The 144,179-nt window shown below is 42.3% G+C and overlaps 5 protein-coding genes across 6 annotated transcripts in view; all 5 read left to right on the forward strand.

The window, feature by feature from the left end:
• Positions 1–47,804: 47,804 nt before the first annotated feature.
• On the forward strand, positions 47,805–54,382 carry LOC142740722 (chymotrypsin-like elastase family member 1). 2 transcript variants are annotated; one of them, XM_075850138.1, is made up of 8 exons: positions 47,805–47,867; positions 48,232–48,320; positions 48,450–48,550; positions 49,221–49,346; positions 51,640–51,776; positions 52,103–52,248; positions 53,136–53,285; positions 54,297–54,382. In XM_075850138.1, exons 1-8 carry the CDS (start codon positions 47,828–47,830, stop codon positions 54,303–54,305), a joined length of 798 nt encoding a protein of 265 aa, XP_075706253.1. In that variant the 5' UTR covers positions 47,805–47,827; the 3' UTR covers positions 54,306–54,382. The 2 variants fall into 2 exon arrangements, with proteins under 2 accessions (XP_075706253.1, XP_075706252.1); XM_075850137.1 differs by lacking the exon at positions 54,297–54,382 and having other exon boundaries at positions 53,136–53,300.
• Positions 54,383–90,321: 35,939 nt separating this feature from the next.
• Positions 90,322–104,639, forward strand: LOC142740723 (chymotrypsin-like elastase family member 1). Its single transcript, XM_075850139.1, has 8 exons — positions 90,322–90,385; positions 90,739–90,827; positions 93,622–93,722; positions 94,868–94,993; positions 101,403–101,539; positions 101,893–102,038; positions 103,062–103,211; positions 104,527–104,639. The coding sequence occupies exons 1-8, from the start codon at positions 90,346–90,348 to the stop codon at positions 104,533–104,535; spliced, it is 798 nt and encodes a 265-aa protein (XP_075706254.1). The 5' UTR covers positions 90,322–90,345; the 3' UTR covers positions 104,536–104,639.
• Positions 104,640–118,138: 13,499 nt separating this feature from the next.
• On the forward strand, positions 118,139–125,770 carry LOC142741732 (chymotrypsin-like elastase family member 1). Its single transcript, XM_075851070.1, has 8 exons — positions 118,139–118,178; positions 118,624–118,721; positions 120,248–120,348; positions 121,409–121,534; positions 122,813–122,949; positions 124,326–124,471; positions 124,648–124,812; positions 125,762–125,770. Exons 1-8 carry the CDS (start codon positions 118,139–118,141, stop codon positions 125,768–125,770), a joined length of 822 nt encoding a protein of 273 aa, XP_075707185.1.
• A 5,002-nt stretch (positions 125,771–130,772) lies between these two features.
• On the forward strand, positions 130,773–138,798 carry LOC142741733 (chymotrypsin-like elastase family member 1). Its single transcript, XM_075851071.1, has 8 exons — positions 130,773–130,812; positions 131,258–131,355; positions 133,268–133,368; positions 134,430–134,555; positions 135,881–136,017; positions 137,355–137,500; positions 137,677–137,841; positions 138,790–138,798. Exons 1-8 carry the CDS (start codon positions 130,773–130,775, stop codon positions 138,796–138,798), a joined length of 822 nt encoding a protein of 273 aa, XP_075707186.1.
• Positions 138,799–141,906: 3,108 nt separating this feature from the next.
• LOC142740724 (chymotrypsin-like elastase family member 1) overlaps positions 141,907–144,179 on the forward strand; it is an 11,447-nt gene continuing 9,174 nt past the window's right edge. The window contains exons 1-3 of the mRNA XM_075850141.1: positions 141,907–142,012; positions 142,594–142,691; positions 143,743–143,843. Of these exons, the coding sequence (XP_075706256.1) occupies positions 141,973–142,012; positions 142,594–142,691; positions 143,743–143,843 (239 nt within the window). The 5' untranslated portion in view covers positions 141,907–141,972. The remainder of the gene's footprint in view (positions 142,013–142,593; positions 142,692–143,742; positions 143,844–144,179) is intronic.

Genomic DNA, 144,179 nt, shown 5'->3' on the forward strand with positions numbered 1-144,179 from the left:
AATCTGATTGGCGCTGCAATGTAGATAACAGTGGTTTTTATTTTGAAAAACGATAAATTTTTAGCAAGTTATGAGTGATTTTAGATTTATGCTAATTAGTTTCTTAATGACCAACTGGGCGTGTTTTTACTTTTTACCAACTGGGCGTTGTACAGAGGAGTGTATGACGCTGACCAATCAGTGACCAATAAGCGTCATACACTTTTCATTGTTCCAGTCCATTGTTACAGTGTGATTGTGCAGTGAAAGAAGCTGAGCTGGAACAATGAGAAGTGTTTGATGCTGATTGGTCACTGATTGGTCAGCGTCATACACTCCTCTGTACGACGCCCACTTGGTAAAAAGTAAAAACACGCCCAGTTGGTCATTAAGAAGCTAATTAGCATAAATCTAAAATCGCTCATAACTTGCTCAAAAACAATTGTTTTTCAAAATAAAAACCACTGCTGTTATCTACATTACAGCGCCGATCATATTATGTAGGAGATAGGGCACTTATAATCTGGTGACAGAGCCTCTTTAAAGATTTTTTATGTGGATAGCCACATATAAAATGAAAACAAACGCCATATATATATATATATATATATATATATATATATATATATATATATATATATATATATATATATATGCGTGTGTGTGTGTGATAAGAATCTGATTTAATTAATGTTATTTTCTGACAAAACACTGCCTTTTAAGACGCTGGAAAAAAAAATTGTGCGTGTAAAGGAGGCCTAAGGCAGATTGGTACTGTAACTTGCAGTGAGGTAGACACTGTTGAAAAAAAATCTGTAAAAAAATTCACTATACAGTAAGTCAATGCTTTTACACAATAAATCATGAAAAAGTCCCACGGGAATTAATATTTTTTATTGGCCCTATAAGTATAAATACAGTTGTAATTAGAAAATGCTAATATCTCTGTCTTTCAATTTTATAGACCTTCAACAGAACTCATTCAAGAAGCATAAGAAAAAATAAAACATTACAGCTGCTGTGTCTTATTTCTGCCTTTTCAAGATGATGTAGAAAACTAATAATAATGGTGTTGTTCATGATTTGTTTTCATTTTATAAACTAATAGAAAATAGTGTCAGATACTGTGGCAGATTCATATTCCAGTGGCGGAAACTATCAGGCAAAATGGTCAAAACAGCAATAGTAATCAAGTAACAGTCCAGGCTACGTACAATAAGTAGTTACATGAGGCAGAGATATGGTCAAGAAAGTTCAAGTTCGGTATACATATAAACAGTAGGTTATGTTAAACCTGTGGCTGGGAAAGTACCTGAGGGGGGGGGGGGGATATTTCTTACCTGGCTGGTTAAAATGGGTGAGATGAAGAATCCAGGAAAGTTAAGTTTCTCAGCAAAACTTAGTTTTCTCAGGCTTTTAAGATTGTTTTCGGGCCTGAATTTCAATGGAATGGCAGGTAGGATTGCTACAAGGTTTTCCATGGCCCAAATCAGTACAGGTATGCTCAGTGTAGTGAATGTGGAAGCCTGATCCGAGGAACAGAGTACTCGTGGTTACTATAGGTGAGGAAACCTGCTGTTTAGTTAGTGCCCAGACAGGCAAGGTGTTTGTTTTTGTTTATATGCTGCAAGCCTTATATGCTGGATAAGCACTTATTTATATTGGACTGCAAAAAAGCTGACTGTGAACTTTAAAACTGAACGGTATCAACATTCATTCATCATTCATCATTAATCACCAACCGCAAACCCCCATATGCACATATCCAGACAGTAGTTACGGGAGGCAGGGACGTGGTCAGGAAATAGTCCATGTTCGGTACACAGATAAACGTCAATTGGTAGTACTGTGAGGCAGAGAGGAACTAGAACACAAGCAGGAAGCTCAATAGTTTGGCCATCAGGAAGTACAAGGGCCAGACTTTTATAGTAAGCCAAAAGTGTGGGACCGATCTAACAATCAAGGAAATGAGTCAGAAGAGGCAGGAATCAGCACTGGACCTGTCCATCAGCACAGTGCCTGAACAGGAAGAGCAAATTTCTGCGACACAGAAGTTTCCAGGTTTGTATCCTGCCACATATGGTTTGATAAACTGTTAGATACATTAGTCTCCCTAGACATGTTAGGCACTTCTTTCTTTTCTGTGGATAGGTGATGAATGTCAATTCTGGAAATACCCCTTTAATGTTTCCTAGCACACTTTGTCCACTTTTCACTTTTTTTTTTTTTTTAATGAATACCCATGTGGTACTTTTTAGAAAATGTAGCAGTTCATACAAATAAAATGGCTCCCATGTATGTACTACTTTGATGATATTTTAATTGTACTGTTGTGACACAACTGTATCAAAAAGATAGACATAGATAGTGGCGGAATGAGGGTTTTCTTGGGCCCACCATAGGAGGGTTCACCGCCATCTATACAAGAGATCTACTTTAAATTGCATGATAAACTAAGTTGTGATCATTGCACACACACAATGAAAAAACTCATGTGGAAAAGACTCAGTGGAAAGTGATTGGCTTAAAAGTTATCTCCAAATGGAGTGGCCTTCTGCTGGATATTTGGGACCCTGTTGTATTAAGTGCCCATTATTGTGTCAGAGCCTGGACCCAAGTCGACAAATCCAAGTTGCTTTTACGTTATACGAAGAGTCTTTGTGTAGTCCCAGTCTTATAAATCAGTTTATTAAATTATTTGGGAAAAGGGAAGAGAGGAAAAGAACTGTGGTTCTAGTAGGAAATAAAAATAATAAACTTTATTAATATATTTATGTTAAAATAATTCTATCTTTTTCAATGTAGGTCAAAAATAATTAGCAGTGCAGAAGACCCCTTGTCCTGCACTTAAAGAACAAAATTTGTCTTGTATATGTTTAATTGTAAGTTGCTACTATCATACAATATCAAATTGGACTTTATTGCTTACTAGAGTGAGTAAAGATCTGACTACACTGGTATGTTATGTGCACTACGTATTTCAGCACTGGCTGTCAGTCTCTGAACATTGTATCTACTGTTCTGTGTACACTGATAGTTGCAATGTTTCTGTTAGTAAATAGACATTGTATCAATTCCTTGGTTCTATGCTATGCACTGTTTGTGTCAATGTTGGCTAGCTAGTTCATAGAAATGTAAGGTTATTTAAATGCTCGTATTTACTGAAAAAATCAGCACTTGCTGCTAGTTGATATTCTCAAGATTGAATTACTGTTGGAGTATCGTGCTAGATTTTATAAAGTGTCTATTTTACAATTGTTATGTTAATATAACAGTCCACATTTGTTTGTTATGCCACGCTGGTCATTTCTACCAGAAATAGCAGTGATGCGGTAACCTGTGTGAATGAGCACTACAGGGAGTGCTCTGATTCTAAATTGCTCAATGTCAGTTCCCACCCTGCGTTTGTGAGAAGCTGTGAATAGCAAGACTCTAAATGACGGCACTTTATAATGTTAGAATGAATGAAGGGTTTTGTGTTCCACTTTTGCAAGTGACATGCACCTACGATCCTCGTATTAGGGAACAGCAGCTAGATTTTATAAAGTGTCTGTTTTACAATTGTTATGTTAATATAACAGTCCACATTTATTTGTTATGCCACGCTGGTCACTTTTACCAGATATAGCAGTGATGCGGTAACCTGTGTGAATGAGCACTACAGGGAGTCAGCTGGCTTAGTTAGTGCTGTCAGGGATTTTACCCTGCAGCGTCTTTCAGGATACTCGCACCACTCTCCTATAAGGAGCAGCGCTTTTGCTTTTAAGTCGTTGCCGACTATTGATTGATATTTGTAGGTAGCATTCGATTAAGCTAGGACCTTCAACATTGAATTAGTTAATATGTCTGGACACCCGACGCGCGTTTCGCCGGCATTCCGGCTTCCTCTTGGGGTGTAACCCGCCGGTTCTGGCGCCCTTATATATCAGAAATGCTGAGTGACAGCTAAGGGGGCCAATAGGATTGTTTTGATTGTAACAATGTGTAAGTGACAGGTAGATCAATTCAGAAGTCTGTCACAAGGCTCAATATTATATCTTGACAGAAAAATCAATTTTGAATGATATTTTATTTAGATATTGATTATTATTCTTAGTTTCCTATATTTATTAAAGTTATGAGTTGCTAGTATATATATGGATGGTAGTTATATTTCAAATTACTTTATATCAAGTTTATATATATATATATATATATATATATATATATATATATATATATATATATATATACATATATATATATATATATATAGACATCTAGTTTAATCAGATATGCCAAGGGTGAATTCTTTAGTGTTATAGAGGTTGCTATGCTCAAATATTAGATGTTTGTTTTAATGTCCATATTTTTATCATCTGATTCTTGTTCTTTCATATATATAGGGAAAGAGAAAGGGGGATACAGAACGCCCATCGTGACGAACTCCCACAGCATCTTTCTCATGGTAAGTTTATGGTAATCGTTTATTAATTATTTTAAGTTTTGTATCAAAATATTTATTTGTTTTTATAGATTTAAAAGGGATTTTTAGGGGATTTTTATATACACATTTATATATATATATACATACATATATATAGACATACACATATATACATACATATACATGTCTCACAGAAAGCAACCAAAATTAAAGCTCTCATTTAGGCCATTTGGATTAACAGAATTCATTTGAAAAATCCACTGACTTTCTCTTTTTAGAAGGGCTTCATCCAAATTACCTCCTCTTATGCCCATTTTTAGCTGGCATATTGCCCATCCTTTGAGGTTTGTCCAATCTAAATTATGATGTTGTTTATAATGTCTAGCAATTGGGGTCGGGGTAAAGGGTTTATTTTGTGCCTGACTATCCAGTTTATTTTTCTCATAATTTAGGATTGAACCAATGTGTTCTCTGATTCTAACCCTCAATTCTCTTTTAGTCTTGCCTACATATCTGAGGCCACAAGGGCACTCGAGGCAGTAAATGACACCTGTTGATGAGCATCTTATGTGTTCCCTTATTGTGTAAATATTACCTGATCCATCCAGGAAGGTTTTTGTACTTCTTAAAATTTTGCACGCCCTACATAACTTGCAAGGATGGAATCCTGGTGCTAGGATTTTTGGTTGATTATTTGTTCGGGAGAAATGACTTGAAACCAAAATGTCTGAGATGCTTTTACTTTTACGATAGCCTGTGGGAATTCTTTCTCCCAAAATTTTTTTCAGATCTATATCAGTTTTTAGGACATGCCAGTGTTTGTTTAAAATATCAAGCATTTTATTCCAGTCTTCATGATAGTCAGTGATAAATCTCGGTTGGCGTGGAAATTCAGAATCTTTTTTCTTTGGAGTTAAGAGATCAGTTCTATTAGTTCGTAATGCTATATTATAGCCTTCTTTTATGCTTCTATTGGAATAATTCCTAATCTGTAGTCTTGACTTTAATTCTGCAGCTCTTTCCTTGAAAATCCCAAATGTTGAACAGTTGCGTCTCAGACGCAGAAATTCTCCTTTGGGAATTCCCCTGATAGTGCTAGGAGAGTGTGCACTCTCAGCATCTAACAGACTGTTGGTGGCAGTTTCTTTCCTATATAAATCAGTATGTAACTCTCCATTGTCATCTTTGTATATTTTAATGTCCAAAAATGGTATTGAGCTATAACTGAAATCCAGGGTTAATTTAAGATTTAGGTCATTATCATTGAGTTGGTGTATAAATTCATGAAGGTTGGAGACAGTATCACTCCAAACCACCAAAATATCGTCTATAAAACGCCGCCATAGACTGACATGGTTTGTGAAATACCTCATTTTGTCATCAAAGACGATCATTTCTTCCCACCAACCTAAATAAATATTAGCAAAGGTAGGAGCAACTGCCGCTCCCATTGCAGTTCCGCGAGTTTGTAAGTAGAAACGACCATCAAATAAAAAGTAGTTCCGAGTGAGAATGAATTTGAGGGCCCGCAGGACAAAGTTTTTCCGTATGGGGTTATAATCGGTGTCTTTTGATAGAAAGAATTCTACAGCTCTACATCCTCTGGAGTGGTCAATACTTGTGTAGAGACTCTCCACATCACAAGTCACTAGTATCTCATCTGGGTTTAGATTTATCCCTTCTATCTCTTTCAGAATCTGCATTGTGTCTCTGGTGTAGGAAGGAAGCTGGTAGACTATATCTCTAAGTTCGTGATCCAACCAGATACTACATTTTTCGGTTAAATTTCCCACACCAGAGACTATGGGTCTTCCTGGGGGATTCTCCTTGTTTTTGTGTATTTTCGGAAGCAGATATAGAGTAGATACTCTAGGATCTTTGACAGATAAATATTTTTCCTCATTGAGGGATATGGCTCCCAGGCCATAGCCCTCTTCTATCATGATTTTATATTCTTCTACGAATTGTGATGTGGGATCACCCCATAATGGTTTGTAACAATTTCTATCTAGTAGTTGACGTTTTGCCTCATGTATATATTTATCCTTAGGCCAGATGACAATATTACCACCCTTATCGGATCGTTTATAGACTACATCATCCCATAATTTAAGTTCATTTATCGCTTTTTGTTCTTCCCGCGAGATGTTATCATTTTTTATATGGGCCGGGAGTGACAAAATGTCCCTACTTACTAAATCCACAAAAACTTTTATAGCTGGGCATGTATCCATTGGTGGCATCGTGGTAGATTTTGGTTTGAGATGTTTTTTGGTTCCAAAAATTGGATTATTAGTTTCTTCTTGATTAAGGTTTTCCAAGAGAAGTTCTTCCAAATCCCTAATAGTTTCCATTTCTTGCTCAAGCAGTATGTCATCTGGGAATATCAAGGTTTGGTTTTCCAGCAAGGTATTTTGCTCATGTTTGGAGAAAATCTTTTTATAAGTGAGTTTACGTCCAAAAAGATGTAGATCTTTAATAATAGAGAATTTGTTTAATTTGGTTGTCAGGCAAAAATACCTCAGAATCAGAATCAGAATACCCAATACAGAGAAATAGAATCAGACAAAACGATCCATCTAAAAGAAAGCCAGAATTAGATAAAGAACTAAACTCCAACCCGGAAGTCCCTTTTTTACGGGACAGAGGGACATGGGGTTTCAGGGGATCCCAGAGAGGGAAAAAGAAAAACCAAACACATCAAAGGATGTAACTCAAAATAATACAAAAACTGTACCTTTGGATTCACTACAAGTCATAAATCTCTCTAAACATTCTCTGACAGGAGCACAAGCTAGGATTTTAAAAAGAGGTCTAAATTTTTGCCTGACAACCAAATTAAACAAATTCTCTATTATTAAAGATCTACATCTTTTTGGACGTAAACTCACTTATAAAAAGATTTTCTCCAAACATGAGCAAAATACCTTGCTGGAAAACCAAACCTTGATATTCCCAGATGACATACTGCTTGAGCAAGAAATGGAAACTATTAGGGATTTGGAAGAACTTCTCTTGGAAAACCTTAATCAAGAAGAAACTAATAATCCAATTTTTGGAACCAAAAAACATCTCAAACCAAAATCTACCACGATGCCACCAATGGATACATGCCCAGCTATAAAAGTTTTTGTGGATTTAGTAAGTAGGGACATTTTGTCACTCCCGGCCCATATAAAAAATGATAACATCTCGCGGGAAGAACAAAAAGCGATAAATGAACTTAAATTATGGGATGATGTAGTCTATAAACGATCCGATAAGGGTGGTAATATTGTCATCTGGCCTAAGGATAAATATATACATGAGGCAAAACGTCAACTACTAGATAGAAATTGTTACAAACCATTATGGGGTGATCCCACATCACAATTCGTAGAAGAATATAAAATCATGATAGAAGAGGGCTATGGCCTGGGAGCCATATCCCTCAATGAGAAAAAATATTTATCTGTCAAAGATCCTAGAGTATCTACTCTATATCTGCTTCCGAAAATACACAAAAACAAGGAGAATCCCCCAGGAAGACCCATAGTCTCTGGTGTGGGAAATTTAACCGAAAAATGTAGTATCTGGTTGGATCACGAACTTAGAGATATAGTCTACCAGCTTCCTTCCTACACCAGAGACACAATGCAGATTCTGAAAGAGATAGAAGGGATAAATCTAAACCCAGATGAGATACTAGTGACTTGTGATGTGGAGAGTCTCTACACAAGTATTGACCACTCCAGAGGATGTAGAGCTGTAGAATTCTTTCTATCAAAAGACACCGATTATAACCCCATACGGAAAAACTTTGTCCTGCGGGCCCTCAAATTCATTCTCACTCGGAACTACTTTTTATTTGATGGTCGTTTCTACTTACAAACTCGCGGAACTGCAATGGGAGCGGCAGTTGCTCCTACCTTTGCTAATATTTATTTAGGTTGGTGGGAAGAAATGATCGTCTTTGATGACAAAATGAGGTATTTCACAAACCATGTCAGTCTATGGCGGCGTTTTATAGACGATATTTTGGTGGTTTGGAGTGATACTGTCTCCAACCTTCATGAATTTATACACCAACTCAATGATAATGACCTAAATCTTAAATTAACCCTGGATTTCAGTTATAGCTCAATACCATTTTTGGACATTAAAATATACAAAGATGACAATGGAGAGTTACATACTGATTTATATAGGAAAGAAACTGCCACCAACAGTCTGTTAGATGCTGAGAGTGCACACTCTCCTAGCACTATCAGGGGAATTCCCAAAGGAGAATTTCTGCGTCTGAGACGCAACTGTTCAACATTTGGGATTTTCAAGGAAAGAGCTGCAGAATTAAAGTCAAGACTACAGATTAGGAATTATTCCAATAGAAGCATAAAAGAAGGCTATAATATAGCATTACGAACTAATAGAACTGATCTCTTAACTCCAAAGAAAAAAGATTCTGAATTTCCACGCCAACCGAGATTTATCACTGACTATCATGAAGACTGGAATAAAATGCTTGATATTTTAAACAAACACTGGCATGTCCTAAAAACTGATATAGATCTGAAAAAAATTTTGGGAGAAAGAATTCCCACAGGCTATCGTAAAAGTAAAAGCATCTCAGACATTTTGGTTTCAAGTCATTTCTCCCGAACAAATAATCAACCAAAAATCCTAGCACCAGGATTCCATCCTTGCAAGTTATGTAGGGCGTGCAAAATTTTAAGAAGTACAAAAACTTCCTGGATGGATCAGGTAATATTTACACAATAAGGGAACACATAAGATGCTCATCAACAGGTGTCATTTACTGCCTCGAGTGCCCTTGTGGCCTCAGATATGTAGGCAAGACTAAAAGAGAATTGAGGGTTAGAATCAGAGAACACATTGGTTCAATCCTAAATTATGAGAAAAATAAACTGGATAGTCAGGCACAAAATAAACCCTTTACCCCGACCCCAATTGCTAGACATTATAAACAACATCATAATTTAGATTGGACAAACCTCAAAGGATGGGCAATATGCCAGCTAAAAATGGGCATAAGAGGAGGTAATTTGGATGAAGCCCTTCTAAAAAGAGAAAGTCAGTGGATTTTTCAAATGAATTCTGTTAATCCAAATGGCCTAAATGAGAGCTTTAATTTTGGTTGCTTTCTGTGAGACATGTATATGTATGTATATATGTGTATGTCTATATATATGTATGTATATATATATATAAATGTGTATATAAAAATCCCCTAAAAATCCCTTTTAAATCTATAAAAACAAATAAATATTTTGATACAAAACTTAAAATAATTAATAAACGATTACCATAAACTTACCATGAGAAAGATGCTGTGGGAGTTCGTCACGATGGGCGTTCTGTATCCCCCTTTCTCTTTCCCTATATATATGAAAGAACAAGAATCAGATGATAAAAATATGGACATTAAAACAAACATCTAATATTTGAGCATAGCAACCTCTATAACACTAAAGAATTCACCCTTGGCATATCTGATTAAACTAGATGTCTATATATATATATATATATATGTATATATATATATATATATATATATATATATATATATATATATATATATATATATATATAAACTTGATATAAAGTAATTTGAAATATAACTACCATCCATATATATACTAGCAACTCATAACTTTAATAAATATAGGAAACTAAGAATAATAATCAATATCTAAATAAAATATCATTCAAAATTGATTTTTCTGTCAAGATATAATATTGAGCCTTGTGACAGACTTCTGAATTGATCTACCTGTCACTTACACATTGTTACAATCAAAACAATCCTATTGGCCCCCTTAGCTGTCACTCAGCATTTCTGATATATAAGGGCGCCAGAACCGGCGGGTTACACCCCAAGAGGAAGCCGGAATGCCGGCGAAACGCGCGTCGGGTGTCCAGACATATTAACTAATTCAATGTTGAAGGTCCTAGCTTAATCGAATGCTACCTACAAATATCAATCAATAGTCGGCAACGACTTAAAAGCAAAAGCGCTGCTCCTTATAGGAGAGTGGTGCGAGTATCCTGAAAGACGCTGCAGGGTAAAATCCCTGACAGCACTAACTAAGCCAGCTGACTCCCTGTAGTGCTCATTCACACAGGTTACCGCATCACTGCTATATCTGGTAAAAGTGACCAGCGTGGCATAACAAATAAATGTGGACTGTTATATTAACATAACAATTGTAAAACAGACACTTTATAAAATCTAGCTGCTGTTCCCTAATACGAGGATCGTAGGTGCATGTCACTTGCAAAAGTGGAACACAAAACCCTTCATTCATTCTAACATTATAAAGTGCCGTCATTTAGAGTCTTGCTATTCACAGCTTCTCACAAACGCAGGGTGGGAACTGACATTGAGCAATTTAGAATCAGAGCACTCCCTGTAGTGCTCATTCACACAGGTTACCGCATCACTGCTATTTCTGGTAGAAATGACCAGCGTGGCATAACAAACAAATGTGGACTGTTATATTAACATAACAATTGTAAAATAGACACTTTATAAAATCTAGCACGATACTCCAACAGTAATTCAATCTTGAGAATATCAACTAGCAGCAAGTGCTGATTTTTTCAGTAAATACGAGCATTTAAATAACCTTACATTTCTATGAACTAGCTAGCCAACATTGACACAAACAGTGCATAGCATAGAACCAAGGAATTGATACAATGTCTATTTACTAACAGAAACATTGCAACTATCAGTGTACACAGAACAGTAGATACAATGTTCAGAGACTGACAGCCAGTGCTGAAATACGTAGTGCACATAACATACCAGTGTAGTCAGATCTTTACTCACTCTAGTAAGCAATAAAGTCCAATTTGATATTGTATGATAGTAGCAACTTACAATTAAACATATACAAGACAAATTTTGTTCTTTAAGTGCAGGACAAGGGGTCTTCTGCACTGCTAATTATTTTTGACCTACATTGAAAAAGATAGAATTATTTTAACATAAATATATTAATAAAGTTTATTATTTTTATTTCCTACTAGAACCACAGTTCTTTTCCTCTCTTCCCTTTTCCCAAATAATTTAATAAGTAATTATTGGTGGTATACACCTTTGTGGTTCCCTCTAACTCACTTTGTATATAATAAATAAGTGGGGGTATAAGCAAAATCCCTGTTTTTGACATTATAAATCAGTTTAACAACAGACCGTCTGGATAAGATAGATTTTCTCATACTTTTTTTGTGGATATATATTGTGATGGAATGAACTGTAATCTTGCAACAGTTTTTTGCTTCTATTTTTGAAACATATAAAATTATCTTATTTGTTCTTCTTTTCCATATATTTCCTCTAAAGCAAAAACAAACACCATAGCACCTGTCACATCCAAAATAATTCCCAATACCCGTGGCCAGGTCTATAAAAGAGCAGTGTTGGTAATACAGGTATTCGGCAGATTTCCACAAACTGTTCAGGATGTTGAGGATTCTTGTGCTTGCTGCTCTGGTCCTGTGCGGTAAGCTGGTCTGTTATTATGATATGTAGCGTTGACAACCCTTAAAAAGAGAATCTAAAATACGGCAAGTTATATGAAAGTTTACTGCCAGAAAATATATCATATGTTACTGACACATTATTACTTTTACCAAATGTCCCCGAAACTAAAGGAAGAGGCCAGAAGGCGAATCAGTGATTGTCAGCTCACATAATGCAGTGTATCAAAATAATTCAACACCGTCTAAAAGAGTAGGTACTTTATCTGCAATAAAAGGCTTTTGTCTAGAGTTTAGACAAGCCTAGTGGTGTACATAGAAGAGAGGAGGCCTCGTAGCAAAGATTAAAATGGATCCCCATTATGGTCTAGATTCTGTCTTTTCTATGACCCTTGGGCCAATTCTCCATCCTTTTGTTTGCTAACAACGCAGTTTCTCTGGAAAGGAGAGTCCTGTACAATTTCTCACTAGACAGTAACAAAGGGATGGAATCAATCAGGGATGATCCCCACTCTTCATCAGTTGCAATGGTCTGCCTATGAGGAGCCTTGGAAAAAAACTCTTCCTTCAGTACACAGTGTAAACTTTAGTTTCTTTTACTGGTAGATAAAATGCATTATTTAAAGTGATAGTCTAAACACAACAACCCCTGTCCATATTAGGGCATATTGATGTCATAGAGGGGGTCCCCAGCTAGCGCTCTGTAAGTACGGCTCTTGCTCTGGCGGACTGTTTAATATGGAAGGCTGTTCACCTGAAGGGCCTCCATGTAATACTATATTTCCCCTGCAGTGGTGTGGATTTTCTCTGGCCTACCCCAGATAAATTAAACCAATCCCTGCCATGACTCCAGTCTGAAAGGAGTTGTATGTGATGACAAAGAAAACGAACTCAATAATCCATTCATTCATTCATTACATTTAATACCCCACTGTTCTCTGTAAAATAAAGGTGATTTACAGATAAGATGCCACCGGCACTTGTTAATTATTCTTTTTATTCAGCATTCAAATACGCTATGTGTGTATTGGTGTCATACTGCATGACACGTCTTGGTCTATAAAGTCATGTTCACTTGCCAGAAATGGCAAAAGATGGCAAAATATAGTAATGTCTTCATACAAGCAGCCTGATGTATTTCAATAATTTAATTATTCATTGCTAAATTAAACATGTTATATAAACAATAAATAGAGATCTGAATCCTCACAGTAATAAAAAAAAGAACATTCGGAGACACATCAGTCATGGCCTCCAGCCTTCCTCCTTCATATGACCATGATTTGAGAGGAAAATCTACTTTTTGTATTTGTTCTTCCTTTTACATAGGACACTGCTCTGAGCAGTACATAGAAGATGTAGAAAACAGCGCTAGAGTGGTTGGAGGCTCAGACTCTGCACCCAACGCCTGGCCATGGCAAGTCAGTGGTCATTTTAAGAAATTGTAAAAACATACTTTTTTTTTTTCCCAGGTGATTGAGGTGATATGTATCAAAGGACATTATCCTAGGAAAGCAAGTACATTGTACAGATCCAGTAGCAGCATTATGACCCACATAAATCTCCCAGGAGTCATCATTATCCGTTATGTTCAATAGTATTCACCTCCTGTAAATATTGGAGATTTCGATTGTTATAATTGAACAGGCACTTCAGAGATATGCCCAATAACAGCAAAGGTGACTACATTGGATCTACATGTCTTGTTCAGATCCTGCAGGGTCACCTCTGCTATAGCTTTGCTGATAGCATGTAGCACCCACGTCACTTATTCTCTTGCATGGTCCAAGAGAAGATAAGTCGTAGATAAGTAAATATTTATGACCTAAAAATAAAACATTCTTGGAAAATAATTCAGTATTTTAACTGAATATTAATAGCTATGTTTTCTATATGTAGATCTCTCTCCAGTATCAGTCTGGCAGCCTCTGGTACCACACCTGTGGCGGCTCCCTCATCCGTGCTGACCGTGTGCTGACCGCTGCTCACTGCGTCGACAGGTGTGTTAAGAAATGTTTCATTTTGGCAACATTTAGGTTATTAAACTACTAAATGATCAACAGGCATAGTAACCCATATCACCCAATCTGACATCCATTATTGATTATACTATAACATGCGCTGAACTTATAAAAGCTATTTACTAGATTATTACTTTGGTTTGTTTCCCCTTTCTTAGGAAATAACAATTTCATTGTTACATTAAGCTATATATAAAAAAATATATATATTTTTTAAAAGTATTAGGGTATGTTCACACGGAGTGTTTTCAGCCGTTTTTCGGGTCGTAAACGTCCTGAACACGGCTGAAAAGCAGAATGCCTCCAAACATCTGCCCATTGATTTCAATGGGAAAAACGGCGTTCTGTTACGACGGGCCATTTTTCAAAACGGCCGCGTAAAAAACGGCTGCGAAAAAGAAGTACAGGTCACTTCTTCAGCCGTTTTTGGAGCTGTTTCTCATAGACTGTTGAAAACAGCTCCAAAAACGTCTGTATAAAACGCTGCGAAAAACGCAGCAAAAATCGCGAGTGGCTTAAAAAATGTCTGAAAATCAGGAGCTCTTTTCCCTTGTAAACGGCTCCGTATTTTCAGATGTTTTTGAGTTTGCGTGTGAACATACCCTCAAGGGCTTAAATACAAAATTCACATATAAAGTTCAAATATGTATATTATCATTGCCCACGGCAATTCTAGCGGGTTAGATATAAGGACATTACCGGGTGTTAAAAAAATAATAATTATATTATAATCATTTTGATTGCTCTTTTACAGGGTTGTCAACTTCCGTGTGGCACTTGGAGACCATAACCTTAGTATAAATGAAGGCACTGAGCAGATTATTGCTGTGTCCAGTATCAGGAAGCACGCTAGTTGGAACACCAATAATGTGGCCGCTGGGTAAGAAGTTTTTTTTTTTTCACATATCATATCTTTTTCCTAAACTTGTTCTATAAATATATGAAATTCACTGAAACAAACTAAGTGAATCCACGTAATAAAAGCCTTACATGGTTACTCTGTTACATTGGGATCCTACTCTGCATCCTGCTTTCGATGTGTTACTGATGGATGTTCCTACCTATCATTCTGCTGTTTTGATATGATGCTGTCCTGATATGGACTAAATATGTCCTGATATGGATGTACTCATGTCATGATGCTGTTGAACTGGTTTGCTAATAAACAGGATGCATACAGAAAATTATTAAATTTAGAATTCTAAGTTAATAGATAGGTTTCCTGTTCAGGACCCTCATCTGTTAGCCAGAGCAGAAAACAACTACAATTGGAGGACCTGGAAGTTTTAAATAGAAAATGTGTAATGCTTTATTTTTCCTTCGGTGTTGCTGCAGGATAAATGAACACTTGCTGCTTTAGTTTCCCCACATAATAGAGATGATCCCTGAGGGTCTTAGCAGTGGGACACCCTGTGATCAGTTTAGCATTAAGGCATCCTACGAAAAAAAACTAAGTGGAATGCCCCTTTAAATTCACCCAAATGCAAGTCTCTGTATACAAGGGAACTATTTTCACTCATTGGACTGATACTCGTTCACAATGGGCCTTTAAAAATCAGGGAATGATGAAGTAGCGGTCAAGGCCCCTCAAAACGCAAACCTGTATAGCTTATTGCTGCCATTTACCTTACCATTATCATTATTAATATAGTTTTCTACAAAATGTAACAAAAAATGGAAGCTAAAGCAAAGATCAGTAATTAAAGCCAACATGAGAGTTTAACCACTGTTGACAAGTACATACTGATGTAGCCATCTTTATCTTGACTCAACACAATAAATACACAGTGGCAAGAAACTTTAACTTGACTTTTTCTATTTTTTCAATGGCTTTTTCTGTGTGATATCACGCTTCAGCAAGTTATCAGTCAAGATAAACTTGGCTACAAGTGTATGACTTCATGTGGCTCTAGATTATTAGAGACAGTGTAAGGATTGCATGAATGATATTACTGATTAAAATGTAAATGATGGCTGATTCTCAAAGATTGTTACCATGTTTTTTCTTTCAGTTATGATATTGCCCTCCTCTTCCTGGCTTCAAGCGCCTCCCTGAACAGCAATGTAGTTCCGGCTTCACTCCCAGCTGATGGCGCTGTCCTGGCTAATAACCATGCTTGTACCATTACAGGATGGGGAAGAACCTCCAGTAAGTTCTGCTCCAGTCTGATAAGATGATTCAGCATTTAGCATGTTTCCGTCCCTGAAGTGGTCCATGTTCATTCTCCACCAAAATTACAGTTACTTAGTAAATGGGGCAGCAGACAATTACAATGCAGTGAGATTTTCTATATCTATGAGGTTTCTAGCACCATAAGGCTGGGTACACACGTCGCAGTCAATTTGCGTTGTGTGTGAACACAGCCTAACATGCAGAACCTAATATTACTTCCATTGGAAACCATGCCCTCTTCAGAGCACCTCTTCAGCCTTAGATATCTGTCTGTTAGCTAGGGGCAGAAGTGGACAGTTAAATGATGCAACTAACGTTATTAAATTGAAGAAGTATTATTAGAGATAGATTAAAATGTATGTCACATTTGAAGAACTTTTGAAGAATTTGTCCATTATCATGGGTAGAAATACTTTCCATTATTCTTAAAGAAGAAGTCCTGTTACATGTCATTAATCCTGATGTATTCTACTCTACATAGTTCCTCATATGGTGTAGGACAGGTAACTAGGTAATACTGGGCTCCATAGCAAACTTTTGACTGGGCCCCCCCCAGGTGCCACATGCAGCCCCCCTTATAGATAGTGCCCCCTGTAGATTGTGCCATACGGCCCCTCTGTAGACAGTGCCATACCAGTACCCCCTTTAGACAGTGTCACACCCCACTTGTAGATAGAGCCCCCACCTCGCCCCTGTAGATAGTGCCATACAGCCCTCTGTATATAGCGCCACACAGCCCCCCTCCCTTGTATATAGTGCCATACAACACCCCTTAGTAGATCGTGCCACACAGCCCCCCTTAGTAGATAGTGCCACACACAGACCCTGTAGATTGCGCCACACACAGCCCCCTGTAGATAGCGCCACAGCCCTCACCCTCTTAAATAGTGCCTTATAGCCCCCCTAGTAGATAGTGTCACACAGCCCCCCTTAGTAGTGCCACACAGCCCCCCCTTAGTAGTGCCACACAGCCCCTTGTATATAGTTCCATACAGACCCTTGTACATAGTGAAAATAAATATCAGCAGCACAACCAACAACCAGACCTTATGGACCACATAGAAATCCCAACTTCAGGGGGGTGCTCGCAGAAGATTGTCCCAGTCCAGGGGAAATAGCAGATCCAAATAAAGAGGAGGAAACTGCAGCACTCAAGTGGAAAAAGCTGTCTTTAATTCACCAACACATCACCTGCAACGCTTCAACCCTCACAGGTTCTTTTTCAAGACCCTATTTTTGCTTGAAAAAGACCATATGAGAGTTGAAACTTTGCAGGTGATTTGTTGGTGAATTAAAGACAATTTTTTCCACTGGAGTGCTGCGGTTTCCTTCTCTTCCCTTGTATATAGTGCCACACAGCTCCCCCTTGTGTATAGTGCCACACAGCCCCCCTGTATATAGTGCCACACAGCCCCCCTAGTATATAGTGCTACCCTGCTTCCCCTTGTATATAGTGCCACCCTGCTCCCCCATTGTATATAGTGCCACACTGCTCCCCCCTTGTATATAGTGCCAAAAATCACATCAAAATCAATCCGCCCATCAACTTGCTGCAGATCATACAGTGACTACATTACTGATTAGAGGCAGAATAAACATTTACATTAAGTGACCCACCGGTGACGTCTCAGATTCTAGTTCTTTTTTTCTTTTCTTCTCCATCCAGTCCAGACCTCTATGATGACTTCTTTCCCGGCTACAACTCATTTCTGCAGTTTTCCGCTCAGATATCTTCAGCGTCTCACTTTTAAAACATTTCTGCACCTATAAATGCAGATAAAATTCTCAACACCTCTAAATATAATGAATACACTGTGTCCCTGATTATAATAGTACCATACGCAGTGTCCCACACACACACACACACACACTGTGCCCCCTGTAGAGTGTGCCCCCATAGCCCCCTGCAGATAGTTACCCCCATAGAGCCTCTGTAGATAGTGCCCTACATACAAGCCCCTGTAGATAGTGTTCTACATACAAGCCCCTATATATGGTGCCCCACAGACAGCCCCCTGTAGATAGCGCCCACATATGGACTCCAGAGCTGCAAGGGAATAGTGCTAACCACTGAGCCACCATGCTGCCCTACATATAGTTTCCCCTATAGATAGTGTTCCACATATAGCCCACCTCTGTAGATAGTCTCACATATAGCTTCCCCTGTATATAGTGTCCCACATGTAGCCCACCCCTATAGATAGTGCCCTACAAATAGCTCCCCCTATAGATAGTGCTCCACATATAGCCCATTCCTGTATATAGTGTCCCTGATATAGCTCCCCCTGTATATAGGGCTCCACATCCCCACATATAGACCCCCGTGTGGATAATGCCACTCACACATTTATTGTAAAAAAACAACAAATTTTACATACTCACATGATCCCGTTCCCGCGCTCTCCTGTGGCAATGCAGACCTGCTCTCTTCTGAGCAGGTCTGCTGGGGCTGAACGACGCAAGCGGCGCAGTGACATCATCACGCCCTAGTGTCATTGAAAGGTGCTAATTGGCTGAGCAGAATGACTTGCCCCATCAATCAGCGCCTTTCAACAACGGAAGCGGCGCAATGGCGTCATCGAGCCGCTAGCGATATTGAAAGGAGTTGATTGGCGGGGCAGGTCAGCATCATTGTAAGGCGCTGAATGGTCGGGTGCCATTTAGTGGTAGTTCATGTATTTGTACCTGCGTGCTATAGACGCAGGTACAATTACTGCAAGAGGGGGTGGCTGTCGCTAGCACCAGGGCCCCCTCCGGGGCTAGCGCCGCCACCGGGCATGAGAGGGCCCGTGGCCCCCGGCCCATAAATGTTAGAGGCCAGGCGGCGTGGGCAATGTAGTGGCGTCGCTGCCGCTGTAGCAGCCATAATGACTCCCAGCGGCGCCATCGGGCATGGGGGGGAACGTGTCGGTAGGCATCACGGGCCCCCTCATGCCGCAGGCCCCGTAGCAGCCACTACGGCTGTTACAAGGGTAGTTACGCACTGGTGTAGGATTGCATTGGGTAGTGCAGGTGAAAAAAGGAATTCAACTTCGGTTTTAATGCCCAAGGGTCCAACAGGTGCTTCAAAACTGTCAAACATTGTTGTGATGTATTTGAATGCTCCCCCCACTAGTCCATTAATAGTAATATATTTTTATATTGTCCTATCTATTTAATGGTTTGTTTTTGTACTTTAAATTACACCCCTATAATCATACACACAAAGCACTCAAATTGATCCCAATCTCCAGTAGGACAATCTATTCCAATTTCAAGCACTTAGCCTAGCGGCAATTACATATGAGGCTAATTTACCTAGTAGTCATGTCTCTGGAAAGTGAGTACACCCTGGAGTACTGCATGTATATTGTTAACCACTCTGCTACTGTGCATTTGGCGCATATTCTTAAACTTAAATCAATATCCTCAAAGTTAAGGCAGGATCACTTTTGCAAGTTATCTTTCATTGAATCAAATTAATTGAATTTCAACGAATAACATCATTTTGTTTTGTTTTATTTCTCTAGCTGGTGGCTCTCTGCCATCCACCCTCCAACAGGCCCCTCTGCCCGTTGTAGCCCATGCTACCTGCTCCACAAGCTCTTACTGGGGCAGCACCGTTAAAACTACCATGGTGTGTGCCGGTGGTAATGGAGTCCAAGCCGGATGCAATGTAAGCTTGGCCATTTTTATTTTTGCTATTTTCAAATTTTTTTTTTAAATCCATAAAGGGATTTACATATCATTTTTAGTATGCTCCTGTAGAGAAGAAATATGATTTAAAGTGTTTGTACACTTTTATGCACATTGTTCTGGAGACATATGACAAGATAGCTTTTTGTGGGGTCTAGGTGAATGGGTGAGGAAAGTTCATACATATGGAAATCGCTAGGTATAGAGGTGCAGGCCCTTCATTCTAGTATCGGTAGTATTCAGTACACAGACCCCCATTGACATGTCAAATAAGAGGAACATGAGTACAAAAATAAATGTACGCTTTAATTTCTCAGTTTATTTTGGAAAATAATTACATCATTGCTTTACACTAGATGTATTATTTTTAAGGATTCCGTAATCTATTCCATAGATCATAGTGTTTCATTTCATTCACCTACCTTATCCCATAATCTAAAGTGCATGTTTTCTCCAGATTGGAGGTATCCATTTAGTGCTTAGAAGCAGCTTATCTACCCTAAACATTTGGCAGCTAAAGGAAAGAAACAAACATAAAATGTAGATCTCTTAACAAGCGATGTTATAATTATAATTATAATGTTTTTACATGGTCCCAATACAGAATCATAATGCAATATAGCAAAAACCAAACTCCTACATCTCCAAGCTTCCGCCCAAACTAACTCCCTTCCCCATTTATTTCTATTGGTGACAAGAAGTACAATCTGAACCTACGCAGGTATTTAAGTTATGGGTCTAAAAATACATGTTTACAATTATATCCATCTATTATATTTAGGGTGATTCTGGTGGACCTCTGAACTGTGCAGTCAGTGGTGTCTTTCAAGTCCATGGTATTGCTAGCTTTGTGTCCTCCCTGGGATGCAATGCCTACCTCAAGCCTACTGTGTTCACCAGGGTGTCTGCTTACATCTCCTGGATCAACAGCGTAAGTTCACACTGAAAAACTTGGAATTTTTGACAGAAATAGATAAATCACAAATTTCCATTATTTATTACTCGTTTAATACTCTGCAACATTGTAGAAAAATGCACTGAAATTGCTCCCTGTCTCTAGTGGAACAATTACATTTGCCTATTTCAAGCACATAACCCAGTGCCAATTCCATATTGAGCCAATTGACCTAAGAATATTTTTGGAGAGATTGATAGGACCTCGTAGTACCCAAAGGAGAACATGCATATATAACCTTGGTTGGGCTTGAACCTACAATTTTCTTCTAATTTCTGACCACCTTTATTTGGAAATATAATAGTAATAGTAATTGCAATGGCAACATTGATATCTTTAACAAGCATACAATATCCATGAAGCCTTCCGTTTCAGAAAGATTGAGCTTTACGGCAGACAGACACAGATTGTATTAGTTGGTGGCTGTAGTAACTGGCCTGGAATTGTTTTTACATTTGTGTGTTTCTTTTCAGAACATCTAAATGGCTCAGACTCGAACAACTGGATAAAAGACAGATTGCAATATCTGAATGTTTTACCATCAGTGGAATTAATTTCTATAAGATTCTATTAAAATTATTATTTCTCAAATACCGTCTAACATACTAGTGTGAATTTGTTCAGTACAGTGCTCCATCAATTTGTAGTATTATTTATACTGTTACTTGAAAAAATTATAACTTGAGACTATAACGCCCCAAATTGTCAACCCAACATATCATATGAAGACCTTACATATAAATGTCAGAAAGAGCTGCTGGAAGCTGGAGAATAACTTCTCTATGTTGAGGAGAGGAACTTCTGAAGGATCCTGTACACAACACACAGTTTATAGTGAAATGGAGCCACCCTCACCTTGTGTCCAAAGTAGTGGCAGATTAAGAAGTGGCACCCCTTCTCCACCCCCACCCTACCACGCCGTGTCTATAGTCAACACAACCTTTCTGTGCTAGCATTGACAACTGTGTGTTACCATTCCTCTTGTCAAAGGACTGTGTCGATACACTGGCTGCTCCTACACTGACAGCCACCAATCACTGTGGACCGTTATACAGTGTGTAGGGATACATCTGTCTGACACTTGAATGGTTACACCCAGTTGTCAATTACTCCTGGGCTACATGGAGACTTTTTGTGGAATACAAGGATTTCCTATAACAGACTTGTTAGGAGAAGTGACGTCTTCTCTTATTGTAGAGGTTCTTTTTCCTTTTTATTTACATCCGGTCCAGACCACCATGGTGACTTCTCTTAATGATTGCAGAGTTTGCTGCCCAGACAACTTTGTCCCCTCGCATCTGCAGCCCATCCCCACCCTCTATAACAACACAAATAAATCCAGACCCCAGACCAGACCCCTAAATTATTTCATACCTCAGACCAGACCCCTTTAAAATTCTGGACCACAGACCGGTCCCCTAAATTCAGACCCCCACAACAGACCCTAGAATAAACATAGATGTCAGACCTCCTAAACAATTACAGTTCCAAGACTAGATTCCTCTAAACAAATGCAGACCCCCAAACAGAAACCTTAAATAAATACAGACCTCAGAATAGAAATACTGATCCCAGACCAAACCACCAAAACGAATACAGAACCTAGACCAGAACCCTAAATACAGAAGCCTAAACTAATACAGTTCCCAGACCAGACCCCAAAATAGAGACCCCAGACCAGTCCCCCCTAAACTACTACAGACCCTGGACCAGACCCCTAAATCCAGACTCCCTAAACTAGTACAGCCCCCCTAAATAAAGACCCCTGACCGGACCCCCTAAAATAATACAAATCTTGTAAAAGACCTACTAAACAAATACAGACCCCAGACTAGACCCCCTAAATACAAATCTCAGACTCCCTAAATGAATACAGACTGCAGACCAGACCGCTAAATACAAATCCCAGACCTCCTAAACTAATACAGACCTCACCAGACCCACTAAACTAATACAGCCCCTTTCCATAACCTCTAAACTTATTCAGACACCAGACCACATTCCTAAATTCAGACTCCAGACCAAAACCCTACATTAATCAACACCCCAGACACCTAAATAAATTCAGAAACCAGGCCCATCCATTAACTCGGACCCCAGACCAGACAATAGAATAAATACAGACCCCAGACTTCCTAATCTATTACAGCCCCCAGAGCTGACCCCCCCCCTAAACAAATATAGACCCCAGAACAGACACTCTAAATAAATACAGACCACAGAGCATAGCCTCTAATCTAATACAGACTCCAGTAGCAAGCCCTGCACACATATGATCACGTGACATTATGTCTGCAGGTCCTTTTGTAGGTCCTGCACAAAGCAGGTTGCCAATCCTAAGGATAGGCCATCAATTTTAACAACCCAGATAACCCCCTTAACACTTAACCTCTTCCCGCTGCAGCCCCTTTTGACCTTCCTGACAGAGCCTCATTTTTCAACTAGGATGTGTTACTTTATGTGGTAATAACTTTGAAATGCTTCTACCTATCCAAGTGATTCTGAGATTGTTTTCTCATGACACATTGTACTTTATGTCACATGTAAAATTTGGTCAATGCATTCATTGCTTATTTGTAAAAAAAAACTAAATTGAGAAAAAAATTAGCATTTTTCGAAATTTAAATGTATCTTCTTATAAGACAGATAGTTATATCACACAAAATAGTGTGACATGTCTATTTAAACAAATACTTGCATTCCCCATCAAATAACAATTACGGAGTATCTTTTCTTAGAACTCGGAGTTATGCCATTTCCCTGTTATTCCTCCTATAAATGTATGAATAAATTGACCACTGGGTGCTACCATTCACCTTTGCAAAGGGGTGTTTTGCTAAATAGTCAGATACTGTCAGCACCGATAAGACATTGTCAGTGACCATATGGTGGGAGATATTAATTCTACACAGGCTCTCTGCAGACGGTATATCAGTACAGAGTACAGTGCAGTTACTCTACCACCATAGAGTATCACCACACTGCAGACTGGACAGGTTAATAAAATACTTAGTGACACAAGTGACGTCTTTTTGGATTTAAGTAATTTATATACCCCGTCTTCTCCATCCACGCCCAGACTGTCATGACGACTTTTTCCAACTATGACTCATATATAGACCCCCTATTTACTTTAAATGCCCCCTTTAAAGTAACCTACAGTAAACAGCGCCATACAGATAGTGCCCTATAGTAAATAGCGCCATAATTGAAATAGTTATGCATATATAATTGTACCATATAGATAATGTCACCCTAGATGTCCTATATAAAATTTCACCATGTATAATGCCCTATTTAAAGTTGTACCATAATTAGTGCCCTGCACCATTCAGACCCCAAATCAGGCCCCATAAATTTATTCAGACCAGACCCCAAAATTAAATCGGATCCCAAACCGCTAAATTAAATCAAACCCCTAAATGAAATCAGACCTCATTAAAGAGGCTCTGTCACCACATTATAAGTGGCCTATATTGTACATGATGTGATCGGCGCTGTAATGTAGATTACAGCAGTGTTTTTTTATTTAGAAAAACGATCATTTTTGACAGAGATATGACCTATGCTTTATGCTAATGAGTTTCTCAATGGACAACTGGGCGTGTTTTACTTTTTGACCAAGTGGGCAATGTACAGAGGAGTGTATGACGCTGACCAATCAGTGTAATACACTTCTCTCCATTCATTTACACTGCAGATAGCGATATAGCTATATCGCTATGTGCAGCCACATAAACACACTATAACATTACTGCAGTGTCCTGACAATGAATATATAGGGTGGGCCATTTATATGGATACACCTAAATAAAATGGGAATGGTTGGTGATATTAACATCCTGTTTGTGGCACATTAGTATATGGGAGGGGGGAAACTTTTCAAACTGGGTGTTGACCATGGTGGCCATTTTGAAATCGGACATTTTGTATCCAACTTTAGTTTTTTCAATGGGAAGAGGGTCATGTGACACATCAAACGTATCGAGAATTTCACAAGAAAAACAATGATGTGCTTGGTTTTAACGTTACATTATTCTTTCATGAGTTATTTACACGTTTCTGACCACTTATAAAATGTGTTCAAAGTGCTGCCCATTGTGTTGGATTGTCAATGCAACCCTCTTCTCCCACTCTTCACACACTGATAGCAACACCGCAGAAGAAATGCCTCCCAATCTGACCCCCTTAGACTTTTATCTTTGGGGTCATCCGAAGGCAATTGTCTATGCTGTGAAGATACGAGATGTGCAGCAACTGAAACTACGGATACTGGAAGCCTGTGCTAGCATTTCTTCTGCGGTGTTGCTATCAGTGTGTGAAGAGTGGGAGAAGAGGGTTGCATTGACAATCCAACACAATGGGCAGCACTTTGAACACATTTTATAAGTGGTCAGAAACTTGTAAATAACTCATAAAAGAATAAAGTAACGTTAAAACCAAGCACACCATTGTTTTTCTTGTGAAATTCTCGATAAGTTTGATGTGTCACATGACCCTCTTCCCATTGAAAAAACTAAAGTTTGTACAAAATGGCCGACTTCAAAATGGCCGCCATGGTCAACACCCAGCTTGAAAAGTTTCCCCCCTCCCATATACTAATGTGCCACAAACAGGAAGTTAATATCACCAACCATTCCCATTTTATTTAGGTGTATCCATATAAATGGCCCACCCTGTACATTACCTCCAGCCAGGACGCGATGTGTATTCAGAATCCTGACCAATTCTGTAGCGTCTCTGTGAGACTACAGCACAGCACAGCGAGATCTCGCTGTAAATGACAGCTTACAGCATAATCTCGCGAGACTACGCCTGCTATGCTGTAACTCACAGAGTAGTGCAGAGAAGTGGTCAGGATTCTGAATACACATCATGTCCTGGCTGGAGGTAATGTCTATTCCTTGTCAGGACACTGCAGTAATGTTAGTCTTTGTGTATGTGGCTGCACATAGCGATATAGCTATATCGCTATGTGCAAAGTAAATGAATGGAGAGAAGTGTATGACGCTGATCCCGTTATAGTTTTAAAGAAAACAAAAAAGACATCAATCCATTTTTTCCAAATAGCAAAAAAATTCTGGTGCTTACTTACTCATCCAAAATCTGGCAATTAGTTTTCTGCAACAAACAAAGTTTTAATATCCCCAAAGTTGTTGGAGTAATAGGCCCAAGCTGATCCGGTTCACCTAATATACAATTTTTTACATTTATACAAAGATTTATTTCATAAATCCTATTAATTTCATTTGTTACATCTATCCAATCAATTATCTGACCAACTTGGGACATCTCCATATTAAATGTATCCATTTCGAATGAGGGGAATCACATTTAGGCTGGGTTCACACGACCTATATTCAGATGTAAACGAGGCGTATTATGCCTCGTTTTACGTCTGAAAATAGGGCTACAATACGTCGGCAAACATCTGCCCATTCATTTGAATGGGTTTGCCGACGTACTGTGCAGACGACCTGTCATTTACGCATCGTCGTTTGACAGCTGTCAAACGACGACGCGTAAAATGACTGCCTCGGCAAAGAAGTGCAGGACACTTCTTTGCAACGTAATTTGAGCCGTTCTTCATTGAAGTCAATGAAGAGCAGCTCAAGATTTACGAGCGTCACAGACGCCTCGCATAATGCGAGGAGGAGCTTTTACGTCTGAAACGAGGCAGCTGTTTTCTCCTGAAAACAGTCTGTCTTTTCAGACGTAAAAGCCACTCATCGTATGCACATACCCTTAGGCCTTCACACGAACGTGTCCGTTTTGCGCGCGCAAAAATTCATTGTGACATGTGTATATAGTGCGTGGCTGCATGATTTTCACGCAGCCGGCATCATTATGACACTCCCTTTTTATGTGACGACACAGTACAGAATGAGGGGATTTTATGTTTCCCTTCTCTTCTTTACCAGCTCTAGCGCGAATCACGCGCGTCAACTGGAATTGCTTCCGTGTGCCGTACGCGATTTGCACGCACCCATTGACTTCAATGGGTGCGTGCTGCGCGAAACACAGGCAAGTATAGAACATGTCGTGAGTTTTATGCAGCGCACATACGCTGCATGAAAATCACTGACAGTCTGAACGGCCCATTCACTAACATAGGTCCGTGCGATGCGCGTGAAAATCATGTGCATATCACGGATGTATAACACGTTTGTGTGAATAAGGCCTAAGGGCAATTTCGGGAATCGGAATAACCTATTCTGTGTAAAAAAATATTTAGAGTAGTAAAGGCGATGTGTGATCAAATATTGATATTTTATGTACCCTATTTAGAATAACCTTATGTGAAATGTTACAAATTCGTGTCTATTCCACATTTGAGACAATCCCCAAATCTGGTATCCATTTAGATTGTGAGTTAATATTGTCACGGCGCGGGGTGTGGACCCACTGGGCCCAGGGGTGAACCTACCCCCTCTGCAGCCTGAGGTGAACTATATAAAGACGCTTCCCCCCCAAATCTATCCGAGTTTTTATTATTACTAGCTTTACACAACAAACACGCAATATATAAAAAAAATTAAATAGGAAAACATTTGTTGTTTATTTGTAAAGTGCTGTTTAATGTATTGAAAAGATTTAAATAATTCTTCTTACTGTATTACTTTAGTATTATAGATCAACAATGCAGCATTAACACTGAAAATGGTTTAATACATCTTCTATGCCCCCTTTTTATTACCTATTTGACTTATGATTTTTAACTGAGTTCAGTGGCCCGCCGTGGACGGCATGATGCAGTGATGTCATTGTGCCGGGCAGTTGACGTCATCAGCGTGCTCCCGATCTCTTGTAGGCCTCAGGCCTAAACCAGGCTGTGGCCTACAAGAGCAAGCGGCGGAGAAGGAAGCCAATAGCCAGGGGTTGGCTGGCAAATTTTAGTCTGGGGGGCAAGCACACAGCCCTGGCCCAAGAGTAGTGGCCCATTCTGGGGGCACTGGGCAATTGGCAAGTTTGCCCCCCTAACATCGCTACGGAAGAACTCCGCTACCTGTCAACTGAAAAATTCTTCCGCCAGGAGGAAAAAAGTTTCTTGATGGCCGAGTACAAGAAAGCCTCACCTGGGCATTAGACTTTCTTGTACTCAAGAAACGTTTTTCCTCCTGGCGGATGACTTTTCAGTTGATAGGTAGCAGAGTTACATGAAGGGGAATTATTTTTCCTTGACCTCTAGTTCCTATTGTGGCAAATTGAATTTTTTTTAATTTTTATACTGAATAACTTTTTTTTGGTAGGTTCCACTGGACCGTTTGGACTACATCGTAGATTCATTGGACTACTTCGATTATTATTAAAAATAAATAATTTAAAAAAAATTACGTGAGATCCCCTCCATTTTTCATAACCAGCCAGATACAATAAAGCAGCAGCAGCCTAACATTACAAGGGTGGGAAGGCCCACGGTTTTTGGCCCTTCCTAGCCTGATAGTACCAGCCTGCGGCCACCCCATTACCCTTCACTTCAGATTGTCAGGTACTGGATCGTACCCGGCTCTTCCTGGTACTCCTGGTGTCGGTGGGTACCAGGGTAATAATACAGGGTTTGTGCTAGCCTTTTTACTGGCTAACACTAAGCCCCTTCTTAGTAATGGACGCTCTCAAACAGACAGCTGTCATGACTCATTACTAAGGTGGTAATGAAGTATTTAAAAACAGAGACATAAAAAATTTATTTGATTGAAATAAGTCTTCCACACAATCCACTTTAACCATTTTATTAAAAAAAAAGAAAACAAAATTAAATCAGCGACGTAGTCCTAATGGTCCAGCGGAACCTGCAAAACAAAAATTAGCAGTATGAAAAATAAAAATAAAGATGGCTGCCCCCACAAATGTACAACCATATGAATAAATAGTTACTTTAGGGAACATTAAAATAATTAGAAAAAATAGGCCCATAAAGTAAAACATATAAAATAAAAAAAAAATGAAAAAATTATAACACCTTTCCTTTAGGCCCCATGCACACGATGTAATTACGGGCCCATAGACTTCTATCGGCCACGGGTACCTTCCAGTTTGCTTACGGGAAGGTGCCCGGGCCGTTGAAAAATATAGATCATGTCCTATTTCAGGCCGTAATTATAGCACGGGCAGGCCCATAGAAGTCTATGGGGCTCCCGTTATTACGGGTGGCTACGTGTGTGTACCCGTAATAACGGGAGCGTTGCTAGGCGACGTCAGCGGATAGTCACTGTCCAGGGTACTGAAAGAGTTAAACGATCAGTGCAGGATAGAGAGAAGGGGCTGCACTGATCGGCAGTAACTCTTTCAGCAGCCTGGACAGTGTGAGTAAAAACCCGCAACAAAAAAAGTTCATACTTACCCAGAACTCCCTGCTTCTTCCTCCAGTCCGGCCTTCTACGATAACATTTCGTTCCATGTTACCGCTGCAGCCGTCACAGGCTGCAGCGGTCACATGGACTGCCGTGTCATCCAGGGAGGTCGGACTGGATGTCAAAAGAGGGACGCGTCACCAAGACAACAGCCGGGCTACGTATGAACTTCTTTTTCTTTCTATCGCTGCGTTCCGCTGCGGAAACTCTGCCCAAAAGGGCTGCCCCTTCTCTCTGTCCAGCATTGATCAGTAGCCTCTTCTCTCTATCAGTGCTGGATAGAGAGAAGGGGCTGCCAATTAGTGCAGTACAATATAGCAGAGAAAACGCGTCCGTAAATAAGGGTGGAATACGGCTGACAAAGGACCCGTATTTACGGGAGGGAAAAAATATGGCCGTGTGCATGGGGCATTAACCCCTAGGCACACCGGGACGCAACTGTACGTCCATGTGTCCAGTGTCTTAAGGCACAGGGACCTACAGTTACTGCGAAGTTCCCAGTGCACACTGTCGGCGACAGTGTGCACCAGGAACCGGGAGGCCAGCTGTCCCTGACAGCTGACACTCCACTGTATGCCGATCAGCGGCTTATTTCCGCTGATTCTGGCAAATAACCCCTTGATTGCGGTGATCGATTGCAATCACCGCATTCAGGGGTTTCTAGCTCATCGGCAGACACTGTCGATGACAGTGTCTGTGACACTGTCGGCAACAGTGTGCATCGGGAACCGGGAGGTCAGCTGTCCTTGACAGCTGACACTCCACTAGTTGCCGATCAGTGGCTCATTGCCGCTGATTTCGGCAATTAACCCGTTACATGCGGGGCTCGATTGCGATCTCCGCATATAGGGGGTTTGTAGCACATCAGCAGCCCCCATGCAATTGTAGGGGCTGCTGATGCTTGTGATGGCACCCGGGGGCCAGACAACGGCCCCCGGGTCTGACATGTATGCAAGCCTATGACGATCAGCCTCTGGCTAGTCCTCGTAGACTAAGCGTATGTGCACACGATGAGAGGCCTTTACGTCTGAAAAAACAGACTGTTTTCAGGAGAAAACAGCAGCGTCGTTTCAGACGTAAAAGTTCCTCCTCGCATTATGCGAGACGTCTGTGACGCTCGTAAATCTTGAGGAAAAAATGAATCCGTTAAAAAACAGTACACATATTTGGTATCACCGCGTTCGTAACGACCCAATCTATAAAACTATAATGTTATTTTTACCGCACGGTGAACGCCGCAAAAAAATAAATAAACTAAAAACACCACCCCTCCCAAAATATAGAATAAAAAGTGATCAAAAAGTCACATGTACCCGAAAATAGTACCAATAAAAACTACAACCCGTCCCGCAAGAAACAAGCCCTTACACCGCTACTTTGACTGAAATATAAAAAAGTTATGGCTCTCAGAATATGGTGACACAGAAAATAAATTATTTTATAAAGAAGTGATTTTATTGTGCAAACGCTGCAAAACATAAAAAAAACTATATACATATGGTATTGCCATAATCGTACCGACCCGCAGAAGTAAAATTGTCATTTATAGCGCATTATGAACGCCGTAAGAAATAAAGCATTTAAAACGCCAAAATCACTGTTTTTGGCCACCAAAGCTCTAAATAAAATGTAATAAAAAGTGATCAAAAATTTGCATCTATCAAAAAATGGTACCAATAAAAACTACAGCTCGTCCTGCCAAAAATAAGCCCTCACACCGCTCAATTCATGGAAAAATAAAAAAGTTATGGCGTTTGGAAGGTGGGGAGTGAAAAACTAAAATGGAAAAGCAAAAAAGGATCAGTCCTGCAAAGGTTAATTCATTTCTATTAAAAAAAAATAAATTATTACCACATGTGAGGTATTGTCATACTCGGGAGAGATTGCGTTACAAATTTAGGGTGACTTTTTCTCCTTTATCCCTTGTGAAAATGAAAGAATTCAACATTTTAGTGGACAAAAATTTTTATATTCATTTTCACGGCCTAATTCTACTAAATTCTGCAAAAGACCTGTGTGGTATAAATGCTTACTAAACCCCTAGAAAATTCCTTGAGGGGTCTAGTTTCCAAAATGGGGTCACTTTTGGGGTGTTTCCACTATTTTGTTCTCTCCAGGACGTTGCAATCGCGACATGGCACTAAAAACCAATCCAGCAAAATCTTTGCTCCAAAATCCAAATGGCGCTCCCTCCCTTCTGAGTGCTGCCGTTTATTACCACATATGGGGTATTTCCGTAATCGGGAGAAGATGCTTTACAAATGTTGGGGTTAATTTTCTTCTTTATTCCTTGTAAATATTAAAAATGGCTATGTTATTTCAGAAAAAAAGTAGATTTTCATTTTGACAGATTAACTCAAATAAATATAGCAAAATACCTGTGGGGTCAAAGTGCTAACTATACCCCTAGATAAATTGCTTGAGGGGTCTAATTTCCTTTTGGGGAGTTTCCACTGTTTTGGCACCACAAGACCTCTTCAAACTCGACATGGTGCCTAAAATATAATCTAAAAATAAGCAGGCCCCAAAATCCACTAGGTGCTCCTTTGCTTCTGAGGCCGGTGTTTCGGTCCATTACCGCACCAGGGCCACATGTGGGATATTCCTAAAAACTGCAGGACCTGGGCAATAAATATTGAGTTGTATTTCTCTGGTAAAACCTTCTGTGTTACACAATTTTTTTTATTACAAATGAATTTCGGCAAAAAAAAGAGAAATTTGTAAGTTTTCAAATCCTAAAGGGTTAAAATACTTTCTGAATGCTGTTTTGAATACTTTGAGGGGTGCAGTTTTTAAAATGGGGGGATTTATTGGGGTATTATAATATATAAGGTCCTCAAAACCACTTCAGAACTGAACTGGCCCCTGTAAAAATAGCCTATTGACATTTTCTTGAAAATGTGAGAAATTGCTGCTAAAGTTCTAAGCCTAAGAAAAATAAAAGGATGTTCAAAAAACGATGCAAATATAGAGTACACATATGGGAAATAGTAACTAGTGACTATTTTGTGTGGTATTACTATCGGTTTTACAAGCAGATACATTTAAATTTAGAAAAATGCAAATTTTTGCAAATTTTCTCTAAATTTTGGTGTTTTTCACAAATAAATATTGAATTTATCGACCACATTTTTCCACTATCATAAAGTATAATATGTCACGAGAAAACAATCTCAGAATCGCTTGGAGAGATAAAAGCATTCCGGAGTTATTACCACATAAAGTGACACATGTCAGGTTTGAAAAAATCGGCTGTGCCACAAGGCCAAAACAGGCTGTGTCCTAAAGGGGTTAAAGAGAACCTTTCACCGCCCATACGTGTGCAGAATGTAATGGGCAGGGCTGCACAAACTCTGGAGCACTTTAAAAAATTTTCCTATCTTCCTTCGTTATTTAGATATTGGTGCCCTAATATTTGGCGCCCGATATTTAAATAACCCCCTGAACTGTCAATGGGGAGGTAATTGGCAAGGGGACGTGTAACATCGCTGTGACACTGTCCAATCAGCTACGGACAGTGTCACAGCAAGAGCTGAAGAGAGGAGAGCGTGTGAGCGCAGCTCCGCCTCCACTACGGAACAGAGGAAGAGTTTGAATACTTCTTCTGTTCCATGTCATCGGAGCTGTGCACGCACAAACGCTCTCACTTTTTAGCACTCAGCAGACAAAGAAGACAAGACTGATCTCTCGCGAGAGATCACACAGTCTTGTCCTTGCCTACCGAGAGCTGAAGATTGAGAGCGTGTGTGCGCACATGCTCTCCTCTCTCCAGCTCTTGCTGTAACACTGTCCGTAGCTTAATGGACAGTGTCACAGCGATGTGACATGCCCCCTTGCCAATTACCGCCCCATTGACCGTTCATGGGGTTATTTAAATAGCAGACGCCAAATATTACGGCACCGATATCTAAATAAGGAAAGAGGGTAGGAAAGTGCCCCAGAGTTTGTGCAGCCCTGATCATTACATGCAGCACTCAAATGCACATCTATGGAAAGGTTCTCTTTAAAGTGTAACAACTTTTTTAAAAACTTTTGACATGTCAGAAGTTTTGATCAGTGGGGTTTTGATCACTGAGACCCCCCACTAGTCTCTAAAACAGCAGAAGTGCTCGGGTGAGCGGTGTGCCGCTTCAATTCTGTTTGGCTTTCCTTGGAGCAGTGTACAGGCTCAATAGAAAGTCTATGAGTCCGTACACTGCTCACTCGACTGAAAGTTGATAAAAAATGAAGCAGCACAGTGTTCACCCGTGCTCTTCTGCTGCTTCGTTTGAGCGATCGGTGGGGGTCTCAGTGCTCAGTCCCCCACCGATTAAAACTTCTGACATGTCAGTATGACATGATACAAGTTTAGTTACAGTTTAAAGGCTAAGTACACCTTTAAAAACTTATATATATATATATATATATATATATATATACACATATATATAATTTTTAATAAAAAAGTAATTAGAAAGTTGCACCAATCATACTGAAACCTCCCCTTGCAGTATAATAACTATGGAGGGTGCTATGGGGGGATTATACTGCAAGGAGGGTACTGACTGACTGCTGTGGGGGGAGCTATACTGCGCTCAGCTTCCTGCGCTCAGTAATTTAAGTGATGGGGGGGTTGTCTGAGCATCTTACTGACAGCTTTGGGCCCTATGGGGCTGAATATTCCCCCATAGAGCCCTCACTAATCACTATACTGCAAGGTGGGGGTCTGGGCGTTTAACTGACTGCTAAGGGCTCTAAGGGGGCGGATTCCCCTTAGAGTCCTCAGCAGTCAGTCAGACGCTCAGACCCCGCTAACCTTGCAGTATGGTAGCTAGTGAGGACTCTATGGGGAAGATTATTCCCCCCTATAGAGCCCTCGGCTGAGAGTGAGATGCTCAGGCCCCCCTTGTAGTATCCCCCGCCCTTCAGCATCGGCCGATCACTTTTGAATTAGCGGGGGCAGGTTTATAGGGAAGGATTATACTGCGCTCAGCTTCCTGCCCGTACTAAATTAAAAGGTGTCGGCCAACGTTGGGGGGCCGGGAGTATACTGCATGGGGGATCTGGGCGTTTTACTGACAGAAGAGTGCTCTACAGGGCGGAATTATCCCCCTCATAGAGCCCTGACTAATTACTATACTGCAAGGTTAGGGGGGACTGAGCATCTGACTGACTGCTCTAAAGGGGGAGCAGAATCCCCCCCTATAGAGCCCTCTGCAGTAAGTCAGACGCTCAGACCCCCCACCCCCCCCGCATAACCCTATCCTTCCATTATAGTGATGTGAGGGCTCTATGGGGTGGATTATTCCAGCCCCATCGATCCCTTGGCTGTCAGTAAAATGCCCAGACCCCCCTTACAGTATACTCCCGGGTCCCGGTCCCAGCAGCTTTGGCCGACCGAGTTAAGGCAGGAACGTACCTCGTGCGTCTCTTCACTTCTCCTCTTCGTTCGACCCCTCCTCCTGCAGACCTGCTCCTCTCTGGCGGTGCGTGCTGTGTACAGCGTCAGAGAGGAGGAGGAGTGTTACACACGTGCCCATCATGCGGCACGTCTGCTAAGTCTGCATGCCCCCTCCCCTCGGTCCAGTCCATCCCTGGCTGAAAATGCCGCCCCCCATTTTCAAGTAGGTGGCGCCGCCTGAGACTGACGGCTCACCTCGCCTCATGGCATGTGCGGCGATGACTGGGAAGGCAGCTGGCCAAACAGGTCCAGTACAAAGTCTATAGTCCCGAAAGGGTACCTGAGGCAATGTAGACAGTAGCGGTGATTCAGGCTGAAGATAAGGCTCCGGCAGTAGACGGACACCCGACAGGGTGTGACACAGTAGATGCAGTGGAAGACACAACTCGACTTCAACTCTAGACGGCACAGAGGTACGGTAGCATGGGATACAGGGTACAGGCAGCAGGAACGGGTAACACTGGGAACTGGAAAACACTAGGAGACCATTTGCAAGACAAACTTTAGGTACACAACAACGCTCAGGCAGTGATCAAGAGGGCAGAGTCCTTTTTATAGTCCAGCAGCATTCTGGACTGATTGCAGACTGCCTGCAATTGTTAGCGAAATTTGGGAGACAGTCTTGGATCCAGGAAGTGAGTGCCGGCGTCTAACAGGAGGGTGATGCCACAGAGAAGTCACGTGTCCATGGCCGCGGCCGTTGGAGGGTAAGTCAGAATGACGGTCCACGGCCATAGACATGACAGTATCCCCTCCTCTTATGCCCCCTCTTCTTGGGGCCAGAGTGGGAAAGAAACTTCTTCACGAGGACAGGAGCATCGATGTTCTCCTCTGGCTCCCAAGACCTTTCTTCTCGACCGAATTCCCTCCAATCCACCAAATAAAACATCCTTCCTCCCACTTTCTTGGTGGCCAGGATTTCCCTTACTGCAGGCACCTGGGACATAGTAGAGACAGGAAGAGGTATTCGAGGATGTTGGCCGTAGACGATGAAGAACAGACTGGAGGTGGTGGACTCACTAATATGGTTATTATAGGAGAACTCAGCCCACGGGAGCAGTTGCACCCAGTCATCATGCCGCCTGGAGACAAAGTGCCGCAGATAGTTCTCCATAATCTGGTTAACCCTCTCGACTTGACCATTGTACTGGGGATCATAGCGACGCGTAAAATAAAGGCTCGTGGGAGCAGAACATCGTAATTCCCATTTAAAGCAATGGGCAGATGTTTGTAGGCACACGGTATAATGCCCCCATAGCTGTCCCCACAGAGTATAATACCCCATAGTGCCTCCTATACAGTATAATGCCAAATAGCAGCCAACAAAGATGCCTCCATACAGTATAATGCCCACATAGATGCCCCATACAGTATAATGCCCCATAGCTGGGTCTATACAGCATAAGACCCCTAGAGCTCCACTCATTCTGTATAATGCCCCCATAGCTGCCTTCATAGAGTATAATGCCCACACAGATGTTCCCATACAGTATAATACCCCATAGTGCCACAATGCCCCTGTAGATAGTGCCACAGTGCCCACTGTAGATAGTGCCTACATAGATGGTGACAGTGCCCATATACCACCACATTGGCCACATTGTGCCACATTGCCCACTGTAGATAGTGCCACAGTTCCCACATAGTGCCACAGTGCCCACATATTTAGTGCCAGGGTCCACATATAAAGTGCCAGTGCCAATAGTGTCACAGTGTCCATGTAGATGGTGCCCATATAGTGCCACAGTTCCCATGTAGATAGTGGCATAAGCCCATTGAAGATAGCACCACCTTGCATGTAGATAGTGCTACCCCCTTGTAGATAGCTCCATTGGGGCTCCCTCTAGGAGCTGAATCCCCGGCCAGAGCATCGGCAACACTCTAGCCAAGAATTCCGCTCCATATATGGATATTGACGCCAGGGGCTTTTCCTGGAGCAGAATCCCTTGCCAGAGTGTCGGCAACGCCCTGGCTGGGGATTCCCAATAGAACCCCCCAATAGATTAGATCTAGCATGTTGTTGCTATTGTAAATGTTTTTAGATGTCTATGTGGTGCATTAACTTGAAATAAATTCTATTTTTGTGGAATATATTGTGACTTTAAAAGTTATTTTGCCCTATACCCATTTGTGTTTTGTTTTGTATTGTATTTCTGAATGTTTTCAGGGTATGTGGCAATACATGTGCTGTGCCCGCTGGTGGTTATTATTTGTTCAGTTTGCATATTACCGGCGTTTCTGGTAATTTATTGGCACGTGGCACGCAAGGGGCATAAATATTGCATAGATTGTGGTATAGTTAAGATTGTGTGCAGGCAATGGCGCACAATATGGCATTGGACATTGAGGCTAAGGAGGCTCTATGGAACAGTCAATTATCATCAGTTTTCAATACTAATGTAGAAGACACTTCCAATGTGGAATTTAAAATTTTGTCGGATTAAATTATTACACTCCATAAATCATTCACCAGAGTTTGGTGGAATATAAAAAGTCTGGAGGAATATCTCAAACATGGTATTTCCCCACGTGGTCTCAGAGCACAGATTTTTCCAGCTTGGGATGTAGACGCATCCTTTAAAGTAATATGAGAGCAAGGATTACTACAATGCCCACAGATACTCATTCGTATGCTCATTGGGCATGATCAGGCACTAGTAGAACAAATAAAGGAACAGATTAAAAAATTGGTGAGTTGGTTGACGGGATTTGACAAAACTACCATGGTCAGACCCTTTTAATGTAAACTTAAGGATATCATAGAAAAATATAAAAAATTTATTATTCAAGGCAAAAAACAAAAATTTTACAGGGATAGGATGGACTTTGAAAAGAACAAAGTCTATAGGTGGAGACAGGCAATAGGAGACAAGGATATGTATATCCCAATGTAAAACAGAGTGTTGCATCACTCACCACAGAGCAATCCTCTAGTGACTTTTTTTTTATCTACGGATACCAGCGACGTTGAAAGAGGTCCAGGTGAGGTAAGACACAGGGATTGGTTGCCCAAACGCAGCAAGCGCAATTATCAGAAATCCCTATACAACAAATGGATACTATGATACAATAATTACAAATTATAAATATTACCCCTTAACCCCTTCCCGCACCTTGACGTAACTGTACGTCGAGGTGAGCAGTAAGTTTGCGCACCTTGACGTGCAGTTACGTCTGTGCTTTGACAGTTAACCGCCGCTCAGCGCTACACCGTAGTGGCGGTTAACTGTGCAGGGTGTCTGCCCTGCATTCCCCGTTGCCGATCAGCGGCCCATCGCCGCTGATTTCAGCAGTTAACCCCTTAATTGCGGCGTTCGATTGTGAACGCCACAATTAAGGTGTTTAGGGCCGATCGGCAGCCCCCACGTGAAATCACGGGGGCTGGCGATGGTACCCATGGCAACCGGACGCCAGACAATGGCTTCCGGGCTGCCATGTACAGAAGCCTATGAGGACCAGCAGGAGGCTGGTCGTCGCAGGCTTCCTGTCAGTGTGACAGTTACGTCACAATGACAGTTAGAATACATTACACTACGTGTGTAGTGTAATGTATTCCAGCAGCGATCAGAGCTGCAAGTCTAAGTGCCCCCTAGTGGGACAAGTGAAAAAAGTTAAAAAAAGAATAAAAATGTTTTAAAAAAAGTGTAAAAATAAAAGTTATAAGTGACATAAACATGAACTGCTTTTTTTTCCTATAATAAGTCTTTTATTATAGGAAAAAAATGAACATTTAAAAAAAAGTACACATATTTGGTATCACCGCGTTCGTAACGACCCCAACTATAAAACTATAATATTATTTTTCCTGCACGGTGAACACCGCAAAAAAAATAAACGAAAAACAATGCCAGAATCACTATTTTTTGGTCACCACCCCTCCCAAAATATGCAATAAAAAGTGATCAAAAAGTTGCATGTACGCCAAAATAGTACCGATACAAACTACAACCTGTCCCGCAAAAAACAAGCCCTTACACAGCTTTTTTGACTGAAAAATAAAAAAGTTATGGCTCTCAGAATATGGTGACACAAAAAATAATTTATTTTCTAAATAAGTTATTTTATTGCGCAAATGTTGCAAAACATAAAAAAACCTATATACATTTGGTATCGCCTGTAATCGTACCGACCCGTAGAATAAAATATAATGGTCATTTAGAGCCCAGGGTAAACGCCGTCAAAAATAAATAAAAATCATTGTCAGAATTGATGGTTTTTGGTCACCTGGCTTGCCGGAAAATGGCATAAAAAGTGATCTACAAAATCGCATGTACCCCAAAATGGTACCAATGAAATCTACAGATTGTCCCGCAAAGAATAAGCCCTCACATGGCTCCGGTGGTGAAAAAATAAAAAAAGTTCCACCTCCCAGCCTACATGTGCCCCCACATTATAAACTGAAATACCAGCAAAACGCCAGAGCTACTACCAAGCAAAATATGCGCTCCAAAAGCCAAATGGCGTCCCTCCCTTCTGAGCCCTACAGCGTGCCCAAACAGCCATTTACGTCCACCGATATGGCATCGCCATACCCGGGAGAACCCGGTTAATATTTTATGTGGTATTTGTGGCACAATCTGGGCACAACATATAGTGCACTAAAATGGCATATCAGTGGAAAATTTTAATTTTCACTCTGCACCATCCGCTGCGCATTAAACCCTTCGCGCACCATGACTTAATAGCATGTCGTGGTGTGGGATATAAGGAGCGTCTCACGCGCTGAGCCCGCGCCATACGCTGCGGGTGTCAGCTGTGTATTACAGCTGACACCCGGGACTAACGGACAGAAACAGCGAACACGCTGTTACAGGAGCCTGTAAAGATGACAATATACTGCAATACATTAGTATTGCAGTGTATTCTACCAGTGATCTAATGATTACTGGTTCAAGTCTTCTAGGGGGACTAATAAAATATGTAAAAACAAAAGTAAATAGTTATTATTAGTGGAAAAAACTTAATAAATATTTAAAGTCCAAAAAGAAACCCTTTTCACATTTTTTCTCTAAAGTAATGTAAAAAAATAAAAAAAATACATAAAAATTTCCCTGTAGAATTCCTTCCCAAAAAACACCATCTTTTAAACTATGTCCATCGATCCAAATATTTTTTGAATCAATGACTAGGGATATACAAAAAATGAAGTTATATAAATATAAACAGGATAATATGACTAAAGCTGAGAGACAGGCTCTTTCCTCTCTGAGTCAGAATGACACCCTCATCATCAGGGAGGCTGACAAAGGGGGAAATATTGTACTATGGGGAATCGAACAATATACCAAGGAAGCAAGACGACATCTAACTAATACTTCTTTCTATCAGGTATTACCATCAGATCCCACAAACCTCTTCAAGAGGAAATTGGATTTACTTATTGATGCAGCCCACTGATATGCGATTATCAATGCGAATGAAAGTAAGTATCTGAAAATCGAGAAGCCAATTATACCTACATTTTACTTGGTTCCCAAGATCAACAAACAGTGGCGGATTAAGTGTACTATGGGCCCTGGGCTGTTGACACAACTTGGGCCCCCTCACACGCAATCCAACCCCCCCAACCTGCTGACACTGTACCCGTCAGTGCCACTGACCTGACGGATACAGGTTTTTGCACTAGATACAGCTGCTCTGTATTCAGGATATAAAGCAGCTGTATCTCAAAAAGTAAAAATAATTTTTAATAAAAAGTATTTAGAAAGTTGCACCAGACACTGATATACCGTTTTATTAAAGAAAAAGTAATACATAATAACAATAATAATAATTTAAAAAAATTAACACCTCCTCTTTAAAGTGTAACTAAACGTTTACAATTTTTTGGACATGTCATACTGATATGTCAGAATTTTTAATCGGATGGTGGTCCGAGCACTGAGAACCCCAACGATCGCTAAAGTGAAGCGGCAGAAGCGCACGATTGAATGCTGCGCCACTGATCGGCATTCCTCGGAGTGGTGTACGTCCATACACTGCTTGCTCGGCTTTCCGAGAAAAGCAGATCAGAAAGGAAGCGGCTCAGCAGTCATCTGAGCGCTTCTGCGACTTTGTTTTAGCGAACCATGGGGGTCTCAGTGCTCGGACCCCCACCGAGCAAAACTTCTGACATTTCACTATGACCTGTCAGAAGTTTTTTTAGAAGTTTAGTTTCACTTTAAAGGTGTTTTCCCGTGAGGGAAATTTATGAAATGTTCTGTGGATCCTGTCCGATAGAAGTGAGTGCCACCTCTGGGACCCGCACCTATCTCTAGAACCGGGTCCACTAAACCCTGTTCTACCTTTTTCTGCTATCGCTGCGTCCCGGCCACTTCCTGACTTCATGGACTTTCCATAACTTTCATTCAGTTCTTTGAGACTTACGGAAACAGCGTAGCTCAGCAAGCTATGCTGTTTCCGTAACTCCCGACCATGTAATCAGGATGGGGCCAGGAGGCAGGGAGAGCAGAAACACGCAGTAAGGGGATTAGGGGGCCCCGTTCTAGAGATAGGTGCGGATCCCAGAGGTGGGGCCTACATCTAGCTGACATTTATGACAAATTATGTGGTCCTGTGGATATGTCATAAATTTCTCTCATGGGAAAACTGGAGGCTGTATGGGGGATTATATTGCAAGGGGAAGTGAGGTTGTCTGACTGACTGCTGGGGGCTCTAAGTGTCTGATTCTGACATCTCTGTGGGGGGGGGGTAGCCCCCCCATAGAGCCCGTCCCTCAGACCCCCCTATACAGCCCCCAGAAGTTAGTCGCTCAGACCCCCCCCAGCAGTCAGACAATTTGACTTACCCTTGTAATATATTAGCAACTAGTGAGGGCTCTATGGGAAGGGGGGATTATACTAAATGGGGGGGGTCTAACCATCTAAGTGACTCCAGAGGACTCCATGAAGGGGGGAATAATCCCCCATCCCATCCCCCATTGAGCCCTCAGTATTTCAGTATTTATTATACTGCGGGGGGGGGGGGGGGGGGGGGTTGAGCGTGTAACTGACTGCTGAGTGTCTATGGGGGGAAATTATTGTCCCCCCATAGAGTCCTCTGTGGTGAGTTACACGCTCAACCCTCCCTGCTGTATAATAAATACTGAAATACTGAGGGCTCTATGGGGGATGGGATGGGGGATTATTCCCCCCTTCATGGAGTCCTCTGGAGTCACGTAGATGGAAATGAAGATGGAGACGAACATGAACACTAACCTTCTTCCTCGTCGCTCGACCGCCCTTCTCGTCTGTTCCTCACTGGCGGTACGTGAAGCGTCAGAGGGCGTGTTCTACCACGACTAGCAGACGCACGTCTGCTAGTCCTATCCAGCAATTGATATCCATCCCCCTCCTCCTCATCAGTACAAAGCTGGCGGCTGCATTCTGTTGCAGTCCGCCCGCCCCTCCCTCTCAACGGCCATTAACGGCGCTACTTCTCAACGGCCATTAGCGGCGCTTCCTCTGAAACGGCCATTAGTGAGTCCTTAATAAAATGATGTGCGGTTCGGGCTGCGATGGGCCCCTTGGGAGCCTTGGGCCCCGGTTGGCCGCCCGAAACTCCCATATGATAATCCGCCACTGTCAACAAATCAATGGAAAATCCCCCAGGAAGGCTACTCGTCCCCGGCATATGCAGTCTCTGTGAAAAAGCATGTACATACATAGATTTTTTTCTTACAACCAATGGTACTCAAATTAACATCTTATGTGAGAGACTCCATGCACTTGATTGAACAATTACATAACCTTGAAGTACTGGTGGGGACAATTCTTATTTCCCTAGATGTGGAATCATTATATACCAACATTAAACATCACTTGCAGCTACGAGCACTGACATACCATTTGAACCAACAAACGGCATCTAACAGACAGCGTGATTCCTTTCTATTTGACCTTCTAGAATACATTCTGGGACACAACTATTTTGTGTTCGACAGATCATACTATAGGCAGGTCTCTGGTATGGCAATGGGTGCATGGTGTGCCCCTTCATATGCCACCTTTTTTTGAGTTGGTGGGATGAAACATATGTGTACCCATTAGCAAGATACCAAAATCATGTTATCAAATGGTACAGATACAAAAATGACATTCTTGTTTTTTGGACAGGTACAGAAGAGGAATGCAAGCTGTTCATAGAAGAACTAAATGGAAATCCATGGAATATATATTTAACAGCGAAAATGTCAAGAGAAGTGGTTGAGTTTCTGGGCCTGAAAATCATGATAGACGGATCTATGGTCAAGACTACGCTATATCATAAAGGGACATCAACCAACAGTGAAGAACAAGACTTCATGGATCATGCAAAATGCCTAAGCAATAGATTCAATTTGAATGGATATCCCCACAAGGTTATTACAAAGGCATACCTGGAGCCTCTAATAGTAATAGGGTTGAGTTTTTTAAAACCAAATATCGATCTCAGGAAAGTAAACTCCGAGTCATTACACAATACAACAACCAATGGAAAGATGTGGCAAAGATTATAAATAAAAATTGGAAAATTCTGTTGTGTGAACCTAAACTATCCCTACATATTACTGAAAGACCTCTATTGACAGCTAGAAGGGCTCGTAACTTGAGAGATCGTGTTACGAGGAGCCATTTCTCCAGACCCAGGATGTTGATGGGGAGGGGGGCAAGTTCAAAGGCTCATACGCTTGTAGTGATTGCAACGTTTGCCAATTTGTAAACCCCGCAGATGTGTTCATAGACCCTATTGATCAAAGGCAATATCAATTAAAATCATACATTAATTGTCGCAGCAAAAATGTTATTTATGCGCTTACTTGTTCCTGCTCAAAAATGTACATAGGTCAAACAAGCCAAGAACTATGAAAGAGAATACAACTTATATCAAATATCACTCTGGCGGATAGAAATTTTCAACAAGACAAAATTTTGACCTCAGTGGCTTCACACTTTTTGTAAAAACATAGAGGTAAGACCGCAAGTTTACAAATTATTGGATTAGAACAGATACAGTCTAACATTAGAGGTGGCAACATTACCCCCAAACTTTTACAACATGAATCCAGATGGATTTATAATCTAAAATGCATGGCTCCTAGGGGTATGTACGAAGAAATATTATATACAGGATTTTATCAAATTTAAACCACTTTTTTGAGTTTTTATAGTTCATGATTGTCATGCAATTCTTTTTATTATTTTTTTCTTGTTTCATTACAACCCAGGCAAGCAAGAAGAATCTATTAATGAAAACTACAAGTATATGTTATTTCTCGTCATTTATGATGTTCATGCATGTTTATTTTCATACAACATAGAGCCTTCTTGGTCCAAAATGTGTTCTTTGCGTCCACCCTCTCTCTCTCCCGCCCGGTGTGCCCCAGTGCTGGGGCGCAGCCAGCGGGCGTCTTATATTCATAGACCCATTTTGCTTGCCTTTTAATAATATTCTTTAGCACTCTAATAACAATGGGTGATATCTTAATGTAAGATATATGGCAAACATATAATGTGTCTATGGCAGACATTTGGGATTCTCATCTAAATGTCCTACACTTACTGTGTTGGGAATCGCAATCCAGCATTTACAGGAATAAGTCTATATGAATTACGATGACAGTATGGTCATGTATTATATACTTATACCTATCTGTATCATATATAGTATTTTTGTACAAGGTTTTATATTATATTCACATTTGCCTCATTAAGGTTGGTACCAACAGGTGATGCATGTGCATGACACACGAGCGGACGCTGGTTCCGGTGTCTGCGCGGCACCCGCCGGTGGAGAAAGGGGTAAGTGTGCTAGATTATCCACACATCTTATAGTCATTCCGATTCATACTTTGCCTTTATAAACTAAAATGTACTTCATTACAAAATCACCCCTGAGGAAGCCACATTGTGGCGATACGCGGTTGGCACCCAGACCCCTTTTTCTCCTCCTTTGACACTATGCAATTACATTGTACCTATGCAAACGATTTGATGCAATATTCAGTTTTTCTATATTCATGCATTAGCTATGTATGCTGAGGGGATCTAGGGGGTTGTGTGGGGGTCTTGTGTTTAGCCGCTTATCAAGGTGGCAACCCCCCAATAGATTAGGTCTAGCATGTTGTTGCTATTTTAAATGTTTTTAGATGTGTATGTGGTGCATTAACTTTAAATAAATTATATATTTGTGGAATATATTGTGATTTTGCCTTATACTTACCCATTTGTGTTTCTTTTTTTATTTCTGGTGCCCATATAGTACCACAGTGGCCATGTAGATAGTGTCACACCCCCATTGAAGATAGCACCACCCTGCCTGTAGATAGTGCTACCCCCACTGTAGATAGCTCCATTGGGGCTCCGTCTAGGAGCAGAATTTCCGGCCAGAGCATCTGCAACGCCCTAGCCAAGGATTCCGCTCCAGGAGTAGCCCCTGACGTCGCTGTCCATATATGGACAGTGATGTCAGGGGCTTCTCCAATACCGGAATCCCCGTCCAGAGCATCAGCAATGCTCTGGCCGGGGATTCCTCCCTAGGAGGAGCCCCTGACATCACTGTCCATGTATGGATAGTGACGCCAGGGGCTTTTCCAGGAGCAGAATCCCCTGCCAGAGTGTCGGCAACGCCCTGGTTGTAGATTCCGCTTCAGGAAGAGCCTCTGATATCACTGTCCATATATGGATAGTGACGCCAGGGGCTTCTCCAGGAGCGGAATCCCCGGCCAGAGCATCAGCAATGCCCTGGCCAGGGATTCCGCTCCAGAAGGAGCCCCTGACATCACTGTCCATACATGGACAGTGATGTTAGGGGCTTTAAGATGTCAGAATCCCTGGGCCAAAGAATCGGCAATGCTCTGGCCAGGGATTCCGCTCCTGGAGGAGCTACTGATATCACTGTCCATGTATGGACAGTGACATCAAGGGCTTTTCGAAGACAGGAGTCCCTGGCCGGATAGTTTGCGCTGCTCTGGCCCGGGACTCCATAGTTAAATGCTGAAGCAGGGAGCTGACGGTTCCCTGCTTCAGCTTGAATTCAACTGTATCTGCGGCCTGAGGACACAGATGCAGTTGAAACCAGGATAAACCACCGACAGCCCGGGACAGAGGGACAGCGCCCGAGACGGAAACACTGGTTTGATGTGTCCGTCTTAGTATACCACAGATTGTAATAATTGTTTTCAAAAGTATACATACCCTTTTGTTGCTTCTACATTAGCTGTATTCACACATGGCGTTTTATTGCATTTCTTGAAGTTTTCTGCAAATGCAAAGACCAGTGCTTATATGAATGCCAATGAAATTTTATAACATGTTATTCACCATTGTGCATATTGATTTTGTGTGATTTTGTTCATTTTGCTTCTGGTTTCTGAAACTGTAGCATGTCCTTTCCATTTGCATTTTTCCCACTGACTTCAGTAGAAATAACGCAGCCAAAAAATGCAGCCGTAAAAAAGTACGAATACAGATATCCCTGAAAGCCGTTCTTGCAGCATTTCTCTGAATTAAAACATTGCCACAAATTAGGTATAACCAGATGTAGGGTTTTTCAAAAGTTCTTCTTTTAATGTTCTATTTTTAGATCAAGTGAAGACACTTTGCAATGTACTTGCTCTTTTGATATGTCTCTCTAAAGCTTTATTGCAATTGTGGTCACGTGATTGTGCAGGCCTGTGATTTCCCTTGATCGAGGACATCACATTCATCACGTGTCCCCACTCATTAAACACACTCCCTCGGTTGACGGCACATCATTAATCACATGGGGCAGGGCTTGTAGCTCTGACACATTCCCAGTGACCCTAAACAAAATCCCCCCACCATGTACTGTTTTGCGCTTGTGCCGCTCATGGGCCGGTCCTAGAATGTGCAGAGCAGCCGTGAAAGAGACATCATGGGGAATGTCGTTTTCAGCGTATCGCTGAAACTACTGACCCACTCTACTTCAGGATGTACGGGAGAAAAACAAGGGCACGCACTGGGTACCTTTTTTTTTTTTTTTACAATAGAATGTCAGCACTAAAAATTCCTAGGGCAGCATGAAGTCTAAATACAGCCCTGAACTTATCTGTATACATACAACAGGCTGTATGATTCAACACATGCTCACACCCACATACATTTATTTCTGGGAGTTGCCAAAAAAATACAAATAAAGGTTGAATTGGAGCCAGAAGGTATCAATTTATGTCAACCAGCTGAACCTTGTCCACTTTGCCACCCCGTTTAGGTCCATAAAATAAGGACAGGTTTTCTTTTTGTCACGATATTGTACTCTTTCTGTTCCTTCTATAGCAGCAGTGTACATTACAGGGTGCACATGTCTTTTCCACTCCTTCATTATAGGTGGTATAATAAATCTTACGACCATTACAAAATGACTCCACAAAAGGGGCAGGGTATCACATCAGGAAAGTAGTAAATTCAACATGTTAAATGGGTTTTCTGGGACTTTAATATTGCTTGAAATAGGCCATCAATATCATAACGGTGGGGGTCCAACCGATCAGCTGAATGACGGGGTCTTCCGCTTCACTGTTCACTAGGCACAGCACTGTACATTTAGTAGTGGCTGTGCCTGGTATTCAGGCGGCTGAACATTAATTTCCCCTGCAGTTGGGGCCTCCACAAACCTAGAGAACAAAGGTGCCTTCAAAAGGAGGTGGAAGTCAATGAGAACTATGGAAATCTCTGTATAAAGACCACCATAGATTTAACACTTATGAAATTTCTGATTTACATATTCTATATTTAGTACATTAATTTCCAAGACAGATTAAGCTGCAATTCTAAATTCCTTAGCATTTTTTTCCTGAAATTTACAGAGTAAGGCTCCATGCACACAACCATAATTGTGATACACAATTACGAATCCGTAATTGCGGATCATAATACTGATCCATTAATTTCTGTGGCCCACGGACACCTTCCCGTATATTTAGGGGTAAGTGTCCGGGCCATAGAAATGACCCGCAAAAAATAGGACATGTCCTATTTTTTTATTTTGCGGACCGTGTTCCTATACTTTATAATGGGAGCACGGGCCGCAAATGCGGGTGACTCTCCGCGGCCGTCCACAGCCCACCGTGCCCGTAATCACGAACCATGCACACGGCTACGACCGTGTGCAGGGGGCCTAATAGATTTACAGAATTAACTGGAATATATGCTATTTTTCCTTATATAACTACTGCTTATTCCAAGTATCCTTGACAAAAATACAGTAACAGATAAACATATAGCAAATATTGGTAACATGACATCTGACAACATTCCCACCACATGAAGCTTGGGGCTTCAAGCAATATAAAGAGGAGCGCAGAATCACTTTTGCCCTTCACACTAAACTACAACTGATCCAAGATGTTAACATTCCTTCTACTCGCTGCATTTGTCCTTGGTGGTAAGATACAAGAATGTGCTCCGTAAATTTCACTCCAATTTATCTATGACTATACTATGCGCCTTTCTTCTAGCTTCCTGCTGTATCCATGAGCCTCAATATTTCTGTCATCCACCAACATTGAAATTATTAATTATTTTAAGATTTTAATGGAGCGCGTAAAGCAAAGTATTTTTTGTTTATTGTTTTGTCCTCTTTCTCATGTATTTAGTGGTTTAAGATAAATGCAAAAATGCAAGTATTTTACAAATTGTTGAACACATAATGTAGAACATAATTTTATATAACCAGATTAATTAGGTTCACTATAGAGTAAGAATCTCAGGAGTCATTTTTAATTGTATTTAATTCTACCCCACCCAAGGACATTGCGATGATAATCTTCGCTACCTGGAAGACAATACACGTGTAGTGGGAGGATCAAATGCAGCCAAAAATGGCTGGCCATGGCAGGTGAGCGATGCTAAAATAATTATGGGAATTGATAAGACAGTAGGCATTAGCTATGTTCACATCTGTGTTGTTTATACTGCTTCCTGTGACAGTTCTGATAAAACTGTCCCAATGTACTTTGTCTTGTAGGTATCTCTTCAGTATCTGTCTGGCAGCAGCTGGTACCACACCTGTGGCGGCTCCCTGATCCGTGCCAACCGTGTGCTGACCGCTGCCCACTGCGTGGACAGGTAATACTCACTGGGAAACTATGTTATGTTTAGCATAGATTACCTGTCCTGATGACTTCTCTGACAGCTACTGGGCCTGACTCTTTAGATGCAAACATCTATTCACTGCAGATTACAATATTAGTCTATATGACGTATCCAAATATCTATTTAATTATGTATTTGGCATTGATTTAAAGGGTAACTAAACATTCAACAAACGTCTGACATTTCATAGTGACATGTCAGAAGTTTTCATTGGTGGGGCTCCGAGCACTGAGACCCCCACCAATCGCTAAATCGAAGCAACAGAAGCGCTCGTTTCCGTTCAGCTTTTTCCAGAAAGCCGATGTAGCGGTGTACGAGTTCATAGACTTTCTATTGAGTCCGTTCACCGCTACATCGATTTCCGGAAAAAGCAGAGCAGAAACGAAGCGGCTCAGTTCTCACACGAGCGCTTCTGCCGCTTTGTTTTAGCAATTTGTGGGGGTCTCAGTGCTCGGACCCCCAGCAATCAAAACTTGTGACATGTCACTATGACATGTCACAAGTTTGTTGAATGTTTAGTTACCCTTTAATTGTTGATACCACATTTTGAAGGCCGTTTTCTATCACCTGTATTTATATCCATAGCATGCCTACATACAGTGACTTACATCTATCTCTCTACTGATTTGTATCTGTTGATTAGAGCCAACACCTACCGTGTGGTCTTGGGAGATCACAACCTGAGCCTTAATGAAGGTACCGAACAGGTTATCTCAGTGTCAGCAATTCGTATTAACTCAGGCTGGAACACCAACAATGTAGCTGCTGGGTATGTATCTGATAGAGTCTAGGAGCTAAAGAGAATTCATAAAACTTAATAAGCGGAAAGAATCAGATGTAAAACTCTTCACTTTATAAAATGGACATATAATGTATATGTATAATTATAATGATATAGTTAGGATAGTTTAAAAAAGACATACGTCCCACAAGTTCAACTATGAGAGAGGATGGTGGCATGGAGGAATGTAGGGGGATAAAGGTATTATAGTTTACACTCATTGATCCATAGGAATTAAATAAAAAACAATATGCCCTGAATAGGAAAATATTCCTTTTTGACCCAACATGGAGATCAGCTTGGATCAACATTCAACCAAGTCTTATACACTATATGGACAAAAGTATTGGAACACCTACACATTACATCTTCAGAAGCTTTTGAGACATCCCATTCTAAATCCATAGGCCAGAGGCATAGCTAGGGGGCAGGTGTGGCACTATCTATAGGTGGGGGCGTAGCATTATCTACAAGAGGAGGCTGTTCATTACGTTACCATATAGTCTCACTAGCCTCAGTTATACAATCTGTTTAAGTCAGGTACTGACCTCTTTATTTCATTTTAATTTATTGTTATGTTAACTCCCTTATATTGCTTTTAAAATGTACAAATGGTTTTATGCTCGAGTTACATAAAAAAAAAAAATGAGGAAAAAAATTACAGCTCAGTGTGCAGGAGAAGCTAGCTACACTTCTGCCATAGGTAATTATATGTTGGTCACAGCTTTCAGCTAAAATAGCATCCACTTCACTGGGAAGGCTTTCTATAAGATTTTGGAGTGTGTCTGTGGGAATATTTGCCCATTCATTTAGTAGAGCATTAGTGAGGTCAGACACCGATGTTGGATGAGAAGGCATGGCCCACAATCTCCGTTCTAGTTCATCCCAAAGGTGTTCGATGCGGTTGAGATCAGGGCTCTGTGTGGGCCAGTCATGTTCTTCCACACCAAACTCACCGAAACCATGTTTTTGTGGACCTTGCTTTGTGCACTGGGACACTGGGCCTTTTCCAAACCGTTCCCACAAAGTTGGAAGCATACAATTGTCTAAAATGTGTTGGTATTAGCGTTTAGGGTATGTTCACACGGCCTACTTACGGACGTAATTCGTGCGTTTTTGCCCCGAATTACGTCCGAAAATAGCGCCTCAATAGCGCTGACAAACATCTGCCCATTGAAAGCAATGGGCAGACGTTTGTCTGTTCACACGAGGCGTAATTTACGCGCCGCTGTCAAATGACGGCGCGTAAATAGACGCCCGCGTCAAAGAAGTGACCTGTCACTTCTTTGGCCGTAATTGGAGCCGTTATTCATTGACTTCAATGAATAGCAGCGCCAATTACGTCCGTAATGGACGCGGCGTTCAAGCGCCTGCACATGCCGTTACGGCTGAAATTACGGGGATGTTTTCAGGCTGAAACATCCCCGTAATTTCAGCCGTTATGGACGCCCTCGTGTGAACATACCCTTAGATTTCCCTTCACTCGAACTTGGGCCAACCCCTGAAAAACAACCTTATAGCAATATTCCTCCTCCACCAAACTTTACAGTTGCACAATGCAGTCAATGCAGTCAGGCAGGAAACATTCTCCTGGCATTCGCCAAACCCAAACTCACCCATTAGACTGCCAGATAGAGAAGGGTGATGGCCACTACACAGAACACATTTCCACTGCTTTAGAGTCCAGTGGCGGCGTGCTTTACACCACACCTATAGAAACCCATACCATGAAGCTCCCAGGGCCACAGCTTTTGTATGGATGTGAATGTCAGAAGAGGGTTTGAACAGTTATTGAGTCAACAGAGCGTTGGCGACTTTTATGCATTATGCGCCTCAGCACTCGGTGACCCCGCTCTGTAACATTACGTGGTCTGCCACTTTGTGGCTGATTTGCTGTGGTTCCTAAACACTTCCCCTTTGTAATAATACCATTCACAGTTGACTGTGGAATATATAGGAGGGAAGAAATTTGACAAACTGACTTGTTACAACGGTGCCATCCTATTACAGTACCACGCTGGAAATCAGTGAGCTCTTTAGAATGCCCTAGTCTTTCATAAATGTTTGTAAAGACAGACTGCATGGCTAGGTGCTGGATTTTATACACCTGTGGCAATGGGACTGAATGAAACCCCTGAATTCAATGATTCAGAGATACTTTTGTCTACATAGTGTACTTTTTATGTTACTTTGCTTAATGTGAATTAAATCGTACACAATAAGCAAAGTCCGACCAAAGTTTGACAATTACCGTACAATATTATATTGTTTGCTTTTTCAGATATGATATTGCTGTCCTCCACCTGGCATCCAGTGCTACTCTGAACAGCTATGTGAAACTGGCCACACTGCCAGCAGATGGTGCCGTCCTTGCCCACAACTACAACTGCATCATTTCAGGATGGGGAAGACTTAGCAGTAAGTTGTAATTCTGAATATGCTTTTGACGTGTCTCATACCTAAAAATGCGTTTAAAAAATCCCTTTCCATTATGGATGCAAATATAACTTTTCACTTGCACATGTTTTAATGACTCTCCCCAATTGTTAGTACCAGAAAGTATCCCTTTGCATACAAAAACATTAAAATAATATGTAATTCTCATGTCCACAACACTGTTATCTGCAATCTATGCCATGCAGCAAGAATCAGTAAAAATAAATATGAATTCCGAACAACAAGGACAGGCACACTGAAAATGTACATAATATACTAAGAATGATGACTCTCTTTTATTTCTCTAGCTGGTGGCTCTCTGCCATCCATCCTCCAACAGGCCCCTCTGCCCGTTGTAGCCCACGCTACCTGCTCTACAAGCTCTTACTGGGGCAGCACTGTTAAAACCACCATGGTGTGTGCCGGTGGTAACGGAGTCCAAGCCGGATGCAATGTAAGCTTGGCCATTTTCTAATTATAATTATTTTTTTTTCTGTTTCTAAAGCCATATGGGTTTTGTAAATAATTTCACATTTGATTTTCACTATGAATAATGTTATTACACTTTTGCTCACATTTTTTACTGGAGATTCGTGAGAAGATACAGTAGCTTTTATGGCGTCCAGGTGCATGTGCGAGGAAAGTTCATTGAAATAAATTTAGATTCACAGATCTGTAAATCACTGAGCTATGGCTAGCATCAGTGGAGTTTTAAGCTCCCATACACCCCATTGACATTTCAGATGATCGGAACATGTATACATTTTTGTGAACTTTAATTTCTTTGTTTATTTTGCAAAATAATTACGTTTATTATTTTTTTTATGATTCAGTAATCTATCCCAGAGACCATAGTGTTTCCCCTCATTTATTTTATCCCATAATCTAAAGTACATGTTTTCTCCGAGCCTCAACATCCATCAGCTAAAGGAAATAAACAAACATAAACTGCAGATCTCTTAAGAAGCGGTGTTTGAAATTGAATGCTTTTACATCATTCTCATACAGAATCCTAATGCAATATAGCAAAAAAAAAAAAAACACGTACATCTCCAAGCTAAATCCTTTCCCCATTCATTTCTATTGGTGTCAAGGCACCTACTCATCTATTTAAGGATTATGTGTCATTGTATTTTCCATTGGTAATGGTGTCAGATCAGATGCCCGGAAACATTTACTGAATTCATAATTACATTTGCCTAACCAGACAAACATTTTTTACCATTATTTGTATTGCAATAATAATATTACAGCTAAATTACTATTATTATGTATGAAAATGACTAGAAACTGAAATGTAGCACAATTGTTTCCAGCACTTACAAACTTCATTTTTTATAGGGAGATTCTGGTGGACCCCTGAACTGTGCTGTCGGTGGGGTCTATCAAGTCCATGGTGTCACCAGCTTTGTGTCTTCCCTTGGATGCAATGCTTACCTGAAACCCACAGTGTTTACCAGAGTGTCTGCTTACATCTCTTGGATCAACAGCGTAAGTTTCAGCTGAAGGTTATAAACAACAACTAGATACTTATTAGTGGAAAATAGCAACTTCCTTCATTGTCGCCGTATGGAACCAGTTACAGCACTTCTCCTATTGTCTCCCTATCAATTCTTATAATGATTTAGACAAGATTTGCTATTGTCATTGCCTGATTTATCAATAGGAACAAAAGGCCAAATACAGGGTAGTTTAGCTATAGATTCTGCGCTTACAGAGCAAATCTTTCTTGGCCTAATATATTGTAATGTATTAAGTGTTGTTATCTATATACCGTGAAAACGTTATAAAATGCACAGGTGGGGACAACCCTATAGCTAATCTTGGAAATCAGAATGATTAATGGAGGAGAAAAAGAAAGTGGCAATCAAACTATTACAGTCCTGCAAAAGTAGATGTTAGTACAAGCAGAAACCAAAATGTAATGTGTGTTAAATTCTTCATTAACTTGGTCTGCTTTGGTGTCCTATTTTCTAAGGTAATTTCTGATAACATTCTGACCTCTTTAACTGGTTGCAACATAGTACGAGAATACTCACCCTGAGCGGCGGATACTTGGCGCATTAGGACGAGTATTCCCATCCTGTGTGACAGCCAGAAAACCGCAGCGGAACTGCTTTTTTTTCTACATTTTTACCAAAATAAAAATTTATAGAAATTGAACGATAACGTAAATGTACCAAAAAATTGTACCTACATAAAGTAGAACTCGTCCTGCAAAAAACAAGTCTCATACAGCTGCGTCGGACAAAAAATTAAAACGTTTTGAGCGCCGGGATGCAAAGAGTGAAATATAAAAAAATTGTTCAGTCCTCAAGGCCAAAATTGGCCCAGTCCTTAATAATAATAATAATAATAATAATAATAATAATCTTTATTTAGATTAGGAAATGTTATGGGCCTGTCTAAAAATATGTGTTTTCAGGGCACGTTTAAAACCTTAAGGGGCTAACAGCCTAATGAACGAGGTTATGTAATCCGTGTTTTTTTCTTTTTTTCCAGAACCTGTAAACATCAAAGTAACATACAGAAGACAAAGGTATAATGGCTTCTCAAGCATCTATAATTCTGTATCAAACATCAAAGAGAGAATAAAACAATATCTGAAACCTTTGTTTTGGCTCACTTTACTTAGTTTTTTTTTTTTTTTACTATGGAAGAATAAAGTAAATGTAAACTAATTATATACATTTATTATCTTTTAGAGTTTAACCCTTTCCCTGCCTGGGGTTTTTGAAAATGTTGCACCCCTTTTTGATATGTACAAATGTCAGGTCCGTATATCAGGTGTTATGCAGGCTCTTTGTGCTCCATGAATCCAATCTCTTTGTGTAATATACTGAATATATATATATATATGTAAGGATAATATTTTTCAAACAATATACATGGTAATGATCCCTGACACAATTAAAACCTAAAATAAAATGATCATACTAAACCGCATACATAAATATTTTCTGCAAGTAGACACCTGGCACAAAAGTAGTTTTTTTTTATACAAAATATATAAAAATTCATATTTGTTGCTAAAGTGTGACCCAGGCAGAAAAATGTTATGACCCACACATCCTAAAAATTTAAATTTTAATATGTACAGAGTTCATAGATACCACTTATGCCTATGGCTACTTGCACATATATTCAATTAAATCACCATCACTGAAGAGAACAAAAATCTGTTTTTAAGCTGATAATTTAAAAGAAGTAATAATCTATAAAATGTAGTTATTACACACCTCGAAAAGTGAGTGCACCCCCAAACACTCATTATTTCCAGAAAGCAAACAACCTGGTGATTGCCATTGTCTTGATGTGCTGTTGGCAGCCATATCCACCTTCACGTAACTTTGTGACAAACATAATATTTTTTAAAAAATGCATTAAAATATACATTTGCGCCTAAAACTCTTATGCATTAAGAGGTTTACACACAAAAACAACGTAAAAATATAAGATATAAGATTATGGTGTGCAAAGTTCCTATATACCCCAAATGTCTACATTAATAAGAACTTCTGCTCTCAAACACGCTGAAACAGAGTCCATGCAATATTTGACTATTATCCACAAATGTGGTAAAATAGATATACTGCACATGACAAACAGCTAATATGCTGAAATGATCTAATTTTTTTGGAGTGCACAGCATATCATGTATAAAAATACAACTTAATCATTTTTACACAGAATCACCTTCAACCAACTTTGCATCAAACAGTGATTATAAACCAAATTTTCATGAAAGTTCAACTTTGCGACTAAAATGCATAATCAAGCAGACCCCTTATGTAAACAAAATATACTCTGCAAAAAAAATGTAAAATGTAAGGAGTTCATACATACCATACATGTCCATGTTTAGAGGTGTGTTAAAGAAACTGGGAATTAAATTGGGGATTATACAAGTATATCAATTTCCATCCCCCTATACAAACTCTAAGGCTGTGTTCACATGTTGCATTCAAATTGTTTTTTTTTTCAAACGGTATAAAAAAATTACGGCAAAACCTAAATTTTGCCACGATTCTGCAGAAATCGCAGCAAATACCACAAACTGACCTCAACATGTGAACACAGCCTAACCCTAAGCAATAGTCGCAAACCTCTAAACTTAATTCAAAACATTAAATAATACTATTTTTTTAGTGAACTAATTGGAACTGCTTGTTTTTGTCGACCGTCGACGAAAATGTCTATTCTGACTGACGGAAAACTTTTCCAACCATCAGAAATTAGACACATTACACATTACAGTGATAATCGCATAATGGGTACCGCTAGAGAAACAGTAAGCAGATTTTACGCTAAAGATTGGGATGGACAGGATAGGGACAGTGAAAAATACATAACAAAACTTCATGTTATCCCTCCCCGTGTGGTAATCTACATCCATGCAAGGACAGGTGGAGGATCACAGCTTCTCTTTCTCTCCCTGCACACTGCTCTGACTTTAATCTGCTCTAAGATTCTTAGCTTCAAAATAAAAGGCTAGTTCAGAACAAAGAGAACAAATAGGCGCTACATAGGGTAAAAGTCGTCAGCTTACGAATGGCTTTCTCTGTTGAGCGTAGTAAATGTAGGCTCACCTTTATTGGTTGTGCATGAAAAGGCACAACACTATTGCAAAGCCAGATGGTTAGAAAGGATGCTGCCGATGCCGTAATCCCTAGAGCAACAGGGGAGTAGATGCAGGTAGATAAAAACAATGGGAACCAGGTGGGATCCACTGTGAAAAAGCGACCGAATCAAGGCGCAATACTTCCACAAGTCAGTCAAGTTTTTGCTAAAAGCTAATTTATTGTATATAAACAATAGAGTATAGTAAAATGTACATAAAAAGGGGAGTCTCTTGAAATAGAACGTATTTCGGGGAAACAGAACCCCTTTATCAATTAAGTATGAGACAATGCAGTGTATGGTGTAACTGACCTGTGTGCTTAAATAAGCACTTGATATTGGCGCCAGGGCCTCCCTGCATGGTGCATGGTTTAGTTGTGTAACTTGATAATTCGTGTGAGGACTGGGAGAGATCAGGGAGGGGGGTATATGTGAGCGCTAAAGCAGCTCTTATGTGTGAGCCTCAGATGTAATCTCGGCGAAGTTGCGGGGGCAGAACGGGGGATTTACAGGGTCCCCGTCCTGATGGGCAGTAGAGACAAACTCGGTGGTAAGATAGTGGAGCGGGTGGGGAGGTCAGCTACTTGGTGCTGAACCTCCTTCCGATGAATCTGCGCTGTTGGTCAGTTGTTAGGCAACAGGCTGACGCTTAGCGGCTACGCATGCGCCGGCCAAGCACTGGCGTCGGCCACGTCACAAGGCTGCTATGTAACCGGCCGATGCTAGAATGGAGGAAGCCAGGGCACATGTGCGAGGTGGCCGCGTCAGAAATAGAAATACCTGGCGTGTGAGCGAGAGGGAATTGCGGGGAGAGGGGATTGAGTTTGGGAGTGGGGGGATAGCAAGAATGGCAAAGTAGCGGTGAGAATGACAATAAATGGCTCTAAGGGTAAACACATTTAGAGGGTGTATTTAAAATATTAACAAAGAGTGGTATAAGGTCTGAAATTAAAATTAGATGTATTAAATATATATATATCAAGTATCTATAACAAGATCTATATTGGGAAAACTTATGAATATCTATATAAAGAAAGAAATATAAAAATATATAGAAATGGGGTACATTCTGACCATAAAGTACACATGTTAATAAATAGATGAGTAGAGGGGAATGGTATCAATAAATAAATAAATAAAAGAAAAGACAAATAAATGCTGAAGAAAATAATACTCAAATAGCGAATACACAGAATCTGGAGTAAGAAGAAAACATGAAGTAAAAAATTATTAAATAAATATTATTAAATAAATATGGAATGGGTAGAAATTTTATAAATGAATTGGGATAATAAAGAGTCGATACAGTCAAATATGAATTGTGATATAACAATAAATTAATGTATAATAAACGTATATTAAAAAATTACAAAAATTCGATCACAAAATTACCTGATCTGGACTTTAATTTTGTTAAAATGAACTATGAAGGAAGGGAGGAGGAGTAGGGGATGGATGAGAGCAAGCTGTTGCTGGCTCTTAAGGGAGTAGGAGGGGTTGGAACAATGTAAAATGAAGCATACAGATCTAATGAGTGGACATATAGAAGCAGTAAGACTGGCTGCAAAGGGATATGAATCTGCTTTTAATGTATATTGGTGTCGGTAAGCACAACGGGGGCATCATAGAAATTACTTTCAAGGCTTTCGTTCAGTCCGAATGGCATCAGACAGTTGATTTTAAAGATCCAAAACATCTCCGGTTTGTGTAGCTGTTGGAAACGGTCTGTTGAGGAGGGTGAGATTTGCTCAATCGGTGTTACTGAAAAATGGGTGAAGTCAGAGTTGTGTGTTTGGAGAGCGTATCTTGAGATGCTGTGTTTGGAGTACCCTTTGGTGGCATTCCATCGATGTTTGTTAATACTCTCCCGTAGTGTTTGGATTGTGCAGCCTATGTACTGAAGAGGAAGAGCAAGACAAAAATGATTTGATTAGTATTATTGCATTTGAATGTGTATTTCCTATTGGTAATGGTGGTGCAGCATTTTCAGTTTTTTAGTTTGCATAGTAGCTGCCTTTAAAATCAGGAAAAAATATATTTTTGGTGGAAATAGTAACTGGTTTGGTTCTCTGACGAAGTTTACTTGGTGCAAGTATAGTTTTCAGGGTCTGGCATCTTTGGTAGGTCACTTGTGGTCTGATTGGTAGGTTTGTGAAACTGGGCTCAAATTGTGTACCCATTACGGTCCCCCATGTTTGTTTGTACGATTTGCCTTTAAATCGGAAGAAGTTATGTGTTAAAATGTAAGATATGTATGTGTGAGTGAATGGGGATGTTATTTTAATAACCACCACAAAGACTTTCTATGCGGTTAAGTGATTGTACTGCCTCAAGACGCACCACGGCAGAGAAAGCACCGTGGGGGCAGTCAGGGCCTTCATCAGGAATTTCTGGGGCCCATACAGTCAAGGCTTTTGCCATCCCTTCAATTATCGGGGGATGGGGGATGGGGTGGCAATGGAAAGTGACGAGGGGGGGCAGGAGTGAGTTGCCAACAGGAAGTGGCTCTGTGGAGGGGCAGGGGCTCTGTCAGAGGACAAGGGGTAGAGACTAGGTGGCAGGGTCTCAGGAGATGGCTATGAGAGTGGAAAGTGGGAGGGGTGAGAATGAGGCATGGACAAGACCGGTGGATAGGGGATCTGTGGGAGGCCAAGGGGGGACAGGAGATGTGCAGGGTAGCAACATAAATAAAACCATTGCACTGAAGCTTCTGCTTTTACACAGCAGGGTCACTCACCAAGTTGTAGTGCAGACTGAAGCTTCTTGATCCTGCAGGTTCTATGATCTTCCACCATCGTGGCACGCCTGGACGGAGTATCTGCCTCCTCCTCACATGTTCCACCCATGTCACCTGTGTAGACACCAGACCAGATGACAAAATTAATTCAGACTCCTGACCAGACCCCTAAATAATACAGACCCCAGACCAGACTCTAAAATAATTCAGACCCTCGACCAGTACTAAATTAATTCAGACCCCTCACCAAACCCCTAAATAAATACAGAACCCAGACCAGACCCCTACATTAATTTAGACCCCTGACCAGAACCCAAAATAAATTCAGACCCCCGACCAGACCTGTAAATTAATTAAGAGTCCTAAATTAATTCAGACCCCTTACAGAACTCTGTAATTAATACAGACCCCAGACCAGACCCCTACATTAATTGCGACCCCAGACCAGACCCCTAAATTAATACAGACCCCCAAATTAATACAGACACCAGAGCCCTTAAAAAATGTACACCCCAGACCAGATACCAAGAAGACCCCAGACAAAGACCAGACTAAAGATCCTGGACAGCAGTGCCCCAACAAAAGTTTGAAGAGGAGAACAGGCCCTGCAATATAATAGAGACTGTTCCTTTCTCTAAACTAAAGAGTGATATAGATTCGTGGTATTATACCACGAATCTATATCATAAATTAATCCTGAAAGGATATGGCAAGTTTCATTGCAAGTACCATAAACACAGAGGCATGGTTGCACCAGGCAAGAGAAGTTTTTCTGAGAAAGAGTTTTTTCAAAAGAAATATACGCCGTCTCTTAAATCTGCATTTACCGAACTGACGAAAAGCTATAAGGAACAATCCACATCATGGTGGGAAGTGCAGTCTTTTGAAAAATATCTCAAACATAACATAGTGCCAAGAGGTTTAAGAATTATGCTCATGCCTGCTCTACGACTACAGACTCTAGAATTGATGCATAGGTGGGAAACAGAAGCTACGAATAGTTCCCTCAGACTCATACAAATTTTGCTGGATGAAGAAAAGAGAGTCCTGGACACCACAACTAAAAGATTAAAAGAACAAATAGAAATTGTCCTAAAGTTTAAAACAGAACCTGAATATAACGCCAAAGAGGTTACCTTGCAGAGTGTCTTTGAAAAATTTCAGTTCAATTTAACAGAAAGGAAGCATAACCAATTCGTACGGGACCTGCAAGATTTTAAGGATAATAAGATCTATACATTTGAAACCAAGAAGGCAAGGTCCAAAATTGAAACGGATCAATCTTCAACAGATACAGATCAGGAAGCCAACTACCAGAACTGGACCAGAGGAAATAGGGGATGTAATCACTGTAGATCAACGAGAGGAAGAGGTTATCCAAGTAGCAGAAATCCCTCTAAAAAATGGGACTTGCCACAAAGTTCAGGTACCCCCAGTTATTCAGGGATAAGTCAAGGCTCTGGTTTCAACTTGGAAACATCCCCTTTTTTAGACAGGGAAGGTCCGAGAGTACCATATCAGTTACGGAACAAACCGAGCAATCTGAAATAACACAAAAGGACAAACTAACGGTCATAAACCTGTCAAAGAGGAATCTAAACAACATGGAAATCTCTGTCCTCAGTAGGGGTCTGTCATACGTACCAACTACCAGTTTCGATGTCTTCAATTGGATCAAAGACATTCACTTATTTTCAAGGAAACTAAGATGGCATAAATTCCATAGGATGAAAGATAAAAAAGAGTGTCAAGAACTGGGAATTACGCTGCAAGAACTCCCACATGCACGAGATCTGGCGGAATTATTGTCTGTAAACGAAAAACATAGAGGAACAGGTCCTTTCACAACTTGCAAACTAAAGAGTCAAAAGATGCCTCCTATCGGGGAGACCTCGGTTATAGATGTATTTCAAGAAATGGTCATCAATGACCTCATGAAAATTGATGTACACAAAAAATTAACTAATTTGACAAGAAATGAAAACCAAGCATTAATCTCTCTGGAAAAGGATGAGAACATTGTGATCAAAGCCTCCGACAAGGGGGGAAATGTCGTCATTTTGGAAAGGGAGAAATATATAGAGATGTGCAATAACATCCTTAGTGATCCTGTGAGTTACAAAATTCTTACGGAAGACCCTACTACCAAATTTAAAAAAGATCTAATGAAAATACTCAACGACGCCAAAAGTAACAATCTCATCGACGAACACGAGTATAAATTCATGATGATCAACAAGCCCAAGATCCCCACTTTCTATGCTCTCCCCAACATACACAAGGGCATAACCCCTTTGAAAGGGCGCCCTATTGTATCTGGCATTGGGGGATTGACACAGAATGTGGGGATCTATGTTGATAAGTTTCTAAGATCTTACGTAGAGACCTTACCCTCCTACACGAGAGATACGATGGATCTACTGTCTAAAATTGACGATTTACCCATCGAAAATGGTACAATCTTGTGTAGTATAGACGTAGAGGCTCTATATTCCTCTATTCCTCACAAAAAAGGACTTGAGGCAGCACGACATTTTCTAGACACAAGGGGGACACACTTTAGGGACCATAGCGCGCTCATGTTGAAACTGCTGGAATTTGTTTTAACTAAGAATTACTTTCTGTTTAATGGACGTCTGTACCACCAGCTCAGAGGTACGGCCATGGGTAACTCATGTGCCCCCACATATGCAAATCTATTTCTGGGCTGGTGGGAAGAAACTATTGTCTTTACTGATGAACGATTCATAACAAATCTACCAGCTTCAATGTGGGCGCGTTATATTGACGATATTTTCGTGCTGTGGACAGGACCCTTGAAAACCTTTGAAGGGTTTGTTGAACGGCTAAATCAAAACAACATTGGTTTGAGATTTACATTTGAAACTCACCCAAACAAGCTCCCTTTCCTTGATGTGCTTATATCTATTGAAGAGGATGGTAAACTTAAAACGTCAATTTATAGAAAACCAACTGCCACGAATAGCCTTCTAAGGTGGGAGAGTCATCACCCCTATCCATTAAAGAAAGGTATACCAAAGGGGCAATACCTCCGCCTAAGAAGAAACTGCTCAGATATACGGGACTTCAGAAAACAGGCAAGAGATTTGGGGACACGATTTATCGAGAGGGGCTATCCATCCACGGTCCTAAAAGAGTCATACAAATATGCACACTCTCAGAATAGAGAAGAACTACTGATCCCCAAAAAGAAAGAATTCTCCAAGCAACCGATATGGCTAATTGGGACTTATGACCTAGCGGATCACATGATAAAGGGCATACTCGAAAAGCACTGGAAAATCCTCGGCATGGACATCGACATAAGAGAAACCATAACTCCAAGAGCACAGATCACTTACAGGAAAGGGAGGAGCATAGGTGACCAAGTTATGCACAGCCACTTAAACACCATAAAAAAGAAAGGATGTTGGCTGAACAGAAAGATTGACGGATGTTTCAAATGCGGACACTGTAAAGCATGCACATATATACAAGTAACCAAAGTTACCCAAAGTGCCCATACAGGAATTAGTTATCCCATAAAAAGTTTCTCAAACTGCAGTACCAAAAATGTTGTCTATAAAATTACCTGTCCATGTCCTTTAGATTACATTGGAAACACAATAAGGGAGCTCAGAAAGAGGGTACTCGAACATGTAGGCGATATCCGGCATGATAGAGATAAACCGGTCTCCCGGCATGTTCATCTAAAACATAAAGGGGATCCAGAATGCCTACGTTTTACGACACTAGAATGTCTACAACCCCCGGTGAGAGGGGGAGATCTGGACAAAACCTTATTACAGAGAGAGTCCAAATGGATTTTTAAAATGAGATCAACTGCACCAAATGGACTCAATGAACAGTTGGATTTCGGATGCTTCATTTGAGTCCATTCATATATATTTTATATATATGTTCCAGCTGTTCATCCTTTTCGTTTAAATAAGATAATATTTGACTCCTCCATTTCAATAAAAATCAATAAAAAACAAAAAATACTCAAAAAATATTTGAATTAATTAACAAAATTAATGGTGCAAATAATCTGCACCTTTACATTTGTTCATTTTTTCTCGTTGATCAGAAATAATAAACGACCCCTTTATTTTGAATTAAAAACATATATAACTTCAAGGGTACAATAATATACATATTTTACAAGAAAATAACAAAAATTAATGGTGCGAATATTCTGCAGCTTTAAAACCATTGCTTGCTCTAGTGTTTAAACTATGTACTATAGAAATTAATAGTTTAAAATTTAAACTTAGCCAGTTTATATCCTCTATTTGATAAACCATTGAGTAATGATTATTATTTTCCCTTGTACATAAACATCTCTTTTCCATAACACTTTAGATTGGTCTGTAGTGCCTAGGGATAGACGGAAGCCATATGTCTTGGATCCGTCTAAATATACAATATCCCCGCACTCAGACGTTCTATCATAAGGTCCCCCCCTACCATACACCCCTCTTTGCCCTTAGATCGAACATCCCCTATGCAGGCAGAGTCCTTCTGCCTGTATTTACCGATCCCTGTGCAGATCAGTGGCGTCTATACAAGGCGCCTGGCGCTGCACAGCTGATCGGTTACCAGGGCTACGTCGCGACCTATCACTGGCCGCGACGTCACCCCGGGGGCGGAGCTATTTCCGTTCCCCTGACGACGCGTCTGCAAGCAGCGATGACATCCATCGCTGAATGCAGATGTAACTGAACATCTCCTCTGTTAGGAGATGTCAAAGGAGCACGATCTGGGGACATTAGGGCGGAGGCCTGCGGCACGATAGTGTCACCTCTGACACAGGGAAATTCTCCCATGTGTCGGCGGCGGCGGCGCTGCGGGTCCCCGCCCCCTTCAGTACACACCTCTTCTAAATACGTCACTGGGGAGGTGTGTTACACCAGGGAGGTGTGTATGGGTGGGAGGGAAATGGATATAAAAAGAGACAGGGAATCCTTTAGTGTAGTGACAGCAGGCGTCAGGACCAGACGCTGATACTTTGCCTCCAAACCGAGAGGCCTTTCACTTGCCACTGCAAGCATGCTTTGCTGACAGCAAGCTACTCTCTTCACGAGACAGCCACATCTAATTTTCATGCAGCTTCCCATGAAATAGGACGAAGCAGCATTCATGACCTATCTCCCCTGAGGAATCAATGGGTCAGAGGAAACGCGTTGGGAGAGAAATTGGGAGAGAAATACCCTACATCAGAGGTTCAAATAAATCCAGGACTTGACAGACAACTCCTGAAAGGAACATCACCATCCCAAAAATAAAAGGGGTAGGAGGGCAACTGCCCGAAAAATCTTATGTCTCCTGTATATCTTATATGACAAACAGATCACCTAAGTGTTTATGAGAGAACCTCTGAAATTAACAAATTGTTGAAACCATATGGATTAGGAAACCTAAAAAGGTGGACTATTTTGCTGTCTTTATTATTGCTGTATATGCATACTGTGAAAAAACACATGAAAAATTGCATACAGCTGTTATGAATGAAGAGAATTAATGCGCACATGTCGCAAAATGCTTATGTTTTAAAGAAATTAAGTAAAAGTTATTTTTTATATATACACTCCGGATCAATCTCATTTATTTCTAAACTAAAGAGACGAGTGCCGTGAGAGTCTGAGTCCCCCCCACCACTGTGTAAGCTGTGGGTAACAATTTTGCCAATCATAGTTGTAGCTATGAGCAGCAGTCATGGTAAACGGCATCTGGCTAATGTTGATTAGGGGGAACCACATCAGAGGGGAAGAAGGAAATAAGATGGCAGACAACCCATATATGGCACAACAACTAAAACTGGTATACACAAGGCACAAATAAGATTCTCTACATTATTCTTTGATAATAACTTATGCTGCCCTATATAGGAAAAAAAAAAGCTGGAGTGTTTCCTTAATATTAAATGATTAGGCTGTGCAGCCTTTTAACCACTAGGCACACCACGACGCAACTGTACGTCCTGCTGACCAGTGTTTTAGCGCATGTCACGTAGGGTCTGTGGACCCACTGGGCCGTACTGCCTTGGCGGTATGGCAGCTGGCCAACAGGGCGCAGGTCAATGTCTATAGTTCGTATAGGGTACCTGTGGCAGCTCGGACAGTAGCAAGGCAGGCTCGGCTGGGACTATGTAGCAGGTAGACGTCAGGCCTGGTGAAGCAGGTCAGGCATGGAATACAGCAGGGCACGACTCGTGGCTCAGCACAGTACTCGACCAGGATAGTACGCAATGCAGGAACAGGAACACACTAGGAGACCATTGCGTAGACAAGCTAGGGAAACAACAATGCTCAGGCATCGAAGCAGGGGGCTGAACCCCTCTTATAGTCCAGGGTACTCACGGCGTGATGCTTCATCAAAGTCCGGTGCGCGCGCTGCCCTTTTAAGAGCGGGCACGAGTGTGCGCGGGCACCCTACGGGAACTGGCTGAGGTGAGTGGAAGAGGAGGAGACTGGGGCCAGCGCTCGCCGACTCGTGGCTGCGGCTGCCATGGGGAGAGTGGCGCTGATGGCCCACAGCCACGGACATGACAATGCACCAGTACATACAGTTACTGTGCGGTTCCCGGTGCACACTGTCGGTGACCGTGTACACCGGGAACCGGGAGGTTAGCTGTCTCCAACAGCTGACACTCCACTCCTGCCGGCCAGCGGTCCTTTGCCATTGTTTTCGGCAATTAACCCCTTAAATGCGGCAATTGCACATTTCTAGCACATCGGCAGACTCCACGATGAAATCGCAGGGATTTGCCGATGGTTGGCATGGCCTCCGGCTGGTCCTGATAGGCTTCCTGTCAGGGTGACAGGAAGTCACTGAGTCATTCGCGATGCACACAGTCGGTGACCGTGTTTATAGGAAACCGGGGGTTAGCTGTCCCCGACAGCTGACACTCCACTGTTGTCGATCATTGGTTCATCGCCGCTGATTTTGACAATTAACCCCTTAAATGTGGCAATCGATTGTGATCGCCGCATATAGGGGGTTTGTAGCACATCGGCAGCCCCCATGCAATCGTGGGGTTTGCCGATGGTTGTCATGGCAACCAGAGGCCAGACAACAGCCTCCAGGTCTGCATGTACAGAAGCCTATGGGGACCAGCTGGCTGGTCCTCAAAGGCTTACTGTCAGAGTCACGTCATAATGAGAGTTGGAATACATTACACTACATAGGTCACAAAAAATAAAATAGTATACACATATTTGATATTTTCATGACCAGAACAACATGCACAACAAATTTATAGTGTCATTTATGAAGTTTGGTGTATGCTGTAAAAAAAATAAACAAAATGAAAACTGCAGTGGAACTGCTTTTTTTCTGCATTTCTACCCAAATAAAACGTTTTAGAAATTGAACAATAATGTAAGTGTGCCAAAAGATGGCACCTACATAAAGTACAACTCGTCCCACTAATGCCAAAGTCTTATGCAGCAAAGTCAATCAAAAAATAAAAAAGTTAGGAATTTGCTGTGTCCTTAAAGCATACTTAACTTTTTAGGTGACATTTCAGAATAAGCTGTTATATTTGTGTGCATGAGGAATAACACTATTTCTGGCCATTATATGACTTGTATTCTTCTTCTTTTTTAGCAGTTTTCCCCTCTGCAGCCTCTATCTCTGATTCTCAGTTGTCTCTGAGCTAGTGGGCAGAGCCTAATGGCTATTATGTCTTCTATAAACTTCACACAAAGAAGAGGAGAAACCTGCTCTCCTATCTCTATCACTAGAGATGAGCAGAACCGGCACAACCGAACCCGGTTTCGGTCCGAACATTGTGTAAAGTTCGGTTCGCAGCGAATCCGAACTTCACCGGGTTCGGCCGAACCCGTTTTGACCGAACCCGGCTACATTTTGGCGCCTGCCACATGTTAGATGTAAAATGGAGGATTTCAAAATATCACCTGACATCAGGCTACCCCATAATGCCTTGCAAACGGCTCTCCCAGCCAATCGGGAGGCAGCATAGGGGCGGGCTGAAGCCTGCAATAAAAGTCTATGCACGGAGCTTAGCGGCTATTTTAGAGACAGGAGCTGTAGGGATAGCATCTCTGTGCAGTTAGGGAAAGCTTTAGGAATCTAAAAGCCAGGAATCCAGCAATCGAAGGGGCTCATCCACTACAGCGGGAGTCTACTCTACTCTCAACAATCAACATCCAAATTGCAATACAAATTCTCCATTTGCCAAGCCAGTGTGTGAATAAGCTTTTATAAGGGGCTCATCGCCGTTGCATGGGTTAACATAACAATCCAACTTGCAATACAGGCAGCCTTTGTAGTACTACAACGCCCAGCAGTCCCTGAGTGCACCGAGGCGTGGCTGATAGAAATTCTCATTCATTGCCATTTGCCAAGCCAGTGTGTGAATAAGCTTTTAGAAGGGGCTCATCCCCGTTGCATGGGTTAACATAACAATCCAACTTGCAATACAGGCAGCCTTTGTAGTACTACAACGCCCAGCAGTCCCTGAGTGCACCGCGGCGTGGCTGATAGAAATTCTCATTCATTGCCATTTGCCAAGCCAGTGTGTGAATAAGCTTTTAGAATGGGCTCATCCCCGTTGCATGGGTTAACATAACAATCCAACTTGCAATACAGGCAGCATTTGTAGTACTACAACACCCAGCATTCCCTGAGTGCACCGCGGCTGATAGAAATGTCATTCATTGCCATTTGCTAAGCCAGTGTGTGAATAAGCTTTTAGAAGGGGCTCATCCCCGTTGCATGGGTTAACATAACAATCCAACTTGCAATACAGGTAGCCTTTGTAGTACTACAACGCCCAGCATTCCCTGAGTGCACCGCGGCGTGGCTGATAGAAATTCTCATCCATTGCCATTTGCCAAGTCAGTGTGTGAATAAGATTTTAGAAGGGGCTCATCCCCGTTAACATAACAATCCAACTTGCAATACAGGCAGCATTTGTAGTACTACAACGCCCAGCATTCCCTGAGTCAGTGCACCGTGGCTGATAGGAATTCTCATTCATTGCCATTTGCCAAGCCAGTGTGTGAATAAGCTTTTAGAAGGGGCTCATCCCCGTTGCATGGGTTAACATAACAATCCAACTTGCAATACAGGCAGCCTTTGTAGTACTACAATGCCCAGCATTCCCTGAGTGCACAGTGGCTGATAGAAATTCTCATTCATTGCCATTTGCCAAACCAGTGTGTGAATAAGATTTTAGAAGGGGCTCATCCCCGTTGCATCCAACTTGCAATACAGGCAGCTGAGGCAGCCTTTGTAGTACTACAACGCACAGGGCCAGCATTCCCTGAGTCAGTGCACAGTGGCTGATAGAAATTCTCATTGCCATTTGCCAAGCTAGTGTGTGAATACGCTTTTAGAAGGGGCTCATCCCCGGGGTTTTGATTCAACTTGCTGCACTCCAGCACAGCAGTGAAATGTCTGGTAAAAAAAAGGTTGTGAAAGGACGGGGTAGAGGAAAAAACACCCATGCCATGTCCTCTTCCAGTCCAAATGTTGGATCTGTTGGTGCCAGACCCAGTACCAGCATTTGTGGCACAAGACATGTGCCCAGTTCCACTAGTAGCAGCAGCCATGTGCCTGCTGGTAGTAGTAGCAGTATCAGCAATCCAGACTTGTCCATCTCCTCCGGTGGGCGGGTTACTTTAGACAATACGGCCATTGTGGACTGGTTGGCTTGCTCGCGGTCATCTCAGCAGGAAGACTCTGACGATCTGGCTTCAAGCCAGGTTTCGTTGTATTCCAGATCCTCTACAGTTCCTTGGCACAGTGATAGTAGTAATATGGGTATTTCTAGCGTTTCCATTCCATCATATATGTCTTCACTCCCCCTTCCTAGCGGGAAGCCATCTTTCCTGAGAGTCCTAAGAGACATCTCCTCAGGTGCGAAGGAAGATACTGAACAACATAGTGATGATGATTTGTTTTCCGCGAGTCAGCCAATGGAGTGTGTTGCGGCGGTGGTGAAGGTGGAAGCGGTGTCCGAGACACATAGCTGTGGTTAGTGGGGGTGTTGGTGGTAGCCGTGGTGGCAGACGCAGTAATGAGGGGGGGCATGGAGCCCGCCATGATGTCACATCACATTCACAACACAGTGACAGAAGTGGCGGGGATGATGAGGAGGGCTATGATGATGTTGTTTTAGACAGGACGTGGGAACCAGGTGACGAGGTGATGACGGCGTCAGAGGAGGAGGGTAGTAGTGGCGGCACTGGCAGTGATAAACAGCCAAGCCGAGGTAGGGGCAGAAGTCAATCTGCAAAACGTTGCACCGGTAGGGTCAGCTCAGGAGCTGGTGACGGCGACACTGATGCTACTGGTGTAGGCTCCCGAAAAAAGCCTGCCAGACATGGGGCAAGCTCGGGTGGTGGACGTGGTACTACCTCTTTATGGTACTCTGCCATGTGGCAATTTTTCTGTACCTTCCCGGAGGACGAAAACATGGCACAGTGCCGTATCTGCAAGCAGAAAGTAAGGCGTGGGCAGGGCAGCAATGTAGGAACTACCGCTCTACGTAAACACATGGAGCGGCATTACAAGGCCATGTGGGACAATGGACATGCCCCACCATCATGTACATCTAATGAAGACCCCTCTGCCGCTGCTGCTCCGAGTCCCTGTCATCTAAGTAGTAGCCAGGCCTTATCCACCATGTCGTTGTCATCATCATCCTCACTGTCATCTAGTGCTCCTCCTACGTCCCGTCAGTTATCCATTACAGAATCGTTGTCCAATAAGCAACAATATATACCCAGTCATCCACTTGTCGTGCGGCTTAATTCACACCTGACTAAGTTGTTGGTGGTGCAGTCGCTGCCGTACCATCTGGTCGACTCCGCCGGCTTCAAGCAATTGATGGTGTGCGCTCAGCCTAGGTGGCGAATACCTAGCCGCCATTACTTCTCCAAAACAGCTGTCCCTGCCTTGCACAAGCACGTGGAGGAAAAGGTGGGCCAGTCCTTGCAATTATCCGTGTGCAGCAGGGTACATGCCACCGTCGACACGTGGAGCAGCAACTATGGGCAGGGACAGTACATGTCTTTCACGGCCCACTGGGTCAATATTTTGCAGTCCGATGCACCACCGCAGCAATGCCAGGCATTACCACCTCCACGCTTGTATCTTTCTGGTTCAACTCCGGATACCAGGCGCCTACCATCCTCCTCCTCCTACTCCTCCTCCTCCGCCTTGCCCTCCTCAATGGAGGTCTTCCCGTCCCCGACAGGACACAGCGTATCTTCCACACCTCCTCCCTCCTCTTTTCATAGGTGCAAGGTGAAGCGCCACAACGCTGTCTTACACCTGCTGAGCCTGGGCGAGAAAAGCCACACAGGGCAGGAGCTGCTGCTGTGCATCAAGGAGGAAATCGCACTCTGGCTGTCTCCTCTGAAACTCACACTGGGCAATGTTGTCTCTGATAACGGGAAGAACGTTGTGGCTGCACTGCGTCTAGGTCACCTGACACACGCTCCTTGCATGGCACATGTGATCAATCTGGTCATAACACGCTTCTTAAAGTCATATGTTGGTTTGAAGGGTGTGCTGGCCATGTCCAGGAGGGTTTGCGTTCGCTTTAGACGTTCGTATGCATTTAAGCACGCCCTCCTGGACTTGCAGCGTCAAAACAATCTCCCAGAACACAGCCTGATTTGCGACGTTCCAACACGCTGGAATTCCACCCTGCACATGTTGGACCGTCTGTACGAACAGCGGAAAGCCGTGAATGATTTCCTGATGCAGCAGACAGGCAGCGTTTGGAGCCAGTGTAATCTCGAGCTCAGGCACTGGCAGCTGGTTAGAGACGCATGTCGCGTTTTGAGGCCCTTTGAAGAGGCCACACAATTTGTGAGCCGTGACGCTAGCGGAATGAACGATGTTATGCCGCTGATATTCATTATGGAGCAAACGCTCACAGCGATGATTCAGCAAAGGATGGAGGAAGGATCACATCTGGCTATGGATGTTGAGGAGGAGGAGGAGGAGGATGAGGAAACAGGACCTGAAGAGGAGCTGGATTTGGAGATGGAATCACAGGAAGGGATAGGGGACGAGGCAGCCGCACAACATGGTGATGACGAGTCTGACGACGACCTTGATGATGGACAACCATGGCAGTATGGGGCGGAGATGGAACCAACCGGGCCCTCTGAAACGCTGGCCAGCATGGCGAGCTGTATGCTTCGTTACTTGCGCGCTGACTGTCGTATTGTTAGCATGAAGCAAAGAGATGAGTACTGGATAGCCACACTTTTAGACCCTCGGTATAAAGCCAGAATGGGGGAGTTTTTTGCGCCTTCCGAGAGGGAGGCAAAATTGGCTTATTATCGAGAGAAGCTATGCAGCCAGCTTGTCACGGCTTTCAAACGGCAAACACCTGCTGCAAGCATGTCTGACCGGGGGGCCACTCTCCGCTCCCCACTGTCTCATCGTTCCACCACCTTTGGCAGAGCTACCTCTGTAATAGGCGGCGGCAGCAGCAGCAGCAGCCAATTCAGTTTGGAAAATATGATGACAACATTTTTACATCCAATACCCCGACCTGACACACATCGTAGTCACCAAAGGTATGTTCACCACCACCAGGTCCAGCACCTAAACAACCAGGTTCACTCGTACCTGGACTGTGCCCTTTCTCCGTCAGAAATCCTGATCCCAGACCCCATGGACTTCTGGGTCAGCAGATTGGATCATTGGCAAGAACTGGCCCAGTTTGCCATGGGTGTACTGTCTTGTCCACCCTCCAGTGTAGCGTCAGAGAGGGTATTCAGCGCGGCAGGGGGCTTCGTCACCCCTAAGCGAACAATATTGTCCGCCAACAGCTTGGAAAATCTCACGTTTCTGAAAATGAATCAAGCGTGGATCGGTGAGGATTTTAAAACGCCTGTGCCTGATGCCACTGATTAGATCTGACATTGCTGCTGCTGCTGCTGCCGCTGCCGCCTGCTACTGCCGCCTGCTACTACGGGATTCTGTCCTGTTCACTCTTTTTTTAATGTGCCGCTGTTGGTGCTGCTACTACTTCTACCACCAATCCACCCCCAGTGCCGTCTGCTACAAGCAGGCCTGCCCCACCACAGGGCTTTATCCTGTGACTGTCCAGTCTCTTTTAATGTGCTGCTACTACTACTACTACCACCACCCTTGCTGTCCGTTGGCTACCACTACTACCACCAATACACCTCCACTGCCATCTGCTACAAGCATGCCTGAGGCCTGCCCCCCCACAGGGCTTTGTCCTGTGACTGTCCAGTGTCTTTTAATGTGCTGCTACTACTACCACCACCCTTGCTGTCCGTTGGCTACCTCTACTACCACCAATACACCTCCACTGCCGTCTGCTACAAGCAGGCCTGAGGCCAGCCCCACCACAGGGCTTTGTCCTGTGACTGTCCAGTCTCTTTTAATGTGCTGCTACTACTACTACCACCACCCTTGCTGTCCGTTGGCTATCTCGACTACCACCAATACTCCTCCACTGCCGTCTGCTACAAGCAGGCCTGCCCCAACACAGGGCTTTGTCTGTGATTGTCCAGTCTGTTTTAATGTGCTGCTACTACTACTACTACTACTACTACTACCACCACCCGTGCTGTCTGTTGGCTACCTCTACTACCACCAATACACCTCCACTGCCGTCTGCTACAAGCAGCCCTGACCCACCACAGGGCTTTGTCCTGTGACTGTCCAGTGTCTTTTAATGTGCTGCTACTACTACTACCACCCTTGCTGTCCGTTGGCTACCTCTACTACCACCAATACACCTCCACTGCTGTCTGCTACAAGCAGGCCTGCCCCACCACAGGGCTTTGTCCTGTGACTGTCCAGTCTCTTTTAATGTGCTGCTACTACTACTACCACCCTTGCTGTCCGTTGGCTACCTCTACTACCACCAATACACCTCCACTGCCGTCTGCTACAAGCAGGCCTGAGGCCAGCCCCACCACAGGGCTTTGTCCTGTGACTGTCCAGTCTGTTTTAATGTGCTGCTACTACTACTACTACTACCACCACCCGTGCTGTCTGTTCGCTACCTCTACTACCACCAATACACCTCCACTGCCGTCTGCTACAAGCAGGCCTGCCCCACCACAGGCCTTTGTCCTGTGACTGTCCAGTGTCTTTTAATGTTCTGCTGCTGCTACTACTACCACCCTTGCTGTCTGTTGGCTACCTCTACTACCACCAATACACCTCCACTGCCGTCTGCTACAAGCAGGCCTGCCCCACCACAGGGCTTTGTCCTGTGACTGTCCAGTCTCTTTTAATGTGCTGCTACTACTGCTACCACCACTCTTGCTGTCTGTTGGCTACCTCTACTACCACCAATACACCTCCACTGCCGTCTGCTACAAGCAGGCCTGCCCCACCACAGTCTTTTTTTAATGTCCTCTTTTTATCTTGGGGATTGTAAAATTCTGCCACAGTTTATTTTCCACATGTTTTGTTCCAAAGGAAGCCTTGGCTTTATCTTCCATGTTACATAGTTACATAGTTACATAGTTAGTACGGCTGAAAAAAGACACATGTCCATCAAGTTCAACCAAGGGAAGGGAAAAGGGAAGGAAAAATTTCTACACATAGGAGCTAATATTTTTTTGTTCTAGGAAATTATCTAACCCTTTTTTAAAGCCATCTACTGTCCCTGCTGTGACCAGCTCCTGCGGTAGACTATTCCATAGATTCACAGTTCTCACTGTAAAGAAGCCTTGTCGCCTCTGCAGCTTGAACCTTTTTTTCTCCAGACGGAGGGAGTGCCCCCTTGTTTTTTGAGGGGGTTTTACATGGAACAGGATATCACCATATTTTTTGTATGTGCCATTAATATATTTATATAAGTTAATCATGTCCCCCCTTAGTCGTCTTTTTTCAAGGCTAAATAGGTTTAATTCTTTCAATCTTTCCTCATAACTTAAATTCTCCATGCCCCTAATTAGCTTCGTTGCTCTTCTTTGTATTTTTTCCAACTCCAGGGCATCCTTTCTATGAACTGGAGCCCAGAACTGGACTGCATATTCTAGATGAGGCCTCACTAATGCCTTGTAAAGTGGTAATATTACATCCCTGTCCCGCGAGTCCATGCCTCTTTTAATACACGACAATATCCTGCTGGCCTTTGAAGCAGCTGATTGACACTGCATGCTGTTATTGAGTTTATGATTTACAAGTACACCCAGATCCTTCTCAACAAGTGAATCCGCCAGTGTAGCTCCCCCTAGGACATATGATGCATGCAGGTTGTTGGTACCCAGATGCATAACTTTACATTTATCTACATTAAACTTCATCTGCCAAGTGGACGCCCAAACACTTAGTTTGTTTAAATCTGCCTGTAATTCATGAACATCTTCCATAGTCTGAACTATATTGCATAGCTTGGTGTCATCTGCAAAAATAGAAATAGTGCTATTAATCCCATCCTCTATATCATTAATAAATAAGTTGAATAGTAGGGGTCCCAGCACTGAACCCTGGGGTACACCACTTATAACCGGTGACCATTCAGAGTAGGAATCATTGACCACAACTCTCTGGATACGGTCCTTGAGCCAATTCTCAATCCAATTACAAACTATATTTTCTAAACCTATAGTCCGTAATTTACCCATTAGGCGTCTATGGGGGACAGTGTCAAATGCCTTTGCAAAGTCCAAAAACACTAAATCCACAGCGGCCCCTCTGTCTAGACTTCTGCTCACCTCTTCATAAAAACAGATTAGGTTAGTTTGACAACTTCTGTCCTTAGTAAAACCGTGCTGGCTGTCACTTATAATGCTATTTATTGTCACATAATCCTGTATATAGTCCCTCAATAGCCCCTCAAACATTTTCCCCACGATGGATGTTAAGCTTACTGGTCTATAATTACCCGGGGAAGACATAGAGCCCTTTTTGAAAATAGGCACCACATTTGCCCTGCGCCAGTCCCTTGGCACTATACCAGTCACTAGAGATTCTCTGAATATTATGAAAAGGGGGACAGAAATAACTGGACTAAGCTCTTTAAGAACTCTAGGGTGTAACCCATCTGGTCCCGGGGCCTTGTGCACATTTATTTTATTTAATTTAGCTTGGACCATCTCTACATTCATCCAATTCAGTATATCAACTGATATATTAACAGCACTGGCACCGGCTACATCAGCTGCTCCTTCTTCAGTTGTATATACAGAGCTAAAGAACCCATTTAGTAACTCTGCCTTCTCTTGATCCCCTGTGTTGTCCGTGTCAGCCTAGTAACCGACGCCGGTCCTCATACACAGCACAGCACCATCCGCAGTACCTCTGACAAGTCTCAGAAAAACAACCACAGGGCTTTGTCCTGTCCACTCTTTTTTAATGTGCTGCTGTGCTGTTGATGCATCTACTACTACTACTACCACCACCACCACCCGTGCTGTCAGTAGTCCACCACCACCACTACTACCAGTCAACCACCACAAATCCACCCCCAGTGCCGTCTGCTACAAGCAGGCCTGCCCCACCACAGGGCTTTGTCCTGTGAGTTGTGACTGTCCAGTGTCTTTTAATGTGCTGCTACTACTACCACCACCCTTGCTGTCCGTTGGCTACCTCTACTATCACCAATACACCTCCACTGCCGTCTGCTACAAGCAGGCCTGCCCCACCACAGGGCTTTGTCCTGTGACTGTCCAGTCTCTTTTAATGGGCTGCTACTACTACTACCACCACCCTTGCTGTCCGTTGGCTACCTCTACTACCATCAATACACCTCCACTGCCGTCTGCTACAAGCAGGCCTGCCCCACCACAGGGCTTTGTCCTGTGACTGTCCAGTGTCTTTTAATGTGCTGCTACTACTACTACCACCACCCTTGCTGTCCATTGGCTACCTCTACTACCACCAATACACCTCCACTGCCATCTGCTACAAGCAGGCCTGGAGGGCTTGTGAAAAGCCATTGCTTGTGTAATGACAGGGATAGGGAAACAGACAAGTGAGCCCTAATCTACCCGCCACTCAGTCCCTGCCTACTTGCAACGACCCGCCCTAGGCGATGGGGTACAACTGGGCGACGGTCCCTACACTCAGTAAGTGCACGACAGACAAACAGACAAGGAAACACAGAACAAAGGGAAACGGGGCAGTTGCCCACGGCAACACCGTGAGCAACAAGAGAAGTAAACGAGCCGAGTCAAACCAGGAGAATACGAGGTGCCAAACGCAGAGCAGGAGAGTAGTGAACAAGCCGGGTCAAACCAGGAGTTTACGAGGTACCAAACGCAGAGCAGAAGAGTAGTCAGTAAGCCAGGGTCATATGAAGCAGGGTCAAATAGTACAGAAGCTGCAGCAGGGCCAGGAAACCAGCAGAGAAGAATCACAAGCAAAGGAGGAACAGGAAAGGCAGGTATAAATAGACAGAGGGCGGGAGCTAGCTCCGTCTGGCCAGGCTGTGATAGGCTCTCCCACTCCTAAGCCTGCCATCCTGAGTGGTGGAAGATGGAGTCAGTCTCACAGACATAGAAGCAGGTGCAGACTGATTACCTATGGGCGTGGATACACAAGCTGTGCCTGGCAGATCCTTAACAGTACCCCCCCTTTTATGAGGGGCCACCGGACCCTTTCTAGATGGACCTGGTTTATTGGGGAAACGAAGGTGGAACCTCCTGACCAATACCCCAGCGTGAACATCCCGGGCGGGTACCCAAGTCCTCTCCTCAGGCCCGTATCCTCTCCAATGGACAAGGTACTGGAGGGAGCTTTGGACCATCTTGCTGTCCACAATCTTGGCCACCTCGAATTCTACCCCCTCAGGGGTGAGAACGGGGACAAGAGGTTTCCTCGAGGGAGCCAAGGACGGGGAGCAGCGTTTAAGGAGGGAGGCATGAAACACGTCGTGTACTCGAAAAGACGGGGGCAACTCCAGTCGGAAGGAGACAGGATTGAGGACTTCAATGACTTTGTACGGCCCTATAAACCGGGGAGCAAACTTCTTGGACGGGACTTTAAGGCGCAAGTTCTTAGACGATAGCCACACCAGATCCCCGACCATAAACAAGGGGTTAGCAGAACGTCTTCTATCTGCCTGAGTTTTTTGTATGCTCTGGGACGCCTCTAGGTTCTTCTGAACCTTTGCCCAGACTGTGCACAGTTCCCGATGAACGACCTCTACCTCGGGATTGTTGGAACTACCAGGTGAAACGGAGGAGAACCGTGGATTAAACCCAAAATTACAGAAAAAGGGGGAGACCCCTGACGAGTTACTGACCCGGTTATTAAGGGAAAATTCGGCGAGGGGCATGAATGAGACCCAATCATATTGACAGTCAGAGATAAAACACCTTAAATATTGTTCTAGAGACTAATTAGTCCTCTCGGTTTGGCCATTAGTTTCAGGATGGAAGGCAGAGGAGAAGGACAGATCAATCTCCAACTTTTTACAGAAGGCTCTCCAAAACAAAGAAACAAATTGTACCCCTCTGTCAGAAACAATATTGACAGGGACCCCATGGAGACGCAGGATCTGTTTGACAAACAAAGTAGCTAACGTCTTAGCATTGGGTAGTTTTTTGAGGGGCACAAAGTGGCACGTCTTACTGAAGCGGTCTACTACAACCCACACCACCGACTTGCCTTGAGATGGAGGCAAATCGGTGATAAAATCCATGGAGATATGGGTCCAAGGTCTCTGGGGAATGGGCAAAGAACGTAGTAAGCCCGCTGGTCGGGACCTGGGAGTCTTGGACCTAGCACAAACCTCACAAGCGGCGACAAAGGCCTTAACGTCTTTAGGCAACCCAGGCCACCAATAGTTTCTGGCAATGAGGTGCTTGGTACCCAGGATGCCTGGATGACCAGATAGTGCGGAGTTATGATTTTCCCTAAGTACCCTTAGCCGGAATTGCAGGGGAACAAACAGCTTGTTCCCAGGAAGGTTCCCGGGAGCTGAACCTTGATCAGCAGCAATTTCAGATACTAAATCAGAATCAATAGAGGAAATGATTATACCTGGAGGCAAAATACAAGCAGGATCTTCCTCCGAAGGAGGGCTGGCCATGAAGCTATGCGACAGTGCATCAGCCTTAATATTTTTAGACCCAGACCTATAGGTAACCCAAAAATTGAATCTGGTAAAAAATAACGCCCATCAAGCTTGTCTCGGGTTTAGCCTGCGGGCTGATTCTAGGAAAACCAGATTCTTGTGGTCGGTAAGGACCGTTACCTGGTGCCTAGCTCCCTCCAGGAAGTGGCACCACTCTTCAAATGCCCATTTAATGGCTAAGAGTTCGCGGTTGCCAATATCATAGTTACTCTCAGTGGGCGAAAACTTCCTGGAGAAGTAGGCACAGGGACGGAGATGGGTGAGGGACCTGGTACCCTGGGACAAGACAGCCCCCACTCCCACCTCGGAAGCGCCAACCTCCACGATAAATGGCTCCATTTGGCTGGGCTGAACCAACACCGGGGCCGAAAAAAAGCACTTCTTAAGGGCCTCAAAAGCCTGGACAGCCTCAGGAGGCCAGTGGAGGAGATCAGCACCCTTGCGAGTGAGGTCCGTAAGAGGCTTAGCGATGACCGAGAAGTTAGCAATAAATCTCCTGTAATAATTAGCGAACCCCAAGAAGCACTGTAACGCCTTCAGGGAGGCAGGTTGGACCCATTCCGCCACAGCCTGGACCTTGGCGGGGTCCATGCGGAATTCATGAGGAGTGAGGATTTGACCCAAAAATGGTATCTCCTGCACCCCAAACACACATTTTTCAATCTTCGTAAACAGTTTGTTTTCCCGAAGGACCTGGAGCACCTTCCTGACATGCTCAATATGGGAGGACCAGTCCTTGGAAAACACAAGTATGTCATCAAGGTACACTACAAGAAATACCCCCAGGTAATCTCTTAAAATCTCATTTATGAAATTCTGGAAGACCGCGGGAGAATTACACAACCCAAAGGGCATGACGAGGTATTCGAAATTACCTTCGGGCGTGTTAAACGCAGTCTTCCACTCATCCCCCTCTTTGATGCGGATAAGGTTATACGCCCCCCGTAGATCAAACTTAGAGAACCATTGGGCCCCCTGAACCTGATTAAAGAGATCAGGAATCAAAGGAAGGGGATACTTGTTCCTTACAGTGACCTTATTCAAGTTACGGTAGTCAATGCATGGCCTAAGACCACCATCCTTCTTCCCTACGAAGAAGAAGCCAGCACCTACCGGAGAAGTAGAGGGGCGAATGTAACACTTGGCCAGGCATTCCTGGATATACTCTCTCATGGCTTCACGTTCGGGACAAGAGAGATTAAATATCCTACCCTTAGGGAGCTTAGCTCCTGGTACCAAATCGATAGCGCAATCGTATTCTCTATGAGGAGGTAACACTTCGGAGGCCTCCTCAGAGAAAACGTCAGCGAAGTCCTGAACAAACTCAGGTAGCGTGTTCACCTCCTCAGGGGGAGAAATAGAATTAACAGAAAAACATGACGTCAAGCATTCATTACCCCAATTGGTAAGATCCCCAGTATTCCAGTCAAACGTGGGATTATGCAACTGCAACCAGGGAAGGCCTAGAACCAAATCGTACGATAATCCCTGCATCAACAGTACAGAGCATTGCTCCAAATGCATGGAGCCAACAAGGAGTTCAAAAACAGGGGTATGCTGTGTAAAATAACCATTAGCAAGAGGAGTGGAGTCGATACCCACTACCGGGACAAGTTTAGGCAAATCAATCAGAGGCATAGCAAGAGACATAGCAAATTCCACAGACATGATATTAGCAGACGACCCTGAATCCACGAAGGCACTGCCGGTAGCAGACCTACCACCAAAAGAGACCTGAAAGGGAAGCAAGATTTTATTACGTTTCATATTTACGGGAAATACCTGTGCGCCCAAGTGACCTCCCCGATGATCACTTAGGCGCGGAAGTTTTCCGGCTGCTTATTCTTACGCCTAGGACAGGTGTTCACTTGATGCTTGTCATCCCCACAATAGAAGCAGAGACCATTCTTCCTGTGGAACTCTCTACGTTGTTGGGGGGACACGGAGGCCCCGAGTTGCATGGGTACCTCCGAGTCTTCCGTGGAAGAACGAAACAACGGAACCTCGGGAGGCATCATGGGGGAGTCAGAGGAGAAAACACATAAACGTTCACGTTGTCATTCCCTGAGACGTCGGTCAAGTCGTACCGCTAAAGCCATAACCTGGTCTTGGGAGTCAGAAGAGGGATAGCTAACTAGCAGGTCTTTCAGGGCGTTCGACAGACCCAACCTAAACTGGCACCTTAAGGCAGGGTCATTCCACCGAGAAGCTACGCACCACTTCCTAAAGTCAGAGCAATACTCCTCAACAGGTCTCTTACCCTGTCGTAAGGTCACCAGCTGACTCTCGGCAAAGGCAGTCCTGTCAGTCTCGTAATAAATGAGTCCGAGAGCAGAAAAGAAAAGATCAACGGAGGAAAGTTCAGGGGCGTCAGGAGCCAAGGAGAAGGCCCATTCTTGGGGCCCTTCCTGGAGCCGGGACATAATTATACCCACCCGCTGGCTCTCAGAACCTGAGGAGTGGGGCTTTAAACGAAAATAGAGCCTACAACTCTCCCGAAAGGAGAGAAAAGTCTTCCGGTCCCCTGAGAACCGGTCAGGCAACTTGAGGTGGGGTTCAAGAGGTGAGGTGAGGGGCACTACCATGGTAGCATCCGGCTGGTTGACCCTCTGAGCCAGGGCCTGGACCTGTAGGGAGAGACCCTGCATTTGCTGAACCAGGGTCTCAAGGGGGTCCATAGTGGTGCGAGGGACCAGGGTAGAGTAGGTATATGGGCTTGTGATTATGTAATGACAGGGATAGGGAAACAGGCAAGTGAGCCCTAATCTACCCGCCACTCAGTCCCTGCCTACTTGCAACGACCCGCCCTAGGCGACGGGGTACAACTGGGCGACGGTCCCTACACTCAGTAAGTGCACAACAGACAACCAGACAAGGAAACACACAACAAAGGGAAACGGGGCAGTTGCCCACGGCAACACTGTGAGCACCAAGAGAAGTAAACGAGCCGAGTCAAACCAGGAGAGTACGAGGTGCCAAACGCAGAGCAGGAGAGTAGTGAACAAGCCGAGTCAAACCAGGAGTGTACGAGGTACCAAACGCAGAGCAGAAGAGTAGTCAGTAAGCCAGGGTCATATGAAGCAGGGTCAAATAGTACAGAAGCTGCAGCAGGGCCAGGAAACCAGCAGAGAAGAATCACAAGCAAAAGAGGAACAGGAAAGGCAGGTATAAATAGACAGAGGGCGGGAGCTAGCTCCGTCTGGCCAGGCTGTGATAGGCTCTCCCACTCCTAAGCCTGCCATCCTGAGTGGTGGAAGATGGAGTCAGTCTCACAGACATAGAAGCAGGTGCAGACTGATTACCTATGGGCGTGGATACAGAAGCTGTGCCTGGCAGATCCTTAACAGCTTGTTGCTTTTACATCAATGTATGGATGAACCCCGGCAGGCATCTGCCAATAAAAAGGGTACATTTTTGGAGGGCTTGTGAAAAGCCATTGCTTGTTGCTTTTACATCCATGTATGGATGAACCCCGGCAGGCATCTGCCAATAAAAAGGGTACATTTTTGGAGGGCTTGTCAAAAGCCATTGCTTGTTGCTTTTACATCCATGTATGGATGAACCCCGGCAGGCATCTGCCACCATAAAGGGTAAATTTTTTGAGGGTTTGTCAAAAGCCATTGCTTCTTCTTTTACCACCTTATATGTATGAACCCTGGCAGGCATCTGCCGCCAAAAATGGTTAATTTTTGTACCTTCTTTAACAATGCATTAAGCATACAACATGCACAAGTGCAGTGGTTTCTGTTAGTTATCACCGTGTCCCATCCGTTTTCCTATAGCCATACATGTTGGCGTAACTTTGACACTAACTTTGCCTTAAAGACAGCTCAAAAGTACTTGGATACACTCATGGGTGACCTAAGAGTGTTATACAGCGCTTCTAGGGCTTTTAAACAGTGTTATACATGATTTTTAGGGGCTTTTTTGTATTACAGGTTCGGTCAGAACTAGTTCGGTCTGAATCTAACTTTTTCATGAAATTCGGCGAACCAGCCGAACCGAACTTTTCATAAGTTCGCTCATCTCTATCTATCACATATATAGAAGCAGCAGTATAGAGATTATACAGCGGTACTGAGTAGTGTAGCTGAGAATCCAGCACTGGGGTGACATAGAAACTGTACCAACAGCCTGTCTTTCTCACTCTGCTCCTGCTTCCTCCCCCTGCTCACCCTTCTCCATAGACTTGTATGCAGCATGTTTGTGTGACTCACTCTCACCCTGCTTCCTGCTCCAATCTTCATAGACTTTCTGCAGCCCGTTTGTAACCAGGGATGGACTTAGCTTGATAACAAGGGGTGGACAGCAGAATACAGGAAGGGAGACACCTAGTGGCCGTAACATAACATAGAATTTGAATGGATAAAACAACTAAAGTTTAACAGTAAATGAAAGACAAAATTGATCTATACCATAGATTACCATACGTTGTTTAAAAAGTTAGTGTCCATTTAAAGGCTATGTACACCTTTAGAAGGATTTTTTTTTTAAATAAATCAATGTTTTATGTGTTTTTAAACAACTTTTAAATTGACTTTTCTAAAAAAAAAAAAATAGCTTTCTACTATACCGCTTCCATGTATCCTGTATACATAGAAGCGGTATTGTTCTGTTTCAGCTGATTTTGTCAGTTCCGCTTAACTGACACCTTGGCTGAGATTGGGCCCTGTGTATCTCAAAAACACAGTTTCTACCGATCTCTAACGTATCTCTAAAACACAAATCTCTAACGATCCACTTAACGATCACATCTATGTTGTCAACTTAGATGTGATCGTTACTAGCTGGATACAGAACGATATGTATACAGGATACATAGAAGCTTTATCATAAATCGTGAAACATTTTTTTAATAAAAGTCAATTTAAAAATTGTTTAAAAATACATAAAACATTGAATTATTTTAAAAAAATCCCTTTGAAGATGTACATAGCCTTTAATGGGTTAAAACAACACAGGTACGTAGTTTTGTATTATCTGCTTCCATTAGTCTTTCCTCTCCTGCAGCTTGCAATAATCGGTTGAAGCTATAATCGGTTGAAGCTATCTCTAACGTATCTCTAAAACACAAATCTCTAACGATCCACTTAACGATCTCATCTAAGTTGTCAACTTAGATGTGATCGTTACTAGCTGGATACAGAACGATATGTATACAGGATACATAGAAGCTTTATCATAAATCGTAAAACTTTTTTTTTAATAAAAGTCAATTTAAAAATTGTTTAAAAATACATAAAACATTGAATTATAAAAAAAAAAATCCCTTTGAAGATGTACATAGCCTTTAAGGGGTTAAAACAACACAGGTACGTAGTTTTGTATTATCTGTTTCCATTAGTCTTTCCTCTCCTGCAGCTTGCAATAATTGGTTGTAGCTATAATCGAAATTAATCTCTAATAAAATGTTTAAAAATGACAAGGAGGCATCCTTTACGTCTAGAGGAAAAAAGGTTTCACCACCATCACAGTCGAGGATTCTTTACTGTGAGAGCGGTGAGACTATAGAACTCAAGATGTTGTGACAGCTGATTCTTTAACCGGCTCCTGTAAAATGATGTGTCTGATACGTCGGTATTGCAAGTTTCTTAGTGCAATCCGACGTACCAGGCACATCCTGAAGATGAAGCGGGTACTGGAGCGCTGCTCGCTTCATCTTCAGCGGGTGTCACTGTATTAAACAGCTGACATCCGGCTGCAACGGCGGCAATCACAGTTACTGCCGTTCGCCGCCATTTAACCCCTTAAATGCAGCAGTCAATATCGACTGCCGCATTAAAGTGGTTGACAGAGGGAGGGGGCAGTGTATTGAACCGGGGATCAGAAGATCAGGTCTTCAAATCCCTTAGTAAGTGTAAAAAAATAAAAATAAAAAAAAAGTCAAGTAAAATGTTTAAGAAAAATAAATAAATAAAAGTTTTAAGTAATAAAAACAAGAATCACCCTTTTTCCCTGATCAAGTCCTTTATAATTGGAAAAAGCACCCCAAAAACGATGCATTATAGGTATCGCTGCATTCGGAACGGCCTGAACTATAAACATACCATTTTATTTTTACAGCACGGTGAACACCGTAAAAAAAAGAAAACTAAAAAGACGACAGAATTTCTTTTTTTGGTCACTTTGTCTAAAAAAATTTTAATAAAAAGTTATCAAAAAGTTGCAAGTAGCCCAAAATGGTACGCACAAAAACGAAACTTCGTCACGCAAAAAACAAGCCCTCCCACAGTGATATCAACTGAAAAATAAAAAAGTTATGGCTGTCAGAAAATGGCGACACTAAAACATGATTGTTGTTTATACTGCACGGTAAACGCTGTAAAAAAGAAAAAAGAAAACAGTGCTAGAATTGCTGTTTTTTGGTTTCCTCGTCTCCCAAAAAATGGAATAAATAGCGATAACAAAAAAATCAAATGTACCCCAAAATGGAACCATTAACAATTACAGATCGTTCCACAAAAAACAATACCTCATTTATTAGAAAAAGTGTAGATTTAAATTTTCACCGCCCAATTCTAATAAAATCGATATTACACCTGTGGGCAATGTTTCCTCTAAGCCTTGGCAGCTCCTGAGCAGGGCAGTTAGGGAGCAGGGCAAGTCTCCATCAATGGTGGGCGATCTGATGACCAAAATTAATACCCCCAGTAAACGCTAATATAGCGACTAAATAAGAGAATAAGAAAACTTATTTTAAATTAGTTTTAAATTACTTTTTTTAAATACTATAATATTACAAGTCCATCAGTAAAATAGACATTTATAAACACCAATTATAGGCATCAATGAAAGAATCCTTCATTATACCACTGCCCCTATAGATAGCGCCACACAGACCGTCTGTAGATAGCGACGCACATACACACCATGTAGATAGTGCCACAGACCCACTGTAGAGAGTGCCACACAGCCCCTGTAGATAGTGCCACACAACTCCTGTAGATTTACAAGGATACCTGTAATAGTCCAGACAGTAGTAACAGCATAGATGGGACCTTGGCAGCAGGTGATGACAAAAACGTGGCAGATGACACCAGACGTGGTGTAAGTCAGCAGGCATAGTAAACGGCACAAGACGACTCCAACACTAGAGATGACACAGGAACAAATACAGCACAAGATACAGGATACAGGTATCAGGATACGGCTAAGGAACCATTTGCAAGACTAACAGAGGAATACAAACAATTCTCATGCAAGGAATGAAGGGGCAGTGCCCTTTTTATAGTCCAGGGTGATCTTGGAATAATTCGTTAAATTCGTAACATGTGCACGCTGGCCCTTTAAGGCCGGGAATGAGCTTGTGCGCGCACCCTACAGGTCACTGCAGGACAGGATGGCCGCATGGGCTGGCATCTTTGGGGAGGGAGGAAGACATCAGCAGGATGAAAGGGGTCTTCGACCGCGGCCGTTACATCTATCTTCTCTCTTTTATCATCATTGTTCCGCAAAACCTCATTCCTTCATTCAACAGTTTTAAGTTAATATGCACGAAGTTTAATTCATTGTCATACTTAAAGAGGCTCTGTCACCAGATTATCAAATCCCTATCTCCTATTGAATCTGATCGGTGCTGCAATGTAGATAACAGCAAAGTTTTGTTTTTTTTAAAAACGATCATTTTTGCCCAAGTTATGAGCAATTTTATATTTATGTAAATGAGCTTTTCAATGGACAACTGGGCGTGTTTTCTCGTTTTACCAACTGGGCGTGTATTGTGTTTTTACCAACTGGGCGTTGTGAATAGAAGTGTATGACGCTGACAAATCATTTAAAAAAAAAAACAAACTTTACTGTTATCTACATTGCAGCGCCGATCACATTCAATAGGAGATAGGGATTTGATAATCTGGTGACAGAGCCTCTTTAATCACACAAAAATGTAATATCCAATTTTCGGATAAGATCAAACTATTAGCTTTAATAAAGCAATTTTCCTTATATTAAAATTACTTCATTAAATATTGTGTGTTCTCATTTGAGATGTCAAATATTTGTATACACCGATTCTTTTATTTACTCACACAAAAGTGCTTTTTAGTATGAATAACCACTGTATTATAATATTTTATTTTACTTACTGACTAGTTTTTACCATTGATACTGAAATGTCTTCAAAATTTACCATAGTGATTAGCTTTAATTCTGTACCACATGGTGACCAAAGAATACCCCAAAAATATTTCACCTTTAGTAACTTAAGATACCCGGTTATAAAAAAAATTTGAACCACCAGTTGATAATAAATCTAAAAAATATATGTTCAAATATACATCTTTAATTGATGTGTCAACATTATCTGAATACTTACTGAACCTTTAGATTAATTTTTCTTTTACTTGAAACCAAAATTAGCTTACCTTATTTGTATCATTATTTCTTAAATATATATTCTCTAATATGTTTGTATGTGTATGTATGTGCATGTGTAAATGCATATATGATCATTAAAAAAAATGATTGTTAGAAATAATACATAGGGGCTTAGACAGTAGCAAAATATTTGCTATTTCCTTATACCCAATTATCTTTAGTGAGTATATGTCAATATTATATAAACAAATTTATTAACACAAATGATGAAACATATTGTGCACTCTACGCTATGCCAATATAACCTTTTTACTATCAAATAATCATATACTAAAATGTGTCTTTAGTCATACCTAGAGATGAGCGAATCGATTCTAAACAAATCTAATTCAGTCCAAATTTCCCAAAAGTTTTGGATTTGGCAAAATCTCAAACTTTTGGGGTTCGCGGTGCAATGATCGGCAAAATGGTGGCTGCCATTTTACAGATTAGAAAAAGGAAGAGAGAAGAGGAGATTAAAAAAACATACTCACCTGGTCTCCCGTAGCGACGCATCCCTACCAACTTCCTGCGATGGCATTTGTCCTATGTGACCGCTGCTGCCAATCCCACACAGCTACCTGTAAAATTGTTTGTGCAAAATTCAGTGTTTTTCATAACTGCGATCGTATTAATCTGCCTCAGGAATAAGACGTTTCCGTGTGAGGTACTTTAACTTTGACACCTTTTACAAAATGTTTGTAAACTGTAATCAATGTTCATGATAGTGAAATTGATCACAACCAGACAAAGAGGTAACTTTAAGATTCTGGATCACAATGCAAACTAAGGGTATGTTCACACGTGCACGTCCGTTACGGCTGAAATTACGGAGCTGTTTTCAGGCGAAAACAGCTCCTGAATTTCAGACGTAATGGCATGTGCAGGCGTTTTTCGCAGCATCCATTACGGACGTAATTGGAGCTGTTTTTCTATGGAGTCAATGGAAAACGGCTCTAATTACGTCCCAAGAATTGACATGCACTTCTTTGACACGGGCATCTTTTTTACGCGCCGTCTTTTGACAGCGGCGCGTAAAAAAAATGACCGTCTGCACAGTACATTGTAAAACCCATTCAAATGAATCGGCAGATGTTTGCCGACGCTCTTAAGCAGTATTTTCGACCGTAAATCCAGGCGTAAAACGCCTGAATTACCGTATATGTCGGCGTATAAGACGACTGGGCGTATAAGACGACCCCCAACTTTTACCCTTAAAATATAGAATTTAAGATATACTCACCATTTCGTGCAGGAGCGCTTCACTATGGCCATCGGCGGCAGGACCCAGGACTCTCTGTCTCTTTTAACTCGCGCATGCGCAGATAGGCTGCTTCATCGCGCGAGATCTGAGAGGCAGGGAATGAGAGGAAAGCGCGGGCCAGAGGATCTTACAGAGATGTTCCCTGGCGGCTAATACCGGCTTCCCTCAGATCCGTGGCGGATTCCGTGCATCCCGGGAGCCTGTGTACCGGACTGCAGGCTCACAAGGTAACACACAACCTGTGTGTAGACAATATGTAGACTAGGGATGTCACGATACCAGAATTTGGACTTCGATACCGATACTTCGTTTAGTATTGCGATATCGATACCAATTTCGATATTTTTGCCAACAGTAATAAAAAAAAAATTCTTCCGTTTTCTGATGTGAGGCGCGACGTGTGATGAATTTTGAACGCGCCTCACATTAATAGTAATTAATCCCATCATGTTTCTCAGTCATATTGGGTTAATGTGCGAGGTACATGATGGGGTTAATTACTATTAATGTGAGGAACATGGAGGGTAAATTCATCGCACCTCGCGCCTCACATTAATAAGTGATAGAAAGCCGTGTTTATTTCATTTTTTTACAGCGTACACATCATAAATGATGCAAAAACATTGTTGTCCGCGCCATTACTGAATGTGTGTATTTTATGTATTGAGACTTATTTGAATGTTTATTGTAAAAAAGGTGAAGGTGTATTTTTTTTTAAATTTAACAATACTTTGTTTTTACTTTATTTTTAAACTTTAATGTACTGACATATATCAGATATGTGCCAGTACATTAGCCTGTGGACAGATAGCACACAGGCAGTTGTTAGGACATACTTGGGTATGTCCTAACAACATGAAATATGGTAAGACAGCCCTGGGGTCCGTCAATAGACCCTGGGCTGTCTGCCCATATATGGTATGGCCCTCGATCGCGTCACAGGAATTCCCTGTGACGCGATCCAGGGGCATCCCCCCTTCTCACTTTCCCCTGAATGCTGCAGTCAGCTGTGATCGCAGCATTCAGGGGAATAACGGCGGAGATGAGCGGTTTCTCTGATCTCCGCCGTTATAGAGCGGGGCTGCGGCTGTGTAATACAGTCATTGCCCCGCTCCTGACAGGAAGTGCGCGCGCGGCCAGCATGAGGTGATGCGGCCGGCGCTGCACTAATGAGCGGCAGTTCAGGCACTGAAGACAGAACATAGGGGTGTTTTGTAGCGCGCCCGCCATGTTCTGTCTCCAGTGCCGCCGCTCATTAGTGCAGCGCTGGCCGCATTGCATCATCCTGACCCCGCGAACTTATCATGACTCAGGAGCGGGGCTGTGGCTGAATTACACAGCCGCAGCCCCGCTCTCATAGTCATGTGTACTATACTGAGCTGTGCGGCTGCAACGTGCATCCCTAATGTAGACAATATCCGGCATATAAGACGACCCCACACTTTTGACATTTTTTTAAGGGTGTAAAAAGTCGTCTTGTACGCCGATATATACGGTACATCCATAAATAGTGCATGTGAACATACTCTAAGTGTAACGTCAATGGCCACGGCCCGTCGTTCTGACTTAAACCTTGACGGCCGTGGCCATGGACATCTTACCTGCATGCAGCGTCGTCCTCCTGTGAGGCGCCGTCACTCCCTTCCAGACATCGAGTCTATCTCCGGCGTGCACGGTCTTAAAGGGCCAGTGCGCGCATTTTGCAGGAAGTCTGCAATCTAGCCCAGGATGCCCTGGGCTATAAAAAGGCCTCTGCCCTCTTGCTCTTTGCCAGAACGTTGTTTGTTACCCATAGTTTGTCATGCTAATGGTTTCCCAGTGTCTTCCAGTTTCCCAGTGTACCTTGTTCCTGTATCCCGTATCCTGTTTCCGTGTTACCCAGTACTAGTGCCGTGCTGTGCTGTTGCCGTGCTGTGCTACAGTCTACACTTGATTTGCTACTCCTCACCTTAAGTCTTCCTGCCGCTGGTCCAGGACGTGCCTGCCTCGCTACTGTCTACGTTGCCTCAGGTATTCTCGCTGAACTATTGAACTCTGTACTTTACCTGTTTGGACAGCTGCCACCCCGCTACGCGGTACGGTCCAGTGGGTCCACACACCGCTTCGTGACACTAAGTAACAGGGCCCCTCAAAAAACATGAGTAATTTATAGCACTATTCTCCTCATATGGGGCACAGGGACCTTTTGGTCCCTTCAGGCCCAAGAGCCTAGATGTGACCACAACCCATGTGTCCCCTAGAGTTAAGCTCCTTCCTTTCAGAAATGTACATAGTTTTCCTTAAATCACAGGAATATATTCTACCTTTTTGTGTGTTTTATAACTACTGGTTACTCAATTATTCCAAGTATATTTGCCAAAAAACACAATAACAGATAAAGACGTGGAAAATATTGGTAACATGACATCTGACAACATTCCCACCACATGAAGCTTGGGGCTTCAAGCAATATAAAAAGAGGAGCGCAGAATCACTTTTGCCCTTCACACTAAACTACAACTGATCCAAGATGTTAACATTCCTTCTACTCGCTGCATTTGTCCTTGGTGGTAAGATGCAAGAATGTTCTCCTTCAATTTTACTGAAATTTATCTATGACTATACTATGCGCCTTTCTTCTAGCTTCCTACTGTATCCATGAGCCTCAATATTTCTGTCACCCACCAACTTTGAAATTCTTAATTATATTCAGATTTTAATGGGCTGTGTAAACCAAAGAATTTTATGGTTATTGTTTTGTCCTCTCTCATGTAAGGTGAAAAAATCAAGTATTTAAAAAAACTTTTGGCCTTCCAAACATAATGTAAAACATAATTTTATATCACCAGACTAATTAGGTTCAATATAGAGTAAGTCTTTAAAGAAAAATGTTTTAATTGTTTTTCATTTTACCCCACCCAAGGACATTGCGATGGTAACTTTCGCTACATTGAAGACAATGCACGTGTAGTGGGAGGATCAAATGCAGCCAAAAATGCCTGGCCATGGCAGGTGAGCGAAGCTAAGATAATAATGGGAATTAATAAGATAGTGGGGAATATTTATTAATGCTGTCTAAGATTTAGACAGCGTAAACTTAGACGAAGAAGTCTGACAATGAGGCAAATTTCTAACAGTGACGCATTCTGTATGATAAATTTGGCGCAACTTTCTAGGCATGTTAGACACCTTTCTCTTCCTTATACAAGCTTTTGTTTGGCTTAGTTTACACTGACATGCGCCAAAATTGTGCCAAAATGTTGGCGCACAGCAGCAAATTTTAGAACACGCCCCTTTCCGACAAGCCAGCCCCCCTCTCTTTAAACTTTTCTGATCTTTTTAGCACAAATCAATAATAAATTTGTCTAAATTGATTTGCGGCAAGAAAAAAAAGGTGCCACTTAGAATTCCGGCATAACGACAATAGTAAATTTGTCCAAGTAAGTATTAGACTATGTTCACACTTGCTTTTGAGGCTTCCATATATAACGGAAGCCACAACACTGTTACAGATCCTTCAGACAACGGATTCTGACATTTTTCCTATTTCCCCAATAAATGGATTAGAAAATCACACTAGGTATTGGCAAAAAGTTTAACTAAGAATGTCTAATATTTTTTTGAGAGTGGTTTGCTTAGAAAATACATTGATTTATGCACTATTTCTATGGCACGGACATGTCACCTGAGATGTTTACAGATTAAGGGAGGTGCTGATGTCCTCAGGGGACAGAATTAGGTTTTAATGAGTCTGATGACACAAAGCGAAAATAGTCATGGATTTATAGAATTATGATGCTTAGAAAGAGTAAAAAGATAGAAATTGTAGGTAATCTAAGATGAAAACAAAAATAGTTGGGAGTAAAGATAAAAAAAATTTGTGTAACATTTATGATATGAGTTCTCGGTAACTCACTGCTAGATTGTGCAAAGTGTCACAACTTTTTATATGATTTGAGATTTTACTATACAGTCGTTAAGCTATGTAGAACGTGGAAAACAGAGTTTGCTAGATGTAATAGATGTTCTGCTGAAAATGTGGACTTAGAACATAAAAACTTGAATAACAGTATTGTAGAATGGTGGGTCAAATTTGAAATTATATATTTGATATAGTAAATAATATATATAGGGTTAGTAATTTATTAATAAGGTTAGTAAGTTAGTAATAAGTTCACTTGTGGGATTCGGCGTGATTTAAAGGAAATAGAAATTGATACAGTGAAACTCTCAATTCTTTGAACACTGTTTTTTATGGCCTGGCTAGTTATTGCTAGAGTATGGTAAACTTAGAACACCCCATCTGTGAGTAAGTGGAAGAACTCGGGCAATAACAGTATAAGATTTAAATTAGCCATTAATAAAAAAAAACAAAAAGGGGCTTAAATTAAGATTTAATTGGGATGTCTGGATAAAATTTTTGGCAAGGAGACCACTATAGAATATCGAATACCAATTGTTTGTTTTTTGTTTTTCCCATAGCCTGGGGAGCAATTATTGAGGGCAGGCGGGTAAATGGGAGAGGGAGGGGGGCAAGGGCTAGTGAGCATGGAACGCTGTAAAGGGAAGACTTCCTTTATGAGTGGATTGGTATAGGAAATTGAATGGGTATAAATTGATTGAAATGCTATTTTAGCAGAACTGATGGGGGACATCTATATTTTTTTCCTCATTTGCCCTTTTAAAGGGATTGTGTAAACCATCATATCACCTACTTTTTTTTTAACTGGGAAGGTTTAATAGGAAGCTTAGATGGGCCAGAATTGATACAACTCGTTACTTGTGGACGCTTCCCGATTCCGTTATGGGTGAAATAAATCATAATGAATGATACATTTAGAGGATAAATTGGTATGTACCACTATATTGTAGTCTTTCTCTGAATACCTCGAAGACGAGCACAGGAGCTTTTTCCTACGGATGATTTGTATTTACATTTTTTTAAATAAATGAATAAAAGTAAAAAAATAAAAAATCTGCCCCAGTAAGTATAAGGCTATGTTGATATCTATGTTAAAACTTCCATTTATAATGAAAGCCGCAACGCTGTGGCAGATCCATCAAACAACAGACACTAGCGGCGCCTGAAAGACCCCACTGCCTTTTAATGCAGACCTTTGCATCACACTGAGGTGTTCATCGCATTCACAGGAAAAATACGGCTGCATGCAGCAATATTTTCCACTTTAAACTAAGGGAATTTGTGACTAAGGCTCCTAACTAAGCCACTGGCACAGATGTGAACAGAGCCTAATATTGTTACTACATGAGATAATGCAAGAAAAATATTGTTAGAAAAATGACTTCAATTATAACACAAAACAGACTGCTTCATTTTCATTCTGCCACGGTGGCTGTTTTCAATTCCTTATTCTTTACCCCACTGGGACACTGGAGATCAAGATTCCGGAGAACCGAAACATAAATTTTCTGAAAATAGAGTATTGTTGATTTCTTCTAGTAGTCTGATCCTGTAGCCATAGGATACTTTCTTCCATCCATCACCCCCCTTGTAACCTAAAGACAGTAGAAGAGGAGTCACATGAGCATAACTTTAGGATTTTGTCTTTCAAAACGGGCACGGCAGAGGTACGGTGGGAGTAAGGCTGGCTAATATGAATTATACAACCTATTTATCATTGTCAAATGGCATTACTCTCTTGTCAGAGCTGGTATGGTGCCTGCACACTTGTCATGTTCTCTACAACCGTATAGTAAAAATGTTGCATGCATAAGTCAGAATAGTGACAGAACTGCTTCCTGTGACAGCGCTGATAAAACTGTGCCAATGTACTTCGTCTTGTAGGTATCTCTCCAGTATCGCTCTGGCAGCAGCTGGTACCACACCTGTGGTGGCTCCTTGATCCGTGCTAACCGTGTCATGACCGCTGCTCACTGCGTGGACAGGTAATATTCACTCCTGGCAACTATGTTATGTTTAGCATAAATTACCTATATTGATGGCTTCTATGATAGTTACTATGCCTAACTCTTTATATGCAAACAATATATTCACACAAATCACAATATTATTCTATATGAAGTATCCTGATATCTATATAATTATGTATTTGGCATTGATTTAAAGAAGCACTCTAGTAAAAACAAAAATGTACACATATAATGCTAACACACCAACATTATTCTAGCAGTGTCACTTATTTCTTACCTGCTTAGTTGCATCCAAGTATTTTGAACCTTTTTATTAAGGGCAGCAGTGTCATGTGATCTGACCAACAATATAGACTATGCTTTCATGTGTACTATCAATACACTCCTGGCAGCACTGAGACACCTCCTTTCCCCACACAGCTCCACCCTACTTGCTCCTTTGTATGTCCCCCATACACAGAATGCTGCTGAAGAGATTATGTTTTCCCTATCTAAGGGAGCAGAATTGCAGTGATATAATAGAAGAGTCTCTATAATGATAAGCTGCAGAATTATAAAAGTCCCCTGCCTCACACTATCTATACTATGTGTGTGTGTTGTGTGCAGAAAGTCCAGTGTATTTCTATGAGATGCTGCTCCTTACTTCCTCCTGTGTAAAAACCACAAGCAATCTATCAAATCTATCACAAGCAGGAGGCAGGTGATAACAGTGTGAAGCTGCATCACATAGAATACACTTATACTCTGCAGTGTGAGTACAGAATTTCTATGTCACTGATCTATCACTTGCTGCACTGAACTCAGAGCGGAGCAAGTGCATTGAGATAAGCCCCTGTGCCTCTGCAAAGCCCGAGGTATGAGGGAACATGTAGGCTGCATTAGGGGAACCACATCATAGGAAAGAAGGAACTGAGATGGCAGACAAACCATAAATGACACATCAACTAAAACATGTATACATAGGACATACAACAGAGCCTCTAAAGTATTATTTAATAATAGCCTATGCTGAACTATATAGGCAAAAAAAGTGGAGTGCTTCTTTAATTGCGGATACCACTTTTTGTAGGTCCTGTCCTATCACCTGTATTTTTATCCATAGCATGTCTAAATACAGTGACTTACATCTATCTGTCTACTTATGTGTGTCTGTTGATTAGAACCAACACCTACCGTGTGGTCTTGGGAGAGCACAATCTGAGTCAGAATGATGGTACCGAACAGGCTATCTCAGTGTCAGCAATTCGTATTAATTCCGGCTGGAACACCAACAATGTAGCTGCTGGGTATGTATCTGATGGAGTCTAGGAGCTGAAGAGAATTCAGAAAAGTTGATTAGTGGAAGGAATTAGATTTGTTTAACTCTTTGCTTTGTAAAATGGACATATAATGTATATGTAATGATGGGGGTAGGGAAACGGACAAGTGAGCCCTAATCTACCCGCCACTCTGTCCCTGCCTACTTGCAATGACCCTCCCTAGGTGACGGGGTACAACTGGGCGGCGGTCCCTACGCTCAGTAAGTGCACGAGACAAACAGACAAGGGTACACAAAGCTAAGGGAAATGGGGCAGTTGCCCACGGCAACACCGTGAGCAACAAGAGTGGTGAACGAGCCGAGTCAAACCAGGAGTGTACGAGGTACCAAACGCAGAGCAGGAGAGTAGTCAGTAAGCCAGGGTCAGTATGGAGCAGGATCGAATAGTCAGAAGCTGTAGCTGGGCCAGGAAACCACACGAGAAGAATCACAAGCAAAGGAGGAACAGGAAAGGCAGGTATAAATAGACAGAGGGCGGGAGCTAGCTCCGTCTGGCCAGGCTGCGATAGGCTCTCCCACTCCTAAGCCTGCCATCCTGAGTGGTGGAAGATGGAGTCAGTCTCAGAGACATAGACTCAGGTGCAGACTGATTACCAATGGGCGTATACACAGAAGTTGTGCCTGGCAGATCCTTTACAGTACCCCCCCTTTTATGAGGGGCCACTGGACCCTTTCTAAGTGGACCTGGTTTATTGGGGAAACGAAGGTGGAACTTCCTGACCAATACCCCAGCGTGAACATCCCGGGCGGGTACCCAAGTCCTCTCCTCAGGCCCGTATCCTCTCCAATGGACCAGGTACTGGAGGGAGCCTTGGACCATCTTGCTGTCCCCAATCTTGGCCACCTCGAATTCCACCCCCTCAGGGGTGAGAACGGGAACAGGAGGTTTCCTCGAGGGAACCAAGGACAGGGAGCAGCGTTTAAGGAGGGAGGCATGAAACACGTCGTGTATTCGAAAAGATGGGGGCTACTCCAGTCGGAAGGAGACAGGATTGAGGACTTCAATGACCTTATACGGCCCAACAAACCGGGGAGCAAACTTCTTGGACGGGACCTTAAGGCGCAAGTTCCTAGACGATAACCACACCAGATCCCCGACCATAAACAAGGGGTTAGCAGAACATCTTCTATCAGCCTGAGTTTTTTGTACGCTCTGGGACGCCTCTAGGTTCTTCTGAACCTGGGCCCAAACTGTGCACAGTTCCCGATGAACGACATCTACCTCGGGATTGTTGGAACTACCAGGTGAAACGGAGGAGAACCGTGGATTAAACCCAAAATTACAGAAAAAGGGGGAGACCCCTGACGAGTTACTGACCCGGTTATTAAGGGAAAATTCGGCGAGGGGAATGAATGAGACCCAATCATATTGACAGTCAGAGATAAAACACCTTAAATATTGTTCTAGAGATTGATTAGTCTTCTCAGTTTGGCCATTAGTTTCAGGATGGAAGGCAGAGGAGAAGGACAGATCAATCTCCAACTTTTTACAGAAGGCTCTCCAAAACAATGAAACAAATTGTACCCCTCTGTCAGAAACAATATTGACAGGGACCCCATGGAGACGCAGGATGTGTTTGACAAACAAGGTAGCTAACGTCTTGGCATTGGGTAGTTTCTTGAGGGGCACAAAGTGGCACATCTTACTGAAGCGGTCTACTACAACCCACACCATCGACTTGCCTTGAGATGGAGGCAAATCGGTGATAAAATCCATGGAGATATGGGTCCAAGGTCTCTGGGGAATGGGCAAAGAACGTAGTAAGCCCGCTGGTCGGGACCTGGGAGTCTTGGACCTAGCACAAACCTCACAAGCGGCGACGTAGGCCTTAACGTCTTTAGGCAACCCAGGCCACCAATAGTTTCTGGCAATGAGGTGTTTGGTACCCAGGACACCTGGATGACCAGATAGTGCGGAGTCATGATTTTCCCTAAGTACCCTTAGCCGGAATTGCAGGGGAACAAACAGCTTGTCCTCAGGAAGGTTCCCGGGAGCTGAACCTTGATCAGCCGCAATTTCAGAGACTAAATCAGAATCTATAGAAGAAATGATTATACCAGGAGGCAAAATACAAGCAGGATCTTCCTCCGAAGGAGGGCTAGCCATGAAGCTACGCGACAGTGCATCGGCCTTAATATTTTTAGACCCAGCCCTATAGGTAACCAAAAAGTTGAATCTGGTAAAAAATAGCGCCCATCGAGCTTGTCTCGGGTTTAGCCTCCGGCAGATTCTAGGAAAACCAGATTCTTGTGGTCGGTAAGGACCGTTACCTGGTGCCTAGCCCCCTCCAGGAAGTGGCACCACTCTTCAAATGCCCATTTAATGGCTAAGAGTTTGCGGTTGCCAATATCATAGTTACTCTCAGTGGGCGAAAACTTCCTGGAGAAGTAGGCACAGTAACGGAGATGGGTGAGGGACCTGGTACCCTGGGACAAGACAGCCCCCACTCCCACCTCGGATGCGTCAACTTCCACGATAAATGGCTCCATTTGGTTGGGCTGAACCAGCACCGGGGCCGAGATAAAGCACTTCTTAATGACCTCAAAAGCCTGGACAGCCTCAGGAGGCCAGTGGAGGAGGTCAGCACCTTTGCGAGTGAGGTCCGTAAGAGGCTTAGCGATGACCGAGAAGTTAGCAATAAATCGCCTGTAATAATTAGCGAACCCCAAGAAACACTGTAACGCCTTCAGGGAGGCAGGTTGGACCCATTCCGCCACAGCCTGGACCTTGGCGGGGACCATGCGGAATTTATGAGGAGTGAGGATTTGACCCAAAAATGGTATCTCCTGTACCCCAAACACACATTTTTCGGTTTTCGCAAACAGTTTGTTTTCCCGAAGGACCTGGAGCACCTTCCTGACATGCTCAATGTGGGAGGACAAGTCCTTGGAAAACACCAGTATGTCATCAAGGTACACTACAAGAAATACCCCCAGGTAATCTCTTAAAATCTCATTTATGAAATTCTGGAAGACCGCAGGAGCATTACACAACCCAAAGGGCATGACGAGGTATTCGAAATGACCTTTGGGCGTGTTAAACGCAGTCTTCCACTCATCCCCCTCTTTGATGCGGATAAGGTTATACGCCCCCCGTAGATCAAACTTAGAGAACCATTGGGCCCCCTGAACCTGATTAAAGAGATCAGGAATCAAGGGAAGGGGATACGGGTTCCTTACAGTGACTTTATTCAAGTTACGGTAGTCAATGCTTGGCCTAAGACCACCATCCTTCTTCCCTACGAAGAAGAAGCCAGCACCTACCAGAGAAGTAGAGGGGCGAATGTAACCCTTGGCCTGGCATTCCTGGATATACTCTCTCATGGCTTCACGTTCGGGACAAGAAAGATTAAATATCCTACCCTTAGGGAGCTTAGCTCCTGGTACCAAATCGATGGCGCAATCGTATTCTCTATGAGGAGGTAACACTTCGGAGGCCTCCTTAGAGAAAACATCAGCGAAGTCCTGCACAAACTCAGGTAGCGTGTTCACCTCCTCAGGGGGAGAAATAGAATTAACAGAAAAACTTGACGTCAAACATTCATTACCCCATTTGGTAAGCTCCCCAGTATTCCAGTCAAACGTGGGATTATGCAACTGCAACCAGGGAAGGCCTAAAACCAAATCGGACGATAATCCCTGCATCAACAGTACAGAGCACTGCTCCAAATGCATGGAGCCAACAAGGAGTTCAAAAACAGGGGTATGCTGTGTAAAATAACCATTAGCAAGAGGAGTGGAGTCGATACCCACTACCGGTACAGGTTTAGGCAAATCAATCAAAGGCATAGCTAGAGACATAGCAAATTCCACAGACATGATATTAGCAGAAGACCCTGAATCCACGAAGGCACTGCCGGTAGCAGACCTACCACCAAAAGAGACCTGAAAGGGAAGCAATATTTTATTACGTTTCATATTTACGGGAAATACCTGTGCGCCCAAGTGACCTCCCCGATGATCACTTAGGCGCGGAAGTTTTCCGGCTGCTTATTCTTACGCCTAGGACAGGTGTTCACTTGATGCTTGTCATCCCCACAATAGAAGCAGAGACCATTCTTCCTGCGGAACTCTCTACGTTGTCGGGGGGACACGGAGGCTCCGAGTTGCATAGGTACCTCCGAGTCTTCCGTGGAAGAGCGAAGCAACGGGACCTCGGGAGGCATCATGGGGGAGTCAGAGGGGAAAACACAAAAACGTTCAAGTTGTCGTTCCCTGAGACGTCGGTCAAGTCGTACCGCTAAAGCCATAATCTGGTCTAGGGAGTCAGAAGAGGGATAGCTAACTAGAAGGTCTTTCTGGGTGTTCGACAGACCGAACCTAAACTGGCACCTTAAGGCAGGGTCATTCCACCGAGAAGCTACGCACCACTTCCTAAAGTCAGAACAATACTCCTCAACAGGTCTCTTACCCTGACGTAAGGTCACCAGCTGACTCTCGGCAAAGGCAGTCCTGTCAGTCTCGTCATAAATGAGTCAGAGGGCAGAAAAGAAATGATCAACGGAGGAAAGTTCCGGGGCGTCAGGAGCCAAGGAGAAGGCCCACTCTTGGGGCCCTTCCTGGAGCCGGGACATAATTATACCCACCCGCTGGCTCTCAGAACCTGAGGAGTGAGGCTTTAAGCGAAAGTAGAGCCTGCAACTCTCCCGAAAGGAGAGAAAAGTCCTCCGGTCCCGTGAGAAACGGTCAGGCAACTTGAGGTGGGGTTCAAGAGGTGAGGTGCGGGGCACTACCATGGTAGTGTCAGGCTGGTTGACCCTCTGAGCCAGGGCCTGGACCTGTAGGGAGAGACCCTGCATTTGCTGGGCCAGGGTCTCAAGGGGGTCCATAGTAGTGTCAGGGACCAGGGTAGACTAGGTATATAGGCTTGTGATTATGTAATGATGGGGGTAGGGAAACGGACAAGTGAGCCCTAATCTACACGCCACTCTGTCCCTGCCTACTTGCAACGACCCGCCCTAGGCGACGGGGTACAACTGGGCGGCGGTCCCTACGCTCAGTAAGTGCACGAGACAAACAGACAAGGGTACACAAAGCTAAGGGAAATGGGGCAGTTGCCCACGGCAACACCGTGAGCAACAAGAGTGGTGAACGAGCCGAGTCAAACCAGGAGTGTACGAGGTACCAAACGCAGAGCAGGAGAATAGTCAGTAAGCCAGGGTCAGTATGGAGCAGGATCGAATAGTCAGAAGCTGTAGCTGGGCCAGGAAACCACACGAGAAGAATCACAAGCAAAGGAGGAACAGGAAAGGCAGGTATAAATAGACAGAGGGCGGGAGCTAGCTCCGTCTGGCCAAGCTGCGATAGGCTCTCCCACTCCTAAGCCTGCCATCCTGAGTGGTGGAAGATGGAGTCAGTCTCAGAGACATAGACTCAGGTGCAGACTAATTACCAATGGGCGTATACACAGAAGTTGTTCCTGGCAGATCCTTTACAGTATATGTATAATTATCATTACATAGTTAGGATGGTTGAAATAAGACATACGTCCAACAAGTTCCACCATGGGGGAAGGATAGTGGCATGGAGTAAAGTAGGAGGGGGGGGGGGTTGTAGCTTAGACTTATTGATCCAAAGGAAAGATGAAAACCCTATAAGGCATGAGCCAATGTCACATTGGGTATGTGGATCCACTGGGCCGTACCGCTTTGACGGTATGGCATCTGGCCAACAGGACACAGGTCACAGTCTATATATAGTTCATATAGTGTACCTGTGGTAGCTCAGACAGTAGCAAGACAGGCTCGGCTGGCACTAGGCAGCAGGCAGGCGACAGGCATGGTGTAGCAAGACAGGCGTGGTACACAGCACAGCATGACTTCAGCTCAACACGGCACTTGTCCAGGATAGCACGGGATACAGGTTATAGGTAGCAGGAGCGGGGAACACTGGGAACTGGAAAACACTTAGAAGACCATTTGCATAGACATACTAGGAGAACGACAACAAGGCTCAGGCAAGGCATTAAGGGGCTGGGCCCCTCCTATAGTCCAGGGTGCTTATGGGCTAATTTTGTCCTTGAATTCAGGTATGCGCACTGGCCCTTTAAGAGTGGGACCCGGCCGGTAGAAGCAGAAGTGAGCGCTGGCGTCTCCTGAGGAGGAGATGGGGACCAGAGCTCACAGATCCATGGCTGCGGGCGTCATGAGGTGAGTGAGCCTGACGGCCCGCGACCATGACAGCCAATATGCCGTAAATGGGAAAATATTCTTATCCGGCCCCACATGGTGATCAGACTGGATCAACATTCAACCAAGTTTTGTTATACATACTTTTGTTACTTCATGTAATGTGTATTAATTAATGTGTACACAATAATCATAGCAACACTAAGATATGCCAATAACAGTATGTTGTTATATTGTTTTCTTTTTCAGATTTGATATTGCTGTTCTCCACCTGGCATCCAGTGCTACTCTAAACAGCTATGTGAAACTCGCCACATTGCCAGCAAATGGTGCCATTCTTGCAAACAACTACAACTGCATAATTTCAGGATGGGGAAGAACCAGCAGTAAGTTCTAATTCTGAATACTCAGAAAATACACAATTACAAAGATTTATCAAAACTAGTGCAATGGAAATGTGGAGCACTGCAGCAGCCTGATTGACTGTTATGGGAAGCTGCTCTACTTTTCCTTGCACTAGTCTCCGCTACTGTTATTATCAGAAAAGATCCCTTTGCATGCAAGAATAGTAAGATAATATGTGAGGAATTTAAAATCCTTATGTCCAGACTACTGTTAACTGCAATCTATTCCATACAGCAAGAATCAGTAAAATAAATATAAGCTCCAAACAACAAGGACAGGCACACTCTGAAAATGTACTGAGTATACTAAGAACGATGAATGTCTTTCATTGCAGCTGGTGGCTCTCTGCCATCCATCCTCCAACAAGCACCTCTGCCCGTTGTAGCCCACGCTACCTGCTCTACAAGCTCTTACTGGGGCAGCACTGTTAAAACCACCATGGTGTGTGCCGGTGGTAACGGAGTCCAAGCCGGGTGCAATGTAAGCTTGGCCATTTTCTTTTATAGTTTATTTCTGTTTTTAAAGCCATATAGAGTGTGTAAAGAATTTTACATATAATTTTTACTACAAAAAATGTAGAGAAGAAATATAATTTGAAGTGTTTATACCATTGTGCACATTTTTTTGCCGACATATGAGATAGCTTTGGTGGGGTCAAGGTGCATGTGCGAGGAAAGGTCATTAAAATAAATTTAGAGAATAGCTCCCAAATCACTGATCTATGACTTATAGGGCACAGCCATTGAAGAGTGGTGTAGCCCCTTCTTTCTAGTATCAGTGGAGTTTTTAGCTCCCAGGCCTGCATTGATATGTGAGATGATAGGAACATGTGTACATGCATTTATGTGCACTTTAATTTCTTAGTTATTTTGGAAAATAATTACATCTATTGCATAACACTAGGTGTGTTCTTTTTTTTAGAATTGAGTAATCTATCCCAGAGACTATAGTGTTTCCCCTTATTTTCCTACTTCATCCCATAATCTAAAGTGCATGTTTTCTCCAGATTGGAGGTATCCATTTAGTACTTTAAATCAGCAAACCAACCCTCAACATCCGAAAGCTAAAGCAAAGAAAATAACATAAAATGTCGATTTCTTAAGAAGCGGTGTTTGAAATGTAATGCTTTTACATCATTCTCATACAGAATCCTAATACAATATATCAGAAAACAAACTCATACATCTCCAAGCTTCTGCCCAAGCTAAATTCTTTCCTAATTCTTTTCTATTGGTGACAAGGCACCACAATCTGCACCTACTCAGGTATTCAAGGATTATGTGTCATGGTATTTTCCAGTGGTAATGGAGTCCAGGTCAGATGTCCGGAAACATTTAGTGAATTTATGATTACATTTGCCTAATCAGACTTGAAAATACATTAATCATTATTTGTATTGCAATATTAATATTAAAGTTAAATTACTATTATGTATTATGCAAATGACTAGAAACTGAAATGTAGCACAATTGTTTCCAGCACTTACCACTTCATTTTTTATAGGGAGATTCTGGTGGACCCCTGAACTGTGCTGTCAATGGGGTCTATCAAGTCCATGGTGTCACCAGCTTTGTGTCTTCCCTTGGATGCAATGCTTACCTGAAACCCACAGTGTTTACCAGAGTGTCTGCTTACATCTCTTGGATCAACAGCGTAAGTTCCAGCTGGTGGTTATAAACAACAACTAGATACTTATTAGTGGAAAATAGCAACTTCAATAAATTTTATCATATAGCCAAATGGCTTGTCCACAACCGAACAACTGGTGACCCATCCACCGATCAGCTGCTCCGGCTGCCTCCGGGCGCCGGATGTTTTAAATGGTATGCAGTAGTTGGTACAGCAGATCGGCTGCTATTCCATGACCGGAGCCATCTGCTTTCGGCTCCAACTACTGCATACCGTTCAAAACATCCAGCGTCCGGAGGCAGCCGGAGCAGCTAGTTGATGCGGGGTCCGGGTGTCGGGCCCGCCCCGATCATATACTGAATGACCTATCCTGTGGATAGCTCATCAGTTGTCTGGTCGTGGACAACCCCTTTAAACTTAGAGTATGGAACCAGTTACAGCATCTTTCCTATTGTCTCCCTATCAATCCTCATAATACTTTAGACAGAGTTTAAAATTGCAATTGCCTGATTTATCAATGGGTAAAAAAGGCCAATTACAGGGTGGCTTAGAGGGCTATAGATTGTGCGCTTACAGAGCAAATCTGTCCTGGCCTAATGTATTGTAACGTATTAAGTGTTGTTACCTGTATACTGTCAAAACCTTATAAAATGCACAGGTGGGGACAAACCTATAGCTAGTCTTGGAAATCAGAATGATTAATGGAGGAGAGGAAAAAAGTGGCAATCAAACTATTACAGTCCTGCAGAAGTAGATGTTAGTACAAGCTGAAACCAAAATGTAATGTGTGTAATTCTTCACTTACTTGGTCTGCTTTGGTGTCCTATTTTTTAAGGTCATTTCTGATGACATTCTGAACCCTTTAATAGCCTAAGGCTATGTTCACATCCGAGTCAGATTCCGTTCATCGGTTCTGATTGACCTTCCTCTCAGAGGAACCGATTAACGGAAAACCAAAAACGGAAACCATAGCTTCCGTTTGCATTACCATTGATTTCAATGGTAATGCCTCCATTGCAATTGGTTTCCATATGTTTCATAAGGTTTCATGTTTTTTTTTTCACAGAAACAATAGCGTAGTCGACTACGCTATTGTCTAGATGAAAAAAACGGAAACCTTATGGAACGGAAACAAACGGAAACTAATTGCAATGGAGGCATTACCATTGAAACCAATGGTAATGCAAATGGGAGCTATAGTTTCTGTTTGGCTTTCCGTTCATCGGTTCCTCCGACGGAAAGGTCGAACGGAACCCATGAAAAGAAGCCCGACGATGATGTGAACAGGCCCTAATGAATGAGGTTACGTAATCCGTGTTTTATTCTTCTTTTTTTTCAGAACCTGTAAACATCAAAGTAACATAAAGAAGACAAAAGGTATAATGGCATCTCAAGCATCTATAATTCTGTATCAAACATCAAAGAGAGAATAAAACAATATCTGAAACCTTTGTTTTGGCTCACTTTACTTAGTGATTACTAAGGAAAAATAAAGTAAATGTGACTTTATTATTTACATTTATTATCTAGTAGAGTTTAACATTTTTGCAGCCAGGGCCCTTTGAAAATTTTGCACCTCCATACCTATAATTTTCTGAAAGTAGGTACCTGGAACATTGTCAAAATGACACTCAGCATTTTATACACACGTACTGTCATGCAATTTTGTGTCAAAATTAAAAAATTTTAATTAAAAATGCATACAAATTAATTTTTGTGGTAAAAGTGTGACCCAAGCAGAAAATTTGGTGCATCACACATCCTAAAATTAAAAGTTTAACATGTGCAGAGTTTATATTACCACTTATGCTCGTGTCTAATTGTATATATATCTTTATAAAATCAATAAAATTAAATAAACTAAAAATCTATTTTTAAGCTGAAAATGTAAGAAAAGGTAACAACCAATAAAATACAGGGATAGCACACCTTGAAAAGTAACCCCAAAACCCTATATATTTTTTAAGAAAATAGACAAATTGGAAATTGCTGTTTTCTTGACGTGCTGTTAGCAACCATGTCCACCTTCACGTATTCTTGTGACAAACAGGGATCATTTAAACTAAAAATGCATTAAAACAAACATTTGCGACTAAAATTCTCATAAAAGCAGAGGTTTACACAATAATAAAAGATCAAGGTGCACAAAGTTCAAAAATATTTAAATTAACAAGAGCTTATGAACTCAAAAATGATTGACTTGCCTAAGTAGAGTCGTGTGCTGTTGAATCTTTTATTCTCCTTTTTTCTCACCCCCCCCCCCCCACCAAAGAAGACAAGTGACAACCGAGGTTGGATGTGAAATGGCCACAGCAGCCGTTTATTTATTTACATTGGTTAGAAAATGCAATTTAACACGAAACATTCGGATAAGTACTTAAGAATTCAACCAAGGAATTCCTCCTATAATTCACATGACCCAACATGGGTCAGTATCAGTAATAACAACAACATTAACACTAATTAGAGCAGGGGAAGTCCTTGAAGCCATTTTTCCGGCTTTTTATCTTGAGTTAGCCATCTGCAAACCACCATCAACTATTTAGCTCCAGCCGTAAACCAGCTCGGAGGCACCGCTCACCTCTGCAGATGGCTCGAACCACCAGAAGACCACTTCAAAGGGATAACAATGTACCTTTCTGGGGGACGCATACCCCCAATGCAACCCCCCCACCAGTTCGTACTGACCAACCTCAAGGACTCCCCCCACCACAGCGAAACAGGCCTTGACCACCTTAAGCCTGTGAGTCCCTTCAAACCACCACCGCCCTTCTCGGTCAGATGCACTCCATCACTCCTCCAGTAATTACCTTACCCTGACTCCAAATCCCTGTGCCGCACACAAATGCCCCCGTTCTTGGCCACGAAGCGTGACACTGCCCGGTTCACTTTAATGCGGGCTTTGTTAACTCTCTCCACCTCTCCACCGACCTTGCCAACCACCAATGCCTCCTTGGGACCATGTCAGACCAAACTATGACTTGGCACGGATAAGATGCCCATAAACACAACATATCGTGTTTTACATCCCGCACCAACTCCTGAAAAGGGCGCACCCCCAAATCATTCCCGCCCACGTGTAACACCAGGACCTCCGGAACCCTATCTAACTGAGAGTATGTCTAAAACTCGGTCAATACCCGGCTCCATAACATACCTCTGAATCCCAGCCAATGTAAGACATCCGCCCTCAGAGCCCCCCAATGCACATAAGAGTGTCCTAACAGCCATACCAAGCAAGGGCGCTGATCTGAAATGAAAAAAGGACAAGCACGCACACACGTAAGCCGATCCACCACGACCACAACAGCACAACCCACCTCCAAACAAACAAATTAACAGTACAATCTTATAACAAATGAGGGCGAACATAAGTGCGAAACCTGTTGGACTCCCAACGCGACGCACACCCTCATCAACAAGCCCCCAATGCCCAGCCTCAGTCGCAGCGCCAATCCAAAACGAGTGAGAAGAGTAAGAGCCAGAACCGACTTCGACCTCAGCTAAGCATTTTTTAAATACCGCACAAAATTGATATCTAGACAAAAACCAACCATTTTCATGACGGAGCAATGGCAACTCTGGCCCCCCTACGCGTGGCTTAAAAGCAAACATGCAATCAACAGGACACATCGCCGACCCCGGGAGAGCAAACAAAACTATGCGCTTCCCCCGTCCCAATTAATCCATTTTGGACGGTCGCAAAAACAATTAAAGTCTGTAACCGTACAGACCCACATCTTCCTGTCTCAACCCCCCTGCCCGCGCCATACTAGGCGAAACCAACTCACCAATTCGAAGTGCTCCAAAAAACGCTAAAGAAAAAGCTAAATGAAACAGCTTAACTCCAAAATGCGAATTACAAACCGACACCACAGATGTGCCCAAGGAATAGAGGAGAGTAAAAGACACGGGTCGCCTCTGATCTGCTTCAGCCCTGCCCCGACGCAAACCTTTCAAAGCTTGCCCTACCAAAAAATCCTTGGACACATCCCGTAAACCCCGCAATTTAAAACCAAAAGCCAAGGCAGAGACTAAACGATTAACCTTAGCCAGGGAAAACCCCGCCTCCCAAGCGTCCCCCAACCAATACAATAATGCCACCAACCTGTCTTGATCCGTGCTGATGTTACCCAAACCTCTTACCCACTCCTCCCACTGCCTCCAGCAAGCAGAATAAGCACTCCATGTCGCACTCGCCAACGACCTTTGAATCAATCGGTCCGCGGGACCGAATCCAGATCCCAGAGATGTTCCAGACAAGCCAAACCGACCAGATCCGCTCCCAGTGCAAATTGACGGAAACAATCCCACTGCGAGCGAGAAAGAGCATCAGCGATACAATTGTGAACACCCGGCACATGCACTGCAACCACCCACATATTTAAGGACAAGCAAACCAGCACCAAATGTTGCAACAACTGAACCACGGGTGGAGAAGATGCCGATATGTTATTAATCGCTAACACCACCCCCATGTTATCACAGTGGAAACTAACCTTTTTATCCCTGAGCCTGTCCCCCCAAATGGTTACCGCTACCACGATAGGGAACAGCTCGAGCAGGGCCAGATTGCGCATAAGACCACTGACCACCCAGCTAGACTGCACACCATTGACCTCCCCCATACGCGCCAAAACAGACTGACCCTGCCGCGTCAGTAAAAAGGTCCAGCTCGCTCGTACCCTGCACTAGAGACATCCATATAGATCTACCATTATATTGACAGAGGAAATCGTCCCATACCTGAAGATCGTCCCGATGTTCCACCCCTATCCTCACAAAATGATGCGGTGCACGTACACCCGCTGTCGCTGCTGCCAAACGCCTACTAATAACTCTACCCATTGACATATTCCGACATGCAAAGTTCAGCTTCCCCAGCAGCGACTGCAGATCGCGCAACGTGATCTTCTTTAAACGACCGGCCCACCGCACCTCCTGGCGCAACGACGTTAACTTATCCTCGGGCAGTCTGCACTCCAGAGCAACAGAATCAATCTCAATCCCTAAAAAACAGATATTAGTGACAGGGCCCTCAGTTTTTTTTGGCGCTAGTGGAATCCCAAATTCCTTCGCAACTTTTTGCAATGAATAAAATATATTACCACAAATAGGCGAACCACTGGGGCCGACACACAAAAAATCATCGAGGTAATGTATCAAAGAATCAACCGCGTCTACACCCTTCGTTACCCATTCCACGAAGCTACTAAACGCCTCGAAATATGCGCAAGAAAGAGAGCACCCCATGAGCAGGCACCGATCCACGTAAAACCCCCCATTCCAGAAACATCCCAACAATCGTTGACTCTTGGGATGAAATAGCAGCAATACAAAAGCCACCTCGATATCAGTTTTTGCTAACAACGCGCCAGGCCCCGCCTTCCGAACTAACACCACTGGTTTGTCAAAGGACGTGTAGACTACCGAGCATAAATCATCATCAATCCCGTCATTCACCGACGACCCCCTGGGAAAAGACAAATGCTGAATCAAACAAAATTTTAGAGGCTCGCGCTTTGGCACTATTCCCAAGGGGGATACAATTAAATCCTCTATCGGTGGATTAACGAAAGGGCCCTTCATGCGACCTAACGAAACTTCTTTAAAAAGTTTTGCCGAAACTACCTCTGAGTGCAGATAAGCCGACTTAAGATTGCGCCGTGTAACCGGAACCTCATGAGGAAGAGGGGGAATAACAAAACCAAAACAAAACTCCTCATAAATTAAGTTGGCCGCAATCGTATCTGGGTATTCATTTAGATACAGGGCCATCTTTTCCACCATCACCGGCGACACCCCCTTGACTAGTCGAGGAGGACTGATTACCCGACCGCTTCCCTTTCTGCATACATTTTGCAGCCCCGTGCGAGGATCCGTTGCATTCCGAACACACGTGCTTAAATTTACAGGTAGACCCGAACTTACACTGGCCATCATTGAATTGCCAGCAAAAACCAAGTTTTGACCCAGAGCCCTGCCCGGTCTGGCTAGACTGACCTCCGTGCCCGACGCTCCACGGAAAGCACTGTTTATGTGGAGCTGTCACCCTTAACCACAATGCAATATCCTTTTGATCCCACCGAATCGCCGGCCGAACCGCCTTACGCTGACGAAACTGCTCGTCGTAACGCAACCACGCCTGACCACCATATGCCCTATGAGCTTCACCGATGGCATCTAAATAGCACAATAACGCCGAGCAATTTTCAGGCGCCTTTTCCCTGATCACACTGGCCAAGATTGCAAAAGCTTGCAACCAATTGACGAACGTCTGCGGGATAAGCCTATAACGCCGACGTTCCTCATGCTCCTTCTTACTCTCGTCCCGCTTGCCCTTATCCAAATTGAACTTTGCAAGCGGCAGAAGAGAAAAAATGTAAACATACTCATCTTTCCAAATTCGCACGCGTACCTCCTGTTTAAGGTGAGCCCCTAACGGGCCCTCAAAACAAACGTAAACCTCACCACGAGCACGATCATCAAGACAAATTCTATCCCCGTCTTTCAGCGCCTCGGTTTGTACAGACACAGCAACCGACGAAAACATTCCCAGACTACAACCGGAGACCCCGCCGGGATTACTGGCGCCGCTGCCCTATCTAAGCGCCCGACTAACTCCCGCAAACAACGCACTAAACCGTCACGCCCGGCCACCACACTAACGAGAGCCGATGCATCCACGCTCGCTGATCCCCCACCCCCAACACCCGACATAAAAATTGCTGGATACGGCAAAGAAGGAGTTACATACTCACCAGGCTGCCAAGGCGTGGTGTTCCCGCCAGCCGGAAAATCCTGACCACGCTGAGACACGTCCAATTCGCCATCTTCCAAGTCCTCTCTCACTAACGACTGGCAATCCCACCGACATCTACGACATGGGGACCTCGACGTGCTGACAGATGGGCTGGCGACCTGCCGCCCGACAGAAGGGACCCAGACTTCGGACTGGACCTTTTGCCTCACCGCTGTTGATGATCTTGGCATCCTCCCTGAAGACCGTTAGGAAGCCAGCCCCTGGCCAGAGAATCACCATGCGGGGCGGCCGTAGACATCCCCTTGGAAACGGCATCTGAAGGAGGTGGCGTGACTGGGAACCTGGCCTGCGACTGCCTATGGACCGCCGAGCCCCGTCGCGGCTGAGGATTCCTGCCAGGCCGCAGGACCTGAGAGGAGACAGCCATCCCAGGCACCTGGCCTGCAGCGTCCTTAGAAGGGCTCCTCCTGCAATGCCGGACCCGCGGGACCACCTCCGGGCTAAGCTTCTCTGGTAGGCGAGAACGCCGGGAGCGGCGGGGTGACCGTGCCTGAGCAACCGCCGCTCCCGACGGTGCATGCTCCTGCATTGCAACCGGAGCATCAATCACTAATTCCCCTCCTGCCGACATGCCACCGGAAGTAGAGAGGGGGCCGGGGGAGGGGAGTATGTCTGGCCCAGCAGTGGACACAGAGTGCCAGGCTCGGCATGAAGAGGGGCCAGCCTGCGGTATCCAGGCCAGCGCCGCAACAGTCTCCTCCAGCCACCCCGGACCGTGAAACACAGCTGCAGCACGCAGCTGCTCCAGCATCCTGTCGGCGATCGCCATGTGACAGGTAAGAGCAGGGGCAGTGGGAACTTACTATTTTACTTGTTGTTCCTCCTGCTGCTTCCGGCTCAATGCCGAAAACTGCGGGAAGAACTGTTATCCAACCCCCAACTCCTCCCTTCCCAAACTCCTCCTTGCCCTACCCTGCACTAACCCCTTCCTGACAAAATTAATTAACCCCTTGCCTCCTATAGCAGTCATGGAGGCTTCCCCTTAAGCCCTCCGTGCTGCAGTCCAGCCTCTCCTGTAATTGAGGCCATGCAATATTTGACCATCATCCACAAATGTGTTAAAAATACAGTGTAGGAAATAAGTATTTGATCCCTTGCTGATTTTGTAAGTTTGCCCACTGTCAAAGACATGAACAGTCTAGAATTTTTAGGCTAGGTTAATTTTACCAGTGAGAGATAGATTATATAAAAAAAAAAAACAGAAAATCACATTGTCAAAATTATATATATTTATTTGCATTGTGCACAGAGAAATAAGTATTTGATCCCTTTGGCAAACAAGACTTAATACTTGGTGGCAAAACCCTTGTTGGCAAGCACAGCAGTCAGACGTTTTTTGTAGTTGATGATGAGGTTTGCACAAATGTTTGATGGAATTTTGGCCCACTCCTCTTTGCAGATCATCTGTAAATCATTAAGATTTCGAGGCTGTCACTTGGCAACTCGGATCTTCAGCTCCCTCCATGAGTTTTCGATGGGATTAAGGTCTGGAGACTGGCTAGGCCACTCCATGACCTTAATGTGCTTCTTTTTGAGCCACTCCTTTGTTGCCTTGGCTGTATGTTTCGAGTCATTGTCGTGCTGAAAGACCCAGCCACGAGCCATTTTTAATGTCCTGGTGGAGGGAAGGAGGTTGTCACTCAGGATTTGATGGTACATCGCTCCATCCATTCTCCCATTGATGCGGTGAAGTAGTTCTGTGCCCTTAACAGAGAAACACCCCCAAAACATAATGTTTCCACCTCCATGCTTGACAGTGGGGACGGTGTTCTTTGGGTCATAGGCAGCATTTCTCTTCCTCCAAACACGGCGAGTTGAGTTAATGCCAAAGAGCTCAATTTTAGTCTCATCTGACCACAGCACCTTCTCCCAATCACTCTCATAATCATCCAGATGTTCATTTGCAAACTTCAGACGGGCCTGTACATGTGCCTTCTTGAGCAAGGGGACCTTGCGGGCACTGCACGATTTTAATCCATTATGGCGTAATGTGTTACCAATGGTTTTCTTGGTGACTGTGGTCCCAGCTGCCTTGAGATCATTAACAAGTTCCCCCCGTGTAGTTTTCGGCTGAGCTCTCACCTTCCTCAGGATCAAGGATACCCCACGAGGTGAGATTTTGCATGGAGCCCCAGATCGATGTCGATTGACAGTCATTTTGTATGTCTTCCATTTTCTTACTATTACACCAACAGTTGTCTCCTTCTCACCCAGCGTCTTACTTATGGTTTTGTAGCCCATTCCAGCCTTGTGCAGGTCTATGATCTTTTCCCTGACATCCTTAGGAAGCTCTTTGGTCTTGCCCATGTTGTAGAGGTTAGAGTCAGACTGATTAATTGAGTCTGTGGACAGGAGTCTTTTATACAGGTGACCATTTAAGACAGCTGTCTTTAATGCAGGCACCAAGTTGATTTGGAGCGTGTAACTGGTCTGGAGGAGGCTGAACTCTTAATGGTTGATAGGGGATCAAATACCTATTTCTCTGTGCACAATGCAAATAAATATATATAATTTTGACTATGTGATTTTCAGTTTTTAAAAAAAATATAATCTATCTCTCACTGGTAAAATTAACTTAGCCTAAAAATTCTAGACTGTTCATGTCTTTGACAGTGGGCAAACTTACAAAATCAGTAAGGGATCAAATACTTATTTCCTTCACTGTAAATACAGCACCAGAACAAAACTCAGTGCGGTTTCACAAAAAAATCATATCATAATCATACCACCCATCATCTCGCTGCAGATCATACAGTGACTACAGTACTGTTTAGAGGCAGAATAAACATTTACATTAAGTGACTCACCGGTGACGTCTAGCTCTTTTTCTCCATCCGGTCCAGACCTCTATGATGACTTCTCCCGGTCACAGCCCATTTCTGCAGTTTGCTGCTCAGATGTCTTCAGCTTCTCACTTTTCCAACATTTCTACACCTATAAACAAACAAGTTCTCATTATACCACACTCTACGCCCCTAAATATAATAGCGCCATACACTGCACCTCTAATTATAATAGCACCATACACTGTGTCCCACACACACACCGTGCCCCCTGTAGATAGTGCCTGTCATAGAGCCCCCTGTAGATAGTGCCCCCCATAGAGCCCCCTGTAGATAGTGCCCCCATATAGCCCACCCCTGTAGAGTGTCCCACATATAGCTCCCCCTATAGTGCTCTACAGATAGCCCACTCCTGTGTACAGCCCCCCTGTAGATATAGCCCATCCCTGTATATAGTGCTCCACAGATAGACCACCCCTGTATATAGACCCCTGGATATATAGCCCACCCCTGTATATAGTGCTCCACAGATAGCCCACCTCTGTATATAGCACCCCCTGTAGACATAGCCCACCCCTGTATATAGTGCTCCACATATAGCCCACCCCAGTATATAGCCCCCTATAGATAGAGCCCCTCGTAGATAAAGCCCCCCGTAGGTAAAGCCCCCTGTAGATAAAGCACCCCCGTACTTAAAGCCCCCCTGTAGATAAAGCCACCCCCCGTAGATAAAGCCACCCCCCCACCGTAGATAATGCCACACACTTTTTTATTGCGATAAAATAACAAACTATTCAAACTCACCTTAATCATGTTCCCGCACCGTCCGGCAGGAATGGAAACCTGCTCTCTTCTGCGCAGGTCTCCTGGGGTTGAACGAAGCAGAATGATTTTCCCTGTCAATCAGCGCCTTTCAACGATGCAAGCGGCGCAAAGTATTGCGCTGCTTCACTCGTAGAAAGGCGCTGAATGGCCGGGCGCGGAATGTACCCAGCCATTCATTGCTTCTAATTGCACCTGTGTCCTATAGATGCAGGTACAATTATAGTGCAGGAGGGGGTGGTGCTGGCGCCCCCTCTAAGATGCGCTTAGGGCACATGCCCCGCCTGCCCCCCCCCTAGCTACACCCCTGCTCCACTGTACTGTTGCTCTTTGTCTTACACACTCTCGCTCTCCACTGACGTACACTCTCCAACTATGAGGCGTACCACAGCTTCGCCTTATATAGAATTAGCTCTGCATACGAAGCCTGTGCAATGTCCCGCTTGTTAATTAAAGGTACAGTGCCAAGATATTAACAACATAACATAACATATGCAAATATACATAAATACAGTAACACACAATTCAATCTTAAGTGCACTTCATTTGTAAGGGGTGCACATCACAGTCCAAGTCCACTTTTGCGGAAGCATCTCCTTACATGAATACCAATATACAGGGATTTATACTTATTATGGCTTATTTAGACAAACGTATAATACGTCCGTGCAACGCGCGTGATTTTCACGCGCCTCGCACGGACCTATGTTAGTCTATGGGGCCGTGCAGACTGTCCGTGAGTTTCACGCAGCGTGTGTCCGCTGCGTAAAACTCACGACATGTCCTATATTTGTGCATTGTTCGCGCATCACACACCCATTGAAGTCAGGGGCTGTATGTGCGCCACTATCTACAGGAGGATCTATGTAGGGCACTACCTACAGGGGGCTGTATGTGGGGCACTATCTACAGGGGCTACTATCTACAGGGGATCTATGTAGGTCACTATCTACAGGGGGCATTATCTACAGGGGCTCTATGGGGGCAGTATCTACAGCAGGCACTATATAGGTGGGACACTGTCTACAGGGGCCTCTATAGGGAGCAATATCTATGGGGGCACTATCTACAGGGGGCCCTGTGTGTGTGGGGGACACACAATGTATGGTGCTATTATAATCGGAAACAGTATATGGTTCTTTTATAATTAGGGGTGCAGTGTATGGTACTATTAGATTTAGGGGCATAGTGTGTGGCACTATGAGAATTTGATCTTCCTTTATAGGTGCAGAAATGTTTGAAAAGTGAGAAGCTGAAGACATCTAGTTAATGTAAGGGACTGAGACAGCGACCCACAGTTACTGGTGTATTGTTGAAGGGATGCAACGTGGTGTGCCATGATAAACTATTGGAGAGAATGAGGGCCCATATACACCTTTTTCACGAGGGCTCTCCACCGCCTGTGCCTGCCCATGATTATGACCAGGAGGTTCTAACCTTTTAAGAAAGGTTATTATGCAGGACTTCTTCCATAGGTTCAGAGGTAGATGAGCATAAACCTCTTAGGAGTAAGGCACTCTTATGAGAAGCACTGAAAATGAAATGCGCCTCCGCCCCAACATGTGGAGTGTAACAAGAGATGCTAACTCAGGCTTCTTAAAGGGAGGAAAAGGTTAATGTGCATTAGTGCAACAAACTAAAACATTCAATAACAGGCTGCAAGCAACTGCTCCACAGATTGCATAGGGTTAAAAAAAACACCCTTTGTCCACCTCCAAGTTCTATCTCGGAAGTCTAGAATAATAAATGAAAACAGGAACATAATGCAAACAATCAGGCAAGCAAACCAGCAGTCCACGTCCACAGGACAGAGGCAAACACAATGTGGGAGGGACTAGACGTATTTTTGTAGGGAGGAGCTCTAGTTAATTAGTGTTTAATTTGATTAAATTAAAAATGTAATCTGTCCTACTAGTACAAGCGGCAGAAATACCCCATTTCTGTGCTGCTGGTAGGACGTAAGGGAAACAGTATTGTGTCAGAGTGCGTTCTGTGTGTCAGTTTTTAACATCAGTGTAGCATCAGTGATCATTAGCTTTTTACAGCAGTTTTTTTTAGCATCTGCTAACAATCTATCAGCGCAAGTGTGCGATCCGATTTTTTAACTGACCCATTGACTTTAATCGGGCAAGTCAGACGTGAGAATCAGAACAAACTAGTGCATGCTGGGATTTTCTCTGCATGGACCAATGGTGGAAAATCGGACATGTGAATGAGCCCATTTACTTTAAGACTCATTCACATGTGGGAATACACTCTTATAGGTCAGTGTTCAGTCCGTTTGTTGTCAGTTATACGCTCAGACAGCACTCGGACATGAACATCGATCGTCTGAATAGGAACAGTATTATGCTTTTCACTGTTTGATTTTTGTTTTATCATTCTTTTTTATATTAATTTCACTCTCTGAGGATGCTGCTTGAGATTTATGTAGGTGACGTACTTAGGATAGCTATGGAAGAGGTTTTCTTGCTGTGATATCAGGGCTGCCACTTTAGATTCTAAAATGCATATATTAATGGAATATTAGCATTGTTATTTGTGGAAATGACTAAGCAATATGCTGAGCAGCACATTCAGAACACCAGTATCAGATATTTCAAGGTTTTCAAGGAAAAAAGTGCAAAAATAACCATCACACAGGTATTAAGCTGCAATGTGCAAAGGTTGAGTTAATTATTCCTTATATTACATCACCAGTTACGCCAAGAAGCAATGATGCAATATAGTAATATGGTTCCCAGGCTAAGCCTGGGAGTCACTGACTGTAGGACAATGTCACCTTAAAGGGAATGTGTCGTGAATTTTGAAAAACTTTCAAGGAAGTTACCTATTTTTATTATATTTTTTTTTGTTTTTTTAGTGTATTCTGTTTTTCTTCCACAAAGTAGAAAGTATTAAAAATGAACTAATAATTTGACATGTTTTCCTATGTTGGACACAAGAGGGAGCACTTCCCAGAATTACAGCAAGGTGAATCAGGCAAAGTGACCTGACTCACAGCTGCTGTAAATGTGGGAAGGTGACTTGTCGACCAGTGTCCAACTGCCATTTTGGCAGCTGGCAGAAGCTCTAGAACACACAAAAAGGCTGAGAATTATGAAAGTCAAGAGGGAGACCCTGTGGTGAATGACTTTTCAGTTGACATGTGCACACTTTATGTTTTTTTTGTTTTTTTTCAAATAAAATGGTTGCCAAGGGTTGTGTGGGGGAGATTTTATTCCAATAAAAAATTATTTTGTAAGCGTGTATTCACACAGAGTGGATTTGCCACGTTTTCACTGCGCAGCCGAAAAAAATGCTAGAAAAACGCATGGATTTTTAGATCTGCTTTCCGGCCATGCGGGAAAAACGCGGCAAAACAGTACTGTGTGTATACACCCTTTACACAGTTTTTTGCATCTAGAAAAAAAATCTGCCTCAGTATTCCTGCAAGAATTTTGTGGTAGATTTTGAAATGCCTGCAATTTTTTGTCCGCGGTTTTCGGTGCGGTTTTTGCCAGCGGCCATTAAATCTAAAACTTAACGAAAACATCACGTAAAACGCTTGGAACAAGCGTCACAGGTTTTTTCTGCCTCCCATTAATTTCAATAGAAGGTCAGAGGCGCGAGCGGCCAAATCTGCCTGGGAAGAAGACACCTCTGCATCACATTGAAATCAATGCGGGGCAATTTTGAGGGTTGAGCGCCAAAAATCTCTATGTGAACAGGGAGTTATGTCTCAGTTTTTTAATACTTTATTAGCACCTTGGTAATGACAGTTGCCTGTTTGACAACGTCCATTACTAAGGCGAGCTTAGTGGGAGCCAGTAAAAATGCTAGTACTAACCCCCCCCCCTCCATTATTACCCACCGCCACCAGGGGTATTGGGAAGGGCCGGGTATAATACGGTACCCGACCATCTGTAGCAATGGTCGGCCACCGGGGCGGCCGCAGGCTGGTATTAATAGGCTGGGAAGGGCCACAGTTTTTGGTTTGGTGTGGACTTGCTGCTGCGGATTTCTCTGCGATGTTCTGCGGATTTACTGGGAAATTGTATGCAGAAAATCCATAATGTGTAGACCTAGCCTAAAAGCCATATATACAGATTTAAATGTACAGTGTAATAATTTCACATAGGGGGGGAACATGTAAGTTACACCCCTTACAGACTTTTCAAAACTGAAAAAATGACATGGACTCACCAAATATTGATAAGATGCTGCCCCTTGTAAAAAACTGAGAAAATATTGATTAACTAGATATAAAAGTCAAAAAGGAAATTCAATGGCTTAATAAATGTTTGTACCAGACATTGGAAAAAGCCTGGCAATCTATTCTTTCGTTTGTTATTTCCATTTCTGATACTAAACATATTTATATAGGTTACTTGCCCTTGAGGAAAACTATACTTATATTTACCACCGTTTTTTCTGTAACACCTGGAAATATTCCCACTGTAAGCTAGCACTTCTTCAATGGTATATAAGGAGACACCTCCGATAGGTTTTTCACAGGAAATTTCTCAGGGAATTGTCTCACAATGTTCAGGCTTCTCGTACTTGCTACTCTCGTCCTCTGCGGTAAGCTCTCCTATAGGTTTGAAGTATGATACCTGTACTGTAGGAATGGCCAACTCAGTCTGGCATGGTGATGGGGGGATCGTTCATAGAAATCCGATGTGGGATCTAATGTGTGTGGGTATTCTGTTTCCAAATAGTATTGACAATGATGCATCCAAATTGATAATAATTACTAATCTGAATTGAATGTACAATGTAAACTCAGGAAAAAGATATTATATATCACACAATCAATAATATGTGTACAGAGAACTACACGGATGTATTGATTATGTTGGATCTCTGTACAATGAAATCCGTTACATACATATATGATTAAACATTTTGTACTTTATTATTGATAATCCAGACGCCTTTTAGACATTAACTGAATATAAGAAAATGTGCAAATATAATTATTTTACATTTTTGTATTCTTTCAATATCTATATTATTCTGCCCAAAGGACAATGTATTGATGATGACATCAGCTATTTTGAAGAAAATGAAAATGGACGTGTAGTAGGAGGAACTACTGCAGCAAAGAATGCCTGGCCCTGGCAGGTTAGTACTCACTATTATATACAGAAATATGCGACAATAAATCTATAAAAATATGGGTATTATTAGCCTGTATTCAGTATTGTGACAATAGATGGTAGAATCACAGTTTGGAATCTAAGGATTCCTCCCCCTTCTTTATTGAGATTAATTTATGTTAATTACCTTTGGCTTCGTTCACATCTGCGCTAGGGCTCCGTTCCGGTGTTCCGTTGGAGCTTTCCGTTGGAACGGTTCACTTACAGACGCAAATAGAAACCATAGGTTTCTGTTTCCATCACCATTGATTTAAATGGTGACTGATCCGGTGCCAATGGTTTCCGTTTCTCGACTTTCTGGTGAGCTTGTGCTTATACAAAGCAGCCCATCTGAACTGGCAGAGCTAAGGGGTAAAGTATGTTGAGGGATAGAGAATGAGCAGTAGCCTAAGCCTCATTTCTAAGATATGAACTAGGACTCTAGCGACCATAGACACTGTAGATATGCTGCAATCACCAATCAAAACTGTGTACTAATGGAGCAAAGGTAAAAAGGAGTTAAAGTAAAAATAAAAAGCCAGTAAGCACTATGCAACGATATATTTTAGAGTTTTTTTTTTTTTAAATTAAGATATCTTAAAATAAATGCATTAGAACAGGATAGTGAACAATATATTTTTATCATACTACCAAAGTTCAACGAAAAATGATTTACTCTGTGGCCAAGTGTTCCTATGATAACACTGACAGCCAGAGCTCTGTAGCGTCTACTTACAACTCATTGAGATCTGTAAAACATATTTTCACATTTCTAAAGCACATCAATAGGATTTTAACATATATGACTTCTGTCCTTTATACATTCTCTCTTTTATGATCCACACCTGGTTTTGGCTTCAAAAAATGCATAAAAAACCCTAACCAAAACTTAAATAAATTCCTCACGTGTACGGGCATCCTAAGAACATACCATCGGTTTAGTTACATCTTAATAGTGAATTTTGGAGATAATGTGGACAACTTAAAGGATAATTTAAAGCAATCTCTAATATCCAGTTCCCATGATTCCTATCATCACATGCAATATGGACAGCAGGTGGCTAACAGCATGTATGAACACTAGTCCGAATCTAGGAAGATGGTGTCACAGTTGATCACTTAATAAAAAATATGTAACCTTCACAGAGGGCTTGAAATAAGAACTGTGTCATTCATGGGCGGACATAGACAGCAGAGGCCCCCCATGCAAGAGCAGAATATGGGCCCCTATCTCTCCATTTATAGAGCATCCCCATTTATCATAGAGTACTCCGTTTATGTCTCTCCCCCAATCCACCAGTAATTGTGAGCTACTGTATAAAGTTAATTACTTCAGTCTCTTACATGAAATCTAATAGGCAGTATAATGCTACTAGCAGCTAGAAAGATGGCAGGCGTCCCCCTTGCCTGATGAGACCCTGTGCAGCTCTACAGGTCGCATGTATGATATGTCTGACCATAGTGGCAGTGATAGTGTAATTAATAATATTTTCTATCATTGGCTTTCTTCAGTTATCTCTCCAGTATCTGTCTGGCAGCAGCTGGTACCACACCTGTGGAGCCTCCCTCATCCGTGCCAACCGTGTCTTGACCGCTGCTCATTGTGTGGACAGGTAAGCATGATTTTTTATAATATCTTATCATTATATTAATATATACTATAATTAAATAATTAAGATAATCTAATTTATAATAAATATTTAGATAATAGAACCACATGGTGATCTAAGCCCAGTACAGTAGAACCGCAGGAGCCCCAAGTATTGTGGGCATACTACAGATGCTAAAATGTGGCCACAGTCTGACCATCTGAAATTAGTGTAATTTTTGAGGGAGAGGCTACCCCTGAGTTTTTGTCACGTTTTTGCTGTTGCATCTATGAAGTGAGCTCCACCGACAAGTGTAATGGGATGAATCCATGCAGATGCTCGCAAATGACATCTTAGAAAATTGGATACAGGTTAGCACCTTGGTTTTGGGTATTAAAACAGGTCCTAGTATTGAAAGACATCATTTGTGCCCTAATTTTTATAGCTGTAGATTTATGAGTTACAAAAAATTGTTCAAAAGAAAGAAAGAAAGCAGCTCTATGCTGCGCACACCTGCTAGAGAAAAAAAATTAATGTTCATTTGTTATATTTTAACAGACAGACCTAGTTACCAGCAATTCTGCTGTATGCAATATGTTAGACTATTTTCACACGGCTTATTTTCGGCAGTATTTCTGTCCGTAAACGGCCAAAAAATTGGAAGTAGAACACCTCCAAACATCTGCCCATTGATTTAAATGGGAAAAACGACGCTCTATTCCGACGGGGCGTTTTTTTTCACGGGGCCGTTCTGAAAAACGGCCGCGTAAAAAAATGCCCGCAAAAGAGTGTATGTCACTTTTTGCGTGTTTTTGGAGCCATTTTTCATTGACTCTATAGAAAAACAGCTCCAAAAACTGCCGTGAAAAACGTGAGTTGCTAAAAAAAACGGCTGAAAATCAGGAGCTGTTATACCTTGAAAACAGCTCCGTATTTTCATATGTTATTTAGTAAGCGTGTGAAAATACCCTCACTGTTCAAAAAACGTAAGTGGCTTTTCTGTGGCTTTCTGTTGCTTTGAAAATGACTGTGAACATACAGAACACCCAGTAAAGATACATTTCCATCTTGTCACCCCTAACAGGACTGTTTCCTTCCGTGTGGCCATTGGAGATCACAATCTTAGTGATATTGATGGCACTGAACAGTTCATTTCCGTCTCTACCATCAGGAAACATGCGAGCTGGAACACCAACAATGTTGCTGCTGGGTATAAAATTGACTGACAAGCAAAAAGATTTTATAGCAAGCTGAAAGCACTTACATAAAAACATAACACATCATTAACAATGACATAATATCGTTAGATCAAGTCACAGACATTTATTGCACTTTTTATATAAAGATTTTCATTTCAGGTTTCTATTTTGAATCTGCAATATATAGATTTTATGATTATTATTATTATTATTATTATTATTATTATCATTTATTTTAAAGGTAATTCCAGGGCACTGAAGATATGAAAAATAGGGCTTATGTACATAAAATGAGACAATAGAAAAAAAGTACAATACACATGAGCAGAATGAGAGAGGACACACGCCTGTGAGGACTTACAATCTACAAGGGAAGGGAGAAAGAGACAGTAGGAGAAGCTAGTTGTCCGCTAGTGTAGGGTCATTGTAGGTTGTAAGCTTTTAGGGTACATTTCCAGGTTGATGTGTTGGGTTAGCTAGTTCCAGAGTATGGGGGATGCACAGGAGAAATCTTGGATACAATGATGTGAGGAGGAGAGAAGAGGAGAGCAAGGTACGAGATCTTGTATGGATCGGAGATTACGTGTGGGGAGGTAATAGGAAGATTAGAGCAGAGCTGTATAGAGGGGACAGGTTGTGGGCAGCCTTGTATGTCATATTTTGAAATGAATTTGCTGGACAATAGCCAATAGGTTGGCAGAGAGAAGAGTTAGTGGTTGAACTAGAGGAGAGGTGGATTTACCAGGCAACAGAGTTGAGGGTGGATTGGAGTGGTGCAAGAGTGTCAGATATGAGGCCCCACAGAAGTACGTTGCATAAGTCTAAGTGGGAGATGATGAGGGCATGTAATAGCATTTTTGTTGACTCAAAGTTGACGAAAGAGCAGATTAGAGAAATGTTTTTGAGGAGGAGGCTTTGGGAGTTGGCTAGGGCTTGGATGTATGGTTTTAAAAGACAGGGCGGAATGAAAGATTATTCTGAGGCAGCTGACTTGTGAGACTGGGAAAAGTGTGGAGCAATTATTATTACTATAGTAAGTAATATATCTCCTATTATTATTATTATCATTATTATTTTTGTTTATGTAGTGACCTCATATGATGTAGCAATGTGCAAATAATTTCTTAATTTACATATAAATCTGCACCAGTGAAACACGTCTTGCTTCCCTATCGCTTGAGAAGCCATTTTATTTTAATGTAATATGGTCAGGACGTTTTGATTATATTTTTATTATTAAAACTCTCCATATAAGTACAGGAATTCATTGTTATCAACTCTTCATACAGATATGATATTGCTATCCTGTGGCTGGCCTCCAGTGCTACCCTAAACGCTTCCGCGAAAGTGGCTACACTCCCAGCAAGTGGCTCTACCCTGGCCCATAACTACAACTGCGTTGTTACCGGATGGGGAAGACTCACCAGTAAGTTGATTCTATTTTAAGAAACTTTCCACAAGAGTTTGAGAATGCACTGTATGCACGCCCATTGCCTCATCGTGGACACCATCTGCAGAATGAATATTACCCATGGTGCAATTTGTTAGCTGTAGCACAGTTCCCATCACCTCTGGATAACAATCTCAGGATGCTAAACTAATAGACAAACACCATAATTATGTAGTGACCAGAGCAGTTGTCATTTTCATCTCAATTTCAATCATGATCCCAATTTTTTATAATAAAAGCATTTTGAGAGATTTTACGTTTTAAAAATGACCCTGTAACATTTATATCAGGATGTCAATTATATCCATGTATGAATTGGTAATACCGGCTGGTTAGATTTGCTTTCTTTGTGCAATACATATACACTATTTTGTGATTTTATGATGTTTTTCACTATTTAATTATATAGGGAGCCTGTCACGCTGAAAATGCAATCTAAACGGCAGGAAGCATATTAAAGAGCAGGAGGAGCTGAGTAGATTAATATATATTTTTGTGGGAAAAGACTGAGTTAAACTTGTAATTTATAGATCTAAATCCCTACTCATGTTGGGTTTAGGAGTTTAGTGGGCGGTCCTATTCAGGCATTAACAGCTATCTCTGTAAGCATGCGCATACTGGGAAGGCTGTCAATCATTAAGTGAGACCGCCCACAGGACTCCTAAGTCCAGAATGAGCAGAGGTTAAAAAATTACTAAAACACAAGTTATACTGAATCTTTTCCCACAAAAGTATATATTAATCTGCTCAACTTCTCCTGCTCTATAACTTGCTGCCCACATATTGGACTGCATTTTCAATGTGACAAGTTCCCTTTAAGGAGATATCTGGATTAGAAAACCAATTATTAAATACCAAACTAGGGACTTCTGATTTATTAGTGGGTGGTACCCTGTTCAAGACCCTAATGTATTAGCCAAAGTGGAGAGTGGGTTACAAAGAGTCTCTTATGGAGGACCTGGCACTACCAAGAATTACAAGGAAAACCTATTGATTTGAATTGGAACTGTGTGTACAGTGCTTTATTTTTCCTGTAGTGGCGCTGCAGAGCAATTGAACACTTGCTTCCAGGTTCCGCCACAGATTGCAGCTGATAGCTTGGGGTCCCGGCAGTGGGACATTCTGTGACCAGATTATTATTATTGTTATTATTATTATTATTAGACACTTCTAACAAAAAGAGATTCTTTAAAGCAGCCAAACCCTTTATAGGTACCTCCTATGCTTTTCTTATTCTTATGTCACTTTGATAATTGTTGCAATGTTCAGTCGCAGAGCAGGGTAAACATAACCTAAATAAGAGAATCACATTTTATTGCAATGATTATAATGGGAGACTATCATTTCTACAGCCGGTGGAGCTCTTCCCTCTACTCTCCAGCAAGCCACTCTGCCCGTTGTTGCCCACGCAACCTGCTCTCTCAGTGCCTGGTGGGGCAGCACTGTCAAGACCACCATGGTCTGTGCTGGTGGAGATGGAGTCAAATCTTCCTGCAATGTAAGTTGCATCTCCTTACAATGCTTTCTTTTAATAAAGAACTACAGGACTGGTCCTGCCACCTAAAAACAGGCTATACTAAAAATAATCATACTGTAAAACTATATCTACTATACTATAAAAGGGGAAAAAATATTGATATCTATTTAATCTTATGCTTCATAACTGCACATTAGGGTGATTCCGGTGAACCCCTCAACTGCGCTGTCGGTGGTGTCTACGAGGTTCATGGTATTGTCAGCTTTGGATCTTCCCTTGGCTGCAACTACTTTCAGAAACCATCCGTGTTTACCAAAGTCTCCTCTTACATCGCCTGGATCAACAGCGTAAGTGACATATATGTGACATATTTTAGATCAGTGGTTCCCAAACTTTCTGAGGCCGGGACCCACTTTTGGCCGAGACTTTTGTTTGGGGCCCCCACTACTGTACTTAGCCCCATTTAGTCTGACGTATGTCAGCATTATTCGTAGCTAGATGCCGCTACTTAGCTCCATTCTAAAAATAAGTCCCTGCAACATTGAAAACAATGATAATTGTGCGGGCCAGGGAGGGGGCAGGCTCAAGGTATCCTGCTGAAGTGCATCGCTGAGGCCCGACTATGGGCGCTGATGATGGGTCATGTGACCAGACCCAACCATCAGTGACCATCAGATGCGTAGCTAGAGGTTTAGCAGAGGGGGGGGTGAAACACATTATAATGACCCCTTAGTGGCCACCACACAGTATAATGCCCTTAAAGCCACCCCCACACAGTATAATGCCCCTATAGCTGCCCCCACACATTATAATGCCCCTAAAGTGCCTCCCTACACAGTATAGTGCCCCTAAAGATGCCCCATCACAGTATAATGCCCCGAGTAACTGCCTATGTATCAGTGATATATTAAAATGCTGTGCTGTAGAATCGAGGTAACACATGCCATCAATAGTATCAGTATTACAGAAATGGGTGAAATGAATCTTACAATAATGCCTCCACTTAGTCCCAACATTAGACCTTGAAACTTAAACATTTCATTGGGCAGCAGTTGCTACTCAGTTTATATTCTCTATTTTATAGCAGCAGGCATTGGAAAGACCTAATGGCACCTCTAATTCTAGACTTTTGTTTGACGATATTTCTGTGCAAGGAAGATTTAGTGTATTTTATCATTTAGGCTAAAAGGCTAATAGATTGTTAAAATTATCTGTTTTTGTATTTGTTTTGTACAAACGAAATAATGTACCCCCAACATCTTATATATACAAACAAAATGTTTATATTTACATATATGTTTTCTTTTACAGAACATCTAAATGGATCACTCTCCTTAGAGGGCACCTGATAACAACTACAACACACAACCTATCTGTGTTGTTTTAATGAAAAAAATGTTAATAAAGAACTTACCTCCAGTAAATCTGTTTCACTCGTTTTTTTCCATATCTGCTACATGGCGTTATACATTTGACAACCTACTTAACATTTACGAAATGTAGATCAATATCCTCTTCAGCCTGGTGTCCAGCAGTTCACTGACCCCATTCACTGGTATCCAACAATTTGTTGCCCTCAGATCCAGGCCACATGTGGCAAGTTGCTCTATTGGTCTATTGCCTCCAGACCCTGGTGTTCAAATATATCCTCCTCATTCATGGTGTATAGCAGGTTGTGGCATAACTCCCAACTTTCAAGTATCGCAAAGAGGGACAAATGATGCGGCGCGTGTAGCCCGTCGCAGCATGTTTTTTCTTTTAAGCCACACCTCTAACCCCACCCAATCCTCGCCCATACAAACCCGATTCAGCCCACACAGTATCATGCTCCCATAGTGCCTCCTCACAGTATAATGCCCCCACACAACCCCCACACAGTATAATGCCTCTTTAGCTGCCCCCCACACAGTATAATACCCCATAGTGCCTCCCACACAGTATAATGCCAAATAGCTGCCCCCATGCAGTATAATACCACATAGATGCCCCAATACAGGATAATGTCCCCATAGCTGCCTTCAAACAGTATATTGCCCCTTAGCTGCCCCCATACAGTATGATGCCCTCATAGCTGCTTTCTTACAGTATATTGCCCCATAGCTGCCCCATACAGTATAATGCCCCTATTGCTGCCCCCTACAGTATAATACTCCCATCGCTGCCCCATACATAATGCCCCCTTACATTATAATGGCCCCTTAGCTTAGTTGACACTGGGACATACCGCCACCTGCCCGGGACAGCAGGACATCACCCAGAATACGGGACTGTCCTGCTGAATCTGGGATGTTGGGAGGTATGTTGTTGCTCCAAACAGACAGAGGTCAAATCTCAAGCATGTCCTTCAGTTTTTGGTACACTTTGGAGGTATATCATTATTTAATCTGCATATACCTAATTCTTACAGCAAGTACAACCTGCCATAAGAACATCATGTGAGTTATACAGCTCTGGGAAGATTGCTCATTTACCATACAAAACATGAAATGGCTCTATCATAAGAGTTGGCAAAGGCTAAGTCTGGTGACACAATATGACAAAATCTATGTGCCATATAACTATTCCTTCATAGTTCATGTATCTTATATTTTCTTTTCTTTGTACATAGGTGCATATACTTTACATTATCAGCATTGTGAGAAACTAGACATGGACCGCACAATCCACAAAATATACGTTGATCTGAGCCGCTAGGCATAATTTATAAACATGAACATGAGGTTCTTTGTTAACCTCATGTTCATGTTTATAAATTTAGCCTAGTGGCTCAGATCAACGTATATATTGTGGATTGTGCAGTCCATATCTAGTTTCTCACAATGCTGATAATGTAAAGTCTATCCTCCCCAATTTTTTTGTTTTACTTGGCGCCAGCACTCCACACATTTGAGAAAAAAACAGCTGATTTTAATTCAGGAATGACCTAATAAGTGTTTCTGCACTTGCTTGTGCTCTCTGCCACTGGGGGCGCATGGTAAGGTGAGCTTATGCCATCTGTTCACATGTTGTGGTGCTGTGGGGTGGCGTCTGTTGCTGTAGTGCTGCACTTGTGGGGGAGGCTTGGCACAGCCTGATAGCATGGGTGCTTTCGGGCCCCTGGGTTGCTCCCTCTGCAGGAGCGGTGCTGCGGTGGCATTGGCCGCCATGCGGTGCTGCAACAGATAGAGTAGGGACCCACTTTGAAAGAGTTCGCCGTGAAGTGGCAAGTGGGCTCATAAAGTTTGATCAAAATGTTAACAAAGAACCTCATGTTCATGTTTATAAATTATGCCTAGCGGCTCAGATCAACGTATATATTGTGGATTCTGCGGTCCATATCTAGTTTCTCACAACGCTGATATACTCTACTTGCACAACTGGAACACACAATGCAATTTACTAATATAAAATGTACTAAAGCTACTGATAACTGACAACCAAACAAACACAGGCCTGAAATGAGCTCTCAAAAACCATAGCTTGAATAGGGGTTGCTCAACATGGTCAAATCATGAGGTGCTAAAAAACTTAATAAGTCCCTATCATGGTTATATTTACTAGTGCATGCTGGGATTTTCTCTGCATGGACCAATGGTGGAAAATCGGACATGTGAATGAGCCCATTAACTTTAAGACTCATTCACATGTGGGAATACACTCTTATAGGTCAGTGTTCAGTCCGTTTGTTGTAAGTTATATGCTCAGACAGCACTCGGACATGAACATCGATCATCTGAATAGGAGCAGTATTAGGCTGGGTTCACACAACCTATTTTCAGACGTAAACGAGGTGTATTATGCCTCGTTTTACGCCTGAAAATAGGGCTACAATACGTCGGCAAACATCTGCCCATTCATTTGAATGGGTTTGCCGACGTACTGTGAAGACGACCAGTAATTTACGCGTCGTCGTTTGACTGCCTCGGCAAAGAAGTGCAGGACACTTCTTTGCAACGTAATTTGAGCCGTTCTTCATTCAAGTCAATGAAGAGCAGCTCAAGATTACGGGCGTCAAAGACGCCTCGCATAATACGAGGAGGAGCTTTTACGATTGAAACGACGCAGCTGTTTTCTCCTGAAAACAGTCTGTCTTTTCAGACATAAAAGACAGTTCTCGTGTGCACATACCCTTATGCTTTTCACTGTTTGATTTTTGTTTTATCATTCTTTTTTATATTAATTTCACTCTCTGAGGATGCTGCTTGAGATTTATGTAGGTGACGTACTTAGGATAGCTATGGAAGAGGTTTTCTTGCTGTGATATCAGGGCTGCCACTTTAGATTCTAAAATGCATATATTAATGGAATATTAGCATTGTTATTTGTGGAAATGACTAAGCAATATGCTGAGTAGCACATTCAGAACACCAGTATCAGATATTTCAAGGTTTTCAAGGAAAAAAAGTGCAAAAGTAACCATCACACAGGTATTAAGCTGCTATGTGCAAAGATTGAGTTAATTATTCCTTATATTATATCACCAGTTACGCCAAGAAGCAATGATGCAATATAGTAATATGGCTCCCAGGCTAAATAAGCCTGGGAGTCACTGACTGTAGGACAATGTCCCCTTAAAGGGAATGTGTCGCGAATTTTGAAAAACTTTCAAGCAAGTTACTTATTTTTATTATATTTTTTTTGGGGGGGGTTTTGGTGTATTTTTTTTTTTTTTCCACAAAGTGGAAAGTATTAAAAATTAACTAATAATTTGACATGTTTTCCTATGTTGGACACAAGAGGGAGCACTTCCCAGAATTACAGCAAGGTGAATCAGGCAAATCTCCCTAATTTTGGCTACAAGCCAGGAAAAGGTGTCTTCATATTGTCAACCAGTGTCCAACTGCCATTTTTGAAGAGATTGTACAATGCAGCTGGCAAAAGCTCTAGAACACACCAAAAGGCTGAGAATGATGAAAGTCAAGAGGGAGACCCTGTGGTGAATGACTTTTCAGTTGACAGGTCCACACTTTATGTTTTTTGTTTTTTTTTATAAATAAAATGGTTACCGAGTGTTGTGTGGGGGAGATTTTATTCCAATAAAAAATTATTTTGTAACGGTGTATTCACACAGTGCGGTTTTGCCACGTTTCCACTGCGCAGCCGAAAACCGCATCGAAAAAATTGCCAGAAAAACGCATGGATTTTTAGATCTGCTTTCCGGCCATGCGGGAAAAACGCGGCAAAACAGTACTGTGTGTATACACCCTTCACACAGTTTTTTGCATCTAGAAAAAGAATCTGCCTCAGTATTCCTGCAAGAATATTGTGGAAGATTTTGAAATGCCTGCACTTTTTTGTCCGCGGTTTTCGGTGCCGTTTTTGCCAGCAGCCATTAAATCTAAAACTTAACGAAAACATCTCGAAAAACGCTTGGAAACAAGCGCCACAGGTTTTTTCTGCCTCCCATTAATTTCAATAGGAGGTCAGAGGCGCGAGCGGCCAAATCTGCCTGGGAAGAAGACGCCTCTGCATCACATTGAAATCAATGCGGGGCAATTTTGAGAGTTGAGCGCCAAAAATCTCTATGTGAACAGGGAGTTATGTCTCTGTTTTTTAATACTTTATTAGCACCTTTGTAATGACAGTTGCCTGTTTGACAACGTCCATTACTAAGGCGAGCTTAGTGGTAGCCAGTAAAAAGGCTAGTACTAACCCCCCCCCCCATTATTACCCACCGCCACCAGGGGTATTGGGAAGGGCCGGGTATAATCCGGTACCCGACCATCTGTAGCAATGGTCGGCCACCGGGGCGGCCGCAGGCTGGTATTAATAGGCTGGGAAGGGCCACAGTTTTTGGTTTGGTGTGGACTTGCTGCTGCGGATTTCTCTGCGATGTTCTGCGAATTTACTGGGAAATTGTATGCAGAAAATCCATAATGTGTAGACCTAGCCTAAAAGCCATATATACAGATTAAAATGTACAGTGTAATAATTTCACATAGGGGGGGAACATGTAAGTTACACCCCTTACAGACTTTTCAAAACTGAAAAAATTACATGGACTCACCAAATATTGATAAGATGCTGCCCCTTCTAAAAAAACTGAGAAAATATTGATTAACTAGATAAAAAAGTCAAAAAGGAAATTCAATGACTTAATAAATGTTTGTACCAGACATTGGAAAAAGCCTGGCAATCTATTCTTTCGTTTGTTATTTCCATTTCTGATACTAAACATATTTATATAGGTTACTTGCCCTTGAGGAAAACTATACTTATATTTACCACCGTTTTTTTCTGTAACACCTGGAAATATTCCCACTGTAAGCTAGCACTTCTTCAATGGTATATAAGGAGACACCTCCGGTTTTTCACAGGAAATTTCTCAGGGAATTGTCTCACAATGTTCAGGCTTCTCGTACTTGCTACTCTCGTCCTCTGCGGTAAGCTCTCCTATAGGTTTGAAGTATGATACCTGTACTGTAGGAATGGCCAACTCAGTCTGGCATGGTGATGGGGGGATCGTTCATAGAAATCCGATGTGGGATCTAATGTGTGTGGGTATTCTGTTTCCAAATAGTATTGACAATGATGCATCCAAATTGATAATAATTACTAATCTGAATTGAATGTGAAATGTAAACTCAGGAAAAAAATATTATATATCACACAATCAATAATATGTGTACAGAGAACTACACGGATGTATTGATTATGTTGGATCTCTGTACAATGAAATCCGTTACATACATATATGATTAAACATTTTGTACTTTATTATTGATAATCCAGACGCCTTTTAGACATGAACTGAATATAAGAAAATTTGCAAATATAATTATTTAAAATTTTTGTATTCTTTCAATATCTATATTATTCTGCCCAAAGGACAATGTATTGATGATGACATCAGCTATTTTGAAGAAAATGAAAATGGACGTGTAGTAGGAGGAACTACTGCAGCAAAGAATGCCTGGCCCTGGCAGGTTAGTACTCACTATTATATACAGAAATATGCGACAATAAATCTATAAAAATATGGGTATTATTAGCCTGTATTCAGTATTGTGACAATAGATGGTAGAATCACAGTTTGGAATCTAAGGATTCCTCCCCCTTCTTTATTGAGATTAATTTATGTTAATTACCTTTGGCTTCGTTCACATCTGCGCTAGGGCTCCGTTCCGGTGTTCCGTTGGAGCTTTCCGTTGGAACGGTTCACTTACAGACGCAAATAGAAACCATAGGTTTCTGTTTCCATCACCATTGATTTAAATGGTGACGGATCCGGTGCCAATGGTTTCCGTTTCTCGACTTTCTGGTGAGCTTGTGCTTATACAGAGCAGCCCATCTGAACTGGCAGAGCTAAGGGGTAAAGTATGTTGAGGGATAGAGAATGAGCAGTAGCCTAAGGGTATGTTCACACGGCCAAATTTCAGACGTATACGAGGCGTATTTTGCCTCGTTTTACGTCTGAAAATAGGGCTACAATACGTCGGCAAACATCTGCCCATTCATTTGAATGGGTTTGCCGACGTACTGTGCAGACGACCTGTTATTTACGCGTCGTCGTTTGACAGCTGTCAAACGACGACGCGTAAAAATACAGCCTCGTCAAAAGAAGTGCAGGACACTTCTTTGGACGTTTTTGGAGCTGTTTTCTCATAGACTCCAATGAAAACAGCTCCAAAAACGGCCGTAAAAAACGCCGCGAAAACGGCGTGAAAACGCAGCGAAAAATGTGAGTTGGTAAAAAAACGTCTGAAAAGCAGGGTCTGTTTTCCCTTGAAAACAGCTCTGGATTTTCAGACGTTTTTGTTGACTACGTGTGAACATACCCTAAGCCTCATTCCTAAGATATGAACTAGGACTCTAGCGACCATAGACACTGTAGATATGCTGCAATCACCAATCAAAACTGTGTTCTAATGGAGCAATGGTAAAAAAGGAGTTAAAATAAAAATAAAAAGCCAGTAAGCACTATGCAACGATATATTTTAGAGTTTTTTAAGGTATCTTAAAATAAATGCATTAGATAGTGAACAATATATTTTTATTATACTACCAAAGTTCAATGAAAAATTATTTGCTCGACAGCCAGAGCTCTGTAGCGTCTACTTACAACTCATTGAGATCTGTAAAACATATTTTCACATTTCTAAAGCACATCAATAGGATTTTAACATATATGAATTCTGTCCTTTATACATTCTCTCTTTTATGATCCACACCAGGTTTTGGCTTCAAAAAATGCATAAAAAACCCTAACCAAAACTTAAATAAATTCCTCACGTGTACGGGCATCCTAAGAACATACCATCGGTTTAGTTACATCTTAATAGTGAATTTTGGAGATAATGTGGACAACTTAAAGGATAATTTAAAGCAATCTCTAATATCCAGTTCCCATGATTCCTATCATCACATGCAATATGGACAGCAGGTGGCTAACAGCATGTATGAACACTAGTCCGAATCTAGGAAGATGGTGTCACAGTTGATCACTTAATAAAAAATATGTAACCTTCACAGAGGGCTTGAAATAAGAACTGTGTCATTCATTGGCGGACATAGACAGCAGAGGCCCCCCATGCAAGAGCAGAATATGGGCCCCTATCTCTCCATTTATAGAGCATCCCCATTTATCATAGAGTACTCCGTTAATGTCTCTCCCCCAATCCACCAGTAATTGTGAGCTACTGTATAAAGTTAATTACTTCAGTCTCTTACATGAAATCTAATAGGCAGTATAATGCTACTAGCAGCTAGAAAGATGGCAGGCGTCCCCCTTGCCTGATGAGACCCTGTGCAGCTCTACAGGTCGCATGTATGATATGTCTGACCATAGTGGCAGTGATAGTGTAATTAATAATATTTTCTATCATTGGCTTTCTTCAGTTATCTCTCCAGTATCTGTCTGGCAGCAGCTGGTACCACACCTGTGGAGCCTCCCTCATCCGTGCCAACCGTGTCTTGACCGCTGCTCATTGTGTGGACAGGTAAGCATGATTTTTTATAATATCTTATCATTATATTAATATATACTATAATTAAATAATTAAGATAATCTAATTTATAATAAATATTTAGATAATAGAACCACATGGTGATCTAAGCCCAGTACAGTAGAACCGCAGGAGCCCCAAGTATTGTGGGCATACTACAGATGCTAAAATGTGGCCACAGTCTGACCATCTGAAATTAGTGTAATTTTTGAGGGAGAGGCTACCCCTGAGTTTTTGTCACGTTTTTGCTGTTGCATCTATGAAGTGAGCTCCACCGACAAGTGTAATGGGATGAATCCATGCAGATGCTCGCAAATGACGTCTTAGAAAATTGGATACAGGTTAGCACCTTGGTTTTGGGTATGAAAACAGGTCCTAGTATTGAAAGACATCATTTGTGCCCTAATTTTTATAGCTGTAGATTTATGAGTTACAAAAAATTGTTCAAAAGAAAGAAAGAAAGCAGCTCTATGCTGCGCACACCTGCTAGAGAAAAAAAATAAATGTTAATTTGTTATATTTTAACAGACAGACCTAGTAACCAGCAATTCTGCTGTATGCAATATGTTAGAGTATTTTCACACGGCTTATTTTCGGCCGCTTTTCTGTCCGTAAACGGCCAAAAAATCGGAAGTAGAACACCTCCAAACATCTGCCCATTGATTTCAATGGGAAAAACGACGTTCTATTCCGACGGGGCGTTTTTTTTCACGGGGCCGTTCTGAAAAACGGCCGCGTAAAAAAATGCCCGCAAAAGAGTGTATGTCACTTTTTGCGTGTTTTTGGAGCCATTTTTCATTGACTCTATAGAAAAACAGCTCCAAAAACTGCCGTGAAAAACGTGAGTTGCTAAAAAAAACGGCTGAAAATCAGGAGCTGTTATACCTTGAAAACAGCTCCGTATTTTCAGATGTTTTTTTAGTAAGCGTGTGAAAATACCCTCACTGTTCAAAAAACGTAAGTGGCTTTTCTGTGGCTTTCTGTTGCTTTGAAAATGACTGTGAACATACAGAACACCCAGTAAAGATACATTTCCATCTTGTCACCCCTAACAGGACTGTTTCCTTCCGTGTGGCCATTGGAGATCACAATCTTAGTGATATTGATGGCACTGAACAGTTCATTTCCGTCTCTACCATCAGGAAACATGCGAGCTGGAACACCAACAATGTTGCTGCTGGGTATGAAATTGACTGACAAGCAAAAAGATTTTATAGCAAGCTGAAAGCACTTACATAAAAACATAACACATCATTAACAATGACATAATATCGTTAGATCAAGTCACAGACATTTATTGCACTTTTTATATAAAGATTTTAATTTCAGGTTTCTATTTTGAATCTGCAATATATAGATTTTATGATTATTATTATTATTATTATTATTATTATTATTATTATTATTATCATTTATTTTAAAGGTAATTCCAGGACACTGAAGATATGAAAAATAGGGCTTATGTACATAACATGAGACAATAGAAAAAAAGTACAATACACATGAGCAGAATGAGAGAGGACACACGCCTGTGAGGACTTACAATCTACAAGGGAAGGGAGAAAAAGACAGTAGGAGAAGCTAGTTGTACGGTAGTGTAGGGTCATTGTAGGTTGTAAGCTTTTAGGGTAAATTTCCAGGTTTATTTCAAACGTTTGCATAGTGGGAGAGAGTGTGATGTGTTGGGTTAGCTAGTTCCAGAGTATGGGGGATGCACAGGAGAAATCTTGGAGACAATGATGTGAGGAGGAGATAAGAGGAGAGCAAGGTACGAGATCTTGTATGGACCGGAGATTACGTGTGGGGAGGTAATAGGAAGATTAGAGCAGAGATGTATAGAGGGGACAGGTTGTGGGCAGCCTTGTATGTCATATTTGGAAATGAATTTGCTGGACAATAGACAATGGATTGGCAGAGAGAAGAGTTAGTTGTTGAACTAGGGGAGAGGTGGATTTACCAGGCAACAGAGTTGAGGGTGGATTGGGGTGATGCAAGAGAGTCAGATAGGAGGCCCCACAGAAGTACGTTGCATAAGTCTAGGTGGGAGATGATGAGGGCATGTAATAGCATTTTTGTTGACTCAAAGTTGACAAAAGAGCAGATTAGAGAAATGTTTTTGAGGAGGAGGCTTTAGGAGTTGGCTAGGGTTTGGATGTGCGGTTTTAAAAGACAGGGCGGAATGAAAGATTATTCTGAGGTGGCTGACTTGTGAGACTGGGAAAAGTGTGGAGCAATTATTATTACTATAGTAAGTAATATATCTCCTATTATTATTATCATTATTATTTTTGTTTATGTAGTGACCTCATATGATGTAGCAATGTGCAAATAATTTCTTAATTTACATATAAATCTGCACCAGTGAAACACGTCTTTCTTCCCTATCACTTTGAGAAGCCATTGTACTTCTTGTAATGTAATATGGTCAGGACGTTTTGATTATATTTTTATTATTAAAACTCTCCATATAAGTACAGGAATACATTGTTATCAACTCTTCATACAGATATGATATTGCTATCCTGTGGCTGGCCTCCAGTGCTACCCTAAACGCTTCCGCGAAAGTGGCTACACTCCCAGCAAGTGGCTCTACCCTGGCCCATAACTACAACTGCGTTGTTACCGGATGGGGAAGACTCACCAGTAAGTTCTATTTTAAGAAACTTTCCACAAGAGTTTGAAAATGCACTGTATGCACGCCCATTGCCTCGTCGTGGACACCATCTGCAGAATGAATATTACCCATGGTGCAATTTGTTAGCTGTAGCACAGTTCCCATCACCTCTGGATAACAATCTCAGGATGCTAAACTAATAGACAAACACCATAATTATGTAGTGACCAGAGCACTTGTCATTTTCATCTCAATTTCAATCATGGTCCCAATTTTTAACTTTTTAAAAATGACCCTGTAACATTTATATCAGGATGTCAATTATATCCATGTATGAATTGGTAATACCGGCTGGTTAGATTTGCTTTCTTTGTGCAATACATATACACTATTTTGTGATTTTATGATGTTTTTCACTATTTAATTATATAAACCATCTTAAAGGGAGCCGCTGAAAATGCAATCTAAACTGCAGGAAGCATATTAAAGAGCAGGAGGAGCTGAGTAGATTAATATATATTTTCGTGGGAAACTTGTAATTTATAGATCTAAATCCCTACTCATGTTGGGTTTAGGAGTTTAGTGGGCAGTCCTATTCAGGCATTGACAGCTATCTCTGTAAGCATGCGCATACTGGGAAGGCTGTCAATCATTAAGTGAGACCGCCCACAGGACTCCTAAGTCCAGAATGAGCAGAGGTTAAAATTAACAAAACACAAGTTATACTGAATCTTTTCCCACAAAAGTATATATTAATCTGCTCAACTTCTCCTGCTCTATAACTTGCTGCCCACATATTGGGCTACATTTTCAACGTGACAAGTTCCCTTTAAGGAGATGTCTGGATTAGAAAACCAATTATTAAATACCAAACTAGGGACTTCTGATTTATTAGTGGGTGGTACCCTGTTCAAGACCCTAATGTATTAGCCAAAGTGGAGAGTGGGTTACAAAGAGTCTCTTATGGAGGACCTGGCACTACCAAGAATTACAAGGAAAACCTATTGATTAGAATTGGAACTGTGTGTACAGTGCTTTATTTTTCCTGTAGTGGCGCTGCAGAGCAATTGAACACTTGCTGCCAGGTTCCGCCACAGATTGCAGCTGATAGCTTGGGGTCCCAGCAGTGGGACATTCTGTGACCAGATTATTATTATTGTTATTATTATTATTATTAGACCCTTCTAACAAAAAGAGATTCTCTAAAGCAGCCAAACCCTTTATAGGTACTTCCTATGCTTTTCTTATTCTTATGTCACTTTGATAATTGTTGCAATTTTCAGTCGCAGACCAGGGTAAACATAACCTAAATAAGAGAATCACATTTTATTGCAATGATTATAATGAGAGACTATCATTTCTACAGCCGGTGGAGCTCTTCCCTCTACTCTCCAGCAAGCCACTCTGCCCGTTGTTGCCCACGCAACCTGCTCTCTCAGTGCCTGGTGGGGCAGCACTGTCAAGACCACCATGGTCTGTGCTGGTGGAGATGGAGTCAAATCTTCCTGCAATGTAAGTTGCATCTCCTTACAATGCTTTCCTTTAATAAAGAACTACAGGACTGGTCCTGCCACCTAAAAACAGGCTATACTAAAAATAATCATACTGTAAAACTATATATACTATACTATAAAAGGGGAAAAAATATTGATATCTATTTAATCTTATGCTTCATAACTGCACATTAGGGTGATTCCGGTGGACCCCTCAACTGCGCTGTCGGTGGTGTTTACGAGGTTCATGGTATTGTCAGCTTTGGATCTTCCCTTGGCTGCAACTACTTTCAGAAACCATCCGTGTTTACCAAAGTCTCCTCTTACATCGCCTGGATCAACAGCGTAAGTGACATATATGTGACATATTTTAGATCAGTGGTTCCCAAACTTTCTGAGGCCGGGACCCACTTTTGGCCGAGACTTTTGTTTGGGGCCCCCCACTACTGTACTTAGCCCCATTTAGTCTGACGTATGTCAGCATTATTCGTAGCTAGATGCCGCTACTTAGCTCCTTTCTAAAAATAAGTCCCTGCAACATTGAAAACAATGATAATTGTGTGGGCCAGGGAGGGGGCAGGCTCAAGGTATCCTGCTGAAGTGCATCGCTGAGGCCCGATTATGGGCGCTGATGATGGGTCATGTGACCAGACCCAACCACCAGTGACCATCAGATGCGTAGCTAGAGGTTTAGCAGAGGGGGGGTGAAACACATTATAATGACCCCTTAGTGGCCACCACACAGTATAATGCCCTTAAAGCTACCCCCACACAGTATAATGCCCCTATAGCTGCCCCACACATTATAATGCCCCGAAAGTGCCTCCCTACACAGTATAGTGCCCCTAAAGATGCCCCTACACAGTATAATGCCCCGAGTAACTGCCTATGTATCAGCGATATATTAAAATGCTGTGCTGTAGAATCGAGGTAACACATGCCATCAATAGTATCAGTATTACAGAAATGGGTGAAATGAATCTTACAATAATGCCTCCACTTAGTCCCAACATTAGACCTTGAAACTTAAACATTTCATTGGGCAGCAGTTGCTACTCAGTTTATATTCTCTATTTTATAGCAGCAGGCATTGGAAAGACCTAATGGCACCTCTAATTCTAGACTTTTGTTTGACGATATTTCTGTGCAAGGAAGATTTAGTGTATTTTTATCATTTAGGCTAAAGGGCTAATAGATTGTTAAAATTATCTGTTTTTGTATTTGTTTTGTACAAACTAAATAATGTACCCCAATATCTTATATATACAAACAAAATGTTTATATTTACATATATGTTTTCTTTTACAGAACATCTAAATGGATCACTCTCCTTAGAGGGCACCTGATAACAACTACAACACACAACCTATCTGTGTTGTTTTAATGAAAAAAATGTTAATAAAGAACTTAACTCCAGTAAATCTGTTTCACTCGTTTTTTTCATATGTGCTACATGGCGTTATACATTTGACAACCTACTTAACATTTACGAAATGTAGATCAATATCCTCTTCAGCCTGATGTCCAGCAGTTCACTGACCCCATTCACTCGTATCCAACAATTTGTTGCCCTCAGATCCAGGCCACATGTGGCAAGTTGCTCTATTGGTCTATTGCCTCCAGACCCTGGTGTTCGAATATATCCTCCTCATTCATGGTGTATAGCAGGTTGTGGCATACCTCCCAACTTTCAAGTATCGCAAAGAGGGACAAATGATGCGGCGCGAGTAGCCCGTCGCGGCATGTTTTTTCTTAAGCCACGCCTCTAACCCCACCCAATCCTCGCCCATACAAACCCGATAATGCCAAATAGCTGCCCCATGCAGTATAATGCCCACATAGATGCCCCCATACAGTATAATGCCCCCATAACTGCCTTCAAACAGTATATTGCCCCATAGCTTCCCTCATACAGTATGATGCCCCCATAGCTGCTTTCATACAGTATATTGCCCCATAGCTGCCCCCATACAGTATAATGCCCCTATTGCTGCCCCCTAATAGTATAATGCCCTCACAGCTGCCCCATACAGTATAACGTCGCTATTGCTGCCCCCATACAGTATAATACTCCCATCGCGTCCCCATACATAATGCCCCCTTACATTATAATAGCCCCTTAGCTTAGTTGACACCGGGACATACCACCACCCGCCCGGGACAGCAGGACACCACCAAGAATATGGGACTGTCCTGCTGAATCTGGGATGTTGGGAGGTATGTTGTTGGTCCAAACAGACAGAGGTCAAATCTCAAGCATGTCCTGCAGTTTTTGGTACACTTTGGAGGTATATCATTATTTAATCTGCATATACCTAATTCTTACAGTAAGTACAACCTGCCATAAGAACATCATGTGAGTTATACAGCTCTGGGCAGATTGCTAATTTACCATACAAAACATGAAATGGCTCTATCATAAGAGTTGGCAAAGGCTAAGTCTGGTGACACAATATGACAAAATGTATGTGCCATATAACTATTCCTTCATAGTTCATGTATCTTATATCTTCTTTTCTTTGTACATAGGTGCATATACTTTACATTATCAGCATTGTGAGAAACTAGACATGGACCGCACAATCCACAAAATATACGTTGATCTGGGCCGCTAGGCATAATTTATAAACATGAACATGAGGTTCTTTGTTAACCTCATGTTCATGTTTATAAATTTAGCCTAGTGGCCCAGATCAACGTATATATTGTAGATTGTGCAGTCCATATCTAGTTTCTCACAATGCTGATATTGTATAGTCTATCCTCCCCAATTTTTTTGTTTTACTTGGCACCAGCACGCCACACATTTGAGAAAAAAACAGCTGATTTTAATTCAGAAATGACCTCATAAGTATTTCTGCTCTTGCTTGTGCTCTCAGTTGGCCACTGGGGGCGCATGGTAAGGTGAGCTTATTCCATCTGTTCACATGTTGTGGTGCTGTGGGGTGGCGTCTGTTGCTGTAGTGCTGCACTTGTGGGGGGACGTGGCCCAGAGCCAAGGAGGCTTGGCCCAGCCTGATAGCATGGGTGCTTTCGGGCCCCTGGGTTGCTCCCTCTGCAGGAGCGGTGCTGCGGTGGCAGTGGCCGCCATGCGGTGCTGCAACAGATAGAGTAGGGACCCACTTTGAAAGAGGTCGCCGTGAAGTGGCAAGTGGGCTTATACAGTTTGATCAAAATGTTAACAAAGAACCTCATGTTCATGTTTATAAATTATGCCTAGCGGCTCAGATCAATGTATATATTGTGGATTCTGCAGTCCATATCTAGTTTCTCACAACGCTGATATACTCTACTTGCACAACTGGAACACATAATGGAATTTACTAACATAAAATGTAATAAAGCTACTGATAACTGACATCCCAACAAACACAGGCCTGAAATGAGCTGTCAAATAACATAGCTTGAATAGGGGTTGCTCAACATGGTCAAATCATGAGGTGCTAAAAAACGTAATAAGTCCCTATCATGGTTATATTTACCATAAAATATCTTTGCACAAATAAAAAAAACTTACAGGAAAGTCTAGAACTAGGGCTTTATATATACTAGAGCAGTGTTTCTCACCGCTGTTCCTCGAGTACCCCCAACACGTCATCTTTTCAGAGTTTCCGGATCGCATTGCACAGGTCATAGAATTATTTTCAGTGTTTCAGCATTTGCCACAGGTGTTCTCTGTATGGGATCTTCACAAATCATGACCTATTTAGAGTACTTGAAAACTGGAGTTGAGAAATAAATCACTAGAAAGTCAACTATATGTAGGTATACAAAGATTTGGTCCTTAACCCTTGCTGTATCTACATTTTTGTGCAGTTTTCTAGTTCTTCTAGTGTTTAGTCTTGATGTTTTAGCAGGGATGTGGAAAAGTCACATAAACCCACTTATATATTAGGTCTCATGCACACGGAAAAGCACGGAGCCAGTATGGAAGCACGTAGTCCCTTCTGCAGTCCATGTACTATTGTATGGTGTCTCACTGCTTCTGGAGGAGAATATCTCCATAATGTAGTTTGTGGGTTTTTTTTCTAACGGATTTATATGTATAAAATCAGAGGCATATAGCGCTCTATGGATACCGTATTATGTATCTAACAACACGTATACATAATCTAGCAATTTGCATGAACCCTTAAAAAGACTGTCTACTGAAATTTGTTTTTAATAGGAACTATGTATTGACTAACATTGTAAGTCAAAGGAAAAATAAGGCGGTGTAATTCATGCACACATCACACATTGGAAACCGCTTGATAACCTTTTTATCAAACTTTTTAACATTTTTATTATTTTCCAATAGCGATAGTCTAGTTCAAATAACATATTTATGTGTTATTTGCCCTTGAGGAAAATTGGATACATTCTTGCCATCTGTTTTATCTACAACACCTGGATATATTCTCACTGCCAGTGGGCACTTTTCAGTGGTATAAAAAAGAAAGACACCACAAGTAGTTTTCTACAGGAGATTTCTCGCTGAATCATTTGACAATGCTCAGGCTTCTTGTGCTTGCCACTCTTGTCCTTTACGGTAAGTTCATGCTTCCAACTTTATCTCAAACAAGGAAGAAAAATAAAATGGACAACATAATAAAATCAACAGACAAATTAAAAAGGAAACTATTTTAGGTTTGCTCAATTAGAAAATGTGGCTACGTACATCAATCCATAGAAACCAATGATATTTGATTTCATTGCCATACCTATACCCTGAATCATGAAAATCTAATATTGCATTGAGGTAGACAAAAAGCTTTGCATATTTCTCAGTTGACAATTTTGCTTCACTCCAAATGCCCTACTTCCCTAGAATGCCTTACAGCCATTGAATTACATTATAAAAATGAATCCTGAAAGCAGCCACCACCTGGGGAAGTATATATCCCCATCACAAGATGTCGGGACCAAATGGGCTTTAGGTGCCCAGGGTGATCTGGGTAAGGATGGTGATGTGGGTACAATGTTACTCTGTCGTCCATGATCCCATAAATACCAGGCGTTCGCTCTGAATATTCTAATCGTTAAATGATCTTTATAAATACCGATCTTGTTTTATAGAAGTATTTCTAAAAAGTTCTGCTTATTCCAATGTCTGTCTTATTTTACACAAAGGACAATGTCATGAGGATGACATCCGCTATTTTGAAGATAATGAAAATGGACGCGTGGTAGGAGGAACAAATGCACCAAAGAATTCCTGGCCCTGGCAGGTCAGTACGAACCATTATATGCAGAAGAATAAGGATTTATAACATTTTTATAAAATATAGCTGTCATTTAATATACAGTTATAATAGAATTTCAACCTTTATTCAGCATATTTTTTTGTATTTTAACATTCCTATTGAGAATGGTCCTTCTGAATCGTAAGGTCACTCACCCTGGCTTTGGTTGCTAATAAACAGTAGTTTATTATTTCTAAGAAAGAAAAAGTGAGATCAGTTATATCTAATATCTGGCATTGTAATAAGTATTATCTTACATTTGTATACATCTGTGTATATTTGGACTTCTGGCTCTTTAGTCAGTAGCCCTGATAGAATCACCAGTGTGGCCGCACTGGCAGTATGTAATGTTACAATTGTAGCGGGACAGCCTATAGTTTACTGCAGCTCGAAGCATTGTCCAGTGGCCATCACAACGTGACTACATGGAGTAGCACCCATGGATGCAATACAATGCATTGGTTAGGCTTTTTGAAAAAGGATCCAAGTTTAAGGTAGACTAAGTTCAAGTAAGTATTTTTCTATTTAACTATGCCATCCCTTCTTGGTTAGAATATGTAATAGCCAAGACAAAGACAATATAATTCATAAGAACACACCAAGTGTTCATTTATGTCTATATAATGATTTGAGGATAGAACATGGACACATCAAAGATCTACTGTGGCCATTTTTTTTTATAAACTTCAGAGCGTCTAAGATTATCGCTGTCTGCTTGATGGATTGGAGAAGTCTAAAAATATTCATAAATCCTAGTCTGATTTAAGCAAAGTTAGGAAATATTATAGCAGACATATATAGAATTTATTGTATCCCTGTGTGAGTGCAACATAATGACCTGGCTCATTTAAATACAGTATCTGAAGTTTGGTTTCCTTTCCATACTTCTTTGCCAAAAACGGGAATGGATTTCAGCAGGGCAGAACATGGGCCAGAGATAAGGAAGGGTAAACAAACTCCAAGGACTATGGGAAAAGAACTGCAGTGTCAAGTAACAAGAACTATTATGCTATTTTCTATTATTGTCTACCTCAAGGTATCCCTCCAGTATTTGTCTGGCGGTAGCTGGTACCACACCTGCGGGGCTTCCCTGATCCGTGCTAACCGTGTGATGACCGCTGCTCATTGTGTGGACAGGTAAAAATCGAAACGTGTATTAACATTTGAAGTCCATTGGGATTCAACATTTTAGAAATGTATTAGTGTTCAGAGGCGTAGCTAGGTTCTCCTGCACCTGGGGCAGAGATTCAGATTGGCGCCCCCCCCCCCCATTTATTTCCCGACATCTCATTCCCCCTTGCCATGTTTTCTTTCCTTACCAATCAATGAGGTGTAATTTTTTTTTCACCATTTTTTTAATGTAACTCGAGTATAAAAGCATTTCTACATTTTACAAGCAATATAGTTCTATAATGTAATTAACATAAAAATAAATTAAAAGAAAATAAATTAAAGAGGCCACACACAGCCCCC

Source organism: Rhinoderma darwinii, chromosome 2, assembly GCF_050947455.1.
Source record: "Rhinoderma darwinii isolate aRhiDar2 chromosome 2, aRhiDar2.hap1, whole genome shotgun sequence".
NCBI lineage: Eukaryota > Metazoa > Chordata > Amphibia > Anura > Rhinodermatidae > Rhinoderma > Rhinoderma darwinii.

What these genes read in the sequence shown, in the direction of transcription:
- LOC142740723 (XM_075850139.1), top strand. Translation starts at nt 90,346, where the DNA reads ATGTTAACATTCCTTCTACTCGCTGCATTTGTCCTTGGTG. An exon ending in CGCTGCATTTGTCCTTGGTG is followed by an intron (nt 90,386 to 90,738) that starts GTAAGATGCAAG and finishes ACCCCACCCAAG; the next exon opens with GACATTGCGATGGTAACTTT. An exon ending in AAAATGCCTGGCCATGGCAG is followed by an intron (nt 90,828 to 93,621) that starts GTGAGCGAAGCT and finishes TTCGTCTTGTAG; the next exon opens with GTATCTCTCCAGTATCGCTC.
- LOC142741733 (XM_075851071.1), top strand. Translation starts at nt 130,773, where the DNA reads ATGTTCAGGCTTCTCGTACTTGCTACTCTCGTCCTCTGCG. An exon ending in TGCTACTCTCGTCCTCTGCG is followed by an intron (nt 130,813 to 131,257) that starts GTAAGCTCTCCT and finishes TTCTGCCCAAAG; the next exon opens with GACAATGTATTGATGATGAC. An exon ending in ACCAACAATGTTGCTGCTGG is followed by an intron (nt 134,556 to 135,880) that starts GTATGAAATTGA and finishes CTCTTCATACAG; the next exon opens with ATATGATATTGCTATCCTGT.
- LOC142741732 (XM_075851070.1), top strand. Translation starts at nt 118,139, where the DNA reads ATGTTCAGGCTTCTCGTACTTGCTACTCTCGTCCTCTGCG. An exon ending in GCTGCTCATTGTGTGGACAG is followed by an intron (nt 120,349 to 121,408) that starts GTAAGCATGATT and finishes CACCCCTAACAG; the next exon opens with GACTGTTTCCTTCCGTGTGG. An exon ending in GAGTCAAATCTTCCTGCAAT is followed by an intron (nt 124,472 to 124,647) that starts GTAAGTTGCATC and finishes ACTGCACATTAG; the next exon opens with GGTGATTCCGGTGAACCCCT.
- LOC142740722 (XM_075850137.1), top strand. Translation starts at nt 47,828, where the DNA reads ATGTTAACATTCCTTCTACTCGCTGCATTTGTCCTTGGTG. An exon ending in GCTGCCCACTGCGTGGACAG is followed by an intron (nt 48,551 to 49,220) that starts GTAATACTCACT and finishes TCTGTTGATTAG; the next exon opens with AGCCAACACCTACCGTGTGG. An exon ending in GAGTCCAAGCCGGATGCAAT is followed by an intron (nt 52,249 to 53,135) that starts GTAAGCTTGGCC and finishes CATTTTTTATAG; the next exon opens with GGAGATTCTGGTGGACCCCT.